The 137,865-nt window shown below is 58.9% G+C and overlaps 6 protein-coding genes across 7 annotated transcripts; 1 reads left to right on the plus strand and 5 right to left on the minus strand.

Moving 5' to 3' along the window:
* Window positions 1–10,326: 10,326 nt before the first annotated feature.
* Window positions 10,327–17,810, plus strand: SLAMF8 (SLAM family member 8; the record flags this gene model as incomplete). Its single annotated transcript, XM_080824622.1, has 5 exons — window positions 10,327–10,403; window positions 12,747–13,055; window positions 16,396–16,701; window positions 16,782–16,886; window positions 17,746–17,810. Exons 1-5 carry the CDS (start codon window positions 10,364–10,366, stop codon window positions 17,808–17,810), a joined length of 825 nt encoding a protein of 274 aa, XP_080680748.1. The 5' UTR covers window positions 10,327–10,363.
* Window positions 17,811–33,365: 15,555 nt separating this feature from the next.
* VSIG8 (V-set and immunoglobulin domain containing 8) lies at window positions 33,366–40,234 on the minus strand (the record flags this gene model as incomplete). The annotated part of the gene is given in 9 exon segments (XM_080823915.1): window positions 33,366–33,642; window positions 34,490–34,691; window positions 35,008–35,133; window positions 35,674–35,895; window positions 35,984–36,185; window positions 36,625–36,800; window positions 38,474–38,526; window positions 38,528–38,603; window positions 40,186–40,234. Coding segments are annotated over 9 exon segments (1,383 nt in total).
* Window positions 40,235–49,391: 9,157 nt separating this feature from the next.
* Window positions 49,392–67,549, minus strand: CFAP45 (cilia and flagella associated protein 45; the record flags this gene model as incomplete). Of its 2 annotated transcripts, none has more annotated exons than XM_080825041.1 (11): window positions 67,418–67,549; window positions 64,937–65,073; window positions 63,036–63,180; window positions 62,568–62,738; window positions 61,288–61,466; window positions 59,369–59,498; window positions 56,303–56,449; window positions 53,774–53,887; window positions 52,957–53,150; window positions 49,808–50,032; window positions 49,392–49,470 (listed from the first exon to the last, which is right to left on the minus strand). In XM_080825041.1, exons 2-11 carry the CDS (start codon window positions 64,951–64,953, stop codon window positions 49,392–49,394), a joined length of 1,401 nt encoding a protein of 466 aa, XP_080681167.1. In that variant the 5' UTR covers window positions 64,954–65,073; window positions 67,418–67,549. The 2 variants fall into 2 exon arrangements, with proteins under 2 accessions (XP_080681167.1, XP_080681168.1); XM_080825042.1 differs by having other exon boundaries at window positions 64,937–65,067; window positions 67,418–67,537.
* Window positions 67,550–86,354: 18,805 nt separating this feature from the next.
* On the minus strand, window positions 86,355–93,363 carry TAGLN2 (transgelin 2). The gene is made up of 5 exons (XM_080825149.1): window positions 93,273–93,363; window positions 88,293–88,500; window positions 87,843–88,017; window positions 87,415–87,517; window positions 86,355–87,148 (listed from the first exon to the last, which is right to left on the minus strand). The coding sequence occupies exons 2-5, from the start codon at window positions 88,470–88,472 to the stop codon at window positions 87,007–87,009; spliced, it is 600 nt and encodes a 199-aa protein (XP_080681275.1). The 5' UTR covers window positions 88,473–88,500; window positions 93,273–93,363; the 3' UTR covers window positions 86,355–87,006.
* Window positions 93,364–94,810: 1,447 nt separating this feature from the next.
* On the minus strand, window positions 94,811–109,342 carry IGSF9 (immunoglobulin superfamily member 9). Its single transcript, XM_080825144.1, has 20 exons — window positions 109,181–109,342; window positions 108,769–108,957; window positions 104,643–104,795; window positions 103,840–103,994; window positions 103,486–103,603; window positions 101,926–102,067; window positions 101,696–101,841; window positions 101,459–101,601; window positions 100,151–100,291; window positions 99,530–99,646; window positions 99,173–99,323; window positions 98,837–98,960; window positions 98,414–98,589; window positions 97,855–98,105; window positions 97,604–97,688; window positions 97,336–97,512; window positions 97,077–97,119; window positions 95,878–96,738; window positions 95,498–95,625; window positions 94,811–95,323 (listed from the first exon to the last, which is right to left on the minus strand). Exons 1-20 carry the CDS (start codon window positions 109,236–109,238, stop codon window positions 95,142–95,144), a joined length of 3,540 nt encoding a protein of 1,179 aa, XP_080681270.1. The 5' UTR covers window positions 109,239–109,342; the 3' UTR covers window positions 94,811–95,141.
* A 6,573-nt stretch (window positions 109,343–115,915) lies between these two features.
* On the minus strand, window positions 115,916–118,573 carry SLAMF9 (SLAM family member 9). The gene is made up of 4 exons (XM_080823974.1): window positions 118,489–118,573; window positions 117,701–118,042; window positions 116,684–116,956; window positions 115,916–116,297 (listed from the first exon to the last, which is right to left on the minus strand). Exons 1-4 carry the CDS (start codon window positions 118,532–118,534, stop codon window positions 116,098–116,100), a joined length of 861 nt encoding a protein of 286 aa, XP_080680100.1. The 5' UTR covers window positions 118,535–118,573; the 3' UTR covers window positions 115,916–116,097.
* Between the last annotated feature and the right edge of the window lie 19,292 nt (window positions 118,574–137,865).

Here is a 137,865-nt window from a genome sequence, read left to right on the forward strand (position 1 = left end):
GCCGGGACGGAGCCCCCGACTGGCTTCCCTCCAGACGGGTCCTCAGGACACCGATGTCCGGAGGTTGGAGCGCACGCGGGTCCTAGGCAAGCCTCAACCTTCTTTCAGTCACTTGGAGGGAGAACGAGGAAGACGGGATTTACTCTTCAGTGAATATAGTCCCGAGGGAGGGTGGAGATGAGTGAGCTCGTCCGAACCTGACACGTTTGCTAATGTGAAAGGGAAGTCCGGGGCCTGGGTTGAGGTAGCTGACTAGCGTCGACATTACCATTGTACCACCACAACAGTTATCCCTGCCATCTCTGTCCCCACCACAAACACCACTGTGTCCACCATACTGACAGTCTCCAACATCGTCTCCCCCACACCACCCCTGCTGCCACCCTAACCACAGAGGGTTTTTGCCTTTTTCTGAGCTCTGTGAGGAAACGAAGAAAAGAGAAGGGAACAATGCAGTTTGTCCTTCCCCAGAGTGTAAGTCTCAGCAGGACAGTCCCAGCTCTGAGAGGAGCCAAGAAGATCGTGAGCTCCAGCCGCAGATGGCCAGAATCGGACGGCAGGGACGGGGAAAGGCCAGTCCTCGCTCCCACAGAGAGGCGGCAACGTGGCGTCGTGGGAAGAGTATGAGTTTCTGAGTCAGTCGGACCTGAGTTCAAAACTCGACTATGGACTCTCCGTGCGACTGGGGAGGTTATTTAAGGTCTCGGAGCCTAATCTATAAAGTGCAGATAATGCCTGCTTTGCAAGACTGTTATAAATTACTAGGAAGAGGAGGTGGTTCTAGACATTTTAAGGATGGTCTGGTGTGTAATAGGAGTTCAAAAGCAGGAAGCTTTTTGTTTTTGTGTTTGTTTTACTGGGATTTCTGTTCCTCGTCTGTAAAATGGGTTTGAATCAGCCCGGGGCTCCTGCTCCCTGCCATGAAGAGCAGTGGGGGAACTGGCCAAACGGACTGGACTCGGGGACACTTTCCCCAGGACCCACGCATTGGCGGGCAGGTAGGAAAGCACACGTGGGTCCAGTCCCTTCCAGAGGAGAGTTCCAGTGAGAACTTAAACACCAGAAAGAGAGAAAGAAGCCAGCTGTGAATATGTGGTTTTCATGGACAAAATAAGGAAATGTGGCTGTTTTAATCCTAGCAGGACAACAGGATGAAGGCTTCACTGGGGTGGGGCGGCCGGCCGGCTCCCAGCTCCTGCTTGTAAGAAGGGCAGGCTTTCTCTGGGGGGAGGGCAAGGGGGTCCAAAACCCAAAGGCAGGAGAGGCCATCGTGTTCCAAGACACAGGGGAAGGGGCCGTTGGATCGGCTACTCTTGGGAGAGTGCCTCACGTTTGCAAAGACTTGGTATTTGCTGGGAAGCCTGACTGGCTCTGTCCGTTAAGTGTCTACCTTCAGCTCAGGTCATGATCCCCGAGTCTCCTTGCTCAGCGGGGAGCCTGCTTCTCCTCTGTCTCCGCCTGCTGCTCCCCCGGCTTGTGCGCTCTCTTTGACAAGTAAATAGAAGAAATCTTTAAAAAAAAAAAAAAAAAAAAGATTTGGTATTTGCCTCCAGTTCCCCTTCTTACGGATATGACCCTTGGGAGTATTAGCCACTCTGAGCCTCCATTTTCTCACCCCAATTTGAGAAGGAATTAGTCACCCTTACTTGGCAGGACTGGTGTCAGATTAATGCAGTAAATACAATCCCCCCACCCGAAGGACTGCCTGGTGTGTGGTCACTGCCTGAGGTCTCCCGATCATCGCTGTGAGGCGGCCACGTTACCACCACCTCCCGTCTCCTGGCTGGGGAAGCAGAGGTCCCAGGGCCAAGAGACTGGCCCGCAGTCACACAGCTGGGCTGTGGTCGAGTTGCACAGACGCAGGCCTCCTGGTTCCCGGGCCCACCTGTGTTTGGATGACAGGTGAGGGTACTGAGAAGCAAAGGGGGAACAGTGCTCCCTCGGGTGGAGGTGGGGGGGCAGCAGGTGCACGGGTGAGCCAGACACCCTAACCCAAGTGTTTCTTTCCCCCACGGCCAGGCCTGCTGAGTTAGCCTCGGGGACCTGGGTGAGTTGGACCTCCGCTCTTCCGTCCCGCTCTGTGTTATACCTGCCTCCCCAGCCCGACCTGACTCTCCCACAGGACGCTTCTGTCATCTACACGGATGTGAAACACTCTCGGCTTGGTAAGGTTCCAGCCAGAGGACCGAATACAAGAAGCAGGACCCACAAAGTTCCCCTTGGTAGCTTCCAAAAGGTCCTCTACGACGGATGGCAGCCCCCCGACTCTACCCACCCGAGGCCTCCAGTGCCCCCCAGGAGGCCGGCAGGAACCCAAGCCCCTTCTGTAGGTCCCCCACCCCTGAGCCCAACACCGAGGGAGCCCGGCGTCCTGACCAAGGTCCCGAGGAGACTTGAGGAACCCCTATATGATCTGAATCCAAATGAGCAGAAGGACAGGAACACGTGGACAGGGTCATCCCCGCTCACACCTGAGTTGCAAGCAGTGGGCCTGACACGGAAGCCACAGAAGTTTTCTTGCACGTGATGGAAGGGTTGGCGTGCCTTCTCTCCACACATTTGTGAGGGCTTTCTGCGGTGGCCCTCGGTCCCCGTGCGTGTCCTTGGCCTCGCCCTGAAGGAGAGAGCTGGCCTGGGCGGTCCGGTAGAGCATTTCCAGTTCCGAGCTGCTGCTGAGGCCCCTGGGTGACCGCAGGGCTGAGGACCTCTCAGGGGCTCAGGGAGACCAAGAGGCAGGGGGAAAGGCCTGGCCCAGATAATATCATGGAATTCTTAACCCCAGAGTCCCTCCACCACCTCCACCGGCACTGAGAGCCCCAGAGTCCCCCCACCTCCTCCACCAGCACCGAGAGCCCTGCCTTCCAGGCAACCCATTCTGCTCAGACCCTTCCAGGCCGCCAGATTACCAAAGTTGCTGGAATTGATGTATGCCCAAAATGCCTGCTTGTAGAGTACATTAGAAGACTTGGTTACCCCTCATATGTTTACCAAGACAAGCGCTTGTAGAAGTGTATCAATTTATTTCATATTATTAATCAACCACTTGCAGGGTGTGATGGCTGATTTGGCTCTCCTGGTTGAGTCCGTACTCCCTGATGCTGACAGTTTAGTCCCAGTAACTAGGAGGATTAGTTCTCCAGGCTCCTCCTCCCAGCCCCGGCTCCCTGCAGGCCGTGTTCCCGAATCACAGAGTGAGGTCCCAGTCATGCTGCTGGATCACCGACCCCACCCACCTGTCCTGGGAAGAGGCCCACATCCCCCACCCCCACAGCTGCCCACAGCCAGCATTCACCCTTGAGCTTAATAGAAATGCAGCCACTCAGACTCAGCCCCAGACCTGCTGAACCCTGATCCGCATTTTTTTTAATTTTTATTTTTTTTTATTTCTTTTCAGTGTTCGAAGATTCATTGTTTATGCACCACACCCAGTGCTCCATGCAATATGTGTCCCCACAATACTCACCACCAGGCTCACCCAACCTCCTACCCCCCTCCCCTCCAAAACCCTCAGATTGTTTTTCAGAGTTCACAGTCTTTCATGGTTCGTCTCCCCCTCCGATTTCCCCCAACTCCCTTCTCCTCTCCATCTCCCCATGTCCTCTATGTTATTCCTTATGCTCCACAAGTAAGTGAAACCATATGATAATTGACTTTCTCTGCTTGACTTACTTCACTCAGCATAATCTCTTCTAGTCCCATCCATGTAGCTACAAAAGTTGGGTATTCATCCTTTCTGATGGAGGCAAATACTCCATAGTATATATGGACCACTTCTTCCTTACCCATTTGTCTGCTGAAAGGCATCTTGGTTCTTTCCACAGTTTGGCGACTGTGGCCATTGCTGCTATGAACATTGGGGTACAGATGGCCCTTCTTTTCACTACATCTGTATCTTTGGGGTAAATACCCAGTAGTGCAATTGGAGGGTCATAGGGAAGCTCTATGTTTAATTTCTTGAGGAATCTCCACACTGTTTTCCAAAGTGGCTGTACCAACTTGCATTCCCACCAACAGTGTAAGAGGGTTCCCCTTTCTCCGCATCCTCTCCAACACATGTTGTTTCCTGTCTTGTTAATTTTGGCCATTCTAACTGGTGTAAGGTGGTATCTCAATGTGGGTTTGATTTGAATCTCCCTGATGGCTAATGATGACGAACATTTTTTCATGTGTCTGTTAGCCATTTGTATGTCTTCTTTGGAGAAGTGTCTGTCCATGATCCACATGTAAATAAGATCTGTAAGGGACACCTGGGTGGCTCAGGCATTAACCACCTGCCTTCAGCTCAGGGTCTTGGGATGGAGTCCCGCATCGCGGCGGGCTCCCAGCTCAGTGGGGAGCCGCATCTCCCTCTGCCTGCAGCTCGCCCTGCTTGTGTTTGCTCTATAAACACCTTAAAGTTTAGAAAGCCTGGTCTGCCTCCAAAAGACAGTGCATGGGATTACCTTCGTCCACTCGCCTTGGGAACGTCACGGGACAGGACAGAGGACCCAGAGAACTTGCTAAGACAACCCGCGCTGACATTTCCCAGCTTCCCAGGCCTTCTCTTCCTTCCCACCCCCCACCTGACCTGCCTCCTCCCCAGCCTCTTCGGCTTCCTCCCCATCTGTCTCATCACCGGTCCAGTCTGGGTCCAGAAAGCATCAGGGCCCCTCCCCTTCCCTTCCTCTGCCAGGCTGGGAAGCATAGGCCAGGTCGTGTAGAAGCCCAGGGTCCTCACTGGTCCATCAGGAAGCGCCTGCTGAAGCCAAGCCTGGCCACGCCCTCTATAAACAGGCCGGCCCCTTGTAAAGAGTCAAGTCAAAGGCAGGACAGCTCCTGAAGGAGACAGCGATGATGGGGAGCGGGAAGGAGCTGGCCCTGCCAGTCATCCCCCTGGACCGGCTCCTCCCTGAGCATTCGCACCACCTGCCCCCTGCCCCACACCCGTGACACTGGGACCTGTCCGTGGATGGTGTTTACCAATGCAGGGCAGAATAAGTGGATTTTATAGCAATCTCACAGAGTGATTTTGTTTGTTTAATACAAGCGTAAAAAATAGGGCTCATCCTTTGGATGTCTCTTATTTCTTCTTTTAGTAAATTGCTTTTATCATATTCTACAAAAGAATAGTTCCACAATGGATTCAAAATAAAGTAAAACAGTTCCTTTGGCGCAGGTGAGAAGTCCTATCCTCCACACACACCGACTCACACTCTTGCACACACGCTCTCACACACACGTGCGCACACACACACATGCACACCCGTGTCTGGCCTCTCCTGCTCTTTGTGTCTTCCCCGGAATCCCTCCCCCACCTCCACTTCTATTTGCACAGTGAAAGTATCCTTTCCCCTTAGTTTAGAAAAGAATGGGCTATGATTTTTTAAAATGAACAATAACTGAAAAATGGAAGAAAAAGAAAATCCGCAAAAGCACATAGAGAAAGCAGAGGTTTCAGAGGAGTCCCCAGACTCTCCCCGGCCGGCCTGACAGCAGCACAGCGGGTCCTCGGGGCCCTTGCCGGTGCTCAGAGCAGGAACCCGCTGCTGGTCCTGGAGGACGCTAGGACGCTGGTGGCGAGGAGAACGGACTCTCCCGGGGCCCCCGGGACAGACCCTGCAGACACCACCGCCCGAAAGGCTCCGCACTCTTAGTTCCTCTCCAAGTCAGAGCAAATGCAGACACTCCTCCAGCAGCGCCCAGTTGTCTGCCTGCTCTAGGGACGCAGTGACCAGGGCTGTGGGGGTCCACATCACCTCCTGGATAAGCAGGACAGAAAGGGCTCTGTGCGGGGGTTGAGAGCCGGGCAGCGCGAGCTGCTGCATCTGTGGGGAGGGGGGGTGGGGGCACACTGGGGGCTCACGGCTGCCCTCTGCTGGCCCCCTTGGGTCTGACCATCCGTAGGACAGCGGCATCCTGAGGTGCCCTTGGACACCTGTCCTTGGCTTTGTGTGTGGCCCAACACCTCAGAGACAAACCACAAAAATGGAGCACGAGACTTCCCTGAACCAGGCAGTTGGCAGAAGCTGATATTTCTTTCAGTTCCAGGTTTATTTGAGATTTGGCTAGAAAATGAGGTCTTTGACATTTTTACCTAAACCAGCATCCACTAGTGCGGACCTCGGTGACAGGAACCACAGACGAGATGCACAGGACAGGGAAGACCCAGGCTTTCTCATCCAATATCGGCATGTCATGTGCCCTGAACGCAGGTTCCCATCGCCGTCCGCACTGCTGGCACAGACCGGCGCCGCCGCGCTCCCGGGCTTCCCACGCTGAGCGTGCCCCTCCCGTGCTGCACCTGCTCGCAGCCGAAGGGTGCAGATGCCTCAGAGGTTTGCTGAGTGAGTGAGGGAGACTCCAGCTCCTCCCTCCCTACCTCTGTGGGGCACGGTGGTCGTGGTCTGTCTCTTGCATGCAGCCTGCCTTCAGCTCCCTGGGAAAGCATGTCTTTGCCTCAAATGCAGACCCTACAAAGCCTCGGACCATCCCACCCAGCTTCTACAGGGCTGTTTCTTGTCTCCTGCTTCCCCTCTCCTGCTGGGTGCACCTTGGTCTCACGCATCAAAGATCCAGCGCTCCAATCTCTCTCCGAATCCCCAGCGAGGCCAGGACAAGGGCGGGCACGGCAGGTGCTGTGGGCACTCGGGCTCAGGGCCATGGGTGCAGGCATGAGAATGTCATCTCAGGGGAGGTCAGGCACCCTGTTTTCACGCATGTGGGAGCTACCTCTGCTGCCAGAGCTGGCCGATGGGGAAGTGGTGTGCACGGGCTGCCTCGCCCAGGGCAGCCTTTGGGGCCAGCTGGTGCCTGGTGGCATGGTGTTTGCCGACAGACCGTGCAGGCAAGTGGTCCTCTCTGCGTGAACCGAGAAGATAAATGTAGGCATAAAGACGTGGCTTAGGTGGGGCTCCCCCTGGCCTCTCAACCCCCATCCCTTACCACCCTTCATAGGTGCCCCCTTTCCTCCCAGAAAGCCTGCTGGATGCCCTCCCTCCCTGTCTGAAGCTCTGCCCACTTTCCCGCTCTCCCCCTTCTCTCCCGTCTCACTTTTTGTGTCTCCTGCATCTCTCCTGTCTTCTGGTGTGGCCCTATCCTGTCCCCAGGCCACTCCAAGAATCAAGGACAAGCGTGAGTGAGTAGGATACCCCGATTCCACTGGCCCCGAATGGAGCTCAGGCATCGTGCATGACCACCGGGCACACCGGCTCCGGCCCCTCCCCGCGGCGGAGGTGGGCTAGGGGAGAGGGGCCAAGGGAGCCAGAGCCCCGAACCATGGCGACTCCCTGGCTTCCAGAAGGGCCCAGCTGCCAGCTGCTCTCTTAATTAAGGAATGTGGGAGTGGTGCCTTTGAACTCCCAGCCCAGTGACTCCAGCGCACCGTCCCGGTGGCGGGGTAATTATCCTGCTCCGAACCAGTGATCGGCAGCGGGGGGGAGCCTGACCCCGCAGACATGCCCATCCGGAGCTGCCCCTGTTCGTCACAGTTTGGAGGTCTTCTTCCCTTTGCGGAGGGAGGATGTCTGCTGACCCTCACCAAAGTCCTCCTCCCCCTTCCTCAACATCCCTGAAATTCCCCTCCAGGAGAAGGGCGTGAGGTGGGGATGGGAGGCTGGGACGATGGCAACTCTGCCCCTGCTTGGACGGACCCCTACATAGGTCCAGTCCACTGTGAGGGAGTGTGGCCACCCACTGTCTTCTCTGCGGGAATTCCGCATCTATATTCCCCACATTCCCCCCAAGGGCCCAGCTCCTGCCTCCACACCCTCCCGGTCCCAGGCCTGACAGCCCAGCATCACACCGTCTGCCTCTCTGCGGGCTTGGAGGGCTCCCCCACTTGGGAAGCCTGTCCTTGGCTCCAGGCGGGGTGCAGACGTGCCCTCACGAGTTTCTGGTCTGGGACAGTCTGGGAGGGGGCTGCTCACCTCCGAACCCCCTTGCTCTGCACAGACCTGCCCTCCTCTCTTCCCTCTCTGGCCAGTTAGTCGCAATGGTTAAGGGTTTTTTTAAAGCTGACTATGCACCAGACCCCATCCTACATAAAGCCTTACCGGCGCTCTTGCCTCACTGACTGTAATTAGCAGGTTACCTACCCCGTGTCCTCACCCAAACTGCAGACTCCCTGAGGGCAGGGCCATGCCTTTCATCTCTGTGTCCCCAGCCCCTGGCACAGAAGTAGATGCTCAATAAACACCTGACGCAAGAAGGACGGAATTCACAGCAGGGTCATAGATGGGTCCTCCTCCCCCTCCCCTGGCCTCTCACCACGAAGCCAGATGGCTCCCAATTCTGTCCCTGACTCCGCTCTGTCCCTTCCTCTCTACTCTGAATATTTCCTTCCTTCCTCTTCCAGTCAGACCATCCCAGCAGCCGCTACCAGGCTTTCCTGCCTCTTCTCTCTCTGCCAACCTGCCCTGCACGCTGTCCTTCCACCAACCAGCTATGCTCAGCTCACAACGGGCCACAACCCCTCCCTTTGAGCAGACCTTCTCAGAGCCTTCCCTCGGCCCACCACCTGCAGAGACACCTGGCGCCGTGCGCTGGCCAGACTAGATTCCCGGGTCCTGTCCCAGCCCCGCCGAACCAGAGTCTCCAAGGCTGAGTCCCACAAGGCGGAGAGCTGCTGCCCCCAGAACAAAAGCCTAGTCCCTAAGCCAGTATTCCAGGCCGCTGTGAGCGGACCCTCAACCTCCCTTCCCATTCCTACCCACTGCAGCCCTAACGGGCTCCTCCCCTCTCTCCTTCATCATCCCAGGAGCCCCTCTGGGACTCCCCCCATCTGGCTGTACCCACTCGGTTCTACTTCATGCTCAGAACCTGCCCCAGCCTCTGGCTCTCCCCTTTCCTCTGCCTGTCCAAATCATGCCTACCATAAAGGTGCAGCTCAAAACCCACTTTGGGGGGCGCCTGGGTGGCTCAGTGGGTTAAACCTCTGCCTTCGGCTCAGGTCATGATCTCAGAGTCCTGGGATCGAGCCCCGCATCGGGCTCTCTGCTCAGCGGGGAGCCTGCTTCCCCCTTCTCTCTGCCTGCCTCTCTGCCTACTTGTGATCTCTCTCTCTGTCAAATAAAATAAATAAAATCTTTAAAAAAAAACACTTTGGGGGATGTGCGCCCCGCCCGCATCCACAGGGACCTCTCCCCCACACCCTCTACAGCGAGAAGACCCCCCTGACCATCGCCAGAGCCGTGCTTGTCTGCCGGGGACCTTCCTTCCGGGCATATCCTGTTTCTACACTTGGGCTGTGAGGCCCTGGAGAGCAGGAAGCCTGTCCCAGAGTCGTCCTGCTCTCCCGTCACCACGCCTGCCTCGCTCCTGGCCGGGTCCCAGGCCGAGGTCAGGAGTTCCGCGGGACGAGACACCACGAGCCTGGCGTGCCTCTTGGGGGTTCCCCTCGTCTTCCTGCAGAGTCTCCCCTGACTCAAGCGAACCCTTGTAACTGGAAGTGAGAAGAGACTCGGGGTGAGGAGGGGCAGTGCTGGCAAAGTGGCCCAGGCTCCCCGGGGCGAGTCTCCCACCCCAGCTCTCACTCGTGACCTCTGCAAGGTGCTAACCTCGCTCTGGGTTCAAATCAGTAAGACCCTCGAGAAGTCTAGAATTCACGCTCTCGTTTGCCAATGTTTAGGAAACACCCACGGTGTGCCGAGCACCAAGGGGAACACTGGCACAAGTAGGTGACGACCTTGCTGGCATGGGGCTCGGGCTGGCTTGAGTGGGAGCTGGCCGGCCGCAGCGTGCCCCGTCCCTGGTCCTGAGGACCGGATGGAGCAGCGCACCTGCCGGGAGAGCGAGCCCAGAGCGTGGGTTGTCGTGGGTGCTCCCCGGGGGGGCCGTCCTGCCTTCGCATGGCCAGAGAGCGGGCCGGGGAGCCCAGCCCAGACCAGCAGACTGGGGTTGAACTTAGGAGTGCCTTGTACACCAAGCTGAGGGTTTTGTCTTTTGTTTTCTGAGGGCAGTGGGAGGTGCGGAAGAATTTTAGAGAAGTAACACAGGGAATTGCAATCTAGAGGGTTCTCCGTGGCTACGGCAGGAAAGCAGCGGGGCGTGGGGCCGGCGGGACGCAGGGAAGGCTGGCGGGTCCAAACGGAGGATGTGGGCTTGTGTTGAGGCACCTGTTGCCGGCTACGGCCTCGGCCGACCACGGGCACACGGAAGAGGCTGACTTGCGAGAATCCACTCCTGACAAAGCCCAGCCAGGCCGGGGCCAACTTCCACTTTCCTCTGGAGACTTTCATTTTCGGGGCATCCAGTTCTGAGTCAAAGATTCCTCCTTCGGAACATGGGACTTTCCAGAAGGACCACAGCCTCCTTCCGCACACCCACTTGACCCCAGATGTTCTGGATTTGGGCTGTTGAAGGAGTCTGCCGGCCTCTCAGGAGAAGGATGGCCCTGTGGTCCCTGTGGAGCCTGCTTCTCTGGGAAGGTAAGGGGGGCAGGCGTGTGGCCTGCCCTCAGAGAGCTGGGGGCCCCTCCCCAGGGCCCTTCGCCTGCCGTCTGGGCAGGGACCCCCTCCCCAGCGAGAGCCCAGGGGCTGGGGAGGGACAGGGAAGACTGAAGCACGTTCTCGGTGACCTTGGAAGCTGGACCCAGACAAGCTCTCCAGCTCCTTGGGTGGGAGGCGGTGGCGGCCGTAGCCGTGTCCACGTCCATGGGACATGAGCTGTTCTGTGGCCCCGGGCCGTTCAAAACTAAGGCTGGTGGTCCCAGTGGTTTGGAAAGGCTCAGTTGTGGGAAGGGTGAAGGAATTCTACTACAGTCTGCGAAGAAGGAGGGCAGGGCGGAGCAGGCTCGTACCAGGATGGGTGCCTTTCCCTTAGCCTGGGGGAAGCCAAGGCTGCTCCCTGCAGGTCTGTGTAAGGGAGGGGGATATTGGGGACGGCGAGAAGGGAGAGGGAGCCAAACAGAGCACATGGACTCGGCAGGGGGGAGGTTGGGCTGTGGGAAGGGCAACCCCCGGCGATCCCCCTTCCTGTCCGCTGCCCGACATCCCGCCGCCGTTAGCAGCACACGCGACAGGGACCAGCGCTGCAAGGCCAGGGGGCAGGAGTCAAAGGCACCCAGATTCCCACCAGGGACTCCAAGGGACTTGGAGATGACTTCAGCCAGTGTCCCCCGCCTGGGCCTGTCCAAGCTCATGCGGGAAATCCTCACAAAGGAAAAAGAACCTCTGTGGTGCACAAATCTTCCAAATCCCGGGATGGGGAAGGCAAAAAGGCCCCTTAACAGTAAACCAGATGCGTCCCACCGTTTGGCTGCACCCTCTTGTTTTGGGGCTGAGACCACGGAAGGGACCAGGGCGATGGGCTGATGTCACAGAGCGGGTCTGCGGCAGACTTCGGGCAGGACAGACTGAGGAGCCTTGACCGGCATCCAGCTCTGTGCTCTGTGTAGGCCAGGTCTCCACCCGCAGTAACCGCTGCAGCTGGACCCGGAGGGCAGTGAGACGGGCGGGGGGGCTGGCGGGGTGACCCCCAGCACGCGGCTCTTCAAGCCCGCTCCCAGCGCCTGGGCGTGTTCCACACGAGCTGTGTGCTGCTTTCCGCCCCTGCATCCCCTGTGCCGCGCGCCCGGGGACTCCCCGGGGACTCCTGTCTTTCACCCAGTACAATGCACTGTGTCTCCTCCACGCTCCTGCTGGTGTGGGCATGGGGGTAGGAAGAAGACAGGAGGAACCCGTGGTCCCGCGTGGCAGCCCCTGCCTCAGCCACAGGCAGTCATGGCAGAGGGACCCAGCGCCCCCGGCTGCAGGGCCACGCAGAGAAACAGTGTGGACCCCCTGCCCCTGAGAGGTGGGGAGGCCAAGGGAGGCAGGGGGTGTTCAAGGATGAGCAGCATTAGCCTGCGAAGGCGTCAGGCCTCCCTACCGCAAAGGCACCGCCCAGAGCCCTCAAACTCAGCATCTCCCCTCCTTCCGGCCTGCTTCTCCTCCTGCTCCGGACCACGGAGAACAGCGCTCTGTGGGTCCCTGGTGCCCTCCACGGCCTTCGCAGTTGCTCCCCAGACCACACCTAGGACCAGACCGCCCCGGCTGCACAAGTCCTCCCGCGCCTCCCCATCTCAGCCGCCCCCATCACTGCACAGGCGGCGGGACAGCGGAAGGCCGGCCTGCTCCAGGGCGGGCTCCCGTGCACCCCCACGGCCCTGCTGGTGCGGGTCTCTAACCGGCATCCCGCCCTCTTACTCCCTCGCTTTAAAACCTGTGCGAGGCCTCCCAGGGCTCTAAGCACGAAGCCCAGGTGCTGCGGGAGCTGACCCCCACCCACTCCACCGGCCAGTGTCTTCCTCCCCTGCAGAGAGCTGCTTTCAGTTCCCAGAACCAGGAGCTCCGGATGCCCTCCAGGCCCTCGCACGCCGGCTTCCCTCCCCGGTCAGGGACACTTCCCCATCCCTGCTCCACACAGCCCTCCTCCACCCGACCTGGCTGATCCCCTCTCCTCCTTCTGGTCTCAGCTTAACCACTTCTGCTCCGAGCCCCCAAGGCCATCGCCGCACGTGTGTTCTCCCAGGGCATCCTTTCTTCCCCATCGTGGGACCTAACTTATATGCTTAGAGTCAGGCCTCCTCTGTGAGCTCCCGGAGCACAGACGCAGGCTTCTGTCCCTTGTGCTTTAATTCCCAGCCCCCAGCACGGTGCACCTTGCTCGGGTGGAGGGGGTGTGCTTCGCAGCCGCTTAGCTGGGAGCGTGAGCGTGGCCCGGGAGGGGTGAGGAGCCTTGGCCAGGCAGCGACGGGGCTCCCGCGCATCCAGCATTTCTTCCCACCGCAGCCTCCGGCGCCCAAGTGCACGGCCAGGTTGGGGGCTCCGTGCTGCTGGTGGCAGAGCGCCCTGCCGGCTTCCAAGTCCGAGAGGCCATCTGGAGATCTCTCTGGCCTTCCGAGGAGCTCCTGGCCACATTTTTCCGGGGCACCCCAGAGACTCTGTACCGCTCCCGCTTCCTGGGCCGAGCCCAGCTGCACAGCAACCTCAGCCTGGAGCTCCAGCCGCTGGAGTCCGGAGACAGCGGCAACTTCTCGGTGCTGCTGGTGGACACGGGCGGTCGGGCCCGGACCCAAGTCCTGCAGCTCAAGGTGTACGGTGAGTGCGCCCCACACTGGCTCTCCAGCTGCCCGCAAAGAAAGTTCTGGAAAGGGGTCCTGCGTCCCGGGAGCTGGGGAGACCTCTAGCCTCAGGCCTTGCGGCTGATTTGGGACGCATCTGAGAAAGCTCCTCAGGGATTCCCAGGCGCCCTCTTGTGTGAGGCAGCCCGGCTTTGCCACCCCACTGTCCTTGCCTGAACCCCAGCGGGGTCCTTTCTAGGCTCCGTGGCCTTGGACGGACACTATGCGAAGCTTCTCGAGCATTCACCTTTCTCACTGATCAAACGGGCGTCGTGAGGGGTAGTACACGTAGCTGCCCACAAAGGCAGGCTACGCTGCATCTGGGAACACACCCAAGACGGAGGCCTGGCCTACACTCCAGAATGCTAAGGTTACAAGATGTGCCATTGTTAGACAAAACACTGACAAGAAAAGACTTACTGCCAATCAAACTATGACACAATTTTTTTTTACTAAAAATTAAAACATAATCGAAGCATGGAATGTTTATTTCATATTGCTTTGAAAAGTTCTTTCGACGTAGAGACTTTTAACTATATGACATTCATGGGTTCTCTCAATTATTCATTGTTACAAAACGAACCACCCCAAAACTCACTGCCTGAAAACAGCTATTTTAATTTCTCACCACCTGCAGGGTGGCGGGGCTCAGTGGGGTGGTCTTCTGCTCCCCGTGGTTTGCCAGACTCGTCCATGCAGCCAGTCAGCACTTCAGCTGGCGTGACTGGCTTCACCGGGCACTGGGCAAGCTGATTTTTCCAGCAACTTCGCCTCCACAATCTCCACCTCCTCCACCATCACTTTCACCTTCACCTTCTCCACCGTCACCTCCACCACCATCACCTCCACCATCACCATCACTTCCACCTTCTCCATCACCTCCACCACCACCACCATCACCTCCTCCACCATCACCTTCACCTCCACCTTCTCCACCATCACTTCCACCATCACCTCCACCATCAGCTCTACCACCATCACCATCACTTCCAACTTCTCCATCACCTCCTTCTCCATTATCACCTCCAACACTACCATCACCTCCACCTTCTCCATTACCTCCACCACCACCATCACCTCCACTTTCTCCATCACCTCCACCTTCTCCATCACCTCCACCACCATCACCTCTACCTTCTCCACGATCACCACCAACTCCACCATCACCTCCACCACCACCTTCACCATAACCTTCACTTTCTCCACCATCACCTCCACCATCATCTCTACCACCATCACGTCTATGTCCACCACCTCCACCATCACCACCTCTATCTCTACCTCTACTGCCTCCCCTTCCACCATATTTGTTGCTGATCAAGAAAAAATATGGCCTTTTTTTTTTTTATTTTTTTAAGATTTTATTTATTTATTTGACAAGGAGAGAGAGATCACAAGTAGACAGAGAGGCAGGCGGGGGGTGGGGGAGGCAGGCTCCCCGCTGAACAGAGAGCCCGATGCGGGGCTTGATCCCAGGACCCCGAGATCATGACCTGAGCCGAAGGCAGAGGCTTAACCCACTAAGCCACCCACGTGCCCCAAAATATGGCCTTTTAGCTCTCATTTATCTGCCTAATGGCTTGGAAAAAGAATGTGAGGTACCCCAAATCACTATTTCAGTAAAACCTCAGAAATTTGGTAGGGCAATGGGGAGAAAAGGGTCCAGTGTTAAGAATGAAAAGTAGGGGTGACAGCTGGGAAGAGGAAGACAGTGAGGGAGAAAAAGTCAGGAAACCGGGAAGGAGAGAGGACCCCAACCACCCCCACCACTAACCCAGGGACAGCTAGCGGGTTGTCTGTGAGCCACTCAGGATGCCAGCGCGCCATTATTCGTGTGTCCTGGACGCACGCAGCCCTGAACCCAGTTGCACGGCTTGGCAGGCGGAGCACTGGCTGGATCTCAGCAGCCCCACCCTCACTGGTTATCCCCTTAGCCCAGGGCCCTTGTGCAGTGGATAACCTCCACAACCATACAGACAGCCCTGGAGCCTCTTCCTGCTCTGAGTCTCAGCTGCTGCACTTGTGAAATGAGGACATTGAATGGGATAACACACGCAGCACCCACACCACTAAGCTCTCAAATGCCTTGTTCTCAGCATCTGAATTACAGATTTTAAGGAAATTGCTGTTTTATTGCTTCCAAATACATAGCATGATTAGAACTAATTGCACGACGTTGCCAGCAGCCGTCCTTGGGAGCTCTGCTTTGACAATAGATAAGAATGATTTGAATTAGCAGATCAGTTACTAGAAATGTCAATGGGTGTTTCTACTGTGCCTGATAGTATTTGGAAGCAGCTTGTCCTCTTAAGTAGTGTAAATATCCCCCCCACATACACACACGGTAATCTTTGTTTATACTATTAGGGTGCCCAGCAAATCTTTCCCTTTCCATATCACAAATTCCACCAGCTTGAGCTGGCATTAATGAGGTTTTACTCTGCTTGACTCTGGAAAGCTGTCAGAGACAGAGCCCTCCCGTTGCCACCAGAATGCTCTCCCGCTGGTCCCCATTGCCACAGAGACTCGGGATTTACTCATCAACCTATACAGAAAAGGGGAGCCTCTGCCGGGGAGGCCGAGACTCCAGTATGTTCACCGGTCCGGGTGGCTGAGCACCTAGAGAGCTGGGTTATGAACATAACGAAACAGAACCCCCACCCCCTGGTCTCCCCTGCAGTTTGCACCCTTGTAATTATTTCCTTAATTATTCGGTCACTTGTCAGCACCTGTCTTCTTCACCAAACTGTAAGCTCTAATAGTCCAGGAATGTGTTTGTCTTCTTGCCTAATTTAACAGATGCCTATCACCTGTCTGCCAGATATGTCATGAGGAAAGTGCCAGGACAAAGGACAGACAGAGTTTTGGAGTCTTCCGAGCCTGCGGTGTCAGGGAAGGCTTCATGATCAGAAAAGCAAGCTATGTGCCCAAGCTGGGTCTTGAAGGGTTGGTAGGAGTTTCCTAGGAGGAAGAGAAGACAAAGACATAACAGTGCACAGCTGAGCCAGATGAAAGCGCCCAGGATATGGGAAAGTATGGCGTGCTTGGGACAACAGGAAATTAATCAGGGTAGGCGAGTAAGACCAGCAGGAGGTTACAGCTGCAGAGGTTGACGTCAACTGTCTCATGAAGGATTTTGAACACCAGACTAAGGAATTCAGCCTCTGTCCTGTGGGCAATGGGAAGCCAGACTATGTTCTGGAGCAAGAGTGGGCTGGTCAGAGGTGACCTCTAACCCTGCATGGATCCCAGGGCTGGCACGGTATGCCCTTCCCAGCATCACTGTAACCCATGCCCGCGCTACTGTTCTTGCCTAGACGTGGTGCCCAGACCCGTGGTACAAGTATTCATCGCTGTACCAGGAGAGGCTCAGCCACCCAAGACCTGCCAGGTGTTCCTGTCCTGTTGGGCCCCCAACATCAGTGACATAACCTATAGCTGGCGACGGGAAGGGACCATTGACTTTGGTATGGAGCCAAGCGACCTCTTCACGGACGGACAGGTGCTGAGGGTTTCACTGGGACCAGGAGACAAGAGCACGACCTATTCCTGCATTGTCTCTAACCCTGTCAGCTGGGACTTGGCCACCGTCACCCCTTGGGAGAGCTGCCATCGTGAGGCAGGTATGCCAAAGGCCTGGGGTCAGTGGTGGAGGGATTGTGAAGAATCAAGCCCCTCTCTGACCTGCCCCCTCCATATCCAGCCCCAGGAAATTCCTCCTACAAAGATGTGCTGCTGGTGGTGGTGCCCATCTCCCTGCTCCTGACCCTGGCTGGTCTCCTCTCTGCCTGGCACTCCTGCTACTCAGGTAGGAGTCCTGCAGGTGCCAGAGGTGTGTGGAGGAGGGGGATCTGCGGAGGAGGAGAACGTGGTTGGACCTCCTCCATTTTAGGCTTCAGACGGTCTGCCCTCCCTACCTCTGCCAACACATCTCCTGACTCATACTCTGGTGTCCAGTCAGACTGATCTACATGAAGCCTCATTTGCAGTTCTTCAAAGGAACTCTTGTCTTATATATTTCTTCAGGCTTTTGCACATGCCATTATCTCTGTCTGGAACACCCTTTCCACGGCTTCCCACCCAATCCCCCTTCTTCATGTGACTATCTCCTCCACAATCTCCAAGGGACACCGGCTCCAGGGAGCCTTCCTGACCTCCTCCCCTGGTCTGGGCAGAGTGGGTGTTCTTCCTTTAATCTCCATTGCCTACCCTAGTCACAGCGCTCACTGCACTTACTCTCCCACTGAATTCTCCGCCCCTTAATGGCTGCCTTACCACCCCACCAGGCAACTAGCAATGGTTCCTGGAACAACGCTGGTACAGATAAAGGTTTGCTGAGTGGAAGTCTAGATGAATCCCAACCCACTCTTGCCTACCATTCCTAGGAAATGCTCTCTGAAGGAAGAAACTTTCTGGCTAGGGGTTAATGAGGCCTCCTTCTCCAGGAGAAGAGAGCAGGGGAAACTCAGAGGTGCGGCTGGATTCGGAACCAGCCCTCCAGCTTAGCCCTTCCCTCAACCTCAGGGTGCCCTGCCCCTGACAGAAACACCCCACAGACCTGGGCTTTGTGGCGATGTCCACCCTAGGCTGTCTGGGACGGCTTCAGGCCAAGCCAAGGATGCTAAGAGTCCAAATATCATTGGGTAACTTTCTGATCTCTTTGCCAGGGAAAAAGCAGAAGGACGTCTGTAATGACAGAGTGACTCCAGAGACAGAGAACCCCCTTGTGTAGGGTCTGGATGAAGGAGGATAGAAACTGTTGCCTGGACCATCAGGAAGCCCAAGCACATGATGCTCTGGAACATGCTGGTGTCTGGAAACCACCATGGGCCTTGGGCTTCCACTGAGACTTCGGTCCCACCTCCGGAAGCAGCCTAGACAGCTATTGCACTGGGAGCTGCCCGACAGAAAACACTAGCACAACCTTCCACGTGCCCCCCAACCCCACCCCCGCTTCCGCCCTGCTCCTGGCTCTGCTTCGGGCAAGATAACAGACCACCCCCTCAAAGACACTTGACGTTCTCCAGGATCCACAGGGACGTTGATGGTCCTGGGCATTCACCCCCACCATGGTCCGTGAAGTACTGTTGCAGACAGAAGTTGTCTCCTCAGATTCCCATTTGTTGAAGTCCTAATCCCCAATCTCTCAGAATAGGACTGTATTTGGAAATCGGACTTCAAAGAGAAGATTAAAATTACATGAGGTCATTGGGATGGGCCCTAATCCCTTCTGACTGGTGTCCCTGTAAAACAGGAAGAGACACTAGGGATGCACACACAGAGAAAAGGCCACGGAAGGACAGAGAGAGAAGGACGGCATCTACAAGCCAAGCAGAGAGGCCTCAGAAGAAACTTAACCTGCTAACACCTTGGTCTTGTACTTTTAGCAACCAAGACTATGAGAAAATAAATTGTTGTTGTTGAAGCCACTCCTTCTGTGACATCTTGTTACGGCAGCCCTAGCAGACCAAAGCAAGTATTAACTAACTGGCACCAAGGGATTGCCTCCAGTCTGGGTCCCAGACGCTAGAAGACACTAGACATCTGAACTCACAGAGAAACTCTGAACCACCCCCTTCCAGCTCTGGCCCCAGCCCAGCCCCTGTAGGTTGAGACCCTGAGGTTTCTTGATGTCTGAGACATTATCATAGGAAAAGATCTAGAAATAGATGAAGGTGAGAGGCCCGGGACAGGGATTCTCTTTCCAGCATGAAGGACTGTCAGGTCATCTGACGTCGTGGCCCCTCAAAGGTAATTCACAGGTAGAGACAATCAAGAGATGGTTGACGTAGCCTGGCTGGGGTGGGTGCCGTTTTGCAGGTAAGACCTTGCGAATGACGTTTTCACCATCTCTGCCGACCACCATGCCTCCTGCAGGATCTGAGGTCCTCTCTGCCCTGTCCGGCACAGTGACCGCTGAAAGAGGCATCAAATTTCCCCCAGCCGACAGAAAGCTCTTGCACAGCTTCAAGAAAAGCAGCTCGGCCTGAGGGCCTCTGCCTGAGGCCGCGAGGGTGAGGAACCAGAACAGCTGAGCAGAAAACGAGTGCGGAGGGAGCAGGGCGGAGGCCTGCTGGAATCTGCCGCGCTCGTTTTCCGACGCGGGTGCGGAAGATGCCCGCGTGCTCAAGGGGAAGAGACAAAGACTCCTCCACTCAGTGTGAAGACGGCCAAGGTCACTGTCTCCGAACAGCCTGTGGGACGGAAGCTGCGATCGTGGCCGTCTTTGGAAAACAGCATCAGCCAATACGTGGTTCGATCTGGGAAAACTCTGGGACTTCGCCATTGGAAACTTCTACTTGGGGGTCCGTGGCTGGCGAGCTCACCGTTACTCCCACCCAGGTGCAACCTGATTCTTTTCCGGGACCTCCCTCCAGGCTTGGTACTAGAGAGGAAGGAGGCCTTGAAGAAATAGAGGCAGGCTATGAGGTATGTTCCCGGGACAGTTTCCATCGCTCCACCCATGAGGTCAGTCCTGTGCAAGGATCTCCCCCTCCTTCCCCCAGGAGCTGGGCAGTCACTTCACCGTCCTCAAATGGTCAGACAATCGGCTTCTAGATTCACAACCCCACTCATCCACTCAACTCATTCTGGAATTTCCCTACCTTCTGGCTCTGCTCGGAGGTCCACAACTGGTCTCCAGGCTTCGTCTTTTCCTCCCGCCTTACCTGTGCCCACTTTCTCCCCTCACCTTCCCCCAAGTCCTCTTGTACAATGCACAGGACCCCCCAACCTGGCAACTGGTGTTGCCTCCTCCTGTCACCTGGAGGCTTTCCCTGTGGCCACTGACTTCTTATGCAAAGCTGTCCTCAGTCCCTAAAAATGATGTGAAAGAGAAAGCCGGGGATCCGGCAATGAGCCGTGGTGACTATGTGGGGAAACACACACATACGATGCTCCTTCCTTTCTTCCCTTCTCCTGGGCCCCACCTCAGATCAGAGCAGTTCTGGATGGGATGGGGCCTACAGTTCTCCCTTCACGAGTTCCCTTTTAGTGACCTTATTAAGTGGTGTGATGGGATGGTACATCAGCTTTGTAAACTGATCCGCGCTGCTCGAATACATTGATATTCCTTCCCATCCCTCGTGATTCACTTGTCAAGTAGTCGACTAGTGAACCCCCTCCACCAGAAAACTCAGAATACGTCTGAGAGAGCAGTGTTTGTGTGGCAAGCATTGGGATTGATGATGTGAAGTTCGCACAGAACAAGTATCGATGGACGCTTCGGCATGCGCTGGGTCCAGCTTGAGGCTCTGGGGAATCAGAAGTGACTGAAGCAATGTCCTTCCTTCATGGACTTTTTACGCTGGAAACGCAATAGGCAAGGAAGCACGTGTCCGATTTGATGGGTTCTCGTAAGGAGAGAAAGCAGAGTAAAAGTCTAGAGAATAATGTGTCGGGGAGAGGGAGCCCGTCTCAGATAGGTGAGTGGAGAGAACCGTGGGGTGGATGGGGAGATTAACCTGGAGACCAGAAGGTGCGAAGGCCCCGGAGGGGGAGCACGGTTAGTGACTTCAAAAATAGAGTGGACCTGTACCCCTGCGGCTAATAATACATTATATGTTAATAAAAAATTTAAAAAAATATAGAGTGGAGGCCAGGCTGGCTGGGTGAAAACAGAGGGTGTGGTGGGGGAGAGTGGAATGGGGAGGATCCAAGTGGGGGCCTGGGGTCTTCACAGCACACGTCCCTGGGCTTAGCGTAGCCAGGAGCACCCCTGTCTGTTTGGGAGTCAGATTCCTCCCGTGAGAACCTTTCCACCATTGTTTCCAGTTGGCTCATGGTCAGACCAGAACCCTGTCCCCCTGTTTTTTGCTTTTCTCTGTTTTCGTTAAATTTTCCTTGAACACGAGCCTTTGTACCTGTCCTTCTGTGCAAAGCATGAAAGCAAGAGCTGCTACGGTGCCGGGGTCACAAGACGTGACGTCAGCGAGAATGGAGAGGGGGCATAGCAGAAGGCGAGGGTGAGACAGACGTGTTTGTTTTCATCAGTAGAGACAGGAATACCCAGGGCCTTGTTTAAAAATTTTTTTTTCGTAGGGACACCTGGGTGACTCAGTTGGTGACGCGGCTGCCTTCAGCTCAGGTCATGATCTCAGAGTCCTGGGATGGAGCCTCGCATCGGGCTCCCTGCCCCGTGGGGTGTCTACTTCTCCCTCGGCCCCTCCCTCCTGCTTCTGCTCACACAATCTCTCTCAAATAAATAAATAATCTTTTTTAAAAAATGTTTTGGCAAACGACATCTCTGGGAAACCTTCCTCCCATTTTTGTTCAGAAGCAGCACCTGTTCGGTTAACCAGCACTTGGTCGGTAACCGGTCTTCAGGGCAAGCACCGTCTCCGTCCAGGTCTGACTCCGCGGCTCCCTGCAGCTTTGCTGCTGCAGCATGAGGGAGGCCTCCGGAGCCGCGCCGCGCCCCCACCCCCCGACCCGGGAAGGCTTCAGCGGGTGCCTCCCCTCGGGCCGTGCCGTGGTCCGCGTGAGTCCCGTCTGCCAGGGACGGGGGAGCGGGCCGAGCACATGGCAAGCGGCAGGGATACGCCCACCGCACCGCAAGCCACCGGGAAGCTCAAGGGTCGAGAAGAGAATGACCCACGTGGAGAAAAGTCTAGAGACCTCACCCTGTGAAAAAACGATGAAAGAAACGGTCGTACGGAGCCTAGGACAAGGGACTCGGAAGGTCCCCCGTGGTCTGAAGGGCTCTCGCCCCGCCAGGATGTACAACGGAGGCCCCTGGATGGGGGCCCCGAGAGGGAGACGATGACTCACACAAGTAATAGGATCTTAAGGCTGGAAGGGAATCTTGTGGTTTCTCAGTTGAAGTTCTTCATTTCTCAGGCGGGAGACCGAGGCCCAGAGAGACTGTTCCTCCCCAGAATTACATAACTGGTCGGTGGCAGAGGCAGAATTAGCCGGAGGTTTATCTTGTCCGCCCAGCCCTGCCCCCTGTGCCCTATACCGCCAGGGGGGACTTCCGACCAACGGAGGAAACCCCACACGGGACAAGCGGCTTCAGTGAACGTGCTGAAGCTGAAACCGTCTCAGAGCCGTCACACAGACGAGAGACTTTTCCTATTAGGTGGGGAGTTGCGTTAGCTCAGGAATGACAACCATGCGGTACGTGCACGCAGACTTCTGCCCTCCGGGACCGTGTCGGGTGTGCAGGAGTAATGATGACACATTCTTCCCACGGAGTCCACGGGCAGCACGACGCTCAAGTGACTCGGGCCAATTAAATGAGGTTGGGAGTCGAGACGAAACCTATTAGCCATTCCTGCCCTGGACAACCCTAAGATCCTCCCCACATCACAAACGAATTATAAAGGGCGGATGGAAAGAAGGAGCGGGGCATGGGACAAAGGAGGCCAATGAAAGGAGTCGACTCGTGTGCGGGAAACGCGCCAGCTTCCCGCAAACGAGACTTCTTCCGGCCTCCTTCCCTCTGCCCTGCCCTCAGCGTGCGGCTGGGGGGATGCATCGGAGCCGAAAAGAAGGCGAGGTCGGCAGAAAGGAGGAATGCCCCGGCCAAGGATGCGCCGAACAACACGACTTTGGCCAAATAAGTCAATACCGTCCCTTTGGCTGCTGGAACGATCCTGTCCTCCGGAATATCTGAGAATAAAGTGAAAACCCTGGTGTCGGAGTTCTTCGGATGCAAAGAACAGAAACCAGCTCCGGTTTTAACTAGAGCAGGAGAAGGAAATGTTCAGAAAGTTGTAGGTAGCTCAGGGTCCTTGTCAGTTCAGGCTGCTATAAAAGAATACCGTCGTCTGGGCCAATTATGAACCACAGACGTTTATTGCTCGTGGTTCTGGAGGCCGGGAAGTCCAAGGTCAAGATGCTGGCCTGTCGGCGTCTGGTGAGAGCCTGTTTCCTGGTTCGCGGACGGACACCCAGCTTCCCGCTATGTCCTCACGGGGCAGAAGGGGTGAGGTTGCTCTCTGGGGTCTCTTTTCTAAGGGCACTCCCCCCACTCATGGAGCTCCACCTCGGGACCTCGTCTCCTCCCAAAGTCCCCACCTCCAAATACCATCACTTCAGGAACGAGTTTTCAGCCTATGAACTTGAGGGGGACACAAACATTCAGTGCATAACATTCGAGAACCAAAGAAAACACCGAGGAACCAGGCTGTAGAAGGGACACAGCCAGGTGGTCTTGGGACAACCTCTCCAGGGCCACCGTGGAATAAATCTGTTCTGTTTCTGTTCCCCGGTGGCTCCCTGGAAGTTAAAATTCCCAACTAGCAGATCTAGGTTGGTCAGCTTAGCTGGGGTCAAGAATCCTCCCTCTAGGGGATGGAATAGGGGTCAGAAGGGGTATCTGTTTAGCAAAATCAAGGATAAAAGTTTGAACTGGAATGGGTAGAGAAGGAAATGTGCATAGGTGTCCATTCAGTCAGTGTTGTCCACTCACCCGTGGCTCCCCCGGCACCCCGGCACCCACTGGGTTTCCTAGAAGTCTGAATAGTGGAATCCCCTCCACCGCCCCAAAGAGCTCACAGCCTATGGGGGAAGCAATGTGCCAACAACTGTAATACGGCCCCCAGCCTGTGCTCAAAGTCATCTCCTCGCCTATGAGAACTTTGTCCCCGGGGAGGACCAGGCAGGTTCCCGAAGGAAGCTGAGAAAGGGACAGGGACTCTGGCTGGGAGCAAAGCTTCAGGGGGCAGGGATTGAAGAAGGTAAGGCCGGGGGATTCCTGGGGCAGGTGTCCTAGAGCGGCATCAAGGTGTGGCCTCCCTGTGTTCCCAGGCTGGCAGGCGTCTGTCCCTAGGATCCCCTCCTGGTAGAACGCAAAAGGGTCGAGGAGGCGTAGAGCGCTCACCTAGGACTCACACAAGAGGGAGCTGCACACCGAAGGAAGGCAGGAGTCAGAGCCGCAGCCAACTCGGGGCAGCTGTTCCTGGAGAGTCCCTTCTTCTGGGGCTTGTGTGTGACAAGGACAGGTAGAGCAGGATGTCTGCCAGTCCCATTCCTGTCCAGTGTTCCCAGAGGCTGTGAGCAGAGAGTAACCCCCTTCCACCCAGGCAAGGGGGTCACTGCCCTGGGTGTGCAGTGCAAGGACGCTCCCCCACGGGCATAGAGCCGAGCCCCCTGCACCTGGAGCTCTCTCTTGCCTTTCTAGAACATGCTCCAGGAATCCAGAATCCTGGAATTCCCTGTTCAGATCGGAATCTGGGACTTGTACTAGCCCCTTTCCTGCATTCACCCTCCAAAAGATGGACCAAAGTGCCTGTGTGGGCACCCCCACGTCTGAGGGTCGCTAAGGGGGCTCTTGGGGGAGCCTTGGGCCTCAGTGCGCAGCTCAGACATGGAGCTGGTTCTCTCTCGCCGAGCCGGGAGCCCTACCCGGGGCGGGACCAGGACCTGAGCTGCAGGCAGAGGTGCAACTGACTGAGCCATGCAGGTGCCCTCATAAATAAAATCTGTAAAAAATACAAATACACACAACGTTTAATTAAAACTGTGTTAAGCTCTACAGAGAAGAAGAGAAAACTACAAGCAAGAATGACGAGGGAGAAAGTTGGTGCTGGCACAGGGCGATACACAGGCGTCTCCGAGGACGGGCCCACGCAGAGCCCTGCGGGGACAGGAGTCACCGAGCATCACCGAGCAGAGCAGGGAGGCCTGCCGCGCTGAGGACCGGGGCCCCCTGAAAGGGCCCTCTGGAAAGCTCCTGGCTTAGCGGGGTGTCTGCAGCCTCCTCCCCGCGGCCAGAGGGCAGTGAGAAGGGGCACGCAGGGAGGGGGCAAGGGCAGAGGTGAGCCCATGCAGGGTCCGGTAGGACACGGTCAGATTTAAAATTTAATTCTAATGTGAAGGGAGGCCACTGAAGAGTATTAAGAGGGAAAGGACAGGACCAGACCTGCATGTTTAAAAGCTCCCTCGGGCGGCCTCGTGAAGAGTGGCAGCGCGGGAAGCTGCTGGAGACGGACGCGGGACGCCGGACGCCGGACGCCGGACGCGGGACAGCCTGGCCGCGGAGAGGGGTCAGGGAAGACGCTCTCCCCCACCCAGGGCCGAGGCATCCCGAGTCCCACCTGGACCACCCAGGCGGAGCCCCCGGGGCTTCTCCGGGGAGTCTTCTCGAGCGAGGGGCCCCTGGCACGCTCAGACACCTCCGGGAAGCGACAGTCAGACACGGCAGCCGTCCTGCGTGGGTTAAGCCGCCCTAGCCGGGTCAAGGCCACGGGAAGCCAACGACACCGAGAGGAGTTGCCTCAAGGTCAGGTTGGCTGGTGAGAGAAGGGTCTGGAGGGCCTCGGCAAATGGTAGGGAGGGTGCAGCCCCCCAGAATGGAAGCCAGCCCCTGCCCACCTGGGGCTCTCAGCCACGAGCCGGAGTGGGGCGACACAGGGAATATCTGTGTTACACGGCCACTCCGGGCCGGGAATGTCCCATAGTCTCCTGAGGGGTCAATGAGTGCCTGGGGGAGGGGAAGGAGGGGAGGGGAGGGCAGAGAGTCAGGGGTGCAGGAGTCAGGGCTCTGGGGTACGGGTGTTCTTAGGCGGGCAGAGGAGGGGACTGGCGGTCTGCTGTGGCCCATCCCTTGGAGCCGCGGCCACCTGGCCACCACTGGCCCTAGTGGACATCCTAACCCCTCACACTCAGCCTCCCGTGAGGCTGTCCAACCACGCAGTTTGAAGGACATGAAAACAGCCCATCACCAAGTTGCCTCTTTGCCTGATGGACCAGCAGAGCCTCAGCCGGGCCATGAGATCGGCGCCTCCCTCCTGGTCCGCCACCCCCTGCCCCAGAAGAGGAAGAGAAGAGGAAGGCTCCTGTGCTGACCGGGGCGGGAGGCAGGGGAAGGTGGAGAGGAAGCTGCAGTCCTCAAGGGATGAGGCCCCACTGGACGATTTTCAGCAGAAGAAATGAGGTTCTTCAGCCTGCAGGATGGAGGAGGAAACACCGTCCTCACCCGCACCCCTGCCCCTCTCTGGCCAGCATCCACAATGACACACGCCCCGTGCCTAGCCTCTCCCCAGCAAGGCCTTACGGTGGAAATGGCTCATCCACCAGCAGGCAGACCCGCACCTTCCATCCCAGGTAGCCGGCTGTCCCCGAGCCCGAGTCCGTCACGCACTCCTCCCCTTTCTCCAGGCTCTTCCTGCCCCTCCCAGGGAGAATACGGCCCTTTATCCACCCTGCTCTCCTACCCAAGCCCTGAAGCCGACCCCAGGTACCCCCATTCCCAGGACCTTTCCCTCCATTGACCTCAGAGCACCTATTCCAGCCTTGCAGGGAACGAAATCGACTGTCACGAGCATTATTCTGGCATTTTCCCAGGGGGTGGGCTGCGGTGCAGGCGGACAGTGAGGGGCTGTTCTCCAGGCCTCCCCTCCGCTGGGGAAGCCGGGAGTCTCAGGTCGGGAGGTTTTATGTCTGGATGGCACCCTTCCCGTGGTGCCATCATCCCTCGGCTGGGCTCAGACAGCCTTCTGGGCCTGAGGGAGCTCAGAGCCGCTCAGGAGGAGACGAGCTGCTTCCCATCACCTCCCACCCCCTCGCGGCCCCCCTGCCGCAGCTTGCCTATCTCCCCCCAGCCTCCAGAAATCTCTGAAACAAAATGCATGGCGTGCCTCCTACGTGCCTGGAATTTTCTTGCATCTTAGGTGCACGAGTGAGTAAAACACAGATGCCCACCCCCACGGAGGTGACGGGCGGGGGTGTCAGTTAGTAAAACCATGAGAGCATGTTGGGGGGGATGCGTTCTCAGGGCTAAAGAAAAATAGAGAGGGGGTAGGGCCATCCGGAGTGTGGGCAGAAGGCCCTCCAACCTCAACGAAGTCTCCGTGAGAGCGTTGAACAGACTTGAAAGAGGTGAGGCGTTAGCCGTTGGGAAATCTGGAGCAAAGCCATTCTGGGCGAAGAGACCGCGTGGGCTGAGCCCCTGCGCTGCTCACGAAGCAAGGGCCAGTATGGCTCGGGCGTGGGGTGGGGGAGAGCCGAGGGGAGAAGGGCCATACAGTAGGTCCCTGAGGCACCATGCAGGGTCGGGAGGACCAGTGTGAGGACCTCGGCCTTGGCCCTGAGTCAAATGGGAAGCTGTTTCAGCATTTTGAGCGGAAGAATGGTCTAAGTAGGATGCTGGCTTCCCCGCTGAGAACGAAGTGTAGGTGGGCGAGGGAGGAAGCAGGGGCCCAGCCCGGACACTGTTGCTGGAACCCAGGCTGGGAGCCCGAGGGAGGAGAGGGGGAGGGGGGTCAACTCTGGATGGACTCTGAAGGTGGGGCCAGCTGGACTTCTGACCGTGGATTTGCAGGGGGAGTGGAGCCGGGGGACAGAGCTGCCCTCAGGTGCAGTGGGGAAGACAGTCAGGAGCGGATGGGGGGGCAAGGCAGGGTGGGGGCGTGCTGAATTTGAGATGCCTGCTGAAGGTCCAAGCAGGCAGTGAGGCGGGCGTGGGAGGGAGGTCCAGCCTCGGTGCGCAAGTCTGGGTGCTATGGGTACATGGGCTTCAGAGGGGCAGGTAGAGAACTGGGAGAAAATGGTGCCCACCCCCGCGGTTCACTTTCTCTGAGCCTGCGCTGTGCTCCCGGTGGCGAGGCTCCTGGGTATTGAAAGGAGGGAATCCAGGAGCAAAGTTACAACAGCAGTTTCCACTCCCGACCGAGCAAGTTTGGGATGGCAGTGATCGTGAACATCCATTTCCTCAAGTCCTTCATAAGCTGGGAATGAGAAGCCCCCGCCCGTCCAGGGAAGAACTTCCACAGAGCCTGCCGGCCAAAGGCACGGAGCACAGCGACCTGCCCGGGAGAGCTGGGCCCGGCGCCCTGGCCTGGGAAGCCCGGAGCACCTGTGGGCTCTTCCCAGGTCCTGCCTGGCGTGCTGGTTAGCTGGTGGGTAATTTTCACTTCGAGGGAGACTTGTGTGACTTTTTCCATCACACGCCTCTGAGCAATCACAGTTGTTTGGTTGTTTGGTGGTATCCCAAGTTGGGGGAGAAGGATCTAATAGGATTTTCTCTCTCACACTCATTTGAGGGAAGGTCAGCCCAGGGAGAGAGCTCTTGAAGGGAGTAGATGCTGAGAAAGGAGGTGACCCAGCTCTGCCCTCAGGGGGAGCCTGGTCTCACGGAGGTGGGAGGGTAGCAGGACAGTCCAGCACAGCTCAAAGATAACGAAGTCAACACCATTTCCCCTCCTCTGGGAGCCCAGTAGAGCCTGGGATAATAGAACCAAATATGGTCATTCTGTCTCCTAAGACGATGCTGTCTGAGAAAAATGGGGGGTGGGGGGGGAGAAAGGGGTGAGGGGAGAGGGGGAAGGAGAGAGAAGGAGGTGGGGAGAGAGATTGGGGAAGGTAGGGAGATAAGGGGGGAAGGAAACAGAAGGGGAGAGGGGAGAGGCAAGAGGAGAGGGTTGGGCCGCGGGAGGGGAGGAGGGGGGGGGGAGGGGAGGCGGAAAGAGGAGGGAGCGGGAGGCGCGGCTCGGGAAGCGCTGAGGCCGGGTGGGGCCGGAGGTGGAGGCGGCGGATTGGGAGTTTGTGCAGGCGGGTCCCGACAGGGAGGGGCCAGTGGCCTCCCAGCCGGAGAGGGGGCGGAGCGCGAGACCAGGGATGCCCCGGGGGTCTGACCGGTGGAGACAGGCAGGAAATGGGACCTGTCCGGAGCTGAAGGAGCTCAGTTCCAAGACTGAACTGATTCTCCCAAAAATGCTAAAGAAAATCTCCACGGCCTCTGGTGGGAGGGTCCCTCCTCAGCTTCGGGAGGGGCGTGGGGACCCCTCCGCAGAGACTGCACCCCTGGGAGGCGCTGTGGAGGTCAGTGCTGGGGGTAGGGGGGCCCACGGCGCGAGCCTGAGTGCTGGCCGCTGAGAGCAAGGGGTAGACGAGCAAGAGCCCGGGAGGGCACGCCCGGCCCAGGGAGGTGGCCCGAGGCTTGACTCCGTCCCCGCTGAGCTTGTGTTTCCGGTGCTTCCTGTTATTATTAGCATCCTTATTACTAATGAGCATTGTCATCGATATTAATACACGCATGTGGACTCCTGGTTCTCCTCCTACCTATATGCTGCTTGCTGGATCCTCAGCTCCTCCCCTAGATGGTCAGTCACCTTCAAGTTCAACCCCAAGGCTTCATTCCCCCCCCCATCTCCCTCCCTGCAGGCCTGCCGCGGCCCCAGCCCCCACTCTGTGTGGTTAGATGTCTGCCTGCCAGCCTGCCTTCTTGAAATTCCATGAAATTTCATATTTCATAAGTATGAAATTCCATACTGAGGGCTGGGGGCCCGGGGGCCAGCCATTTGCTGAGCCCCAGCAATGCACCAGGCTCTGTGATAAGCATTCACGCACAGCAGCCCTGTTACAGTTTCATTTTACAGAGGAAGAAGAGGAGGTTTGGGGGCTTATGACACAACTGTGAACTCGGTCTCTCTGCAGAACGGACGTCTTTTCCTTCGCAGGCGTGAGCAAAACTAACGCACACATACTTATCACAAGTTTTCTTCCCTCCCCTTTCTTCTTTTGTCCCCAAGACACCCACCATGGCTCCATCATCACTGGGAGACTCAGCCCCTAGAGGCACCTCATCCCCCTCCTCTCTGTTTCCTGACTTGGCCACGGGCTCCAGTCCTCCTCTCCCGGAACGCAGGCAGGAAGGCCATGCGGGCGGCACCGGGCTGCCTTGTCCAGCCTCACTGGCCTGGCCGGCCGGCACAGTGGCTGAGCTCCCCCAGCTTGACCGAGAGCCGCGTGGTCCCACTTCCCTCCAGGCTCCGTCCCTTCTGCGCGTCCCTCCTGATCTGACTGCAAGAAACTGACGGGAACGGGTGTTGTGCCCCCCCCCCCCCCCCGGGAATAAATGAGAGATGGAGGCAGAGTGGCTGGGGCGGAGTCCAGACAGCAAGCAGGACTTTCCAGAGATATTCCGGGGAAGCACGGGGCACCCGTCCCCTGCCTCCAGACTGTGATTGTGTAATTCTCAAAACCCCTGGGTTTTGGCAGGAAAACCGCCAGTCCCTCCCAGAGTCACCACCAGAGTCTGTGGGCCCAGAGCACTCGCCACGACGATGGGCCGCACAATGCTGAGACTTACTCTGATGGGAACCCAGAGAAGAAAACTCACGGGGATTCCACGTCTCTCGGGTCTTGAGACTTGGCGGCTTATAAGAGGATGACTAAGAGCATCACTCCCTAAAACCTGGAGAGACTCGGGAGGACCTGAGTCAGGAGGGACCCGGTGTCTCCTGAATAGATTTCGCGGGGTATCCTGGGAGACGAATTCACGGGAATTCTGTGGATGACAGGCTAGGAACTCTGTGGTCAACCTGAAGGTGACCAGGGACACATAAATGATCTCATTTTTCAGTGAGCAGAGGAACTAGACCCCCACTCTGGCAAGGCTGGGGAGAGACACAGAAAGCAGCACTGGGAAGCCGAAGGGAGACGAGAGACTTCGTGCCGCTAGCGTCTCCACGGAAAACCAGAGGAGAGTCGGGACTGTTTTTGGGGTTCCCTCTCCTGAGGCAGCATCTGGGTGCAGAGCCGTCTGCTTGCCTGGTGACGGAGCCCACCTAAAATTTACCAGCCCGTTGTTAAATGCAGCCATTATTAAAATTAATTTCTGTAAGTTTACCATTAAATGACATTAAAACAAAAGAGGTAAGTGCTCAGAACTCATCACTTCCTAATTATCTTACTAAGGTTCTTTTTTTTTGAGAGAGAGAGAGAGAAAGAGAGCACACGTGCAGCAGGCGGTGGGGGGGGTGAGCGGGACAGAAGGAGCAGAAGAGAGAATCCACCCAGAGCCTGACGCGGGGCTCCTTCTCACAGCCCTGAGATCATGACCTGAGCCGAAATCAAGAGTCAGACGCTTACCTGACCAAGCCACCCAGGCACCCCTACTAAGGCTCAGTACTGTCTCGGTGCTGGAGGTCATTTGCTTCCGTGGAACCTGGTTCGTGCAACTAGCCTACAGGGGCGTCCTTCTGCGTGCCGCTCCCGGGACACCACGTCCACGCTGGCAGGGCACACATCTCGGAGAAGGCACATGCTACCAGTCGGGGCTTCCCTGCCCCTCTCCCCCCTCCACTCCCAAAGCCACCATTACACACTCACCCCCACAAGGATTCTCCCCCAGCACTGACAAGGGCTCATGCGGATGGAGAAGAGACCAAGGTGTCCCTGGAGCAGACGCCTCTCCCACTCACCGCAGTGCTGAGGGCAGTGGGACTGAGCGAGCGCCCACCTGGGCTTTACGAACTTCCCCGGGGCACACTGGGTCACCCTATGGGAAGTCGTTTCCAGAGCCTCTCTAAAGTCTCTCTTACTACTTTATAATGAGCTTTTCTTGCCAGACCTCACTGTCCTCACCCCTCAAATGAAGGCTGTCTGAGCATGGCTCCCTGGTTCCCGGAATGGGGAAGATGATGTCATTCAGCAGCAAGCTGGCTGTCAGGCCGTCCCTCACCAACTTCCAGGAGGCTGAGCTGGAGGCTCCTCAGACTGGGAGAGCCTTCCCCAAGTCATCCTGTGCAGGCTCCTGCCTTAGGGAAAAAGTGTGCCAGTGCCCCGCCAAAGGTGTAACTCTATCTACAAGCAAGTCGTCTTACAGATGCTCCAGATGTGTCCAAAGGCAATGAGGGGGTGCACGATTCCTGCGGTCCTCCACTCCCCTAACCATTCGACCCCCTTCCCCCTGTACCCCGCCCATCCCCAAAAACCCACCCCACTCCATGGCTTTTGTCCCTGGCTCCCTCGGTCCCACCACTGTCTCTCCCTTCTCTTCCCAAGCTCAAGCAAGCCAGAGCCAGCCATGCCTGCACCCCTTGGCAAATACCCAAGCCAGCTGGCAGGGCTTCATATTTGCGTATAACCAGGCAGGGGTTCAGAGCTTTATCGGTTTAGAAACTTGGAACCCGGGTACTTTGAGGCCCATCCATACCCCACACTTCATGCCGCCCCAGGGTAGGAGCAGGGCGCATTAGGAGGCGTACTGGGAAAAAGAGGCAAAGAGAAGGAAACGCCTGGGCTCTCAACAGGCAGGCGGCTGGGCAGCAGCTGGTAGAACCGTGTTCTACCCTCCGTGTTCAGACCCTCCGCCCCTGGACCAGACACACTCCCAGCTGTTGCCTGTTGCAGACACCCTGTACGGAGTCCCCTAGAGGAAATGGACTTGGAAATATGACGCTTAGGGCTCCCTGAGAGAACGTGGACCAAGAGATAAAAGCTCTAGGGAACAAACACTGGGTTTGATAGAAGAAATATCTCTCTGACTGTCAGAGGCTGAAAAGACTGATTTGGGAGATAGTAAGATGCCCCTGGAGGTTCGCAAGAGGTCGGAGCATCCTTTGTCAGGAATGCTGTAGCAGGAATTCAAATATCAGAGAGACAGCCTGAGGTCCTAGAGCCAAACTGCCTCCTTCAACACCTGCATTACCTTTGTGGCCTTGGTCAAGATACCTATCCCTCAAGCCCTGGTTTCTTCATCTGTGCGAGGGGACAGCGCACGACATCATACGACTAAAGGAAGGATTAAAGAAGACAAAAATATTGGAAAGCACCTGGCCCTTAGTGGGTTCCCAACAAATGTCCGTCCCTTTTCCATTAAAGGGGGGCGGGGGTCGAGGTTACTTTAGAGGCCCTCCGAGGTCTTCTACCCCAGAGTGGGGCTCGGAAACCCTTCCTGGCGGTTGAGAAGGAAGGCAAACACCCGGGAGAGAGGAGGGAGGAGGAGGAGGTAGATGTGGGAGGAGGACGGAGAGTGCGGAGGATGGCTGCGAACCTTCGGGGTTCGGGCAGGCCCCCGGCTCCCCTCCTCTACCTTCCGGAATGGGAGGGGAAAGCGGGACGTAGGGTGCAGTTGTCCCATCCACCCCCGACCCCCGCAACCCCTTCCCGCCCGCCCCCCGCCCACCAGCGGTGGGAGGGAGGAAGGGCGGGAGGGCAGCCCGGGCGGGAGGGCAGCCCCGGCCCGGGAGCAGCCGCCCGCGTCCCCGGGCCCGCGCCGCCCCTCGGCGGAAGCACAGCCGGCACAGTCTGAGGTCTTACAGGTGCTTTATTGTGCTAACACTGCCGCCGGGGAGCTCAGCTCTCCCGCGCCACCAGCCAGTCCGGACCCGCACCCCCTCCCCGGCTCCGGGGCCCTCCGGCTGGGCTGGAGACGCCGGGCCTCCGCCTCGACAGCTCTCGGCGCTGCCCCCTCCCTCCCGCTCCCCGCCCCCGCGCCCCTCTCGCCCGGGCCCAGAGGAGGCGCCGCGGGCCCCCGTGGCCGGGAGGCGCGGGGCGGGCGCGGCGGGCCCGGGGCCGAGCGCATTCCCAGCGGCGGGCGGGCGGCCCCGCGGCGCGCTCACACCAGGAGGCCGTCGGTGCGCTGCCGCGGCCCCTCGGCGCAGTCGGCGGGCTCGGCGCTCTTGACCTTGACGTAGACCGGGGAGGGGCCCGCTTCGCAGGGGCCGGCGGCGGCGGCGCAGGGCGCCAGGGCCACATCCTCGGGGCCGCCGCAGGGCGGGGGCGCGTACTTGCGGCGCAGGGAGCGGCTGACGGTCTGCGTCGGGTACCCCAGCAGGTGGGTGACGCTGCGGCCGCGCCCGCTGGCCTTGCACCCGGGCGCCTCGGCGTCCTCTCTGTGGAAACAACAGGCGGGCGGGTGAGCGGGCTCCTCCGGGCGCGGCGTGGACACGGCCTGGCGGGAGCCGGGGGCGCCGGCAGCCTCTCAGCCCCGCGCCTCCCTCCGCCTGCGCCTCGCCTCTCCCTCGGCCTCCACCTGCACTCCTCTGCCTCCTCCGGGCCGGCGACCCCGGGGCCACCGTCTCCACGCCGCAGACAGAGCCTGTCCAGCAGCCCCGTCAGGCGCCCTGCGGCCCCGTCTGACGTGCGCAGGGCCGCCCGCCTTCGCGGGGAGGGAGGCGCGGGGACCCAGGAGGGGCGGCCTTACCTGTCCTTCTCTCCGTAGCTAACACCAGCCTGGCCCTCTCGCTTTCTCTTCTCCGCACCTCTGCCCCTCAACCTCGTGCTCCACCCCGTCCTCCATCCCCAGGGCACTGCAGCCATTAGCACGACTGGTCTTGTTCTAGTTTTATTACTAGTTGGTTTCTAATATAAGTTATTAGCACTATTCCTACTATTGACTCTTCTTAAATAAGCATGTCCAGAATTGTCACCGGCGCGAAACAGGGGAAACACGCAAAAATACAGACCCTGCCCTCCAGGAGCGTACAGTCTAGACGCGACGGACAGAGAGGTGCACCGACAGGAGGGAAACGGAGGGCAGGGGGGTAGAGGTGAAGACCGGCGCGGGAGGGGGAGGAGCCACGACGAGTGGCAGGTCGACATGCTGCGGTCCCAGCACTCCTGGCGATGGCAGGCAGGGTGGGGGTGGGGGTCCCGCCGACCGGTGGCAGGCGGGGGTGAGGAGGGGCAGGGCGCCGGTCCCCTGCCGCTTGGCAGCATGCAGCATGCATCAGGTTTTACCTGATCTCACTAGCCAAGTCGCCGCAGGCCCCGCCGCCGCCGACCCCGCCGCCGTTGCCGTAGCCGAAGGCACCGCGGGCGCCGCCGGCCCCGGGGCCCCCGCAGCAGCAGCAGACGAGCCCCCAGATGCCCACCAGCAGACAGCCCAGCATGAGCAGAGAGCCCAGCACTGCGCCTATGATCATGCCTATGCGCCGGGAGTCTGTGGAGAGAAGTAAGGGCGGTCAGGAGCCCGCTCACCAGGAGGGTCCAGGGCAGGTGCTCTGTGGGAAGGAGAGCCAGGATCCCAGGCCATCTCAGGGCCCTGGGACACCCAGTGAGGAAGGGTGGGGAGAGGCAAGGGACCCCGCTAAGTGTATGTTTCTCCCAGGGCTTCCGGGGCCGCCCCCAGCAGAGCCTCAGGCACTGATGGCAATGGGCAGGCATAGCCCGTGGGGGCGGGGAGGGGCTCCAAACACAGCCCAGGTTCCTTCAGCCCCGCCCTCTGGTCCCCGGGGCCCCAGGGCCACTGCACCTACCTGAGACCTTCACCTCCACCACACACACACTGTAGCCCACGTGGTTGGCCACTGTACACTGGTAGAGCCCATCGTCCTCGCGGGAGATGTCCTTCAGCAGCAGGTCACCATTGTTCAGACCTGAAACTGCAGAGCGCCAGGGGGCTGGAGCCAGGCCCAGGGGCGTCTGAGAGCATCACCCGGCCTAGGCCACGGCGGGCCGAAAGGCGGAGGCCCACCCCAGTCCCCAGGTGAGTCACTTAACCCCAGCTGAACCAGAGAGGCAAGGCAGGCCCCTCTCCCAGCGCCAGCACAGAAACACCATTCGTTCGCTCTGTGACCTTAGGGAAATGTGTCCCCTCCCCGGCCTTGGCGTCCTTCTTTGTCCAGGGAGGACAAGGTTAGACTCGAGAGTTTGTAAAGGCCCCCCCCAGCCCTGGTACTCTTTGGCTGTGAGTCGTGTGCAGCTTCTCCCAGTCTCCCCCCATTTCCTCCTCACATGGCCCTGGAAGGTAGACGTTATTATTCCTTTTCTGCGGGTGGGAAGCCAAGGCGGAGCGACGTGCAGCCGCTTGCCTGAGTCTTGCCGCCAACCAGTGGTGCAGCCAGGAGCCGAGCCTCGCTCTTAGGTATCTGTCCTAGACCCTGCCCTCTGCACCCCGGGGCCCGCTGCTCGCCCAGTCCCACCTTGGTTCAGGGAGCCGTGGAAGGACTCCTGGTAGGAGAGCTCGGAGTGGAAGCTGTGCTGGGAGTGGTAGGAGCCGGCGCGGTAGGGGTGGGTGTGCCCGCTGATCTTGGCCCACTTGTAGGAGAGCGGCGGGGTGCCGCCGTTGGCAAAGCACTTCAGCACCACGTCGTTGCCATGGGTCATGTGGCCCTCGGACCAGCACATGGGCACCGCGGGCCGCGCTGCAGAGAATGGGGCAGGTGTGAGCCAGGGCCCCGCCCAGAGGCGCCGCAGTCTGCGGAAGGGGCTTCCGGAGGCCCCCGGCGGTACCTTGGACAGTGACGATGACCTTCCGGCTGGCCATGGTGGTCTTCTTCACCCTGCACTCGTACGTGGCCGTGTCCGACACCTGCAGGTTCATGAGGTTGATGGAGGCATCGTACTGGCTGGGGTCCGAGGCGGCGAAGCGGACCCTCTGCTGCAGGTGCGGGAGGTTGCCGTGATTGATCCTCTTGTCCTGGTAACTCAGGAACTATGAAGAAGAGGAGAACACGGATATGTGACACAGGCAGAGCAGGAGCCCCGCGTGGCTCGGCGTCCTCGGGAGCCTCGCTGAACGTCTCGGACTCTCCGTTGAGGGTAGTGAAGGTAGTCATGACACCCGACCCATTAAACCCGTGGTGAGTGCCTGAGAGCGGGTGAGATCAGGCGCTTTGGAAAGCACAAAGTCGGGCTGGGACTGCCCTGAGGCCTCCCACACCCTCTGCAACAGGTGGGGGAAGGCGGGCTAGGTGTGATTTGTGATGGCAGAGCCCTCCCCCCCTGTAGCCCCCTTTCCGGGAGAGGCCGTGGGGGAAGTTCAAGGTCTTCATTTACTTCTCTGCCCTGCCTTTTCCCCTGAGGGTGTCAGCAGCCCTACAGGTTGACACCATGAAGTGCAGGGTAAGGGGGACCCTAAGCCAGACACTCACGACATTCTCCCGATGGGAGGGGTCTGAATTGAGCTGCATCCACTCGATGTCCAGTCCGTTGGGACCATAGTCCTCAGGGTCCAGGATGTAGGGGCAGCCCAGTCTCACGTTATCACCTTCCGCCAGGTACAGAACCTCCTGGCCATCCCCGTTGATCCGCACAGCAGTCAGCAGTGCTGCGGGAGGGGCAGATGGGGGTGGGGAAGACAGGGAAGTGGGGGCGCGAGCTCCAGCCCCTCTCTCCACCGTTCTCAGTGGAGTTCCCTAGGAAGGAGCGGCTGCCCCTAGCATGTGTGTGTGTGTGTGTGTGTGAGAGAGAGAGATAGACAGAGGAGGCAGGGATTGGTCTGTGCATGTCTGTGCATACTTACATACATGTCTACAGTCTACAATAGTGTGGGATTGCATCTGAACACTGTTCGTATGTGTATGGCTGTTACATGTGCTTGCATGTGTGCACACATGGTTGTGTGTGCGTGTGTGTGTACACATTGTGTGCTTATGAGTACTTGTGGCTTCTCAGGTGTACTGTAGGGATCCTCCTGCATATAACCAGGGTATCTTATATGCATAGGACCGTGGGTGCATGTGTGCATGTGTGTGTGCGTGTGTGTGTCTGTGTGTGTGTGTGTTTGAGTGCATGAAACAACCAGTCATTAAATGCTCTGATGGAGAAGCTGGGCTTGTGAAGAGACGTCTCCTCCGGCCAGGGAGGCACACCGGCTCTAGGACGATGGGCACCACAGCCTCCAGGGTCCCTTTCCGTCCCAAGGAGCAGAAGGCTGGTCATGCTTGCGTGTGCATCTCTGTGTGTAACCGTGCGTGTCTGTGGCCACAAGCCTGGGAGTGGCCGCGTGTGCCCTGCTCTGTAAGTGCTCTGAGAGATCGTCTGTGCCCATGCACGACAGGAGGCGGCCAGGCTGTGTTTGTCTGATGGTGAGGGACGCTGTGTGCCTGGAATGTGGCCCGTGCCTCCGCAGCACAGTCAGAGCCTCGCGTGGTGACATGGCATCATGCACTTGTGTCCTTCCCTGTAGACGGTGCTGCTCGGGGTAGCCGCCCTCTCCTGCTCGCTCCACTTGGGGCCCCTCCCACTCCGAACAGCCTGAGCTTCGCTGAGTCAGCCCTGGTGAGGGGCCGGGATCCGGAAGCTCAGGCTCCTTGCCCTCCCTAACCTGAAGCCCCAGGCAAGCGCTAGCCCCAACCGGTTGGACCCAGAGAGGAAGACAAAGGGGGAGGGGGTGCCAGGGCCCCAACCTTGGCAAGCAGGGCAGGAGGGCTCCACCTCCCAGGCCCCTGGCCCAGCCAGGCTCTCTCTCCTCCTACGCTCAGGACAGCCAGCAAATCCTCTGGAGCCCCAGCCCTGGTCTCAGGTCTCAGCCTCTCGTTCTGCTCTGCCCTTCCCTTGATCTTTCTGGGGCCTGCGTTCTTGGTAGAGAGTGTGTCACACACACATGCAGTGATGCGTGGTCACAGCCACACAGCAACACACTTTGGCAAACCTTCCAGATGCAGCTGTGCGCCTGTGCCGTCCCACTGCCCTGCCCACCCAGACACCGTCCGACCCGGAAAGACCCGCACCCGCACCTGCACCCGCACACCAACACCAGTTTGCATTCACCCGGAAGACACACCCGCCACACACTCCCAGAGTCCCCGTGTGCATTCCTTCAAGACTAGACAATCTTCAGACGCTTAACCCAGTTCTAGAAAGCCAGCAGGGGCCCTCTCAACAGCCCCCGAGCCCTCAGGGATCACTGAGCTTGCCCGTGGGGACCCTGGAGGGGCAGCAGCCCTAACCCCATAGCTTCCAGAGGGACCCGCAGCAGGCAGGCTGGCCGCTGGGCACTAACGGGATCCGGGGATGCCTCCTCCAGCCCCAGGCCAAGAGAACACCAGCTCTCCTGAGATAAGGATCCTAGTGCTGCCTGCCAGATCCCGGGGCAGCAGGAGGCACGCCAGGGGATGGGCCGGTTCAGCTGAGAGCAGAGGCTCCGCCCTGGGAAGGGCTTCTGGGAGCAACCCACAGCCCTGAGGCCTGTCCCCATCCCCAGGGAACCAGCTCTCCCCATCCCTGGGGGCTAGTGGGCAGGAGGGTCGGGGCATTGGGAAGGAGGGACAGGCTGAATGAGAGCGCCTCCACCCTCCACGGTCCCAGGCCAGCCTCACCTAGCCTCTCAACCTCCACCCAGGGCTCCAGCCTTTCCACACCCCTGCACGCTCCCCTGAGGAAGTCGTTCCTGCTGTCTCACCCTGGTCCCTCATGCTGTGGCACTAAGGACATCTTCCAGGAAATGGGAGAGAAGAGAGAGACTGGAGAGAGGGAAGAAAGCCAGGGTGGGAGAGAGAGCTGGTCAGCACAGAGAGGGAGGGAAGACAGGGGCAGTGGCGATGCATGGTCCCCCACAAGGGCACAGGGTGGGGGGCTGCCCGTCCTGCTCTCTCAGCCTGTAAACCCTCTATGAATTCTCAAGCTGCTTCCCCAGCGGCTCACCCTCCCTCTGGAGGTGGGGGAGGGGACGAGGGCAGCCCTTAGGAGAGGGTATTGGAGAGCAGGGACACGGAGCCGGGGGTCTGCCCTCCTGCACCCACACCACACACATGGACACGTCCTGAGTGGGCTCTGCCGACCTGCTCGCAGCAGCCCGGGGGCTGTGCAAGCACCTTGTTGACAATACGGTCTCTCTCTCTCTCTCTCTCTCTCTCTCTCAATCTCTCTCTCTCACACATGTACACACATGCACAAGCACGAGCATGAACAAAGGCTGAAAATGTGCTCCCCTTCCCGAGTTCCTCCCACAAAGCCCCTCTTGCCAAATCCAGACCCCCCGAGGGTCTCGGAGCCATTTGCAGCGAGGCCCACACAGAACAGCCCATGCTGGGACTTGCCCCAGCCCGGGCAGGCGGCCACAGCATCTGCTCCCCAGCCCTGCTCTCGGGTGTGCCCCGCCGGGGTGAGGGGGCTCTGGGCAGCTCCCTCCCCGCCCTCCTCTGGCCTCAACCCAGGGGTGTGGCGCTCCCCAGGGCCTCTCAGAGCTCAGGGGCCTGGAGCAGGGTCCGTCCTGCCCCCGCAGACTAGGCCGAGGCTCCGCCTTCTCCTGGCAAGCACCTCCAGGCCCTTGACGCTAGCCTGGGGCCGGGGGGGGGGGTCCCCACTCTGGGACCAGCACACGCCGAGGAGAGGGGGGTCTTTCCAGGCTCCTCCTTGGCGCCTCCAGCTTCGCTGCTCACCTGACCCCCTGCCCCACCCCCAGAGGCCCGAGTCCCCCAGGCAGGCCTGGGCTCCCATGCACACGTGCATGCGTGTTTGAGCCCCGCACGGCTCACAGGCACAGCCGAGATCCATCGGGGACTCCTGCCCCACAGACACGTGCCCCAAACCCTCGGGCACAGGGCTCTCCTGGGGACGGCCTCTTGGCCATATGCGCTGCGGGCGGGCAGCAGGCGTCTCTGACCACCCCCAGGCTCCTCTGCGGGGCCCTTGATGCCCATCTACCTGCCCCCTTGGCCCCGGCGTCGTGTGGGCGTCCCTGCCCGATGCCCAGATGCCCAGCCGCATACCTGGGCTCAGGCACACGAGCAGAAGGTGGAGTGCTCCTCGAACTCCCATGTCTCTAGGCTCGGTGTCTCCTCCGCCTGGGCTGGGTTTCCCGGGGACCGGTGGTGGTGGTGGGCGTGTGGGGACGGGTGGAGGGAGGGGGGGCTGAGGGCCCAGACACTGCCCGGGGTGGCAGGAAGGTGCAATGAGTGCCCAGCTGCGGCCGGAGTTATTTCTATAGGAGGGAGGGGGCCTGGTCCCCGCCTTGGGGAGGAGCCCCAGGAACCCTAATTATCGGGGTGACAGAGTGGCCTACCCAGGCATTACCCAGCCCTCACCCAAGCTCTTCCCGATCCCGAGAGTGGCGCAGGGCGGCCAGCGGGTCTTGTAATTAGGCTCCTGTTAAACTTCCACTTCCTCCTGGCCCCATCCTCGGGGTAACAACAGTCGCCCCATTTCACAGCGTCCACAGGGCTCCTCTCACCACTCATTTGTTGCCTCCTTCCCTGGGGGAAATGGGGAAGTGGAAGGAGAGTCAGGTTTGAGGAGGAAGGGTGACCAGGCCTTGAAGGGTTAATACTGAGCCCAGGGGCCCTGACCCAGCCTCCCCTGCAGGCTCCAGCATTCCAAGTCCCTCCTTCCAGCATCCAGACCCTGCGGAGGCCCCCCAACTTGGAGGTCCATGGGAAGTGGCCTGCTGGGAAGGGGACATGGGCTGGAGGGAAGGCTCAGGCAGATGAAAGGAACTGGGGAATGTCTAGCCCACCTTCCCCCCAGGAGGTTCTGGCCTTTCAAAGGGAGTCAAGCCTCCAGAGCTGAGAGAAAAGGGTGTCTGGGAATAGGGGTTTCCCCGCCTCTGGAGCTGTGCCCCCCACCCATACCTGGGGCAGGTCAGCCCTGAGCACAGGGGATCCCTGGGAGCAGGGTTGTTAGGGGATCAAGCCCCCATCCCTGCAGAACCAACACCATCCCAGCGGGCTTGGGAGGAGAGGAACCAGGGTGTGTGGAGGGGGTGAGGGGAGAGCACAGGCCACTGGGGCAGCCAGGGGACTGCCAAGAGCAGCCGCAGGAGGGTCAGGGAGGGGGGTGGCGAGCCCGCGTGCACCTGCTCACCCGACATGAGCCACATCTCTGCTGTGTGTACTTATTTTAGGGATCATTTGGTGTCCTTGCTTCTCTGCCCAGAAAGGCAGACCAGGACCCTTGTGACCCAGACAGCCCCCTGGGGTGACAAGGCCAGCGCAGCTCTGGGCAGGTCGGGGCTGGGTGGGGAGGTCCTGGCAGGGAGAGGCACAACGCAGAGCACCAGCCCCACTAATGGTCTCTGGGGCGGGGTGTCCCAGGGCTGCCCACACACGATGGTGGGGGTCCGGAGGGGCCGGCTGCAGCAGCTCGGCTCCCTCCAAGGAACCCAGGGTCTTCCCCTTCCCTGGCAGGGGGCACAGAGAGGACAGGGGGTGCGGGGAGAGTCTCGGGAAAGCTCCGGGCTCAACGGCAGCCCAACAAGGAAGCACAAGGAATCCACGCGTCTCCGCGCTCCATACCACTCCACTGCGCTCGCAGCAATGACAGGGTGCTCTGGGACCCGCCGACATACCAGCGAATATCCTTATTTCCTTGTTTATTTCAAGGTTTATGGGATTGTCCTGCACGCTCAGAACAGGGATCATCATTCCCCACCCCACAGACAGGGGTACACAGCCCAGGGGCTGCTGTGGGCCTGACAGAGTGGGGGACAGCCAGGCATCCTGACTCTCAGAGTGGCCCCAGGGAAGGGCTCTGTGGCCCTGTGGGATCGTAGACCCACGCGCAGGGGAAAAGCGCGGAAGGTCAGGGATGGTCAGGGGGAGAACCGTGGGCCAGGAAGAAGGAGATTGGACACACTGGAGTATAGCGTTGGTAGACTGGGTCCTGATGGTTCCTGCCAGAATCGGGGTGAAACTTGGGTCAGTTAGTTGGGATCGCCAATGAGCTCAAGGTCAGCCTTGAGGCCAGGAGGGGAACAAAGCCTAGATTAACTAGATTAACAGCAGGAGCTGAGGCTGGGGCTTGCGGCCCTGTCCGTCCGTGTTAGGACCAGGCATGAGCAGGGGCTCACTTGCATTCATAGCCTGGCTCGGGTAGCCGAAGGCTGGGCTGGGACTGACTCGGGCTGGGACTCCCGCTACAAGGATTCGTTCGATCTGAGTAGGGGACTCGAGTTCGGACAGACGATGGTTCCGTTTAGGGCGTGGGTTGCTGTTCTACGGGCCGGGTAATGTGTGGGGATCCCAAGTGAGGTTTTATTTATGAGACAGAAAGACTTCAGTGTCCACCTGCTAAATCCCAGACTGGCTAGAATATTCACCCTTTTGCTCTGGAGGAACACCAGTGTCCTATCATCATAGCTCAGCGTGAGAACGGAGGTCCCAGGGCTGGGGGGAGACTTCCACGTGTGCACGAGCCCACCTAAAGCAACCTAATCCCCTAGCAGACGCAACCCCAGGAGTCCCGCTGCACAGCCGAAGCCTACCGCCTGTGCAGCACCCCGGGTGACGGATGACGGGTGACGGGTGACGGGCTGTGGGCTGCCGGAGCTCTCAGCAGGGAGTGGGGCGCAGACACCTTATTGAACCAGAAGACAGGGTCCGCCAGGGGCAGTGTTACTGGCTCAGATGAGGGTCCCGGTTTTGGAGTCTTGGGGATGCATGTTGGGAGAGACTGAGGGCCTAGATGCTTCTAGAAGAACAGCCACTTTAGAGGGCTCCACACGGGAGCCCCTCAAAGCCTCAAAAGGCAAAGCACATTGTTGTTCTCCTTTGACCCACTGAGGGCTAATTGCCACCTCCTTACAGTTTGGGGCCCATAAATGAGGCTGCCGGCCTTCCTGCCTTGTGCCCTGAGCCCTGCAGGGTTTGGGGGGGGGGGGGCGGCGGAGGGTGGGCCCTGAGGAATCAGCTTGGTTTTCACAGCACAGACCCGGCCACCAGCCCGAGTGTCGCTCTGGGCTCCTCCTCAGCAGAGGAAGAGAGGCCACCCGTGGGGCCCGACCCCAACTCCTCCTTCTCCCTTTCCCCCACCCAGTCTCCACCCCGAACCTCCCATGTCCCTACCCACTTTCTCTGCAGGTCTCGGAAAGCTCCGGCCACACCCAGGGGACTGTGGCGGTCTGTCTGTGCCCCACGGGGAGAGAAGGTGACTGGGAGAGCAGGGGCTGGTGAAGGGGCAGAGGCGTCCGGGTGGCTCACCAGAGGCTCTGAGAGACAGAGGAGGCAGAGGCCCAGGCTGCCATTCGGGATGCAGCACCCACATTTCCTAAGAAATCCGTCGTTCACCGGGGGTGATAGCCCTTCCTCCGTACAGGCCGCCCAGTGTGGGTTGTATTTCCTCGTTTTCTAAGACGGAGGCAGAATCCCAAGACAGAGACACAGAAAGGAATGAACAGAGACACCAAGAAGAAGGGAAGAGGCAGGCCCAGGAGCCAGAGGAGCCCGGAGGCTGCCTCTGAGCCGAGGGGCAGCCCAGCCCCACGATGTCTTGGGGAAGGAAGGACAGCAGAGGCCGCAGCCGGCCTCCTCTTCCTCTGAAGCCCCGCACGGCTGTCACACGCAGCCTGGTGGGCCTGGCCTCCAGCCTCGCCGCCGGGACCGCAGGCTCAAGCTCGAGCTCCCACCGGCCCTCCCAGGGCCCTGGGTCTGCAGCCTGCCCCCTGCGAAGCTCCACACACACACACGCACACAGCAGGCTCCTCACCCCCTCTCTCAGGACCCTGTGTAGACCCAGGCTTATCCCTACCCCACCCAGGGCCCCGGGCAAAAGACCCCGGAGGGGGCCCTGGAGCAGCCGTCTGAATGGCCGCGGGAGGGACACCAGCACGCGGAGTCAGAGCGCACAGGCCTGCTCCCGAGTTCAGGGTCGCAGAGAAGAGAAGAGCCCCGCGGCTGGCCGCCCTTTCCAGCGGTTCTCAGCGAGGGCTGCCGGTGGGCGGGCAACCAGGTGAGGCCATGGTGGGGGGGACGAGAAGAGTGGGTTCCGGGGGGCACCGGGGGCGTGGCGGGAGACTGCCGAGTTCGGACGAGCAAGGGGTGGTCAGTGAAGGACAGAAGGCCGACATGCGTGTGTGGGCTCAGTTTCGGGAACCGGGTTGGGGCCGAGGGGCTGAACATCCCCAGCTGAGCCGGTTTAGGAGGAGTGTGGGGGTTCCTGGGGACCAACCCAGAGATCGGAGCGGCTCTGAAGGACTGAGCTGTGCTCCCCTCACAGAGAGCGGCCGTATCCTGCGAGACCCTCATGCATCCCACAAACGGCTGGGCCCCGGGGAGGAGGCCAGCGGCACAACCCGCCCTGTCCTCCTGGAGCCCCCTGTCTTCGGGGGAGATCAGCAAGGGAAGAGGTGCCCCCTTGCTCACGGGGTCGCGAGCCATGGCCCTAGGCAGGCAGCCCCCTGACCTGGTGGGAGGGGCGTGCAAACAGCTCCGGAGGACCACTCGTGCTGCTCCCGGGAGCACGGAGAGTGGCCGGCGGAGTGTGTCGGCCCTTGGGAAATAAACCAGGAAGGTGTCCGACCGCTGGAGAAGAGGGTGAGGCCGGGAGAGTCGGCTGATGCTGACTTTCACACTGAGGGGGAAGATCCCGGAGACCCGGACCGCTGGGGAGCTGCTCCCCCCTCCAGCAGGGCGATCACTGGGATTGCAGCCGGGCCTTCGTGACGGACCAGCCGACTCAGACTGGTTGTCTGTGGGGAGACCTTGGGCTGGGTGACTCCACACATCCGGTGGGACTTTGAATGTATAGAAATAAAATTTGCTTCTGATGGTGCCATGTGGATCCCCCAACACATACTGCAGAGCAGCACAGTGGTCCTCCTCGGCGCCCAGGGCGGCCCCTGGCAGTGGGCCCTGGCAGTGGCCGATGTGTGGAAACTGGCAGGGGCAGATCCAGGCGCGGTGTGGGTCGGCTTCATGCTTCCCCACGGAGCCGCCCGGCCAGCCCTCCCTGGGCTCTCCTTGTGTTTGTTTGTTTCCTGTTGCCCAGACACTGGGAGAGGTGAGGGGAGGCGGTGCCGAGGGGTGGGGCTCAGGGGCAGCACAGCCCCGCCAGCCTGGCCGGGACAGTGGGAAGTGTTCACTGTCAGGAGGGCTAAAGGCCCAGCTTCTTCCCTCCCCCGCTTCCTCCTTCCAACAACTGCCCCCCCCCCAAAAACGCTTAGAAGAGTTCTGTGTTTCCAGAATTTCAAACACGTGCCCACACGGAGCCGGGCTACACAGGACCCGGGGTACGAGGCACCTGAAAGGGTGTGGTGTGTAAAAAGGGCCTGGACCTGTTCCGTGCGGTCCCCGCCGGCAGGTGGATACACAGGCGGACGTTCTGAGCATCGGGGCTGGCCTGAGATAGCTTGGGTTGCCTTATGAGGTCACGAGCATCCTGTCTCCCAGGGTATGCAAGTTCACACTGCCCAGTTGTTTGATTAGAGGTGACAAAGGAGATTCAAGCACCAGAGGGTGTTGTGGGTCCCTTCCAGACTTGAAATTCTCTGATTTGGGGCTCACCCCACTAGCCTGGGGACGGTCTCTCCCCAGGAGCCATACAGAAACCCTCGTTAGCTCTGGCCGCTTCCCCACGACCTCCACTCTCACCCACCCCCTTGACTCCTCTTTCCAGGAGCCTCCTGAGAAAGCCACCTGAACTCTCAACCCTAGTCCCATCCCAGCATCAAAGCTATCAATGGGCACTGAGATGGCGACCACACCTCTCCCAAGAGGACACACAGAATACAAGGGAGAGAGGCAGACCTTAAGCCAGGGAGGCTAAGAGAGAGGGAAGGTGTAACGATGTAAAGCCTGGCAGATCGAGGGGACGCTGGATTTCTGTGATGTTGCAAATGAGCTTCTTCCGGGGGAACTTGGGTGCTTTGTGGGGTTACCTCCCAGAGTGTGGGGGAGGGGCAGGTCACCTTGGCAGCAGCCTAGAATGCAGGGGGAGACATCCTCCCACCCAGCTGCCTCCCAGGCTCCCCTCTGCAGAAGGAGCTGTCAGCCTGGATGAAAAGGGAGACCAGTGAGGACCTCCATGGCCTCCGCCCCCAGACTTCTTGTCTGAGACTCCCGCGTCTCTCCTCTACTGTCACCTAGACGGCTGCCACCCTTTCTCACCCCAAAAGCCCCGTGTGGCTTTGAACCCTCTGAGCCCCTTTCATCCGAGCCTAATCAAAGTGCTTTTACTGAGACCAATTAATGCCCGGCTGTGACCCCAGTTCCAGATGGGGATGCTGAGGACATCCTAGCGCCCCACTGAGTCAGGGGCAGCCTGGCTTGGCCACCGGGGAAGGCTGCCTGAGTCACACTCAACCGGAGCTGCTTCTCCGGCAGGTGCAAAGGTTGGAGACTGGCCCCAAGCCACAGCATGACGCAGGCAACAGGCACACAGGGGCAGGTAGGGGCACCGGGCCCGCCAGCAGCCAGGGTCACGTGTGCGGGAGGCAGCCGCCTGGAGACCTGACCCAGGGCTCCAAGGTGGAGCCCCACCACTGGATTTGCCAGACGATGCCAAGCAGCCTGGTCTGACACTACCAGGACCAGAAGACCCAAGGAGCCAGGGACAGGCAGCTGGGGAGTCCCTTGGGTACCCATACAACTAAGTCAGTAGCTTGGTTTTTCACCACAAATTTCTAACATCTTTACATCAACCAACACAGCGCACCAAATAGCACTCCCTGATTCCCCCAGCACGGCTCTCCCCTTTGCAGCTTCCCAGACACCCCTGAGCTGGGTTCCAACACTTCTGTCCCAGAGCAGGAGAAAAAAAAAAAAAAAGCCCTCCCTAGGAGAAAACACTGTCTACCCAAAAGCCCAATCTCTAGCAGCAGGACTTAGGCTGGTTGCTCCTGAGCTCGGGGCCCAATAAGTCCTCCAGGAATCCCATGTGTCTCTCCGCTTTGCCCCGGAGTGTCCCACCCCCTCTCTGTCAGCGGGGCTCTGCCACCGCGCTCCTGCAGCCTGACCCCACTGGCCCCCGCTAACACGGACCTCTTCCCTGTCATTATCCCCGCTGCCGTCCCAGCAAGGGGGCGGGAGGGTGTTTATAAAAGATGCAGCCCCGAAGCCACCTGCTCGCCTCAGATGCCAGCAGCCTGCCTGGCACTCGGGAATGTCCCATTTCTAGGAACAGGGCTCCTGCGGGTGACTCGGTCCTGTCCCGGAGCCCTCGGGAGCCAGCACGGGGCTGTTGAGGAATCCCAAGGGGAGCTACCAAACCTCCCTTCCGCATCACAGGCGGACTCCAAGAATTCCCAGAGGGGGCGACTCCGAGGGCAGAACTGGGAGATTCTCCCCCAAACCGTCCTCCCCTGCTCCGAGGCAGCTGTGTCCTGCCCCCGCCCCTGCCCCTCAGCCTCTGAACCCAGGCTTTTACCCAGACCTACGGCTGCGCGCCCCTCCCCTAGCCAGGCCATGTCAGGATGGTCTCAGTTTTAGGCTGTGGGTTCCGCCAGGCCCCGCACACCTGCGGCTTCACGGGGACCCGTTCTGCCGAAATGCAAGCCTGGCTTTAAGCCTGTGAACGTCACCAGTTTCTCTGCGCACAGCCTCACAAGTTAGCGGTGGGCCTAGAGCACCTTTGTTCTTGACCCTCCCTCCAATGACGCCCGTTCCTCCCAGCCCTGAGACGGGTGACTCAGGGAGGAATCTGGGCAAACTCCAGGCACCCAAGGCCTTTTCTGGCTGTCCTGGTAGGAGGGTCCCCTGGAACAGGGAAGGGGTCGTGGCTCGGTCCCTGCAGGTATGAACAGCGAGAGGCTTCGCCCACGGAGGCTGAGCCAGCCAGCCAGCCACAGAAGATGCCAGGACCCTCAGTGGTGCTGCCGTGAGATCAGGGGCTCCCTCCCATCCTGGGGGAGTACCACATCTTTCCAGAGCCTCTGGGAGGAAGGAAGCCGCTTCCCCAGGTAGGACGGGCGTCCTTGGGGGCACTGAGCAGGAGGGTAAGCACCGCCCTCCCCAGCAGCGAGCCTGGTCGGGGCGGGGCAGGTGGAGAGGGCCCTGGAGAGGCTTCTCTGAGGAAGAGGAAGCCCAGGGAGCGGCTTGCCTGCCCACTCTCCCTGGGCCCCATGAAAAGAGGACTCTTGCCCGAGGCCCCTATAACCTGGCGTTGTAAACACTCGGGACGCGCCCAGCTGCTGCTCTCTGCCTCCTCTGTGCGGGGCCCGTCGAGGGAGGCAAGACTGGGCTCTGGACTGGAGGAACGGAGCGCTGAGGGGGCAGGGTGGCCCTGAGGGCTGCGAGCTGGGAGGCAAGCCCTTGCCCATGCCCCAGGCACACAAAACGGAAAAATGGCTCTATATCCGGACCACAGTTCTTCAGCCCCCAAGGGGCCTGGGAATCGGGCTGCTTCCAAGGGAGCCGAGACTGTTCTAAAGGCACGAGACATGTGGTGGACCCAGGTCTGCCGCACGGAGGGCCCAGCGCGCGCCCCACGAAGGAGACACCCAAGCAGCATTTGAAGGAGGGACCGAATGACTGAGAGGGTTTGGGGGAAGCAGGAGGCGGCTAACACAGCAACAACGGCCGTGGGGAGCCCCACCCGTCAGAGTGAGGCAGAGCGAGGAGAGCCCGGCCAGCCGCCTGAGTGAGGGGGCAGTGGGGTCTGGGTGAGGAGTGGGGCCCTGGGTGTGCCTGAGGGGACAGCAGGTGTCTGTGGGACTCTGGCGGGGAGGGCAGAGCCAGAGGGTAAGCCCCAGGTGCACACGCACCCCCTCCACAGGTGTGGTCTGAGTTACAGGTGCCCCGTGGAGATCTGCGTCGGAAGCCCTGTCCCTCCTGACCCTGCCCCTCCCTGAGAGAGCAGCCCCAGCCCCCCGCCCCGAAATACCTCTGAACCGCGCATGGAACAGAGCCAGAGCAAGGCTGTGCTAAAAGTGGACATAAAGGCAATGTCCCCGGGGTCCCAAAAAAGTCAGGGGACACAGGGCAAAGGGCCTGTGAGGCTAGGAGGGACCACCAGCAGAGAGCACACGTCCGTCCCCTGCCCCAGAGCATCACACCACCCACGGCCCCCGCTCCCACGGCCCACTGGGCTCACAGCACAGGACCCCCAGCCCCCGGCAGCCACTGCCCCCCAAGAAAGCTGTTGCTTAACCAAGCAGAATAAATTTAATCTGTAACTATAAAATGTCTAGGTTAGTGGCAGTTATGGACGCCCAGAGACTGGGCAGAGCCTGTCCCCTGCGGGCGTTCCCGGGGACACAGAGGCTCCCCTAGTTCACAGAGGCGGCTGGCAGGATGTTCGCTTTGCGCTCCGCTTCAAGGCAATACTTCTCAGGGAGACCGGTGGCTCTGCGGGGGCGGGGGGGACACAGGGTAGATGTGAAGGGGCCGCAGGAAGCAGGCCCTGGGGGGGGTGGTTTACAGAACCTGGAGGACTGCCCCGACCCCTGCTCCCACAATCCACCCCCCAAACACGTTCCCCCCAAGGCTCCAGCCCCCCGCCTTGGAGTTCCCAGAAAGCCAGGCAGCCCCGGTCCCAGAGTCTTCAGCCGCATCTCCCTTCAGGAGAAAGGGCCCTCCCAGAGCACCTGTCACCGCCCCCCCGGACCCCTGACTCCCACATGCCCTGCCCCGGGGTGGAGGGGGAGACGGGGAGAGGCAGTGGGCGGCAGGAGCTACAGCACACCTCAGCTCCTCGATCTTCTTCTTCTTGATGTCATCGATGCGCTCACGCCGCTTCTGGGCCTCCTCTTGGAGGCGCCGGCCCTCCTCGAAGGTGGCAATGCGGTCCTGCACCTGCTTCTGCTGGTTCTCGCGCACCTGGCGCCTGAGCTCGTCGGCATGCCGCAAGCGCCCCGTGGCTTTTTTCTCCTCCTCCAGCCGCTCCTTCTCGATCTGCTCTCTCTGAGCCCTGGAGGAGGGACACGGGTTGCCGGATGGACTAGGCTGAGCTGGCCCAGCGAGGAGAGGCACTGAGGAAGCCTTCCGGAAGGGCTTCTCGGGGGGACGTGCTTCGGAGCCCGGCCCGCTCCCACCCTCTTCTGTGGCTCAGCCTCCAAGCTGCCTCTGGGCACGCGGCCCCTCTCCTCCGCCAGGCCTGGAGCCGTGGGCGCAGGACTCTTCGTCCATGCTTGGAAGGTCCTCACGTTGCTTTACTGCTCTTCCATCACTCTTTTGAAATTCTTAATACTTATTGAACAAGGGAACCCCCAGGCCCTGCAAATTAGGCAGCTGGTCTGTACCCAGGGGCTCACCCACCAGAAACTATGTTTCCAGCTCTTCTCTTTTGCAACAATGCACAGCTCCTCTCGAGCGGGATCTAAGATACGGTTCCTTCTCAGTCTCCCTTCCTCCCTTCCCACGAACAATAGCAACGACATCAACAAAACCGCAAAGGGGACGCTCAGAAGTGACAAGCGCTGGTGTGGGTAACACCAGCTCCCCCGCTTGCTGGAAGGAGGAAGGAGCCGGCCCAGGACCTCTCAGTGCTCCTGCTCCTCCGGCCCTCCGGATTCTTCAGAAAACCTCCCCACAAGGGGATGTTCACGCGCCCCGATACCCTGGAGAAAGCGGCCTAGGTGGGCCAGACAGGTTCCAAAAAAACCCCGAATGAAATGTATTCACATCTCAGGGGAAACGCTGAGCTCAGCTGCCCAGGACCACCTCCCAGCGCGGCACCTGCCACAGAGACCCCCAGTCCGCCAGGAGACACCTGCCGACTTCCTCACTCCTCTCTGTTTAGACTCCAAACCCCAGCCGCTCAGACACCTCCGTGATAACAGGAAGACCCACCACTCGGCCTCGCCCTTGTATTTTCCTATACAGAGAACGGTGTTCTATTATCTCACGTGCGGCAAAACAGGCTGGAGATGGACGCCCACGTGTCACACTAGGGAGCCCCTGGGCTGGCGGCAGTTAGAAACCTGAATGGGGAAAAGCCTGGTCACTTCATGGGATTAGGGCCATGACCTTGGAGCCTGCCGCCTTACAGGGACCCGGGAGCTTCCAAAACCTGCAGCTGTCTGGGACTCACCCCAGACCAGTTACGCCGGAATCTGTGGGGTCGGAGCCCGGGCCTCAGGGCTCTATGGGAGCTCCCGGACATCTCTAGGAGCCGCCGGGTAGGGTAGGTCGGCCATCGCTGCTTAGTCAGTGGGCGGCCTGGCAAAGGCATCCCTCTCCCCAGAAGCCCCTAGAGAGGCCGTCTACAAGGTCAGGCTTTTGACATAGGAAAACCTGGATTGCTGGCCACGGCAGAGATGCTCGGAGCGCTTGAAGACAGTCGCTCTGGCGGTCACGTGGCCCCAGGGACACCAGGTCTAGACGCTCACCTAGAAGATCAGGTGAAGCGGAACGTCTCCAAGGGGCTGGTCTCACTTTACTAACTGGCTAGTGCATATGCTTTGGGCAAACAAAGTGAAGAAGGGACAAATGGGTCAGTGACAAAAGTAGGACCCTTAATTCCTTTTCATTGATATTTGTTACTCCCTGCTAAAGGCAACACGATGTCCAAGAGCATAGAGGCCGGTGATGGCAGACATCTGAAAGGCAGTCTGGAGCCCCGGGGCAGAATCTTTGGGGCCATTAAGGAAGCGGCCTCCTCCAGCAGACTTCCAGAGACCACGGCACAACCCTTGAGGGCCCGGTACCGACCGGGAAAGCTACAGAGCCATAAGGCGCCGCAGCTAGTGGGGACAGGCTGGGGGCCCACAGTCCAATAAAAGACCAGGAACTTGGCTCTGGCAAGGATGGAGATTCCTACAGGTCGGCTCTGCCTCTGGCTGGGGGCCCTGGACGGGGGCGGGGTGGGGCGCTGAGGAGGCCCAGGGCCGGTCTGGCATGCAAATACCTGGGACAGTGCCAAGGACCGAGAGCAGGTAGACCAGAAAGCCAAGCTGCACCATCGTATCTCCTCTCATCTGAACAGAATTTTTGTAATTTTGTATCTATACCTCCCCCCTTCCAATTTTGTTTGTTTCCTTTGAAATCTTCCCATCTTACAGATTTTGAACCAGAGCAAGAAAGGAGTCATTCCCAGATAGGCCAGAACAGAGCCAGGGGAGCACCCAGGGGCTGGGTCTGGCGGTGGCAGGTCTGACTGATAGACGCCAGAGCAGCTGCGGCTACTGGCAGCTCTGGGGGTGGACGCGGGGCGGGGAAAGTGACAGATGTGAACACTTCACTTCCACTTATGGGTGGGGATTATCACTGAGCCAAAAGAGAACAAAAATAAAAGGATGAAGAGCTGGCAAGCCGGACCAGATGGATAAATATAGGTGAGGTCTCTCCAAATATGAGTCTTCTACCTCCTCCCACATGATCGGGCAACGACAGCCTTTTGCTCACCTCCAATATCTCCCAGACAATTCAGCACAGAGTCTTGAATTCATGTGCTTAATACATATTTATCAAACGAATGGCAAAGACCCCAGCCCCCAAACCAGGCTCTTCTCCAGTGACCCACAACCCCGGTGTTGGAACTTCTCTCTGTCTCTCCTCAACCTCCCGGCTGCAGCTCCATCCCCAACTTGCAGGGGGACTTGGAAGCAGGGGAGGGCAGAGGGACCAGATAAATACTTTTACTCGCACCGGTAATACCCAATTCCTTAGACATGTCCAGGTGCTGTTTTCCAAATCTGTGATCAGAAAATTCTTGGCTTTCGATTTTCGTCTTTGCACATTTCAGCTGTTCATCTCATTGGAATGTCTCCACCACCCCAGGCAAGATGAACACACATCCATCCGGGGACATGCCAAGAAGGTCCTCTCCGCCCAGTAGAGGCCATCCCTGCCACAATACGAGGAAAGGAAGCCAAGGTGCCCAGCCCCACCTACCGAAGAATCCTCTCGAACTCATCCCGGTCCCGTTGCACCTGAACGGCCAGACTGTGCTCCTTGAAAGCCACCTGCTCCAGCCGGCTGCTGCGCAGTTGGGCCTCCGTCTCCATCTTCTTCTGTGCACTTTCCTTTTCCTTTCTGCGCCACTCCCTGTCTGCAACCTCCTGGTTGCGCTTGGCCCGCAGGGCGTCCTGGGAAAGGAGAAGGCGAGGAGACCTGAGAGGGTGCAAACTGACCTCGGTACCAACGGGGCACCTTAGGAAGACGCCAACTGCAGGATCTGACACAGCCTCCTTTGAGGAGCGCTGTGGATTTCCCTGGCAACAAGGCAGAGTACAAGGTAGAGCACAGAGCCAGGGAGAGTGCAAGGTAGAGCACATGGACTCTTATAGAACTTTCTGGTTGATAGATACCCTGAGGTGTCTTGGCTTGTCCTCTCCCACCACTGATCCCAGTTCTTTCCCTATACCTCCAACACCTCCAGGCGATCCTGCAGTCACCTCTCATTTTAAAAACTGCTAATGATGGAGACACCACAGTTCCTCTGGTGACACTTTCCAGTGAGAGTTAAGGTCGAAAGTTCTTTACATAGCGGCCAAAAGCTTTCTCTTGAACCTTCAGCACATAACACCCTGTCCTGTCCTCGCTGCGGCAGGCACTGGGGGCAGCCCACCCCTTTGCCCTCAGATGACTCAAGTCTAGGTAACCTGCACCCCCTCTTCCACATCTCTGTCCTTCAGGTCGGTTTTGCAGGCTGTCAAGGGAATAGTTAAGGGGTTGCAGAGGCCCGAGGAAGCTGAGACTAAGAAGGTACCTGCTCTGCCTGGTAATCCTGGGCCTTCTCCTGCATGGCCCTCAGACGGGTGATCTCCTTCTCTTTCTCCCTCCGTATTCTCTCCTGCTCAGCCTCAAACTCTGCTTCTCGAGCCTGCCAGGAAGAAAAGGTCTTGGAGATCGGCTCCCCTTGCCCCAGCCTTGCAGAGAAACATAGTTCCTGCCACAGTCTGTCCAGTATATCCCATATCGCTCCCTGACTCTTTTTAAGGTAAGGCAAAATAACTAGCAATGCATGAACAAAGTCAATTAGCATTGCAAAAAGCTTCACTGTTTACAAAATGCTTGCCCTTTTTGATCCCAGAGGGCCCCTACAACATTTTGTGGGACAGGTTTTATAGATGAGGAAATTGACATTCATACAGATCAAGGGTCCTGCCCAAGATCCCGTAGCCAGTCAACTACCAAAGAGGATTTGAACACAGGTATCCCAAGCCCAGCCTTCATGTCCCTTCCACTGCATCGCAGACAATGTCTAAGTTGCGAGGCCACTGGGTCACGTTTCTACAAGTAACAACTGTGGCAGCCCGCCCGTCTTGTAAAGTGCAGCAGGTGGAAGTTATTTCATTAGTCCCTGGGCAAATGGCCAACCAGGCTTTGGGCAGTCCCACTGCGGTTAGCAGATATGAAAGGAGTGAACCATCAAAATTAGCTCCCTTTGCCACTTCTCTGAAAGAACAGACATACCCCTAAAATCTTCCCAAACCCAGCCTCCCAACCACCATTCTTGGGTAGTCATAAGACTAATGGCTTGAGCTGAGTGGAAATGTGATCCTCCCCTAAAGAATGTTCCATAGCCATCGTTCTACCTGCCCAGACTCCAGGGCAGCCCAGAGAGTTGCCTGATTGTGAGCTGTGTATCAAAGCTGGTCTCTATTTCACCTCCCCCTAGACGGCAGGGCATGGAACTCTGGAGGTTTCCACAAAAAAAAAAAAAAAAAGCAAAAAAAAAAAAAAAAAAAAAAGCTAGGGTTGCCCCTGGCTTTAAAGGGGCAGCCCCAGCTACAAGAACAGAGACCACTGTGAGTGAGGTCAGAGATGGACTTATGATATATACTTGGTACTTATGGCGGGCTGTGGGCATGCCCAAGTGCCCAACCCTTTGGCAGTGGCTGGCCTGTCCAGTGGCTCCTCCCATCGATGTCCTCTCCACATTTGAAGACAGGCCCCATTCTCAGAAATCTATGGTGACTCCTCCTCATTCCATGTTTCCCGCCCTGCTCAAGGTCCAAGGTATCCCCCAACAACTGCTCTCAGCAACCTGCCTCCTCACCACCTCATCTCTGACCATGACCATCATCAAATCTGCTGCAGCCAGCCAACCTGTTCACCAGCTCCTACACTTGACTGGCTCATCACACCACCTGCACCCATTCAGGAAACGGTGGCTGAGCTCTGCACAAAGTCCACACCATTATTCAGCCCAGGCTCATTCTGGACACACAGGGAAGCATATAGGATATTTTGAATCACTCAGTGACAGGATTTACAAGGGGTTGTAATGGCTCGGCGAGACCCACAGGGAAGGCACTTAGCACAGAGCCCGTGCGCAGTCTTCGCCTTCAATGAATGGCAGTGGGGTGATCATTCTTAGGCACCAACCACCCTTGTCCCCGTCTTGTGTTCTTGCTCTGCTGCCTGCACATCCCAGCATCCCATAGGAAAGCCAAAGCCCAAACACACGCTTTGCTGAGCTTCATTTTCTGAGGTTTGCGTCCGGAGCATCTGGCCGTATCAAACACGCCTTTTCCGAGCACACCCATCCCCCTGCCTGTCACCCCTACCGGAGCAAAGTATGACGTGCTCTCTGTCACCATGGAGCCTCGAAACAAGCAGGGGAGGCAGGACCAACACATGAAGAACTGAATAACATTCCTGCCACGTTCAATCCTTCTCTTTCTATGTAACCCCATATTCACTCCGTCTAAACCGGGCTTAGGAGCTTTGCTCGCCCTCCACTCCTCGCTGCCCCCAGTCACTCCGTTACTCAGCCTCGCCCCCGAGTCAGTCCACATGGCCTGAGCAGCATCTCCGGGTCCCTGTGAGTGGTGTCGCTCTCTGCCCCGCACTGCATTTGTGCCTAGAGTTTCCACAGCAGCGGTGGGAGAAGCTCTCCTCTCAAAGTCTAGCCCCCAGTACAGGATGCCCAATAGCAGAATTTTCACAAGAAATTTATAGGGCGGGTGACCTCTGATTACTGGGGATGTAATTATGCTTTCCATGAGGAATCCACAAAACTTTACTTTCCCCAATAGTTTTCATCTTCTCCCCGGCCTGTAACTGACCCTCATTCAACTTCTAATCAAAGGTGTTAACGAGGATATAATGCCCTAATTTGGGTGTCCCTTCCAGCCTAGTGAGCCACTGGCCAAAAGGAAGAGGAGGAGGAGCCAGGCCCTTGAACGAAGGACATGAATTCTAGAACGGACACATGGCTTTCTGTCGTGAGTCCCCTAGATCTCAGCCGGCCACTCCCCATGGCCAGAAGTCCCAGGCATCAGAAACCTACCATCTTCTTCTTGGTGAACTCCATCACCATCTGGTCCGCCAGCTTCTCCTGAGCCAGTAGCTCTGCCTTCTGTTTCTGGTTTTCATCATTAATGCGCTTAATTTCAGCTTGCATCTTTAGTTTTTGCTGGTGCCTCCGTTCCATGTCCTGGCATCAGAAGGAAGAGAGCCTCCAAGTAGAAGGGGACAAGACCCAGAGACACTGGCCCATAAGGACAGAAACACAAGGGCAGGGGCACATCTGCAAGCCAGCTGCTGCCACCAGCCTCTGGTAAAGCAGCTCTCTCAAGCGTCATCAACGACCCCTCGCAGCCAAAGGGCCTCTTCGCAGTCTGTACCCACCTGGCTTGGTGGCAACACAATTCCGATGATTTCTATACGCTCTCAGGGAAGTGGAGGCTCTTAAAATTCTCCCCAGTGTCTCCCACATGTCATGCAAAGTCCTACCCATTGTTCCTGGTCTTTTCTCCTGCCTTCAATGTCCCTCTCTTTGTCAAACCCTAGCTTCTGGTCTCTGTTCAATAGTGATGAGTGAAATAATGAAGTATTGCCCTAGTTGAGTATTTTCTATTCACTGGGCACTTTACATAGCCTATCTCTAAAACCCAGATACAGCCTGAAGCCCTGAAAGGTAGAACCTGTTATTTTTCTCATGCAGATGAAGATGAGGCGGCCCCAAATTTACTTGTCGAGGGCCATCCAGCTAAGAAAATCCAGAGCCAGAATTTTGAAACCTGGTCTTTCTAAATTTAAGTTCCAATCTTCTCGGGAACTGCCCCAGCTTCCAGTTCTCTCTTCATTTCCAAGTCCCCTCTGCACTTAAGACGGTGCCACACCTCCTGGGATTTGGTTAGGCGCTGCCTTGTCGGTCCCCATCCCTTCCTGTGTGTTTATCCTGTCCCAGCCAGAGGATGGGGACCGTGTCACACTCCCTGTCTTCCCTGGCAACATGCATAGACCGATGAGAGGAAAACAACAAATAATAAACTAAAACAAGGAAAGGGGGAACCAAAATGAGTGGCATGTGAGACAAAGGGGAAAAAACAGTAGACACAGAGGAAGACAATGAATGATGGAGGTCAGGGTACCAGCGTGACCTTGAGTGACAAGATCCCTTCTAAGGAAGGATCCTGAGCCTCTCAAAGCCCCTGATGATCGGAAGAGCACATTCTCAGGCCCTGATGTAGAATCTTTGGCAGCTGGTCCACCGATATCCTCCCACCAATCTCCAACTCTCCTTCAAATTCTTCCACCCAGCGACTCCCCACGCACACTGTTCCCAGCTCCCGCCACTCCTCAAAGGCTATGCCCCACCCTCTACTTCCAGCTCCTCCTCAGGCCAGCTTCTGCCCTGACTCATCGGGAGACAACACTGCCGGCTCTCCCCAAGCTTGACTCACAGCCACGTTCAGGCCTCCTGGAGAGCCTTCTGCACCAGATCTGCACGGTGCTGGCCGCCTCCCCCGGCCGGTGGCGCGTGACTCACGGCAGCCAGCGTCCCCTCACTCTCCGCCTGCCCACTGCTCACTCCCCCCACCCCCCAACCCGGGCCCGCGACTCCCTTTCCCTCTTCTCCCTTTCTTCCTTTCCTTTCTCCCAGCTTCCCACCAGAGCCGGTCCTGCCGTTGGTGCCCACGCGGTATTGAATCCCACTGACCAGCACAACTGGGAAACCTGCCAAATGCTGATCTAGGACAAATACACCGTCATGCATCGACTTACTTCTTTGCCTATTTATTTGCTTTCCATGTCGTTGTTTCTGTTGGTCCCACACCATCATCGAATCACTGGGAGATGACAACCCCAGTGTCCACTAACGTGGGGGAAGAGGAGAGAAACTGAAGAATACGCGTCCCGCTAGTTAAAGGACACCATGAGGAAACAATCTGACAGATCCGAATGGAGGAAACCCTTCACGCCAATTGGCCTGGGCGCCCAACAATGAAGGAAGGAAGGAACGAGAGAACGCTTCTGGGTCAAAGCGGACGGAAGAGGCTCAGGTGAACGCAAGGCAGGGAGCCTGAACCGGTCCTGGCTGGGAAAAAGAAAACTGAAAATACAGTTTCAGAACAATTGGGGAGATCTGAATGTGAATTAAGTATTAAATGATACTGGACTCCATTGGATTCCTTTTTTGGAGGAGGGGACGAGACCACAGTAGTGATGACTGGTAAGAGAACATCTCTGATCTTCAGAGATGAGGGCTGAAGCATTTAGTAGCAAAGTCTCAAGATGTCTGCAACTCACTGTCAAAGACTTTAACAGTAACAGAATACATAAATGCCCCGAAAAGAGACAAACAACGGAGGCAGATTCGCCTTCATTTCATCATGAAATCTAGGGGAAGCGTGGACGGGTCTGATAGAATTCTTTCAACGTGTCTGTGTGTATAAAAATTTTCAAAGGTAAAAAACTGAGGGAGACAGAAAGAATGAACACCCCAAGGCTCGCCTGGCTCCCCACTGTGCGAGGGGTCCCTGTGTATTGCAACAGACCGGAGCAGACAAACAGAAGAGGGTTTCTTCAAGTCTACTTGGTCTGAGCAGGGATGTCATCATTTCTTTTGCAAGGGATATGGCTGCTAATCTTATCTAGACTAGTTGGGGGGAGGGGGTGGGTCCTTCACACAATGAACCACACTCAGATGCTGTGTACTTGACATGAGGGAACAGCAGGGAGCCTGAGCCCAAGACCGAGAGGGCTAAGACATCTACAAAATGTATCACATCTCTAACCAGCTGCGGAAAGACCAGAAAACGTCCCTGTTTACAGATGCAATGCATAGAGCTGTGTATTTCCTTTCTGTGTCCATGCCCGTAGATGCATTGGTCTCAGACCCCAAGTCCCCGGGAGGCAGGGACAGTAGCCGTCCAAGTCCCTGCTCGACCCCCAGTATGGCGCCACAGCCAAATGAACATTCAACACGGCCATAAAAGCTGACAGTGATGGTTTTGCAAAGTGAGCAGGGGCCTGACAGCAAATCGGTCCACCCCCTGCCCCCCGCAGATCCCGGAGAGCTTTGTCGCTGTTGCTGGTGGAATCTGGCATTATCTGTCCGGCCCGTTACCCTTAGATCCTCCTCCTGGAGCTGTTCCATGTATCCCAGCATCTGCTCCTTCTCCTGCTCCCGCTGCTCCGCGAGCAGCGACCGCTCCTCCTGGTTCTTCTCCATCTGCTCCACGATGTGCCGTCTTCCTCTAGGGGCGAACGGTACCATGGGGGCTCAGAAACCCACGCCCACATTTCTCTGCTCCAACCTCCACCCAAATAACCAAGACGGGAGGTGTCGCAGGGACAATTGGACAAGCGCCTCCTACACGTGAGCCCAGAGCAAAGTCCTCAAGTGTCGAGTGTCGTGAGGGGCTGCCCTCGCCTCTCGCAAGCTGCCCGTCTTGCAACTCCCCTCCTTTGTTCGTTTGCCCAAGGGGGCACCCCACATCAGCAACATACCTTCTGCCTTTCAGTGTGTCCAGAGCTTCTGAAATCCTACCACCTCCCAAACCCTCCCGGAGCAACCGTGGGGAGCTAGCTTCCTCTGCCGGCTTCACAGATTTAGAAAGCCCAGGACCTCTCCTTCCGCCGGGGCTTCTGCTAGCACCCAGCGGGTCCTGTCTCCCGCCCGCCTCCCACACCCCCTTCGTTCGCTATCACATGCCACGGTTCTCCCACCGCGGGCGGACAGGGCTGGGTCTGAACAAGCCTCCCCACTCGGCGAGGCCCTTGCTCAACAGTAAAAAGCAGAGAGCCCCGAGTCTACAATCAGTGCTGTTGCCAGTGACTCCCTAGGTGTTGCTGGATGACACTAAACTTAGAAGCATCCGGACCCCATGATGTATGAGTAAAGGCTGGGAGAAAGACAGAAGACACAGGTTAGGGTAAGAACCAAGAGGAAGGACAATGGGACGCCCGTGCGGGTGGAGCACTTGAACGGCTTCATGACTCCAGATGAAATACGCAGGAGGAATGAGTAAAAGAGTTACATGGCAGCAGGCTGGGGCTCAGTGTAAGGACCAGCTCAGATCATTACAGCGGCCTAATGAGGCAGAGATTTTTCTTTAATTGGAGCTGTTTATGCAGAAGATGAAGAGCCACTTAGCCATTAAATCCACATTTATAGGGAGCCTGCCACAGTCGAGCAGGTACCTACTGGAGGTACAGAGATGAATGGTTCAAGAGCCCGGAATCAGAGCGGGAGAGAGCAGAGCTGGTCAGGGTGGTTCAAGGTAACGCTCGCATTGTATGCTTGACGTTCTAGACCCGGGGCCCTGTGATTCTGTAATTCACCTGTTCTGGTAAATCTACTTGTCGTTTTGGTAAATAACTTACCTGCTCGGGTAAATTTACTTGTCCTTTTCTGCAAAAGGAAGGGGACTGAATGTATCCCTCTAATGTGTGTTAAGCGCCTGCCACAGGCCAAACAGTGCGCTAGTTCCAGGAGCTACGGAAACGAACCAAGCCAGGAATGCTGTCCTCCGTGAGCGCGCAGGCCTCCGGTGAGGGCCAGAGAGTCCCAGGGCAAGAACCATGTGCTGGGGTATAAACACGGTGTGGCGGGGCACAGGGAAGGGAGCCCCCAAGCCTGCCTGCCGGGGGGAGAGCGCTTTCCAGGGGAGGCGACAACAAAGCCACATACTAAAAGAAGAGAAAGTGTTTCCCAGAGGAAAAGGAAAGACGAGTGTACTAAAAGCGGAAGGAAAGACCACAGCATAAACCCCCAGGTGTGCTGGGGGACAGCAGAGTGCAAAGGGGATGGCAGGGAAAGGCGGGGAGTGAGGCTGCATTGGGGCCAGGTTGTGAAGCACCTGTTGTGATCTTAGGAATCAGCTTTAAGAAAGTCTGCGGTTCTATGAATCTCTTCATAAGGTTTTGAGATCATAATAGACGGTGGCAACGACCATTTCTCTTCTCTTCCCTCTTGACAAGACTACCTGGACCTAAAGAAGCATGAAAATGACAAGGAGGGAAATGCCAAAACCACCCCTTTACCGGATTCTCTCCTCCCTCCTCTTCCGGTCCAGCTCCTCCTGCCTTTGAATGGATTTCTGCCTTTCCACCTCCATCATCTGGTCCAGTCGCCTTTCCTCTGCATCCAGCTCTCTTTGAATCAGCTGCTTCTCCAGGATCTGGGCATCCCGGATGGCGTGGCACTTAGCATTAAGGATGATCTGGGGGCGAGGGGTGGAATGACACGGTGGCACCGGGTCTAGGCACGAAGATAGGGAGGGACGCGTCGCGGGGTGAGGGAGCTGGAGGGGGAAACGGGAGCAGGGTGCTACGGAGTGCACTAGACACATGCGCAGCCACGCGCAAGCCCGCGAGAGCAAGAGCGTTCTTCTGCTCCCGTGCCCTGTGCTGGCACTTACTGGGCTCCTGCAAAGTGCTAGTCCGTGCAAGGAGAACCCAGGGGAGTACCTTTCGGGGTGTTGGGTCTTCGTATTTGGGGGGCCACGGACCACTTTTTGAGAGTATGAGGAAAGCAATGGGCTCTGTCCTCCTTAAGATTCACTTGTATACATACACACAAAATTTCCATAAAACTGCAGAGATTCAAGGTCCCCCTTAGGGACCCATGAACCCCAACACCTGCTCTACTTCTCAAGGAAACTAGAATCCTCATGCAGAGGCCAAGCCACTAGATTTTTAAGCTGGAAGAGCCCGACATGACACGTCAGGGGACAGCCATCCACGAGAACGACCAAGTGAGAGCTCCGGAGAATGAGAGGAGGCTCGAGGACCGATCGGCCTGGGAGAGAAGGTGTAGATGACGGGGTTGGGAGTCAGCGGGGTTCATTTGCTTGGGAAGTGAGCCACGTGCAAATGAGAACCAAAGTATCCACCCCAGGCTCTGGTCTTCACGCCCTCAGCTAAGGGAAGGACTTTGCTTCGCTTAGTTTCTCCTCTTCCTGAGGAGAAGCCCGTTTCCCGGGGCCCCCACATGCGGCCACGACGGAGCCCGCCGGAGAGAAACAGAAGGCAGGTCCCTACCTGGCAAAGCTCAGTTCTCCCTGCCAATCGCCCGATAAGTGGTCTGACCCAGGAAGAAAGCGGGGCCCAGGGCGGGTGAGTGACCGGCTGAAGGTGACACAGCTAGCACGCGGCAGGGCCAGTCCCCCCTCTCACTGCAGCAACAGCCGCCCTCCGCCAGCACCCCCACCCGTCACCCCTTCCTTGCCCCAAGTGCATCTGGAGCCCGGCTGTCAGAGCCCAAGAGGAGAGAGAGGGAGTGGCCGCCAGTCCTCGGAGGAGGGCAGGAAGGACGCGGCCACCTTGCTCATGTCCTTGAGCTCCTCCTCCTGCTCCATGCGCAGCGCGCTGGCTCTCTGCAGCAGGCTCCGGGCCCTCTCCTGGGCCACCTCCTCCAGGTCACTGAGCTTCTCGGTGCTTCTCCGCACCATCTCCTTCTGCTTCATGACCATCTTGCGCTTGGTCACCGCGTCCTACAGGAGACGGTCTGGATCAGTGGGGGATTGCCAGGGGCGCTGGCCCAGCTACCACGGGCCACCCAGTGGGAGCCCCCCCATGTGGCTTCACCCGTCCTGCTAGCAGAACCCAGAAGTCTCCCAGCCTGGCTTCCTCCTCACCCCACCCCCGCCCCCAGCTGTTCCCACACCTGATGTCCACTCTTCCACGTCTCTGGTCTCCACGAGGCACACACTCACGCCTCCTTCCAGGGCCCCCAGACCACAGCTCCCCCCTCCCATCCGCAGAGATCAGGGCTGGGGGAGGGCAGCTACCACGAGGGCCTCCTTCTCCTTCTTGAAGGCCTGTTCCCTGGCCTCGAGCTCTTCTCTGGTCAGGACGTGGGACGCCGACTTGATGCGCTCAAACTCCTCAGGGCTCATGATGAGGGACTCCCCAGAGGGATCCTTGGCGGGAACGCTGCCCCGGGGGGTGGCAGTCAGTGGGGAGGCCCGGGGAAGCTCTCAGCACAGTGCTGCTGGTGCTCGGCCCCCGTCACCCCTCCCCCATCACGGCCCGTGTCCCAGGTGAGAAAGGGTCCCAGGTGAGGGACGGGCCAAACAGAGACATTTTAAGGGCTTTCATTAAAAGGCCTGGTACGTGTGTCACTTTCTCTGTGCACCCATCAGAGAACCTCCCCGCCATGTGCACATGGGCCAGTCCCCCCAGCCAGGCCGAGAGCCGACCTCCTCGGAGGCCACCACGCTCTGCCCTCATGGACTGGGCTGTGTCCCCCACCCCCAGGCATGGCCCGTGTGCTCCCCCAGGACGCAGCCTCTACTGGCCGCAGTGGCCGCACAGCCCCCCGGCGCCACGCCAAGCCCAGGGGGAGACCTCAAAACTGCGCTGGTGAACTGGACTTTAAAAATAGCTTATTCCTCAAGGATGACATAAAAAGGGCAGGGGGACGCCAGCCCAGTTTGAAACGGAGGCTAGGAGAAACCCAAGCATGCTTGTCCGGCCGGCCCAGAGAGAAGCTTTGAACCCTAAATATTAATTAAAATCTCTGATCAACAACAGTCAGAGGCATGTCTGGGGACCTCTCCTCCGAGCCGCCCAGGACACTCAACAAACCAATAGCTAATTATAATGATTACAAACAAACGACAGACACTGGAGGTGGAGGCCACGGCAGCAGCAGGGGCCGGGAACGAAGCTGCTTCTGGGTGAGGCCATTTAACAGGGACACAGCAATGAGACGCAGCCGGTCTGAGGCAGGAAGTGAAACCTCATCTCATAAAACGTGTGTGTGTGTGTGTGTGTGTGTGTGTGTGTGTGTGTCGGGGGGCAGTCCAGGAGGAAGACTGAATGAGTGAGTGGATCCGGGGCTTGGCATGGGACCTGGAATGACCAGGACGGATCTCACGCTTGCAGGACTAGACCACTCCAAGAAGGAATCCTTCCTTCACCCCACAGGGGGCCGCAGGACGGCGAGGACCATGAATGGCCATTTGCCACCACGGCTGACCAGACCGCACTCCGTGTCCCTGGGCTTGTGACACAGACAGCACTTCCTGGGAGCTCAGATTCCCCATGGGTGAACCCAGAGTTGGGAGGACGGTTTCCGAGAGAGCAGCTCACCTCCCCCGACCAACCCGCGCCCAGCGACAGCTCAGTTCCCACTGCTGATAACCCACAGGGGTGCCAAGCAAGGGGGCAGCTCCAGTCCGGAAGCCAGGCTGAGCCAATCCCAAAGGAACCCAAGAGACCCGGGGAACTTCCTCTTCTGGCCTCAGAGCCTGGGAAGAAGCCAGGGGGCCGATTAGCACCTGGTCAGTTTCCCTTTACTTCCAGATTCTTGGTGCCTCCAGAAGGGGTTGACTCATCTGGACCGTTTCCCTTTACCAAGAGCACTAAGGAGGGCTCAGCGAGGACCCACCAAGCACGGCCCCTCTCGCAGTCCCATGGGTCCCTCCATAGCCAGGAGACAGGGAAGAGGAAGAAGCCGGGGATCGAAGGCAAAGGCAAGAACCGATACAAGAGGCGGAGAAACGAGAGCGGCCGGATGCCGAGGAAGGACAGCCAGGAAGCGAGCGGGGGAGGTAAATAGGACAGAAGTGGGGCTGGGCTCTCTGGAGGAGACCAGATGGCCGCTCTCCCTGCGCAGGTGCTCAGCAGAAATGCAGGCCGGGATGGGGGCGGGGGGGGGGCAGGGCACTGTGTCCTGGAGACTCACATGAGTTCCCGGACCATGTCCCGGGTGATGAGCTGGATGGTCTCCGGCTTGTTCTCCAAGCCCAGGGCAGTGAGAGTCTTCCTAATGGCATGCTTATCTCGGAGGAGCACGATGGGGCTGTTGCTCTGGGCCTGAGGCTGTGGGGTCAGGAAGCACAGCTTAGAAGCCGGTCAGCCCACATCCTACGGGTCCATCCCAACTTCCTCAAGGGCAGCCTTCCCCACTTTCTTCCAGCCCATCCAGTGGCAGAGAAGGCTGGCTGGGGCCCAGACCTCAGGACCACCGAGAGTCTCCGGGGCACTGAGGAAGCAGCACACGGCTTTGCCCTTGACTATGGCTGTGTACGTTCCTACTGACCAGCCCATCTGAGGGCAAGGCCTTCCCGTGTCTCGTGCAGATAGTCCTGGATGGATGGGGAGGGGAGTGGCTAGGTTGTGTCCACTCCTAACCTAAAACCATCAGGGATGAAAATCTGGGGTCTCTAGTTGCTCCCCCCTCCATGATTTAGGAAAGAAGAAATAATGATCTCTCTGGGACCACATTGTGGCTTGAGATAATACAATTTGTTACAGACTCATCCGATCTATGATATTCGAAATTGTTAATCTTTCCTTATGATTAATTTACTTTGGTTACCCCCAAAAAAATCATACGGAGGACGTTAGAAATGGCCAAACAGAATGCGGGGAGCATGTCAGGGAGTCAGAATTAGCGGGAATACATATTAAATGCATGTTTTGCTTAGTTTTGTTTTTTTCAAAACATTCCGACCGTGAAGGAGTCAGATAATAAGAAAATGAAACCACTTATTTCAGGAAAATTCTGGACACAGGAGAGAATTTTGTCTGTCATGAATGCAGTGACCGTGATCCTGCGTGGAGGCCGGCGGCCCACCTGGTGGGGGGGGCCTTCGGGCCTGAGCGCCCTTTGCAAAGACCGTCCCCAGAGCGCTGCTGCCACCTGCTGTCCGTGTGCTTCCAAGAGGGCACGACTCGGGGGCGCCACAGACCGCTTCTGCCCCCTGCTGCCGGCTGAGAGACCTCGGACTCCCCCAGCAAGAGGCCGAATGGCCGAATCGGGCATGTCTCTGACGGCCCCTCCCGCGAGCCCGCTGGACGACGGACACCTGGAGAACTCGGTCATTTCCAAAACCTTCGTCCCCTCACGGGCCCAAATCAGAACCTGTCTGTAAGGGAGGGTACGTTCCTTCGATTCCTTCCCCGTCGATAGAAAACAGACGCAGACGGGGGTCTTCTAAATGGAGAACAGCGGGCGCCTAGGGGATCCGTCAGTTAAGCACCTGCTTTTGGCTCTGGTGCTGGAATCGAGCCCTGCGTCGGGCTCCCTACTCAGTGGGGAGCCTGCTTCTCCCTCCGTGTGCCGCTCATCTCTCTCTCTCTCTCTCTCTCCCCCAAATAAATAAATAAACAAACAAACAAATAAGAAAAAAATAAAGGGAGAAAGGTGTCCGTCTTGAACTCTCTGGAAAGTTCTGTTTGTTTGTTTGTTTGTTTAAAGATTTTTTTATTTACTTGAGAGAGAGAAAGAGAGCACCCAGGGGTTGGGGGGTGGGGGGCAGAGGGAGAAGGACTCCCCAAGCCGACTCCCGCGATCACGGGTCACACCACCGAGCTGACATGCGGGCGGGGGGGCTCCGTCTCACACCCTGAAATCAGACCAGAGCCGACACCAGGAGTCACATGCTCAGCCAGCTGAGCCACCCAGATGCCCCCGGAGAGTCCTTTTAGGCTGTGAGGACAGCCAGGAGCAGACATTCACTCGCCTCCCGCCACCTGCCTGTGCAGAGGTGTCCGTACTGGTGCTCACACAGCTGCTGGCATCTTTTCCGTCCTTTGCTCTGTCCGTCTGTCCCTCTGTCCCACTGCCCCTCTCCATGTCCCGTTCTCCCTCCTTGCCTCTCTTCCTTCTCACCTGCTACACCTCCTACGCACCGAGAACAGTCCAAGTCATGCTCTAGCCAGCTCTCCTTCTCCGCACGGAAGAAGCTGTCGGCCTTTCAGTGGGGACCACACTGGCCCATGAAGACCTGCTCAGGGTTTCCCAGAGCTGATGAGCCCTCCTACTCGAGCAACTGGGAGAGGAGGATCTGTGGTTTTCTCTAACGCTGTTCTCGGGTGGCGGGGCCATGTGCAGCTCCGGGTCTGCAAGCTCCGTCGGTGGCCCTCGCACACCGTCCTCCTGGGGCACTCACTGGGCAGCGATCTGCTCTCTGCGGCAGAGCCCCCCAACCCCGACATCACAACAGCCAGGGCAGATGTGAAGACTGCAGGGTTGGAGGGAGCCGGGTGCCCCTGTTCACAAGGGCCCCAGTAGGTGCCAGGGTCCCACTGCTCCGGTCTCCCTCTCAGAGTCAACCGGGGGAGGGGCCGGCTTGCCCAGGGCTGGCTTCATCCTGAGCAATGCCAGTCCGGACCACTGCCTCCAGGAGCCAGCTGCCGGGAGGGGCTGGGGGGCGGTTACCTTGACCCCTCCAAAGAGGCTCTCATCCACCTCGGAGCTCACGGCTTTGGTCCGATAGCGTGTCCTGTTCCTCGACCTGTCGGAACCGGTGGAAGTGGAGCTCAGGACGCCGGCGGTGCTCAGCGGCTGCAGGGAGAGGCGGAAAGGTTGGCTCATCCGCACCGAGACGCCAGCAGGACTCTGGGCAAGGTAAACACTTTGCCAGCCCGTGCTGGGGAGAAGCGGGTGGGCATGTGGGGACACCACTGAGGGGAAGCACCGGGTCAACCCTGGTATGTAGGAGCCTGGGCACAGGGCCTTGGCTTCACCAACCAGATCTCCAGAGCTGGAGATGGAGGGGAGCTGGTGGCACCCGGAGAGCCCAGAGAAGCTCTGGCAGAGGCAGCGCAACAGCCAAAGCCGGCATCTGGGGCCGTGCTGATAAGGACGCAGGGCAGCACCCCACAAAGCTGCCAGCGCTGGGCATGCCACAGCACATCCCGGGGCCTTGCCAGACCAGGTCTGGGTTGTGATTTTGGCCCCAGTTCCAGCTGCAGGGCTTCCCTTTGTCCCCCTTTTCCAAGCACAGTTTCCCAGCCACCAAGCTCTCCAAAACCCCCTCCCTGTGTGCCTTCGAACTTGAACCAGAGTTCTGGCTCTGTTGTCTGCACCTAACAGCACTAGGACAACCTCCACTCCCACAGCCCAGCTCAGCCCTGAGAGGAGTCTGTCTCCAGCAGGTGACTTCGGCAAGGACTGCGGGCATCTCCCGCCTTACTCTCAAGCTGATCCCAACCTCCCTTTGCAGGAGACATCCTGTCCCCCCAGTCTCTAAGCTAAGATATCCTGCAGCATGAGCTACCCACTCCGGGTCTCCCAAGCCTGGGAATCAGCAGCCGTCAAGGGGACAGTGTAGACAGGGAGACGGACCCTGTCGTTCCAGGTCACTAAGTCCTGGACAGTGTGTTTCCAAAGCTCTCTCCCGTCTGCCCTAACCAACCGGACTCACCGGCACCTGCTCCACCGCTAAACCACTTTATTCTCCAGCTGAGCGCCGCTGCGCGTGCCTGGCCCCTCTCTGCCTCCCCAGCCAGCAAGAGGCTTACTGGCTCTTGGCCAGTAAGGTGGGAGCCTCCCTTTAGAGCCCCAGGCAGCCCCGATACAGCAGAGCAGGAAAGCTTGGGTTTATTAAAAGGTAAATATAACAGCCCCGAGGACACCTAATAACAGGAAGCATTATTGCATGGTTAGTGGCGAGCCACTGCTCCCCTTTCCACCAAAAATAGAATCAGAGGAAACTAATGGACCCGGCAGTAGGTGGGATTGAGGGGACGCATTGGGAGAGGAAAGGCGGAAGATATCAGCAGGAACGGGGTGAGTTCTGTCTCTAAGTATGGAAAAAGCTGGGGTGCCTGGCACGTCAGAGGAGCTCGACACGCATTTGATGAAGCACGAATGAATGGAACCAAGCAAGGTGACCCCTCGAGGGCCACGGGCCAGCTTGAGCTGGAAGCTTCCCCAGAACATGCCTGACTCCAGGCCCCTCCCCGACCCCACATCTTCCAAATCACTGTGGAAAATAACACAGTGACGGGGCTTTGGAAGGCAGATGGAAAGTATTATTACTGTTTTTGCATGTGTTCTCCTGTTTCTTTCCAAGGGCACCTGCAGGTTTGCCCTTTGCTCGGGTGTCCACCGGGCGACAGGCTCCTCCGGGGCTGACACCCAGTTACCTCTTTCTGGCACCTTTGGCACCCAGCTCAAGAGGAAGCCACTAAAGGGACGGTCCACCCGCCAGAGCCTAGAAGTCAGAACAGAGGAAGGAAAGAGATGACCACAGAGAAGTGGCCAGTGGGCAGGGCGGAGGGAGGCACTGCGCTCTCTAGGGTTGGGTGGCTGAGAAACCTCACTGAGGAAATGCTGACTTTGAAGCCACAAGCCACGCACCATGGTTAGAACGGTCACGTTGGCCAAGAGCAACAAGAAGCATTAGGGAGGTCACTGTGGAGCAGCACTCAAAAAAAATGAAGAGCCAAGCAGAAATGGAAAGTTAGATCCCTCTAGGCCAGAGACGGTAGCCAAAAGTTTCTTTCAGGAAATGAGGGGCTGGTGTGACTTCTTAGATCACCAAATAAGTGTCCCCAAGAGGGTGAGTAGTGCCCAGAGACAAGCCCATCTAGTTCCTAATTCCACTGGCAAAGATGAGGACGGGGGACAGATAAAGACGCCAGCCCTGCTTTGATGTTCTCATCTTGCTGACCCAGCTAATTCCCTCCCTTCAAAGACCCTCCCACCCCAGGACCGCAGGAATTTGGCCACTGCTAGGAATGTGGGGAGAGACTCCAATGCCGAAAGATGAGCGGGTCAGTCGGATGATTTTCACTGTCGTTGATACGGGACAATCTCCAGAACATATTAAGATCTGAAGGAAGCAGATGAGAAGACCCATGAAAGTACTTCCTGCGAAAATGTCTGTTTGAAGGGTATGCACCCCAAGGGCGTATTAAAAGAATGTTCACCAAACCACATTGAACAGAAATTTGGGGTGAGCATTACTATCTTCAGTTGGTTCCCATAGTGAATAATTTTATGCCATTGAGTGAGTAACTATTTTTATAGGTAACACACTGTACTTGGCCATGGGGCTAGTCCCTGACTCTGAACAGAAGGGTGTAGCCCTTAACAGCAGCATTCGAGGTCCCCGATCCCGTACGTTCAGCTCGAATCCGGTGAGAAGGGGTTGGTACAGGTGGTGCGGACAGCTGGTGAGTTTCCCTGACGTAGCGATAACACCTGCCGACTGAACAAAGACCTCTGGCGTCCTTCCCCGGACGTCCTCTTCACCCTGCCACCCAGTTCTCCTTTTGCATATAGGCTCATCGGGGACCAGCAAAGGCAAGCTTCCAGCTCTCAGCCCGACTCTATTTTCCTTTCCGTGGGCTGTGGTTACCCAGAAGGTGAGGGTGCCCCAGCCCATGGCTCCCGCCTTTTACTGAGTGATCCACTTAGGGCACCTCTTTCTTCAAATGGGAGACAAGGTGGCATCCTAGTCAGTACTGAGGGCCCAACCCTCCTTCTGGAGGATGGTGTTACTCGTCGTTTCTGTAAGAGTCCTGGGAGTCTGCCTCCCTGGGCCCCTGTCTTCCCCACGGCCACCAGCACCTCTCCTCATTCCTCCAAACACACTCAATAGCTGCTCAGCAGCGGCCACACACACGCACACACACAGCCTGCCAGGAGGCGGAGATCACTAACTCGACCCACTGCTTCTCAAAGGTGCCTGCAGGCCCAGTCCTGTCCAAGGGATCTCAGAAGTGCTCAGACTGCGGGCTGACCCCTGCCCTGAGTGGCCCTTGGCGGGGAAGCCCCATCTGCTAATTCCCACAAGTCCAGCCTAAGTGCAACTCACTGATTCATTTGCACTGGAAAATATGAATTGTTTTAAACTGGAGAGAAAGGAAGTAACCATTACCGGGTGCCCTTAGATGCCAGCCGGGATGCCTGAGGTGACGCTAGGCCATCCCAGATAAACAGATTACACCCTGCACTTAGGAAGCACTGGGGAGAGCCCGGGATAACTATGTGATAAAGCAGATCCGTGAAAGGGGCCCCCACTGCCACACCGCAAGGAGTCCTCAGACGCTGGGAGCTGCATTGGTTGGAGACTAGTTTGTGTATAATTAACATAGTTCTTGGAAATCCCTACTTGGGGGCCCTGAATTGGAACCACTGGCCCTAGAGAAGCAGCATGACCTATGAGCATGAAATGTGTCCGCAGAATACCCAGACCACCATCTCCGCCCCCTGGTGCACCCCAGAAGTTCTTACGTTAGTTCCAACACGCCGAGGCTCCAATGCCTACCTTCTGTCTCACTCCCTCATCCCTCGGGGACCAACACGTTCCTTACTGGAAACCGGACACCTCTTCATAGTTCCTCCGGGCCTGGTGCGCTTGTCCACCCTCACCACTGCGTGGTCCTTCCCACCCCAGGGAAGCCCAGGCGTGCTAGAGCAGACCCCATCCCTCCCCAGGGCCTTTCACACCTGGTACCCACCCACCCACCCATTCATTCCCAAGTCCTTGGTGGGCCCTAGTGCAGGAACCAAGGCGCCACCAACAGAAGAGAAACCTGAGGCTCAGGGACATTAGGTGACTTACGCATTGTCACTCTACTAGCAGTGGCCGAGCAGGTCCTATAACCCGCATGTAGCCTCCTCTCGGGCTATACCGCCCACTGCCCCCAGCCGGTGGAGGCTCTAGGCTGAGAGGGAAGAGAGCATCCCTTTCTCCGCAACTTTCGGGCTAGCGCCCCTCCACGTTTTCGAGCCCTGTCGACCCCACCCCTATTTCCCACCCCACCCCCACCCTCCTCGGGACTTCCCTGCTTCTTCTAGGCATGTCCTCTTTGCCCCCGGGCCTTCCGGACCCCAGACCCTGACTCATCTTCTGCCCTCCCCAGCTCCCCGCGCTTCCCGCTCAGAACCCCAACCCAGTGCAGGACACATGAGGACCCCCTCCTTGGTCCTCCCGGGACCTCACCATCTCAGCCGCACGCCCGGGCTCAGCGCCTCGGCCGCCTCTGCCGCCCGCACTGCCGCCGGGGCACTGGATGTTGATGCGTTACCACAGCAACAAGAGAGCGCGCGCGAGCGCCGCGGCCCCGCCCCCGGGCCCACCCCCGGCCCCGCCCCTCGGCTCCAGCGGACTCTCGCGGCGTCCCGCGATTTCGGGGACCCGAACCCCTGTCTCGACGGGGAACCGCGCCCCCGAAAGCCTGAGTCCCGCCGGGGCGCCCGGCCCTTCACTCTGGCTCTGGCTGGACCGTAGGGTCAGAACCCGAACCCTCAAGGGCCTGGCACGGGCCGAGGACGTCCAACTGCGGGCACTCCTGCAAGAGCCGGCCCGGACGCCCCCTGGTTACCATGGATACTGCTGGCCCAGGGCCGCTGGGGAGGTGCCAGGCAACCCTGGATCAGAGGAGACAGGTTGCACAACAGGAGGGAGCCTAGCGAGACCGCAGGACGAACTTCCCGCCGTGAGGATATGTGCGTGCGCGTGTGTGTGTGTGCGCGCGTGTGCGTGCGGGTGTGTACGCGCGTGTGCGTGCGGGTGTGTATGTGCGCGCGCGAGCGTGTGTGCGTGAGTATGTGTGTGCGCGTGGGTGTGTGTGCGCGCGTGTGCGTGCGGGTGTGTGTGTGCGCGCGCGAGCGTGTGTGCGTGAGTATGTGTGTGCGCGTGGGTGTGTGTGCGCGTAGGTGTGTGCGCGCGTGGGTGTGTGCGCGCGCGCGTGGAGCTTCGGGAGCAGTTCCGCGGCCCTCCAGCTCGGCCACCGGGGAGGCCCTAAAGACTACGGGGAGGGAAATCTACGGAACTGGCCTTAGGAAATCTGCCTCTTAACGTTGCCCGGTTTGTGTGGACTGTTCTGGAAGAGGTCTTAGGAGCTCTAGGATTCTCCCAGTTTGGCTCACCCGCACGCCCAGCATGCAGGGATGGAACTGAGCTGAGGCCTCGGTCTGCCGGCCCCAAGCCCCACGGAGCCTCTGCACGCAGCAGGCACGTTTCCCCTCCAGCCCTGACGAGCCCAACGCCCGCCAGAAGGCCGCGATGACCCCGTGATCCTGGGAACCGCCTCCCACTGGCGAACCTCTCCCCACGCCCTCACAGCCCGCCTTTCTGAGGCTCCCTCCAGCTTGACTTTTGGCTTCCAAGCCCCCCCCGCTGCATCCGGGTCACACTCCGGGCTGGACGGTCCGCAGAGCCAGGGGCCCGAGGGCTGTCCACAGCCCCCGGGGAATGGAGGAAGGCGGCCGGGGTCACCTCCAGTTCTTCTTAAAAGGACTTAACTCCTGCAGACCTCACATTCCTTCTCCGGATTTCCCAGCCGTATCTCCTTTGGGATCCTCAAAAGAACACGGGGCGGGACCGGGGGAGGCCACAGTGTGGGAGGCGAGAGCAGCGACCCCACCGGGCAGGCCTGAAGGGGGAGCACAACCCGCTGGGCTTGGGGGTGAGGGGAGGGCTTTGGGGTTCCTGCCAGCCTCTTCCCAGCAGCGCCGAGAGAAGGGACAGGGAGAATGACGCAGAGGACCACGTGAGCGGCCTGGCCTGGATGGGACGCTTCCCCTAAGTGTCCCACTGAATCTTCGCAGCCACATCTCTGTGTAATCATCCCCAGCCCCAGAGAGGAGACAGGCCCAGAGGGACCACCGCCCAAACTCAAAACTTGGTGTTCTTTTCTCCACCCAGGCGACCTCTCTGAAGGCCAGGTGTCAAGCTGAGGCAGGAAGGAGAGCAGGACACCGTGCGTGCGGTGTCAGGAGCCCCACGCCCAGCTTTGCTTGCATTGACCTGGAAGCCCAAAATGCTTCCGGGCCTTCAGGGCTGTGTGTTTGCTTGGAGTTTGCAAAAGGAAGGGGGGTTAGGGGTCCGTGTATTTTGGCTGGGTGAAAGCCGTTTGTGTTGGTTCCCCATTACCTCTATAGTTGCGTTACTGCATCCCGGCCGGCTGTACCTGAGGCCGACTGCCACACTCCCCCCACCCCTCTACCCTGCCACCTCACCTGAGGTCCGGACAGGAAACTGCTGGCCACATTCTCCGTGGGAAGAGGGGCTGTGGTGCCCCGACACCAGAAAGATTTGCAAAGTGGAGGAAAAACAAGGTTTGAAATTTTTTCAGAAGCCGGAAGCCAGTCCGTGAATCAATGTTAACCCTCCTACTGTGTAAAATTGTAAGTGGAGATTCTGTTCTTATCACTGCCGGGCCAAAACGGTTCTCGCTGGCCAGGAAGAGCCCTAGTAATAGAACACAGATGATTATAAACACATTACACATCTCACCAGAGAAGAAGCTGCCTCCAGAGGGCCTAAACGTGTTGACGGCTTCTGTTTGTGCCAACGGTGATAGACACGGTTTCCCTTTCTGCTTTCTTCTCATAGATAATTTCAAACCCACACACCCACTTGAACTCTTCTGAGTATAGTGAGACAGTCTTTCCGTTTAAAAACTGTTCAAGCCTTGTGTATTAGTTTTCTACTGCTGCTCTAACAAATTACCCCCAAATTTAGTTGCTTAAAAGAGCACAAACGTATTATCTCATGGTCCTGGAGTTCCCACTGGCCTAAAACTGAGGTGTCAGCAGGATTGTGTTCCTTACGGAGGCTCTAAGGTGAATCTTTTACCCAGTTTCTGAAGGCCACGATATTCCTGGGCTCACGGGCCCCTGCTCCCATATTTAAAGCCTGTCACATCACGCAGCTGAGCAACTCTTAACAAGTCATCCTTCCTTCTACTGGGGAAATTGCTCTCATTTTAGGGACTCCTGATTAGGTCGAGCCCACCACAATAATCCAAGAGAATCTCCCCATGTCAGGATCCTTAACTTATTCTTACCTGCAAAGTCCTTTTACCATGTAAGGTAAATATTTAGAGGCTTGGGGATTAAGAGGTAGGTACCTGGAGGGGAGGTGGTGTCTTATTCTGCCTACCCCACATTGCTCGGTAACATGGACCTTTTAAGGATCTGTAACATATTTTCAAAGGTTGGGGAGAGAAATACAAAAAACGAAATGCAAAGCTATTTATTCGAAAAGTTGATACAACTTGAACATGCCTTTCTAAACTGATCTTGGAAAGTCTCTCTGAAGATTTAAATAATGTAAGTGAGATTGAACAGACATGGACCTATGTCAAGAGTACATCCTCTTCGGGGCACCAGGCTGACTCAGTTGGGAGAGCGTGCCACTCCTGATCTCCGGGTCGTGAGTTTGAGCCCCATGTTGGGCACGGAGTTTACTTTAAAAAAAATTTTTTTTTTAATTTTTAAAAAGAGCACATTCCCTTCTTTCATCAACTTTAAATGTATGTGTTAAAGAACAGAAAAGTTACTTTAAACTTGATGAGTTTGTTCTGCGCAAGAAAGGAAAATGATCAACAAAATGAAAAGGCAATCTACTGAATGAGAGAAAATATTTACCAATCGTGTATCTGATAAGGGGTTAATATCCAAAATATATAAAGAACTCCTACAACTCCACAGCAAAAAAAAAAAAAAAGAAAGAAAGAAAGAAAAGAAAAAAAAATCCAATGAAAAAATGGGCAGATGTTCTGAGTAGACATTTTTCCAAAGAAGATATAAAAATGGGGGCACCTAGGTGGCTCAGTCCATTAAGCGTCTGCCTTCGGCCCAGGTCATGACCTCAGGGTCCTGGGATCGGGCTCCCTGCTCAGCGGGGAGTCTGCTTCTCCCTCTCCCCCTCCCCCCGCTCGTGCTCTGTCTCTGTCTCTCAAATAAATAAGTAAATAAAATCTTTTTAAAAAAGGCATGCAAATGGCCAACAGGTACATGAAAAGGAGCTCAACATTACTGATCATCAGGGCAATGCAAATCCAAACCACAATGAGATATTAGCTCACACCTATCAGAATGGCTAGTTTCAAAAAGACAAGAAGTGACAAGTGTTGGCAAGGGTGTGGGGAAAAGGAACCACTTGTGCATTGCTGGTGGCAATGTAAATTAGTGCAGCCACTGTGGAAAACAGTGTTCCGCACACAACTAGAAAGAGAACTGCCATATGATCCAGCAATCAACTTCCGGGTATTTATCCAAAGAAAACAAAAACACTTAGATCAAAAAGATATACACGCTTCTGTGTTCCTTGCAGCATTATTTACAATAGCCAAGACATGAAAACAACCTAAGTGTCCACTGATGAATGAATGAATACAGAAAATGTGATATATATCTTATATATCATGGGATACTAGTCAGCCATGAAGATGAAATCCTGCCATTTGTGATAACATGGATACATCTCGAGGGCATTTTGCTAAGTGAAATGAGTCAGACAGGAAAAGACAAACGGTATGATCCCGCTGTTGGGGGAGGTCATCAAAGACCTGACCACTGGTTGACCGGTGAGCTGGACCCAGGCAATCAGAGGCTCCTGAGCCCCACCCTGACCTTGGAATATGGGTTCCACTTGGCTTTGCCACTCCCAGAGGCTGCTCCAAGAACACAGCCTTGAGAGAACAATGTGGCACTGAGACCATTTGGCCAGTATATGGGACTGGACCGAGCTAAGGCCTCTGTAAACTTTTAAGGTTTGGGGGGGGCAGGTGGAAGATCCACTCGTCTGGCTCCCACCCAAGGCACAAACTCCCAGTTATCAAATAAGTAAGTCATGGGGATGAATGTGCAACAGGACGACTGTGGTTAATAATACCATATTGTATATTTGGAAGATGTTAAGGGAGTAGACCTTAACATCTCCCATCACAAGAAAAAAAATGTGTCACATGTGTGGTGACAGACACTAACTTGACTTCTCGTGGTGATCATTTCTCAGTTTATACAAACACTGTATCATTCTGTTGCACACCTGAAGCTAATATAATGTTATGTGTCAATTATATCTCAATAAAAGAACTCAATAGGTTTATGAAAGCAAAGTGATAAAAATGAACCATGAAATCAGTACAAATTATTATGAAATTGAAAAGTAAGTTGTAGCAAAAATGTTCAGACTCTATTAACAGCATAATTCAATAAGAGAAATAGACAAATTTTGAATAAATAAGCCCTTGGATTGTTGAATAATCCAATTAACAAGGAGAAGAAAATCCTATGAACACATCAGGAATGTATCAGATTTCCTGTTGATCTGACATAAAATACTGGCATTGACAGAGCTTACATAAAACTCGGTACGCTAGAATCAGAACCGATGACAAGTTGGTTCATGAGTGCCATCAATTCAAAGAACATGTAATTACTGAACAATGTCCTGAAATTCTACAGCCCAGGTAAGGAATTTTGCGCAGATTTCCCCAAATTTGACAATTACAAAAATTGATATGATTTTACCAATGGCAAACTGAAATAAAAGAAACATCCTAATCTATTTTTTTCAAAGATTTTATTTATTTGACAGAGAGAGATCACAAGTAGGCAGAGAGGCAGGCAGAGAGGGAGGGGGAAGCAGGCTCCCCACTGAGCAGAGAGCCCGATGCTGGATGCTGTGGGGCTGGATCCCAGGACCCTGAGACCATGACCTGAGCCCAAGGCAGAGGCTTTAACCCACTGAGCCACCCAGGCTCCCCCTTAATCTATTAATAATAATAAAAGTGTCAATCAATCCATATCAGAAGGAATGAATTACCACTCTATTCTCTATATAAAATAATATCAATAAAATCACTATCATTTGGACACAAAGAATAAACAGCCCAAAAAAGGGAAGGGTGAAAGCTATTTCAGGGTTGTCTCAGGCCGTGAATTCACTTCAATCCGCTACTCTTCCAGATGTTATGATGTTTACAGTACTTGCCAGATTTTGAAACATTTCCAATCTGTCACGATTTATTATACTAAATAAACGTTCAGTCTCGCCATTAACAGTGCATTCATGATGCCGCCTCGTCTCCCTTCGACGGGGCTTCCCAGGCTGCCCGGGTCCACCGCGGTAAGCAGGGAGGCGACCTTCCCCTTAGCACAACTTGGCTCCCGAGTGCGGCCGTGTCCGGCGGGGCCGGGGTGGGCTGCCCTCGCTCTCCCCTCCCGGCCGCCGCCGGCTCGGTCCACTCCTCCGCGCCGCCCTCCCTCTCGTCCCTCCTCCGCGCTGTGCGACTCGGACGTGCGCTTCCTGCGGCCCGTCCCCAGGCTCCCGGTTCCCTCGCGCCCTCCGCTCCGCCCCCTCGCAGCGTCCCCGCGGCCCCGCCAGCGCAGGGGGAGAGCAGTCCGGGACGGGAGAGGCCGGAGAGCCCGAGGAAGAGGGCGGTCCCGACTCCGGGCTCCCCGACCGTCCCTACCACGTCGCCACTCCCAGAGGAGCCACCCCGCCGTCCCCGGGGTGCGCAGGGCACCCCCGCAGCTCCTTCTCGCCCCACGGGGCCTCGGAGCCCTGCCGGGCCTCGCCGCACCCCGCAGGCGTCCCGACGTGCTCCCCGCACTGGCTAAGGCCAGAGGGGTGGGAATCTCGACCCTGATGAATAAGCACGTTTAAATGGGAGGAGCCGGGGAGATAAGACCGGAGGAGCCGCGGGTTAAAACAAGTCTGGCCGCTCGCTGCAGCGCGTCTCCTAAGGGCAAGAAGAGAAGCTGATTCCCTTCTCGCTCTCTATCTCTTTCGATCTCTCTCTCTCTCTCTCTCTCTGTGCTTGAAAAGCATTTAGGAACCTGCGTTTTGCAGGCCAGGGACCCGCGAGGCCGAGGGTCCCGTAAGCGGCTTGGCGGTGGCTGGGCCACACGGAGACAGCGGCCGGCAGCCGGAGGCTTCCGAGAGATTGTGTCGAGCGCCACGACTTCTTTCCTCGCTCATGTGGTCTCCGAAGGCCTTTGCTGCGCGGGTCTTGGGCCCCAACCCAGGGGCCCAGCCTCCTTCCTCTGGACCTGCCTCCGTCGCCTACCAGCTTCTGCTCGAGGCCGGGGTGACCAGCTGCCCGTAAAGGGAACTGCGGATGCGCCCTCCGTTCTCGGGAAACACGCGGCTCCTCGGCTGCCTCCTGGCCAGGAAGTCCATCCAGCCGGGAAGAAGCTCTCCCACTGGGCCTTGGAGCCCTCCCGGGCCTTGGCCGCTCATGTGGTCTCTGAATCTGTGCTCCCGGGGCAGCAGCGCGAAGAAGGAAAGCGGTGACTAATTTTTGAACCAGACTAGCAGGGTTGGAGCCCTGACCTGGCCGCTCACAGGGAGAGCCCTTGGGCCACCTGCCCAGCCACCGGGCCTTGTGTCCTGATCTGACGCAGGGTAATCGCCCCAAAAGGCGCTGTGCCGACCAGGCTCGAAAACCCATTTGCACCGTGCCTGGTGGTTACTGTTCCTTTTCCTCCCCCCCAGAGCAGGGGGCGTGCGGGCCACGGCGGGGGACATCTCTGTCCTCCGTGTAGCACAAACGCGGTCAGGAATCAGGCTGCCAGTCCTCTCAGTTGCAAAGATGCCTGCAAGCCTCTCTCACCACGCCCTTCTTCCTGGAGCACTTGAACTCTCAGAACGGCCTTCAGTTCTTCCCAAAGCAAAGTAGAGCCGAGCACATGAACAAACACTCAAATGCATGAATTGTTCTCCTCAAAGTATTCACTGCCTTCCCTCTTTCTTCACAACTCTCCTTCCCATCCTTAAAAACTGGGGGGCCTCCCTGCTACAGCCAGGAGACGAGGCATGGGGCAGGGAGTGGGGAGAGAGTTGGAGGACGGTGGACAAAGTTGGGAAGCACCAGCGAAAGGGCAGGGGCCAGTGGGCTGGGGGAGAGAGAGGAGGGTGTGGCAGGCGCCCTGGAGACCCGTGGGTCCAGAGGGAGGAAGCAGGGAAGGGGTGGGGGGATCTGGCCAAGGAAGCACTGTCACCCTACCCCCCTCAGGCCTGGGGGGCGGGGGGGGGACGGTGGGGGGTGGGGTGCTGGACCTCCAGAGCGCTGACAGAGCCCTGCAGGCCACACGGCCCACCCCCTACCTGGCCCCAGCCCCCCAGGGCAGAGAGCCCCCAGGGTGAGGAGAAAGACCTTAGAGGAAACCACAGCCTCCCACCCCTCTTCCAAACCACATCTCCACCCTCTGGCCTGCCCCAGGTCCCTGGTGCCCCACATGCCTCCCCACGCCTGGCACCAGCTTCCCCTCCTACGTGACCAGCACAGACCCGGGACGGCCTGGCGGATGTTGAGATAAGGCCAAGGAGGGAGAGCCGCCAAAGCCCGGAAGTTACACAGCCTGTTTCCCCTGGCAACCCAGCCACAGTCGCCAAACAGTGCAGGGTGGGGGGCAGGGACGACTCCCAGGCAAGGCCTCCGGCCAGGGCCCTCCCAGACCTCAGTTTTCCGCTTGGAGAAACTTCTCTCCGCATCTCCAAGGACAGGGCTGCCTAAGAATTATGGGGGAAACCCCTTTAAAACCAAATTCCAGACAGCACCCCCAACCCCCCGGGGAACTGGGGGGTGGGGGGTTCTAAGAGGACAAACTGGAATCTGCGTTTCTAAACATCTCAAACCAGCGCCCGCGGTGACTTCAGGGGACATACGGGAGGGGACCTAGGATAGCCCAACCCTGCTGTGTCTGCTGGCGCCTGCCACCGGCCCCAGGCCCGTGGATGCTTCACTTTGGGTATCTTCAGTGGCCAGGGAGTGACCAGGAGTCCAGAGATCTGGATTCTAGAACGTGCAGAGCCAGGGCAAAACCACCAACTCCCCGTGAGCCGGCTGGTGGGCCAGGAGCTACCGAGCTGAGCGCCGGAAGCCAGAGGCAGATACACCAGGGGTTCGAGGACGCTGGGGCCTAGAGCATGCCACTTAACAGTGTTCAGGTGTGTTTTTCTCTTTTCTGCAAAGGATATAGGACTATGAAAGCCTTTCCAAGATACGGGAGTGCCCCCTCTGTAAGTCCTCGTGGTCGCGATAGCTTTTGTTACCAGGGTAAGCTGAGCAGTCAGAAAGCTCCAGAAAGTCAGAGAGCCTTGAGGACAGGACCCCAAGTTGCAAGATCCAGGGGCTGGGCCTCGGGGTCTCTCCATTAGCCTCTTTCTGAAGCTGCCGGATCGGCAACGGCCTCGGAGGGGTAGCGGCCTCCGAGCTGAACTTCCTGCCCCGCTTCTGAGGCCTGACCTCCTGCTTCCTCACTGCGGGCCCCGGCCTCCGCCCACAGACACAGCACAGTTCACGCTGGCTGCCAGGCGAACCCTCCCCGAGGTCAGCCAGCTCGCAGGCCCCGATGGGGCAAGCGATAAGCTTGAACTGCTTTGCTCATCAGTTCAAATCCCAGTTCAGCCACCAGCTGGGTTCTGAAGGAACTTTTGCTCTTAGCCTCAGTTTCCGTACCTGGAAAATGGGAGAGAAGAGAGAAGAGTCCGTTGTGTTGTGGAGCCCCTGCTCCTGGATTTCGCATCCCGGAGACCAAGGCAGCACTGACCTGGTTGCTGAAACGCTCTTCACTCTCCACAGAGCGCAAGCCAATCTGGAAATCCTTTCTCCCCTTCTCACGCCTGCTGAGCCCCCTAGGCCCGGGCTCTTCTCACTCCAGCCTGGACCGACGCAGTAGACGCTTAAGGCTGGCCTGCCTCCAGAGTCTTCCCAACCCCAGGCCTTTCTCTGCCCTACAACCGAGGGAAGCTTTCTAAGTAAGACACAACTCTTGTCTCTGCAGCTGCCTGCTTATAATTTCTCAGGGGCACCCCCAAGTCCTTAATGAAATATCCAAAATCTTTCATTTGACTTTGACGCTCCTTGGAAGAGCTAGGCCTTTCTTCCCTTCTCAGCTGCATTCTCAGCCCATGAACCGGCCCTCTACTGTCCGGCTCTGCACATTCTCACCTCCAGGCCATGCCCATGCTGCACCCTGCCTGGAACATTCTCCCCACCAGCATGCGCCCCGCCTTCGCGCTTCTCGTCGCCCTTAAATCCCCAGCTCAGACTCCAGCATCTTCCAGAGATTCTCACGGATCCCCTGCCCACCCCACCCCTGTGAGGCTGGGTTGAGTCCCCTGCTGCAGGGTCCCTTCCACCCCCCATATCTCATTATAACCTGCTCTTTGCCTTCCCTATCTCCTCCCAGGAGGGCAAAAACTCCACTCGCCTTGCTGATGCTGTAACCCCAGCACTCGGCAAATACCTTACCCTAAATGGGTGCTCGAGAACTACTTGTTGAGGGGCGCCTGGGTGGCTCCATCGGTTAAGTGTCGGACCCACTGGGGTCGTGATCTCAGAGTCCTGGGATCGAGCCCCACGTCAGGCTCCCCACTCAGCAGGGAGCCTGCTTCCTCCGTCTCTCTCTGCCTGTTTCTCTGCCTGCTTGTGATCTGCCTGTCAAATACATAAGTAAAATTAAAAAAAAAAAAAAAACTCAGGGTCTGCTGGGCGCAGGGTGAAGTGTCTGAGTTGCTTCATCCTCTCCTTGCAGTCCACCCGTGATGCCGATCTCTCCCTACCCAGTCCCCGGTGCTCACCCCAACTCAGGCCTCTTTGCCCACCCCCCATTCCAGGATGGAAGGGAACAGCCCCCCTGCACCAGCGCTGAAAGTTGACCTCTGACCACAGAGCAAGGACTACTCCTCTTCCTGGAGGAGTCCCCCAGCCCCCAACCTGCAGCCCCGCTCCCCCTGAGCTGATCCCTGAGATATGCAGTCTCAGCTCCCTGTGATGTCACCCCCCCTTCCACTGCAGAAGGGACCCAGGGCTGCGGGAGGTTGGCGAGTGACCCTCCCAACCATCGCCGTTTGCTCTTCTCTAAAGGCACAGAGCGCTGGCTTCCCCAATGATCGCGGCTCGGCTCACATCTGTGTTTTATCTCCCCTGCAGGACTGTGTGCTCTTTGAGCAAAGAGATCATGTATTAATAATCTTCATCTCCCCCATAAGGCCTGACATAGAGAACCCCAATATGTGTTGAATGAATGCCTGAATTTTAAAAATGGGTGTAGGTATATGCATTCCCAAGCAGACTGCCCATTTTCACCCTAACATGGGATCTGTCCTATTACTGAAAACATGCCTCTTGATCCGTAAGAGAGGCCAGAGGCTAATAACCTTCAGAGCCAAGGGCATCGTTTTTCCTTGGCTAACCTAAATTTCTCTAGATACAACTTCAGTGCATTTTCTTCTAATCCACCTCTATGGCCACTGGGACTAAAACTCATTGCTTTGCACAGAGATAGTTACTAACTTACTCTCTGGGCTTCTCTTCAACAAATTTAATCCCAGACCCTTTATAGTTCCCTCCCCAGGGCCCTACTGCCCAGCCTTTCCCCTGTTCTGCCGCTCCTCGGGCTTTTTGCCAAGCTCTCCAAGGCCTCCCCCAGCTGAAAGGCAGGAATGGGACATACTGTTCTCCACGGACCCACGCGCAAACTCACAGATGCTTACCTTCTGCCTACGCACGCAGGACGCACACCTCTCTGCCCCCATTATCTCCGCCCCTTGGCGGACACGCTTGTAGGCAGCCTGCACGCACAGTAACAGACTCCTCTGCTCCCACCTGCGCCCCTGAGCTGCAGCCCTGCAAATTCTCACCCACCTGGACACACACGCACGGGAAGGGACCACAGAGACCTGTGCTTTTTCCCCAAGGGTGAGCCAAGCTAGGCTGAGCCCTGGGAGCCCTCTTCCTCTTCCTCCTCCCCGCTCTGCCTCCCCCTGCCTCCCCCTGCCTCCCCCTGCCTTCCTACTCCAGTTCTTTCCATCGGGCCACGGAGCCGAACCTGCTTTCTCTCTCCACCTCCTCAGGGATACTGCGCTTCAAAACCGAAGGCAAGGAGTCAATGAACCTGAACGGAAGTTGGCTCCTACCTCTTCCTGCCCTCCTCGCACGTCTTCCCGCAAATCCTCAGTGAGCCTTCCATTTGTGCAGCCCGCACAGGGCTCCCCACTTCCGGCCTTCTGGAGCCCTGGAGTCTCGGGTTTTCCACCTGCTGGAAATGAACAATGGGGGGGCATTGGAAGGAAGTGGACAGAGGCGCTGTTTCCATCTCAGACCCAAGGGCAGGCTGGCTTGCTGAGACCCTGGCCTGACCGGGTGCCCTGTCACTTGGCCAGGGGTTTGTGGAACGGGAGAGTGGGGTGATATGCATTCATTTGTTCAACAAATATTTATCCAGCACCGACAACAGCCCAGGCACCTCTCCACGTCCACAAAACCAACACAAACCTGCCCTTAAAGAGTGTACATTCTGTGGGTGGAGACAGAAAGTAAAATACACCCAGAGGTGGTGATAGGAGAAAGCAGGGGGGGAGGCTGAGGGAGGAATGTGCAAAGTAGGCCGGCCAGGGAAGGCTGCACTTGGAAGGTAACCTTTGAACAAACACTTGAAGGACAAGCCCTGGTGAGACCTGGAGGGGACAGGGGTCCTAGCAGCAGTGGGGACAGTCCCACAGGTGGGGCGTCAGGACACAGCAGGGTAGGGAGCCCTAGAGAAGGAAGTGCCACACAGAGGAGATGCTGCCCCCCTCCCCCAGGGCTGGGACCCCGAAGGGGGAAGAGGTCAGGAGAGGTGGAACAGGCCAGATTCGGCACAAAACTGTGGCCTCCCATGCGACAAAACACGAACCAGATTTTGTGGTGTCGGGGCAGGCCGTTTCCAGAAGGCATTTGCTGGAGTTGTGGCCAGGTGGATTGCAGGGAGCGGTGGTGGAGATGGCTCACAGGGCCTGTGGGGGTGGCGGTCACAGCCAGAAGGGGGACACGCCCCTTAACCAAGCACTTCCCCCATCCCCTCCATGTCTGGCTGGAAGTCAGTTGCTCTGGGGTGGGGGACCTGGCTGTTGCCCGAAGCATCTCGAGCCCAGCCGGGCAGCACCTCTGCCCCCGCAAGGTGTCCACGCAGACGCTGCTGCACCTGCACGTCTGTCTCTGGAGCCTTTGCTGGGCCAAGGACCGCACCTGCTGCCCAGGCTGGCAAAACCCCTACAGCAAGAGGAGGAGGGAGCCAGGACCTCCAGTTTTCAGAGGAGGGGCACCCACTGCCCCACGTCCCTCTCATCCCCCTGTTCCTCCACGGCCCCCGTCTTACTGAGCCTCCAAGGGCATGAGATCACAGCCAGGTTGACCTGGCGTCAAACCCACATCCCCGCCTTTAGTCTTTACGTGGCCACGGATGCCCTGGGACCCAGTGGGCTCCTGTGGGGCCAAAACGGGTGGTGGTGGGGGGGGGAGGAACGCAATGATATGCACCTCGCGGGCCACTGTGGGAATCCACTGGGGGAAGCCGGGGGTCTCGTCTCAGCCCTGGAGCAAGCGGAGCGTCTCAGAAAGTCGGGAGACGCCAGGCCGAGGACGGGAAGCTGGAAACGGTTAAATCAGGGCAGGGTGCACATAGGTCAGTGTTTCAGTGTAACCATTAGTGAATTCAAGGTTTTCTCTGCAATGATGTCACTCTCCCTCCCCGTACCCCTGGGAGAAAGCCTTCCAGAGCCAGAGATAAAGGGGCAGAATGACAGCTAATCCCTGGGAATTTGCATACGGGCGGCAGGCTATCTTATCTGCGCCTCAGCCCAGGCGAGTGCAGCAAATTTCATCCCTCACCAGGGGTCACATGAGGACCCCTCCGGATGGGGCCTGAGCCTGAGCCTAGCACGCAGTAGGTGCTCCCTGGCAGAGGGAGCCAGTGAGGCAGAGGGAGAAGAGAGTCGTAAAGCCCTCTGGTTAGCAACCTCATCATCATCTGTCTCCCCCAGGCACGGTGCTGGGGCTCTGCCCTCCTAAGGAAACACGCGCTGAAGTAGAAAGAGGGTAGGGGGGAACTTGGTGTGGGGGGCTGGCCCGGGCTCTGTCCAGTTCTTCCTAGAAAGTCCCAGGGTCTGATGGGGAGGCCACGGGGTCAAGGAGGAGTTGGAAATGGGGGTGGGGGGTGGAACATTCACGCCTCCATCAGGGCAAGCTCCAGACATCCTGACCCCAAAATAATCTTCTTGGTACCAGGCCAGTGCCCGGAAGGAAAGTTCTCGGTTCTCCCAAGCACATAGCTCCCAAGTGCATGGGAGGCGTCTACAGGGCCTCTTCCTCCAGCTCACCCACAGCCGGGCCATTCCTGCCCAGCACTGCCGCCCTTGCCCCGGGCCCCCAAGCTGGTCTGGCCAACTCCCACAGAGGCCGCCTTACCCCAGGCCTGCCTGAGGGGCCTCCCGCCCCCAGACTTGCCAGGACTCGGGGCAGGGCCCGCAGCCAGCCCCACCCTCCTGTGGTGGCGAAGAAGCCATTTGGGCTGGGCGAGGGGCCCAACCCCAGCACCAGGGGGGATGCCCGATTCCTAGGCTGGTGTGTGGACACCGCCCACATCTCCTGCATTTCAAGGGCTGCGGTCCTCAACCCAACCTCCCCTCCCTTAAACCTGGGGACGAAGGTGCCTGGAAGGAAATCAGGAGATAGGGGTGGGGACTGTAGCCTTTCATCACGAAGCCCTCTCCCCCGTCAAAGTCACGGTACAGCCCCGACATTCCTCCCTTCCCCGTGGAGGGCTCAGGGCCCCAGACACAGCCAGAGACCACCCAAAAAAGACAAGAGATATTTATTGAAATCAGCAAACTCAGGTTTTTCGAGCCCCAGCCCATGGTCGCAGTCCTGTCCCTGTCCCCTCACCCCCACCCCGTAGCCACAGCAGGGGGAATGGAGAAGGGGAAGCTGAGAGAGAAGCCCCCGCGGGGGGGGGGGGTGCGGACTGCCTCTAGGTGTGGTGAGGGCAGCCCAGCCCGGGCCGTGGCCACCGCCACAGGCCTCTCCCTATAAATTAAGTCCCTGCAGCCCCAGCCAAGGGGCGAGGCGTACTTGTGGAAGGAAGGCCAGAAGGCAGGGTCTAGGACCCCCAGCCAAGGAACAGATGGAGGGCAGAGCTTGGGGGGCGGGGGGGGAGAAGCGAAAGGGAAAGAGAAGAGGTAGGGGCTGCAGGGTGGCAAGGCCCCCACTTTTGGTCCCAGGAGGAAGGAGGCCAGTTGGTCCAGTTTTGGTGGGGTTTGAAGAAGGGAATGTATTAGTAAGCACGGGGTGGGGGGGCCTGCCACCGGGCGCCCCAGAGGAGGCAGGCCGGGCCCCCACCCTGGCCAAGGGAGTCTGAGAGCCCCAGGGGCTCTCAGGGAATGTCACTGCTAAAAAATATATATATATATTAACCATCCGTGGGAAGGTGGGCACGGGGCCGGGGCGGGGTCAGAGGATCTGGCGCGGCATCCCGTAGCCAGTCATGCCGGCCTGGGACGCCCCGCGGTTGGTGCCCATCTGCAGCCCGATGACGTTCTTGCCCTCCTGCAGCTGGTTGTCCGAGAAGTTCCGAGGGTTCTCCTTGGACTTCCTGGGTGGAAAGGAAGCGCCGGTGAGGACGAGCCCGCAGGCTGCCCCAGCGCACGTCTGCCCTTGGACAGGCGGAGGCTTCGCGGGGGGCTCGGGAGCCAGCATCCGCTGCGTCTGAGAGGCCCGAGCTCTCTCAAGCCACCGCCTCGTGTCTCAAAGGGGACAGTCCCTTGCCATCCCTGGAGAGTTGCGAGGGACGGGAAAGGGCTTTGTGCCAGACCCTCCGCCAGGGACGGGGACAGGTCTGGGCCACCTTGCCATACTCACTTGGGAAACCAGTTGGGATCCCCAGAGAACAGCCCATCGTCCCGGGCTACGGCCAGCCCGCCCAGGTTCATCAGCGTCCGCTGCACACAGGCCATATTCTTTCCTGGGAAGGGGGAGGGGCTGTGTTGGCCTCAGTGGCGCTGGGGTCCTGGGGGCCAGCCTTCAACCCTGACCACTTAGGCCAGCACCTAATTCCCTAATGCACCTAATGGCTTCCTAATTCCCCTTGTTCCCACACCCTCCTCTACCCCAGGCTCCCACATGGCCCATTCCACCATGAAATACACACACACACACACACACACACACACACACACACACCCCCTTTGTCTCCAGGGTGCCAGAAACCCACCCCGTCTCCGGGGCCTAGCTGGCCCGGCCCGGTGTCTGGTCTTCTTTTGGGAGACAGGCCCCTGGCCCCGACCCACCTTCCCAGAGGTCCACGGTCTGGAAGATGTCAGTGGTGTTGATGCCGTAGCGCTCGGCCGCCTGCAGGAACTGGGAAATCTGCTCCATTTGCTTGAAGGCCATGGTGGAGGCCTGGATCTTCTTCACCGGGGCCTGTCCCTCGGGGTACAGCCCGTTGATGAGCTCACACAGCACCTGGGTGAGGACAGAAGGTGTGCGGCGGTGAGAGCCCGCTGGCCCGGAGACAGACGGCGTGCCGGCGTGCCCCCGGGGTTCCTGTCCCGCCTGAACACAGCCTCCCGTGGTCCTCTCCCTGGAGCACTTCTTCCCTGAGTCCCCCAGGGCATCCCCTTTCCCTCCGTGGGTCCTCTGCAAGGTAGAGACCCAGGCTCAGGAGGACGTGGAACAAGCCCAGGGCCCCCCGGCCCCCAGCGCTCCGGCACTTCCAGTCCGAAGGGCTCAGCTCTCACCGTGCCATCCTTAAGCCAGTTCTGGAAGTTCTCGCGCCCAGGCTGGGGCCGGCCCACGTCCTTGCGGCACTGGGTGGTGATCCACTGGACCAGGATCTGCTCCAGGTCCGCATCGTACTGCTTCTCGATCTTCTGCTGCACCTCCCGGCTCAGGCCGTAGGAAGGTCCCCTGTTGGCCATTCCCTAGGGCAGTGGTGGCTGTGGGGTGCTGGGGAGAGGACACAGCGGGGCCCGCAGTCAGTACTCTGAGCCTGCAGGGACACACCCTGTATCCCCCGGGGTGGGCCCCAGAGGCGAGACTCACTGTCAAACAGGGGACTCACCCCAACTCTGGTATAGGGGCCAAAACAACACTGCTCAGAGCTCTGGGATAAGGGCCCGTGCAGGCCATCTCTGGGTCCCCCCACCCCTATGGCAGGCAGACTTCGCTGAGTCCTGCCATTAGACTTCATTCGAATGGCCCCACTACTAGAATGAAATAGAAAACCCACTGGAGTAGAATATGAGGTAAATGAGGCCCCTCATTCGGGGTGGTCTGCTTTAGCAAAGGCAAACCGGTTATTAGAACCGCAGCCGTGGGAAGGAGGAGGATTTGGGGAGAGGAAGACACGGGCTAGGGAACTTCTCCCAGGAGCCGGAGAACCGGACACACCCACCCTCACCACCAGCCTCTGGGCTAAACGGAGCACCCCCCGTCTGTGCCCACGACTATGGAAGCAATGGAAGTTCTTGGTCCTGGAAAGCCAACAGAGAGAAAAAGAGAGCACCCAGGAAAGCGGAAGGCTTGTACGGGATGATACTGTACCAATCAGACCCTACGTGACAGAAATGTAGAGCAGAGTGTGGGCAGAAGCAGTCCGGAAGCCTTCCTGGAAGAGTAGGTCTGAGTAGTCCCTTAAAAGATTTCAGCAGAGGGTGTCGGGTGGTTCAGTGGTTTAAGCCTCTGCCTTCATCTCAGGTCCTAACCCGCATCCCCTGCTTCCCCCGACTCTCTGCCTGCTTCTCTGCCTACTTGTGATCTCTGTCAAATAAATAAATAAAATCTTAAAAAAAAAAAAAAAAGATTTCAGCAGGCAAAAGGAACTTCCCATGAGAAACCAGGCAATCAAAACCAATCCCACCTCCCCTTGACAAGCTATGGTGGGCAGAATAACGGTGCCGCCCTAAGGTGTCTACATCCTAACGCCCAGAACCTGCGAATGTTACACATGGCAAAATGGGCCTTTGCAGGTGGGACTGAATGAAGGGTCCTGACACAGGAACAGTGTGCTGGCCAGGGGCCGCCAGAGGCTGGAAAAGGCAAGGAAAGGGGTTCTCCCTTGAACTCCCCAAGAAGGAAGGCAGCCCTGCTGACACTTTGATTTGAACCTCTGCTGAGGTCTCTGTAACTGCCCCACGTGAAACGGGTGTGGCTTTAAGTCACTGAATTTGTACTCATCTGTTACAGCAGGAATAGGGAACTAACCCAGGGGGTGGGTGGTATTTTTAGGGAAACTTTGGAGGGAAGGGAGACTTGGGGAAACACACAGGAGGTTTTAACTTCGGTTGAGAACCTGTATTGGGAAGAACTGGGTGGTTTCCAGACCGCAGGCCCAGGGGCAGTCTGTCCCCACCTCCTACCTTACTCACTGCCTAGGTCCCAGCCCCAGGACCCTGGGGAGCAAGTCCCTGGAATGCTACCCATGTGGGGGGGGGGGCGGCAGGACCACAGTGGGGACAGGACCTCACTCCCTGTCTCCATCCCTCTGTGAATGAGCTTCCCTTTCTTCCCCTTCCACCATGAGATCCAGCTGTGGCCCACACGGCGAGGGAGGGGGGGACCCCCAGGCACAGGCACCTGTGCCCAAGGACAGGAAAGGAAGCCACTCCTACTCCCCACATCTGGCTCCAGGCCAGGTCAGACTGAAGGGATGAAGTCACTGTCTCCCTCCCACACCCCAGGTTCAACTGTCCTGCCACCCCCTCCAGGGGCCTCGGGGTTCAGCCGTGGAGCCGTGGAGCCAGGCCCAGGGGCAGAGCCACCCCAAACCCCTCCTGCTCTCAGCCCCTGGGTCTCAGGCCGGTCCCCTCCCCCACACTCCAGCCTGGTGGCTCCCTTCTACTCCAGCTTATCCAGCAGCACATTTCCGCCCCGATCCTCCCCATAAATCAGTTATTTTTATACCTCATTAAGAGCAACCCACCCTCACTTCCCCCAGCCTGAAGGCTGGCCCAGATAAATGCTGGTCTGGGCCTTGACCCACACCACCAGGCACACATACTCTCGGCTGGGGGAGGGCAAGCGGAGAGCAGCGGAGAAGGAAGGGGGACAAGACTGTCTCCTCCCAGAGGCCCCAGCAGCTCAGCCTGGGGTCCATGACACACAGGGGCATGGCTAGGAGACCTGGGGGGAAAGGGGGGATGGGGCTGCAGCCACCGGAAAGCCCCCTTTTCAATGTCCAGATCTCTCTTCTGGAGCAGCTTCACCAGGGTCCCCTGGGCCTAAGGGTTGTCTCCTTGCAGCCAAGTGGCCAGAGGCCAAGAGATCTCAGTGGCCCAGGAGAAAAAGGGCAGAAGAATCATTAACCCAGGCACCGGGTTAAGAGGAGAGAGCAGTCCTGATGCCCCACCCTTCCAGTGTCCCCCCACAGGGGCAAAACAGACTTGGCCTCCCAGCCGCCCACCCCTCCTCCCCGCCCCAGAGCTCCGAGAGGATGCTGAGGGCCCCTTCCCCACTCTGGAGCCTGGACACAGCTGGGCCAGTCACAGCCTCCAGCCACAGTGTCTTGGGTCCCCCCAGGGGCCACTGTCCTCGAGTCTGGTAGGTGCAGGAGCCCTGGGGCAGAACTCCAGGAAGGGGCGGCCCAGCCAGCCTGCCCCCAGCTGTTGCTCGTCCTGGCCGTGCTGGGCAGGCTCACGCTGATGCGCCCCAGCTGGTGTGCCCAGCCTAGTGACACCCAGGGGACCTTCTGCAGTCCTGCCTCAACAGAACGGAAGACAGCCAGGTGCCTGCTGGGGTGGGGAGCAGTGTAGCCCCAGGGCTGGGGAGCCAAAGAGCAGACAAGAGCTGAGTCACTTGGGGGTCGGCCCCCTGGTGAGTAACATAAGCCAGAGGGGCCTACAGCTGCCTACAGCAGGGGCAACAGCCCTCACCCCCACCCACAAGACTGCAGGGCTCCCAGAAGGGCGAGGGGCAGGCCTCTCACCTCACCCCACCCCACGCAGATGCCAAAGGTCCGTGGCTGGGGCGTCTCACGGGGGAAGACAAAGGGACTCTCCTTTCATTGTGCACACGGGTCGCAGGGGAACTTCCCAAGTCAGAATGGGGCTTAGGGCTATTCCGAAAGGGCCAGATGGGGGGCCCCGCCCCCAGAGTGAAGCGCAGAGGAAGCTGGCAGAGGCAAGGGTGGTGGACACCTGGGACCGAGGAGCCCCCCGGGGACAGCCCCTCCCCATCAAGTCAGCGAGCTGAGCAGAAGAGAAAGCCGAAGCCAGCCGCACAAACAGGAAGCCGCAAGGCTAGCGGGTGGAGGGGTGAGGTGGGGCCGTTGCCATAGCTTCTGTGTACCAAACACAGGAACCCCGAAGGGTGGGGGCGCCGGGCAGAAACACGCACGCAACACCCATGCAGTGGGGAGGAGGCTCCGCGCACGGGGGCCAGACGCGGCCCCTCCCCTCCCCACGGCAGTTCCCAGGTGCAGGCTGGTGCGACGGATCCCTTGTGGGGCGGGGGGGGGGGGGGGGGTAGGTCAGCGGCAGAGGCGGGGGTGGGGGGCTGGAGGCGTGGGAAGTTACACGTCGGTGGACAGAGAAGCGGACTCAAGGAATAGTTCAGAAGAAATGCTCTGGGCACCGAGGGCAAGTCCGGAGTTGGAGAGCCCAGCCCGCTCCCTGGAAATCCTGGAGAGAGCAGGGCTGGGGCAGAGGAAGGATTCCAGGCCAATCCAGGAGCAGCAGAGGGCTGGGGCGCTGGAGGGGGGCTGCAGCCGGACAAAGACCACCGGTTGCCCCCCGCAGGGCAGGGCCCCGCCGCCCCACCCTACCTTGGCCCCCCTGCAGCTGCAGGTCTCCCGGGGGGGACGAGGAAGGAGACATGGGGAGGGGCGCTGGGGAGGGGAGCTGTCCCTGCGTCTGGTGCTCTGGAGTCAGCACTCGGGAGAGCCCAGCCAAGCCGTACCCGGGACCTCCCCCCCACCCACCCTCACTCCCACCACACTCCCTTCCGCTCCCAGATGCCAGGCTGCCCCAGAACTCCCCGGGCCCGGGCTCCAGCAGGCTCCGGGGGGCCCGCAGGGGCGGGAAGGCGGCCGTCCACTTCCGGTCCTGCAGGTCCGGCCCCGCCGCCCCGCCTCGCCACGCCCTGGGCCGTTAAGGCCGATGAGTCACCCACCGCCCACCGCTGGGGTGACGCAGTGGTCTGGGCAGCCCGCCCGCGCGCCCGCCCGCAGCCCCCGCCGGCTTTCCCAGCAGCGGGGGGCGCGGGGTGGGGGCCCCGGCGGGCGCGGGGGTAGGAGCGCCCGCAACCAACCCCCTCCCCACACCGCCCGCCGGCGCGGGCTGCAGCCCCCGGAGCCCGAGGTCGGGGGGCGGTCCGCGCCAGCCCGAGACCCCGACTCGCCAGCAGGACGGCCGGCGGGAAGAGGAACGGAAAGGGCGGCCTCGGGGCCGCGGAGCGCGGGCAGCTCCCACACGTGCTCCTGCAACCCGGCACTGAGGGTCGCGGGGAAGCTCCGGCGCGCCCGCCCTCGGGGCACGCGGGCCAAGCCGCGGCGCCCGCCGCTCCTCTCCCCCGAGGGCCGGGTCCCCCCGCTCCGGACGGACGCCCTGTCCGTGCACCCGCAACCGGGGCTGACCTCATCGCCCAGCAATGCGGGGTCGGGGCTTGGGGACAGGACCCGACAGCACGGGGCGGGCAGAGCGGTCGTCGGACCGTCGCCGCAGTCCCGGGAGCAAGTCGCCGGCCTCCCGCTTCCCGGGGCGCGCCCCCCGCCCCCTGCTCACCGTTGGCCGGCTGCCGCGGTACACTGCTGGCAGGGGCTGCGGGCCGAGTGGCGCGCGGGGCCGGGGCCGGGGGTTTTCAGCGGGGTCCCGCCTCGGACGGGGCGGACCCGGGGCGGGGCGAGCGCCCCTGGCTTTAAAGGCGCCGCAGCGCGGGCGCGGAGGGCAGAGCTTCTGCTGGAGGGGCGGTGGGCGGGGGGCTGGGCCAGAGGATCTGAGGAGTCCGAGCCTACGCGGCCCATGGCAGCGGTCGCCGTTCGTGAGAACCTCGACCCGGAGCTCTTAAACTTGTGCCTTGGTGGGAAGCTTTTTGCCTGGAAGGTCAGCTCAAGACTACGGGCATGTTTAGGTGGGAAGAAGCCTCTTGACTTCGAAAGGGTGGTTAGGTAAATGGAGGCACGGGAAGACCCCCACCCCCATCCCCCAGGTGACTAGGGTGTGACAGTACTGAGGCTGCAGGCCAGGACAGCACTCCCGCTCTCCGCCTGCTTCAGGCCTGGGCAGGAACCCACAGTGAGGTCATTCTTTGCCTTGGGACCCAGGGTTCAGATCTGATTTCTCTCCCCTCCGTTTCCTCCTCTCTGACCTGGCATCTCTTAATCCTGGAGGGATCCCAGGGATCAGAAGAGGCGGCCTCAGGGGAGGAGCCTGGCAGTTCTTCTGTGTCTGAGGGTGGAGGGGAGCATAGTTTAAGGGCTGAAGGAGCACCCCTCTCGAGGCTTCTACTCCCCTCGGGTAGAGTCCCTGCCTACATCCAATAGTGGGGACCTTCCTGTTTGGTAGAAGCTGCTGTTTCGCCTGGTTTCCAAGGACATCAACCACCCGTGTCCTCCCTCCACTGCTCCATCCCCACCCGCCCCTCAATGTTATAACCTGCTGTCAAGTGAGCCCTTGGGAAACCAGGTGTTTTTCACTCTTCTGTGCCTTCTGCCTGGGATGCTTTCCCTCCCTTGACCAACTTCTGACCTGCCCTACTCCATACCCGCTGTGTGACCTTTGGACGAATTCCTACAGCCTCCACGCTTCCGTTCCACAGTCTAGAAAATGGAGCCAAGAATGGTACCTCCCTCTGAGTGGTGGAAAATGATGTGTGTAAGAGGCTTAGAGCCGTGCCTGGCACACAGTGGGGGCTCAGCCCCTCGCTACTGCTATCACTCCCACTCCAGGAGGATCTCCCAGCCAGAGGTAGCACTGTCCCAGCACATACTCTAAGCACTCATTGTGGACAATTGTGCAGCCACAATACGCAACACACGGCTTTATCACAGAACTTATCACATCACACTGTAACTGTTTCTCTGCCGGCGTCTCAGACTGGAAAGAACTCGCCAAGGGCAAAGGCCTGAACTAACGAGCTTTGTTTTCTTAGCATCTAACTCAATGGCTGTCTTTAGTAGCGGCCTCAGTAGGCACTCAATAAATGCTTTCTGCAAAGATATGTTGAATGTATCTCCGTTCATTCAGGAAGAGTTCCCTCCTTTTTCAGGGTTCAGGGATTTTTCTACCTCTCTCTCAGATTCAAAGGCAGAAGATACACAAACATTTTTCAGAATTTCTTTATTCACATGTAAAAAACCTCACCCACACCACAAATACCATCACCATCACCGCGCGGGCGCACGGGCACACGGGGGCGCGCGCGCGCGCGCGCGCACACACACACACACACACACACACACACACACGGGCAGACCTAAGATCCCTGTTCCAATCCCCAGGCTCTAGGGGCCCAGCACAGACATCTCCTGCCAAGCCCTCCCAACCCACCATCAGGGCTATGTCTGAGCACCAAAGGGGCAGGCCAGTGCTCCGGGCTGGAGCTGGGTCTCCGTGGGCCCTCCTCTGCCTAGTCTGTGCATCTTCACCCAGATTTCACAGCAGGGTAGCCTGTTCGGGATGGGGAACTGGCTGTCTGTACACCGGTAACCGGGCCCTCGTGGCATCTCTGCGGCGCCGGAAAGCCAGGAACTCCTCCCGGAGGGCAGCGCACCGAGCCTCAGGGCCTGGAGCACGGGCCATGCTAGGGAAGCTGCCCTCCACCGGAGTCTTCACATCTGCAAGGGGAGAGCAGAACAAGGGGAGGGAGAGGTCTGAGGGTCAGTGGCCCCATGAAGCCCCCAGGTCCTGCCAGCGCAGATGAGCCATGGGAACAGGAACAGCAAGCCTGGGGCGGCGGGGACCAGACGGGGACCAGCGAGGCCACACTGCCCCTCTGAGGGCTCGCACACCTAGCTCTGGCTCAGCCTCAGGTCGCGGCCGAGGGCCAGCCAAGCCCAGGTGCAGAGTCTCCAGCAGTTCCATGTCCCCAGGGAATTCCGAGTCCCACTCGTAGTTCTCATCCACAGACGTGTTCCTCCTGTTAAAAGGGACAAATGTCCAGCACTGGGTGGAGTTTTGAGGGTGACCACAAAAGCCCCAACCCAGAGTCCCCAAGCTGAGGCAGGGCCATGCATTCCCTGCAGATCCTTGGGACCTCAGCAAAAACTTTTAACAAGGGACAAGTTTTCCTGGTCCCGGGGTGGGAGTGGAGCCTAGAAGGCACAGAGCATTAGGGGAAGTCTGGGCAGGAACGGGAGCCAGGACCGGGATGGACAGGGACTGTCCTCACCTCTTGCTGACTGTCACCACATGCTCCCTCCGGGGCCACCTCTCAGGGCCACTGGCCCAGCTGCTGGTGTCTCCGGGAGCAGGGCTGAGGTAGCTGCCTCCTGCAGAGGGGGCTGTAGAGGGGGGCCGAAGGAACGAGGCACTGCCCCGCCCGCTGCTCTGGCTGGTGAGGCTGCCCCGAGGGGCGGCAGGGAGGAGGCTTGGCAGCAGCCGGTCCCTCAGTGTCCAGTCAGCCAGCGCTGTGTACAGGGGCTCTGGGGCGGCCCCAGCCCCCATCGCAGCCCCGGGAAGCACTGCCCCGGGGGACACAGTGTCGGGGTCCAGGGGATGAAGGAGAGAGGAGGTGGGGCAGGGCCGGGTATCCATGTAATCTGGGGGGGGAGCAGGCGCGGGCTCCTCGAAAGGGGGCCAGTCCCCGTCCACGTTCATCTCCCGGAAGAAGGGCAGGCTCAAGTACTGGAGCAAGGGTCCTGGAGCAGGCTGAGGACTAGGTGGTGCTGCGGGAGGGGGCCCCACGGGGCTGATGTCTGCAATGCAGAGCGGCTGGGGCTGCCCGCTGGGGCTGCTGCTGCTGCAGTCATAGGACCTGGCCTGGCACTGGGCCGGGGTCCGAGGTTCAGCTCGCTCAGAGCCTGACCTTTCTTCGGGGGTCCCCACATTGGGTCCCATCACAAAGCGGCCATCTGGTCCCCGAGAAATGGGCTCCAGGGGTAAGGGCCCCCGACTAGGTGGAGGATCCGGAGGGGGACTGGGGGGGCCAGCAGGCTCCCCCCAGAGTAGACTCTGGCGCAGGCTGGGCACTGGGGAACCCTGGAGCTTCAGCTTCGCCACGCTATCAGGGCTGCCTGAGCCCGGGGCAGAGCTGGGGAAGGACAGGAGATCAGGCTCTGTCGCAGGCGTCCTGTCCCCGGCCAACCCCCTCCTCCCCCCAGGAACCAGCCTCGGGCCTTGAGAGGTTTGGTGTACCACAGAGCAGAGCTCGGGAGAATAAGGGAGACAAGAACCCCCGTGGTGGAGCGGTGACAGGAAGGCACAGGCAGCAGTGGACAGGCCCCAAGCCGGGGCCTCCACACTCCCACCCTCACCCCCTTTCCACTTCCGTCCCGCCCCTCCCAGCCCACCCCACAGCACCACCCCAGAAGCCGAGATAGTGGGCGCAGAGGGCAGGCAGGAGGAGGCCGCAGAGGTGGAGGGACTTACTGTGCAGCTGACTTCCCGGGCGGAGAGAAGATAAGAGGCGCATCTGTTCGGGCAGGAGAACCAGAGGGGACACCGGCAAAACTCAGGGCCTCCAGGGCCCCAGGCGCTGAGCCTCAACCATCGCCCGCCCGCGACCCCTCCCGCCCCGGGACTGTGCAGGCGGACAGGACGCACCTGGCCCCTCGAGCGGCGGGGCGGGGCGGCGTCGGGGAGGGGCTTCCATTCCCCGTGGGCGGGGCTTAGGGAGGGCGGGGCCTACCTTGGCGGAGGCGCTTGCGGCGGCGACGGGCTGCCCTGCGCCGGTTGGTCAGGCAGGCGGCCAGGATGCTCACGAGGACAGCCACGCCCAGGAAGCAGACCCCGCCCACCACGCCGGCCAGGACCGGCTGGGGCAGGAGGCCGGGCAGCTGTGTGCGCGAGGGGTAGACTTCCAGGCCTGCGCGGGGGCGTGAGCGGAAGGTCGGCGCCCGCGACAGTGGGCTCGGAGCCCCCAGGCCCAGCGCCCTGCCCTCCCGCCGGCTTCTCACCGGAAGTGGAGACGTTGGCCGTGTTGCTGGGATCGCTGACGTAGCTACCGGCCAGGGCCACGAGCCGGAACTCGTACAGTACGTCCTGGGGGTGGGGGGTCGAGGAAGGAGTCAGGGCCCAGCTCCCCCCACCGCAGCCCCATTCGGAAAGACTGCCGTTGGGAGGTTAGGGTGGGAGGCTGAGGTCTGGGCTGGAGCTGGGGCCTGGACAGCCGAGGGGAGGACCGTCCCTGTGCCTGCCTCCCGCACACCTTGATGAGCCCTGGCACCAGCAGCTGCGTTTCCGTGCCGGCCACGACGCGGTCCAGCACCTCCCAGCCCTGGGAGCCTTGCCGTCCCTCCAGGACATAGCCGTCCAGCGTCTCAGGGACCAGTTCCGGGGGCTCCCAATGCAGGAGCACCCCCCGGGGTGTCCTCACTGCCACCAGGCCTCGGGGAGGTGAGAGGAGCTGAGGCATCTCAGTAGGCGGAAGCCTGGGGGCAGCCGGTGTGGTGGGAAGCCCTGAATAGGACAGAGAGTAATGATGGAGATAGGGTTAGGCTCCCAGTGCCCTTCCCCTGTCCCCTGCCCCTCCCACCACACGCCCGCCCCTCCAACCCACCTCTCAACACCACCCCTGCCCCCACCTCCGTGCCCATTCTCCCAGAGCCCCTAACGACAAGCCTGAATCATGTTCCACAAACCCCTGCAGACCCCAAGCAGCTGCCCAGCACCTCTGCCCCCTCCCACCCAGGTGGTCACACATCCGGGTTCTCCCTACCAGTCCTTTCCCGCCCCGTCGGCTGCTCTGCGGGGCAGAGGCTTCTCACCTTCCGGGGCAGACAAGACGATCTCGCTGAAGGGCCCACTCCCCAGCTTGTTCTGCGCTAGGACGCTGAACTGGTACTGGGTGTGGGGCTGCAGCCCCGGCACGAGGAGGTAAGCAGCCCCCACAGGCACTGCCAGGGACACCCAGTCATGGTGGGTTCGGTCAGGACGCTTGGCCCTGGAAGACATGAGGACATGAGGAAACCTCATGAACTAGGAGGCCCAGGAAGCTCCAGAGTATAGAGATCCGACCTGTCCCCCCTCCGCCGTCCAGGGTCTCAAGACGCGGGGCCTGAACACCCAAGATCCCCTGGAAATAGGGCAGATTTCGGGCACGGCTGGACTGGAGGGGTGGGGGAAAGGGCAGAGGGTCCGATGGAATGGGGGTGGGGGAGAGACAGGAACGGCAGGGGCAGGTCACTTACAGCGGGGTATACCAGACACTGAACCTCTGCAGATAGCCGCCATCAAAGCCAGGCTCCCAGGAGACATTGGCACCCTTGGGCAAAGGCACCACGGACACATTGGTGACAACGTGGGGGCTGGTGCCTGGGGGAATTGAGGGAGGGACAATGGTCAGGGCTCTGGGGAAGGTGAAGAACCAAGGGGAGTCCCAGGGCCTCACCTCTGTCTATCATCCCAGGCATCCCCACCCCTCCCCCCACCCATGTGGACCTCCAAAAATAATCCCCCTCTCCCAGCCCCCATCTCCTATCCCACACAGTTTCCTCCAGCTCCTGGCCGGCCCTCCAGCCACTAACCCAGCACGTAGACATGTGTGGAGGTGGCTACTCGGGCCACAGCGTTGCTGGCGGTGCACTCCCAGCGCCCATGGGCCTCCTTGGTCAGTGGCCGCAGGATGAGGCTGCTGCTGTTGTCCACCTGGGCCTGGGCCTGCAGCCCCCGGCCCACCTACAGAACCACTGGTCAACCACTGGTCAGCCCTGAGGACACACGCAGCCACCCCTCACTGAGGGCAGCTCCAGTGTCCTCCCCACCCGGGCCCGTCCGGCCCCCTACTTCCCACTGGATGAACAGGGGCAGGGAGAGGCAAGGGTGTAGTGGGCGGGAGCCCAGGCAGAGGGGGAGCCCAGGCAGAGCGGGCTTAGGAGCCTTACCTTGGCCCAAGAGATAGCAGGAGGGGGGTCTCCTTGAGCAGAGCAGGGGATGAGTAGCTCCCGCCCTACTTCTTGGAAATATTCTTCCTTGGGCCGTTCTAGAAAAGCTGGGGGAGCCTGCAAGCCAGATCTGGCATCGGGAGGGGCCTCTCACCCTGCTAGCTAAGGGCCGCTCCCCTCTCTGGGTCTCCAGTCATATTCCGTTCTCAGGCCCCATCTCCCTCCCTGTAGTCTCTGCTCCCTGGAGGGGCTGCAGGGAATTGGGGGACTGCACAAGGACTGGGGGGCTGGGAAGCCTCTCCAGGGATGTATACACCTCCACAGAACGCCCTTTCACCCTCCCTTCGCTGCCCACTCCTTCTCCAGAGAGGCCGAGGTTAGTGAGTTGGCCCCGCGCGGTATCTTACTTTGGGGGTGTGCGGGCCTTCAGTCCCACCTCCCCAGCACCATCTCCGCAGAAACCTCTGGGGTGGTGCCTGACAGCTACGGCTGTGCCCACCATAGGAAAGACTGGAAGCCCCTCCCCACGCGTGACTGCCCCACCCCCTGGTCCGCCAGCATCAAGACCAGGGTGCATCCTCAGCCACTTGGCCCGGTGCGGCTGCCCGTGCACAGGCTCACCTTGAGCAGCACGCGGGTCACCGGGGAGGGCCCAGCGGTACCAAGACTGTTGTAGGGCGTGCAGGAGTACTCTCCCAGAGCGTCCTCGTTCCCCAGGGCAATGATCAGTGAGCCCTCCGGGCCCTGGGACCAGCCAGGGAGCTGGAGGGGAGAGGAGAGAGGAGATGGCCACCAGTCCCAGCAGCAGTGCAGGGGTGGGAGAGGGAGGAGAAAGCCGCCTCCCTGCAGAGGACTCCTCCTCCAGGCCTGACCTCTCTCTGAACTCCAGTCCTTCACTTCTCTTCCCCAGGGGCGCCCCCTGGAGCTGAGCCCTGGGAGAGGGCTCCCTGCCTGCCGGGGTGTCCCCCACCTGTCTTCCCATCACTCCACGATGAAAGTCAGCATTTTTCATCCCAAATCCCTTCTTTTCCCTGGCTTTCCTATTTCTGTGTTAAGGGCCCCACTGTCCCTACTAACCCCAGACTCCTCACTCCCCCCATCCAAATGCTCACCAGCTCTGTCTTCTGGGAAGGCCTTTGTCTAGGCGTCAAGCCCGTCCACTGCCATGACCTCCTCACCTCTCCCCTGGACCGTCTCAACAGCCTCTGAACCCCTGTCCCTGTGTCCACTCTGTCCTCCACTCACTGACGGACTCAGCTCCGGCTCAGAGCTCCGAAGCTGTCACACCTCTGCTCAGACAACTTCACGGGCTCCAACTGCCTGCAGGCTTTTTTTGGTAACATTCAACAAAAACGTACTGAGTCCTAACTGCAGAAGCCCTGGGGACCCTGGGATCCAAAGACACAGGGGCAGCCCCCCCATGGGTTGTATTCCCTTTGCAAAGATTGCCAGGGAACGATGGAACGGTCACTCGGTAGCCACAGAGCTTCCTTTTGGCCCCAACCTATCCCTTGAGCTTTCTCGGTAGCATCACGTCCCCACAGGCACTGTGACTCCCACCAGCCCCCCGCCCCAACCCTGGGGTTCACCATACCCTACACACGCTGTACGGTTCCCTGCCCCAGGGCCCTGGCTTCTGCTTGGAATACCTGTGCCTCCCCAAGGCCCATCACCAAAGTCCCAGAAGCGGCTGCTGAGCTGCTCTCAACCAGCCCGGGTCTTCCAGCATGTGCGCTGCCCTAGCCCCCCCAGGCTGTGCTCTTAAGGACAGTTGTGGCATTCCTGTTCCCCAAACACCCCACACAGCCCCGGGGAAGAAGTGTTCCCCAGCTACCGACCCGAATTCAGTGGAGCTCCCTCCAGCCCAGCTACCCTGACTAGGAGAACACCAAGCTGAGCCCTTCCTTCCCCTGGGGCCGAGGCCCCTACCTTATCCAGCTGCAGGGCCTGCCCATCCTTGGTCCAGCTGACAAAGAGCAGTGGGGGGTTAGCCCGGACCGGGCACTGGATCACCCCCCGCATGCCCACGGGCAGGGGTGTCTCAGGAGGCATCGCTGTCACCTGGGCTGGGTCTGGTGGAGGGGAGCAGTGGCAGGTTGGAGGGCAGGAGCTCAGCCTGGCCCAGGGGAGGGGTACAGACTGGGGAGGCAGCGGGGTCAGGCTTACAGAGCACCGTGAGGTAGGCAGAGGCCGAGGGCGGGCGCAGGAGGCCGTTGCTGGCCACACAGGTGTAGCGGCCTGCGTCATCAGGCTGGGCGGCCTGCAGTCGCAGACTCCCGTCCACCAGGATCCGCACGCGGGGCTGCAGCCGTCTGCAAGATGGCATGTGTGGGCCGGGTTCCAGGCTTGTTCCTCGAAGGCTGCCTACCAGCCCCTCACCCACCCCCGAGCCCCACCTGATGTGGAACACGTTGGTGCTGTCCTGGAACCAGCTATAGGTGAGGTTAGTGGGGTACGCCTCAGCCCGGCAGGCCAGGGAAACATCCTGGGAGGCATTGACCGTGCTGTTCCTGGGGGGTGCCACAATGACTGGGGGACCTGTTGGGGGAGCACACAGGGAGGGAGGGGCATCAGCCACAGTCTGCCCAGAACCCTGAGGTCCCTTCAGCAGTTCTTCCGGATCTGCCTTCTGGAATACAGAAGGAGCTGCTACAGGGCCTCGGGGAGCCGAAATGGGCTCTGACCCTGTACGTGAAAAAAGTTCCTTCTCTCTCCCAGACCAGCTCCCCTTCCCTCCAGGAACACCACCATTCACCCAGATTCCCCGGCCTAGAAGCTATGTGTGCACGTGTGCGTGTGTGGGGGGTTGGGAAATAGGTTTTATTCTTTGCCTCTCTTTACCCTTTGCATCCCTCATCTGTCCCATCTGAAGTCGTGTGTGTCTTACCCTACTGCGGATACCCAGTACCTTACCCCAAGATACTGCAGCAACCTCTGATCCCAGCTCCCCATCTCTGCCCCTCCCGCAGCCATTCATGTAGAAATGCCTCCCTTTGGCCACGGGACACTTCTGCCCCAGAACTCAGAACAGCTCCTGGCTCCTACCACGTTAAGCTCAAACTTCTTGATCTAGCCTCATGGGCCCTCATGATCCAACGGCTCCCAGCATAGCCAACCGTTACAGACTCAGGTCACTATGGGCAGCCAGCTCTGCGCCTTGTCCCCACTGCCCTCCCTTTGCTCTGAACCCCATCTGGAACGCTCTTCCCACAGAGTCGGGCCAGGCCACGCAGTCTCTCTGGTCACTACTCCACCGCCCTCGCCCCTCCCTGAGCTCTGCCTCGCCAGTGGTCAGTGCTAAGAGGTAACGATCCAAGCTAGGGTAGAGAACACCACCGGCACACTGGCTGCTCCCATAAGCACGTCACCGCACAACTCTTCACAAGTCCTCACAAGTGCCTTCTGTGGAAGGAGTTACTGTCTCCCCTCCACAGATGAGGAAATGAAGGCTGAGAGGCAGAAAAGTGAGGAGAGCTGCCCCACAGGGCAGGCAAGCCTCATCTGCGCCTTCCCGCCACCGGTGGGCTTGGCCCCTAGCAGTTCCGCGCAGCCCGCCCTCAGGACCAAGGAGAGCGACAGGACGCTGGTTCTTCTGACTTCCTGCGGAGGGAGGCATCGCAGGCAGAGTCCAGGCCCTGTTGCCCACTTTCCTCAAAGGGGCTTGGACAGGATTTACTAACTGCTGATCGCTGTGCTCGGTTAAATTCTTATAATAGTGCTAAGATGCAGATATGAGCCTCCTTATATGTAGACGAGGAAACTGGGGGTCAGGGGAGTCACACACCACACTGCTGGGCACTAAATGTCTATTGTTCATTCACTGATCCTTTAAAAATTAAGACGCTGGTTTTGGAGGACCAGCCTGCACTGGGAGCTCCCTCTCTCTCCACGCACCCCTCCCCACTTCTGCTGTGTGCACCCCAGCCGCAGGTCACGGCCCTCCCCCCTGAGAGCACCTAGCACCAGCAGCTGGGTGGCGTGGGAGGCGCTGCCCTCGGTGCTGGAGGCTTGGCAGGTGTAGACTCCGGAGCTGCCTCGCTCCACCCGTCGGATCCACAGCGTCCCATTCTGCACCTAGGGTAGGAGGGGATGAGGAGGGTCCCCTGTGCCTCCCGCTGCCCTCCCACCGGCCTCTGGCCCTGCACTCCCGAGGCTGGCCGGCAGGGGGAGGCAGCACACCGGGCTCAGGAAGCCAACACAAAGCCCCTCCTCCGGGAGCATGGCCTTTGCCCAGTCCTCCAGCCCCCCTCCCAGGCCTCCACCTGCCTCTCCCGCTCTATCTGCCCTCCTTGCCCAGCCCCAGTACTCACTTGCACCCGACCCTGGCCCTGGCCAAGGTCCTGTCCTCGGAGCTGCCAGGTCACATGAGGCTGCGGGCTGCCCCGGGCCACACAACGAAGGGTCACAGGCTCGAGTTCCCGAACCTCCAGCACCTGGGGAGGCGTCTCCAGGAACCGAGGGGGCGCTGCCGAGAGAGGCATCGGGGGTGCCAGATATCAGTCCACAGAGCAGGGTCCGAGGGCCAGGAAGGCAGGTCAGGGCTGCAGCCCTCAGCCCACCAGGCCAGGGCCACCCTGCCTGCCGCCCTCCGGGCCCGGTGAGGAATGTGTCAGCCCATCCCCGCACTGGCCTGTAGAGCTGGCCACAGGGCTGCGCACAGGCTGGGGGCTGCGGGAGAGCCAGTGGCCTCTGACACTGCTCCAGGAGACCCGTTTGGCCCCAGTCAGTGGCATCATCCAGTCTCCACAGCGAAATTAGGGACTTCCCTCCCTTCTAGGGGCTGAGAGAGTTCATGAGGTGCTGCGTCAAAAGGTGTTTGGGGGGAAAAACCACGCTGTGTATGTCATGAGCACAGCCCCCGTCGCTTCCCCCTCTCCCCATCAGAGCAGCAGGAACAGGTGAGACTCCAGGAAGTTCCAACAGGGCCTCGCAGGCAGCTGGGACCCCGGCTGATCCGGAAGCGCCGGCGTGGGGGTGGGAGGCGATGCAGACAGTGAGCCAGCAAACAAGGGGTGTCAACAAGCGGGGGGCACGGGAACCCCTGCCCCCCCAGCCACAGGCCCCCATCATGCTGCCCTCTTCCCTTCGCCACCACCTGCTCCCGGTTTCATACAATTGACCGTGAGGTGCACCCAGGAGCCGTTAGCAGAGTCGTCCTCAGGGCTGTGCTGGTCCAGGAAGAGCACGCGGCACTCGTACCAGCCCTGGTCTTCCGCTCGGAGCCCCTCAATCTGGAGAGATGCCCCTTTCTGCAGCCGGACTCGCCCTGGGAGAGGAGCCCCAAAGCCCTGGTCACACTGGTGGCTCTCAGAGCTCAAGAACGGGCCCAGTCTCCTGCAGTTACCCTGATCAAGTGGGGCCCAGCCCAGAGAGACACAGGTGGGGCTGGGTCACTGAGGGCAGGTCCCTCCACTCAGCCCTGGATCACCCCTGCATTTCAGCAGCTGCGACCCTGTCTAGACCAAGAGAACCCAGAGCGGCAGCAGGTGGACACACTCTCCTGAACCGCAGGGGCTTCAAAGGCCGTTGGGGGACGGGGGTGGGGGGTTAAGAGGCACACTTAGTCTCCCTGTGACTCTTACAGGACCTAACCCACCCACGGCTCTTTATAGGGGCAAGGTCTGGCTCCCCAAGTACTCCTCCTGCCAGAGGACAGTCCCTGGAAACCTCAGCAGTGTTTGGGGCCCGACCAGGGACCCAGGTCTCGCCTCCCAAAGCCCCTAATCCCCCAGGGCTATTATCAACGGCTTAAGCGCCTTAGGGTGGCCAGAGTCCAGCCCAGCCAGGCAGCAAGGTCAGCAGCCTCCTCACCCCATCCCCCCATGCCCCGGGGCCCCCCGCCGGCTGGCCACGTGGAGCTCCACAAAGCCACGGAGCCACAGCACAGGCAGACACCCTGGTGCACCCTCAGTTGGCATCTGGCACACCAGCAGGCTCAGACGGATGCCGCCCCCGCAGATCCCTCAGCACCCTCCCCACACAGCCTCAGATGTCCCTGGCGGGGCGGCCTAGTGACAGAGGCCTGCACTCAGGAGCCAGAGAGACTCCCTCGGACAAGTCAGCCGACTTCAGTGTCACCTGTAAGAGAGGGAAGGCAAACCTGGCCCGGTGGGGTGTGGGGAACACTGGGCTCACATATTGTTGAACAAACGGATGAGCACAAGATTTGAAATCAGAAGCTGGACTTGAACTTGACCCGGCCCCTTGCCTGGTAACACATCCTCTCCTTCGGCCCGAGCAATGGCCAGCCCCACCACGCACCAAGCTGCCCTACCAGAAACCTGGGACCGCCCCAACTCCTGTCCGTTACCTCCCACACCTGCGTTTTCAGTACATCTTCGAAATTCTGCCTCCTCGGTATGTTTCTTCTCCAGCAACCTCGCCTTGGTGTGGTCCCGTAGCACCTCTCCCCTGCGTTCCTCCACCGCCCACCAGCTCGTCTCCCTGCCTCGAGCCCACCTTCCGTTACAGGCATCAGCCCACCACACCTTGGCCTTTGATATGGATGGATGAGACTTTCTAAATCTTTGGGGTTACACAAAACCACTGCCACTCTTAAGAAAAGTCCTTTCACACCTGCCTGCGCCCACGGACCAGACATCGCCCCTAATCGGCCCTTCCTAATACCAGAAATTCTGACGCTGTGCGTCCGCTTCCCTTCTACCTCCAGGGTGATCTTTCCAAAATGTAATTGCCGCCTGCAGTGCCCCCAGTGTTGTCAGGGAAGAGGAGAATGATGGCCTTCAGGCTGGGGTGGTGATCTTAGTAAGGCCAGGGCTTTTTTCTTCCAAGGATGAGGTCCAGAGGTGTGGACTCTCTGGGTGGGGACCTGCTTCACAGGCTAGGAGTTGAAATCCCCACCCAGGAGATAAGCCTACACTTTGCAGGTAAATATTTAACAGAATCACACCCTCCACCCTGCTCTGGGATTCCTCTGGCCCCCTAACTGGCCTGCCCACGGAGCCCTGCAGACTCCAGCGTGTGGCCTCTCCTAAGTGCCGTAGGATAGCAACTTTTCACGATGGTGACCCTCGAGTTCTACAAGGGAGGAAGAAGAGAAAAGGGAGACCGAGCCCTGAACCTGGACCACCAGCACCGTATTTAATCCTCTCAAGGTTTCACTTAGAGGAAAGGACCGGAAGGGCCGGAGCCTGGTGGGCTCTAGACCTCCTGCACGCAGGGGTGTGTAAAGGGAGCAGCAGACACAGACTCTGCTCTCAAGCTCTTGGAAGGCACAGAACCCACACTCACGTACATGTACAAGTTCACACACACACAGTTCAAGAAATGGTGCTTGGTGTGTCCAGACAGTCCAAGGACCGCCAAGCGAGAGGAATACCGAGCGCTTCCCGAGAGCGAGGGGAGATGACGGGAGAGAGCGGGGGTTCTGAACAGAAGGCGAGAACTGCTTTGAACCGCACAGCTGAGAGAAAAAGGGCAGAGAGAAAACCCGTGCCTCCCTGCGGCACGGGCTACCTTCAAATCCCCAAGAAAGACACCATGAAAGTCAAAGACCAGAGCCGTTTCGTGGATTAGAAGGGCAGGTCTGAGACAACCCCCGGCCCCGGCGAGGGGGCGTAGCGTGAGTAATCCGAGGCTGCCATCCTTCTGGACACTGGGGCCACGAGGGCGCCCTGCACAGGCTCCGTGCTGGGCGCTGGATGGACAGTCACTGCCTTCCTCCTGGATGCAGCCCCAGCCTGGTCCGTACTGCTCTCCCCTACTCTGTGCTAGTCTGTGAAGCCCGGCAACTCCGCCACATGGGTTCTGGAGTCCTCCAAGAGGGGCTGCTTTGGTCTCGGGCACAGTCCCTCCCACACTCTAGGCCACCGGCCTCACACACAGTCCCGGACCATCTCTCCTCACTTGCCCAGAGAGCTTATGACAGGACACCATTGTCCTTAGCAACCTCCACCTCCTGTTGCCTAGCAACCACAGTCCCGAGTCGCAGCACAAAGGCAGAGAGGCCCCTTCCACACTGGGAGGCGGTAAGAGAGTTAATGGGCACGGGGGCCTCCCGCCAGGGCCCTGACTCCCCAGACCAGCGCAGGCCAGACCAGGAGCTCCAGACGAGGGGCCGGGGTGGACACAAAGGGCAGGGTCGGAAGAGCCCCCGTGGTGACTGCTCCCGGTCTTTGCAGCTCCAAGGAGCAACAAAGAACGGAAACCCACTGGTCACAAAGTTGCCAGCCACACGGTGGCTCGTCGGCCCAAGGGATCCCAAGCCGGGGCACAGGGCGGGAAGGACAGTGGCGCAGCCCCCGGGAAAAGCCCTCTCGCTCCACAGCCCCACCCGCACCTGCCCCGTCCTCACCCAGGAACACTCTCTAACAGCCCAGCCTCAGCCCCGGGGCCCAAACCCCTCCTGCCTGCCAGACCCCACAGAGGCAGGGACGGAGGGCTGGTGGGTACGGCCGGTTCCCCCCACGGTCCTCCCTGGGGCCTGCTTTCCTCAGCCCTCACAGGGCCTGTGGAGACACATACGCTCCCACCAGGCTGTTTGCCAACAACTGTCCCCAGTTTGAAAATAAACTCTTCCTTCGGCAGCACCTGCCTGAGCTCAGCCTGCCCCTCAGGACGACCTCAGCCAATCCCAGGGCTGCTCTTGGGATTCAAACTCAGGAGGGAAAAGGTGGGGGTCTCTTCCCCCACCAACGTCTGCCCAGGTGGCCTTGCCCGGACCCCCCCCCCTGGCAGAGGAAGGCAGGAAGACTGTCGAGCCGGGAGCCCCAGCCCCCACCTTGGGCCCGCCCACACACTGCCCTCTGAGGCCTTCAGTAAACCGCTCAGATTAAGGGTCCATCTGGGATTAGGAGCAAGCCAAGCCCTCTGAGGGAGCCAGCGAGGGGGCAGGGGTGCAGAAGGCGGAGAGGGCGGCCCCTGGGAGGCCAATGTACTAGTGGAAATCTGGACAGGAGCCACCAGAAGCAGGAACTCGGCCTGGCCCCATTCATTCCCTAATCTTTAGAGAATTTGGCCCTGGCCAGCCCCCCGCCAGACGTACGCACACGTCCTTCTGTACTCAGACCAGACCGGGCCCCCCCTGGAGAAGCAGGCGGGTCACACACCCCATCCGCCCATCCGCCCACCCCCAGAGGCCTCGAGCCTCCTAAGCGGCATTTGAGACAGTGGGGGAGGGGAGGGAGAGCAGTAGAGAAGTCCTGCCCCCCACCCCACCCCCCGCCGTCCTTGGTGTGTCGGTAGCACCTCCCAACTTCCCACCTGAGGACCAGTCTTACCCACGTAATCAGGGTCGATGCGGGGAGAGTAGAGGCCGAACTGGATGAAGATGGGAAGCAGGAATCCGAAACGCAGCCACTCGATGACATGCAGGGGTGGGCGGCCGGCGGGGGGCAGCAGGTCACAGCCCAGCACTGCAGTCTCGCCGGCCCGGCCCACCACGGACACCACTTCAGGCTTCCCTCGACCTGTGCGGTGGGGCAGGCCGACAGCAGGGACCCTGGTCAGGGCTGGGAGAGGGCGCTCCTCGGTAGCTCTGAGGGCTCCCCCGGGCTTGGCGAAGTGACTGAGAGACTCCACAACGTCTCCAGGACCCGCCCTACCACCTCCCCTCCTCCGCTTCCCTCCCCGGGGACTGCCCCCCACCCCAAGGCCAGCAGGGAGCGCCTGAGCCCCGGGAGTCCGGCTCACCGTCAGCCCCCTGGCTGATGATCAGGCTGAGGATGGTCACACCGAGGCACCAAACCATAGCCCACGGCCTGCGTACCCGGCCCCTCCTATCCACGGGGGCCTAGGCGGAGGGGCCTGGGGGTGTCCACAGCCCAGCAAGCCCCACAGAGCCTTCTGAGTGGGTGGCAGCTTTCAGCGCTCACTCTTCTGGACGATCGGGGTTTGGTTCACATAACACCTGCTGAAGCCGCTCCCGCAGCACCACCAGACCTAAACACAAAATGCACAGCAACACACAGAGTTGACCAATCCTTGGAACCAGAAGAAACCCCACAGTTAGAGAAAGGCCAGGACGAGAGCAAAGGAAGAGAGGAGAGCAGATAAGTAGGGGAGGGGCCCAGAGACCAGAGATCCTGTCGCCCTGGGGAATCAGGGCCCTCCAGGGCCGGGGTGGGAGCCCTGGAAGAGCCAGGGAGCACTGGGTGGGGAGACCCGACAGGTGAGGACACGGGGAGGGTGGGGCAGAGCAGTGGGAAGATCTTAAGAAAGAGAGGAATTCCAGGGGAACCCGGGGGTCGGAAGTGCTCAGAAGGCTGAGCTGGGAGGGAACTGGGGCTCCTGGGGCTCCTACCCACTTGGAAAAAGAGGTCAGGAAAATGGGAGAGGAAGAGGCCCCACGCTCAGCCTCCTCTGTTCTCCTTCCTTAGCCCTGAAGCTAGTAACAAGATCGCAAGGCCTCCACCCCACAGTGACAAGCAGGGACCCCTGGGATCCCAGACAGGCTTGCTCAGGGGCACGGAGCCAGTGAAGGGCAAAACCTGTATCAGAACCGCACAAAGCGGCTCCCAGGGAACCCCCGCGCAGATTCCTTGCCCATTTCCCCAGCCTCTGTGAGCCCTGGAAACTGGAGACCTTGTATCTCTTTCTCCACTCAGCCTCCCAACAGGGCTTGGGCAGCAAGTGAGTCAGGCACTGGGAGGGGAGGGGCGGCCTCCCCCACCCGGTGGAAGGCTCCCGCCCCCAGCATCCTCCAGGTCTGGGCAGGTCCCCTGGCAGGCCGCTGGCACCTTTCCCTCTGGCTGGCACCTTTCCCTCCGCGATGCTGCCAGGCGGCCCTCTGCCCTGACCCAGGTGCCTCACCCCAGGGCTCCCATGCACTGTCCTTAGGGCCCAGGGTTTGCCAGGCTTTCCCTTCCCCAACCCTAGAGGCCAGACCCAGGAGAAGCCAGAGAGCCTGCAAGTCCCTAGGGTGTACAGAGTGAGCCCTGGGGTAGAGGGGCCCCAGCCTCAGAGCATCTAGGGTAGTCACAAGGGGCTGGAGTCAGGGGGCGGCTGCCGTGGGCCCCGGAAAGCCAACCAGGCTCTGCTCTGTGGCCTCCACCCCAGTCTTGGCCTCCCACTTCTGGACTGGTTGTAAAATGTCTTCCACGCCCCGCAGCCTGACCCGGGCTTCTACTTAGCGGCCAGCGAGAACTCACCAGCATACACTCCGCTTGCTTCCCCCTGCCCCCAGCCAGCCCTCCCATTCTTCCCTGACAGATCATTTTCCAAGTGGATAGGAACCCCAGTTCCCTCCCGGGTTTCCCCCGAATTCTTCTGCTTTTCCTACATCTTCCTACTCCTCTGCCCACCCACCCCCCAACCACGTCCTCACCTGTCGGGTCTCCCCACCAAGTGCTCCGATTCCAGCTATCCCGACTTCTCACCGTACCCCCCGCCCCCGGTACCCATTTTCCACCCCTGATCTCCAACCGCACCAGGTCCTCCGCGCTTCAAGGGACTCCCCTCCTGACTCCTCCAGGATCCCCACCCACCCACTTCTCCCATCCTCTCCCCTGGAATCTCCCTCCCCAAATTCTCCGGCCTCAGCCCGCAATACTCTTCTGATGCCCCACCCCCAGTTCCCCGCTCCTTCGCGGGCTCCGGACCCCAGAACTCTCCCTTTCGGAACCCCCGGACCCACCCCCTGCACGGACGCGCGCGCGCACACCCACACACCCACACGCGCGCGCGCGCGCGTTACCTCCAGACGCCTCCGGGTCTCGGGGAACCCCCCACCCGCCCACCAAAAAGCCCGCTTCACTCCCCAGAACTCTAGTTCTGCTCCCCAAAGAATCCCACGGCGCCCCAGCGCCCCCGCGTGCTCCGCGCCCCCCGGACTCCCGAGCCCCCCGGGCGGCCGTCCCTGCCCCCGGCGCGCCCCCGCCCTCACCTGCCCGGCGCCGCGCGGCCCGGCTCCCGCAGCCACACAATAGGGGGCGGGCCCGCCTCCCGCCCGGCGCCCCAGCGCCCGCGTCGCCCTGGAGACCGCCGCGCCCCGCCCGCCGCCGAGGGGGCCGACCGGCGGGGCGGGGCGGCCGCGACCCCCGAGCGGCCTGGGAGTTGTAGTTTCGGCGGCGCGGGACGCGTGGCCGCGGGCTCGGGCCGCCCCCTGGCGGAGCTCCGCGCGCCGGGCGCCACCCGGGGCAGCGGCCGCCAGGACCCGGGCCCCGGCCGACCGGAGCCGGCCCGCCCCCTTCCCGGGCCAGGCGCCCGCGAGCCCCGCCGTCCGCGCTCGGCCGCCGGGAACAGGACCCCCTGGGGACCCGCGGGGTGGGGGGTGGGGGGTGGGGGTGGGGGCCCGGGCTCGCCTCCCCGCCCCACCCCCACCGCCACCCACCCGCTTCTGCTCCGGCCCGACTGGAAATACCTGTCTGCGCTGGCGAGCTCCCAGGGCCTGCCCCGGCGCCTCCCACAGGGTGCCGAGGGGACCGTGCGCCCGGGCCGAGGCTGCCAGGTCGCCCCCGCGGCACCTCGCCGCGCCCGCGACCCCGCGAAACAGTCCCGGGGAGGGGGGGCGGGCAGGACGGGAGGCATCGGGACAGGCGCCTGGAAAGATCGCCTCCCGAACTCTGCAGGGGGCTCAGACCCTGGACTGCGGGCTTTGCAGCCCTTGGGTCCCCTGGGCCAAGAACCTGGGGAGGAGGAGGCACGGCTCTGCTTCGACTCGTGAGAAAACTGGGACTTGCCCCAGACTTGCCATCCCGGTCAGCGCAGAGCTGAGCGCACTCCCAGCCTGGACTTCATGAAACCCACCTCGTTAGAGACTTCAGGACAAAAGATGTCTGGCGCTGCTGCCCCTCAGAGCTTTCTCCTGGGTGACCTGGGGGCCCCCTTAGGGATCTAGGGTCCTCGCGCCTTCGCCAGCAGGCTTGAGCAGCCATACCTGTGCAGGTCCTTCCGTTCACTGCCTCCCCCCCAGTCTGAACTCCGTGACTCCCGTGGAGCCTTCCAGGCATCCGATTCATGGATTCATGGCCTCCAGGTCTGCCAGGAGATTCCCCGCAGGACCCACTGAACCACTCCCACCAGGACCCCAGCCACATTCTCCTTCCAGGTGGTCTCTGGCCCCACTGGCCCACATTCTGGGCCAGGAAGCTCGCCATCCGCCCAGTAATCCGTTCCATCCTTAGGGACAGACTGCTGGAAAGTTCTTCCAGGTGTAAACATCTGCGGGCTCCTTGCGACAGCCTGAGAGGAAAATGTGGCAGGAGAGGTGGTGGGTTGTTTCCCACCACCCTTTCGGCGGAGTCTCTCCAGGTGGCAGCTTTCCACATTACTCTACAAGGTAACACACTTCCATGACGGCGATGAGGCCGCTCAGAGCACAGGTTAGTGGACACCGTGTGAAAGCCAGAAGAGGGCTTCAAACAGATGTCTCCGCCCAGCCTTCCCTACCCCGTGGTCCCTCACCGGCCAGCAGAGAAGACCTCCCCCGCCTCTGATCCAAAAGTTCGTATCTGCCGTTTCCAGTGTTTTCTTTCTATTTTTCTTAATTTTGTTTATTTATTTGACAGAGAGCGCACACAAAGGGGGAGCAAGCAGAGGCAGGAGGAGAAGCAGGCTCCCCGCTGAGCAGAGAGCCCAGTGCGGGACTTGATCCCAGGACCCTGGGATCATGACCTAAGCCAAAGACAGACACTCAACTGACTGAACCACCCAGGCGCCCCTGTTTCCAGGGTTTTCTTGAGGAAGAGCTCATTTCATTTGGTTGTAAAATAACTTTTTGTGATCTTGGGATTTAAAATAACTTTCCATTTTTAAAAAGTTGATGGTCTGGCCATTTTTCCCCCTGAATCCTTATTTTGTGAATTGTATTATTATTGTCATTTTGCTCTGATCCTGAAGTATCTTGTGGGCTTTTGGGCAAGAACAGGAGCCTAGCCCCAAAACTTGTTCCCTCACTGTGCCAGAAGTGAAAGTTGATTAAAAATAGTCCCGAGTCTCAAAATGAAGATTTTCTTCTGGGTCCCCCTCCATCTGTGATTGTTACTCTCTGGGAAAGGGTGTTCAACCCACTAGGATTTTATGTAACCCAGGTATCAGCCGGCCCACATATTTTCAACTTGCTGAGAAGAAGATCAGACGTTGTGGTCAGTTCCACGGACGCCACTGACCCCTAGGAGCACCAGCCCTATCACCTGGTGTGGGGTCTCACAGACTGTCCCCTCGCCATGGGCATCCCTGTCTTCTGTCCCGTGAGGCTGTAGGTCCAGGAGGGTGTTCCTGCTTGAATGTCCCCCAACGCTGAGTCTATCAGAGTCTAATCAGCTTCTTACCTCTCCCTTTGTCCCCCGCCAGGTGTGGTCTCACAGTCCCTAGAAGTCCCTGTGCTCTGCCGCAAACCAGTGTCTTCCCACTCGTCTTCTGTCAGGCGAGAACTGTCCCTTCCTTGGACTCCCGGCTAATCTGGGGTCAGAAACTGTGCTCTCCTCTTCCCCAGGGGCAGGGACCCGCTCCTCCCACTGTGCCCTCACCTTCACCCAGGGCCCTTGTCACACCTCGTAATCCCGGTCTTCACGGACTGCAGGAAGACTTCCTCGAGGGCAGGCCATGTCTTTCCTGCCTCCCCCGTGCTAGCCCAGGGCCTGACTCTTAGTGGATCCCTAAACGCTGCCCTCCCCCCTCGGGCCCATGCCACTCCCGCCCCCGTTTGCTTCCATCTGTGTCAAAGGACAGGCAAACTCTGCCAAGGGCGAAGTGCTACCAGCTGATCATGTCCCTGGCTTCCTGCAGACAGAGAGGACGGATCTCCCTGAGCCTCAATTCCTCCATGTGAGGGGCTCTGCCTTCCTCTTTCTGGTTCCCCCTGATGCTTTGGGGCCTCAGCCCTTCTCTGTTCGGAGATGGTGGGAGAGAGACTTGGCCAGCTTTGGGGAGAGCCCTGGACCAGCTGGACAGGGACCGTGCATCTCTTTACTCGCTCGCCGTGGGCCTGACTCTGAGATCCAGGAAAACCCAGCGGCCCCGTGTGCCTTCCCAGTCAGTCTCCAGAAACGGAATGCGGGAGCTGGAGGAACAGGGGCTGCAGCCTTGGCCCTGAACCGCAGGCCTCTTGGAAGGTGGGACCTCCTGGGGGGCGGGACAGAGGGGCAGAGAATCAGCCTCGGGGCAGCACTGCCTTCCAGGGGGACAAGGGCTCAGGCCCTCAGGGAGTAGAGTTGATCTGTTGCCCACCTGAGGAGCTCTTTGGGGCCTGGTTTCCCAACGTCACCAACTCCATTCCAGGCCCCAAGGGGCTCCACCTCCTGCCTAGAGACTTAGGACACTCCCCTCCACCTTGCTTCATGGCCCTGCTTCCTTTCCAGCAGGAACCTGGGAAAGAACCAACCTCCTGGGTGTCCTAGTGCCTGGCCCACCTGTCCTGTCTTCCCAAAAGCAGTGTCCTCGGTCCCCACGATTCCCCTATGCATCCCACTGCCCCTTGGAAGTCATTTTGGAGACCAGCATCCTTCTCATTGAGAGACGGGAAGGCGAGCAGGAGGAATGTCAGACACGGTTTCCGCCACACGGCCCACCCCTAGTCCCTCACTCTACTTCAGAGACACCCCCCCCCCGGGGTACCAGCCAGCCTTCCTGTGCCTCCACAGCCCCAGGAAAGGGACGGAGCCTGAATGGATGTCTGCTGGACAAAGTGTCCCAGGAGAAAGGCAGAGCGGAGCCGAGAGCCCCTGCGATCCCCCAGGGGGCTCTCACCGCATCCGAGGACCACGACAAGGGCTCAGCGGGTGAGGGATTCAGGCTTCTGGGATCAGCATAAGGGCTTGGCCGGGGATGGGAGCGCGCGGAGCGGGTGGGCGTGCCCCCAGGACAAGGGTCCAGAGAGAAGGTCTGAGACATGGAAATCTGGAGAAAAGGACCGGACAGCGATACCAACCACAGACAGCGCCAGCCGTCCGGACTCCGCTGCCAGTCGGGCCGGGTTGTCCTCCATCTGGGGCCGGCCTCAAAGGCCGGGCCACAGAGGCCCGGAGCGGCTAGCGAGCGTCAAGTGGACAGGAAGGCGACTGACTGAGGGTCACCCGGCTCGGCTCAGCCCCGGGACGCAGGACATCTCAATGGGCCACACAGCTTCTGCCCTGAGCCCAGGGACTGGGCGCGCGGCAGGCTCTGAGAGCAGAATCTCAGCGGAAAGTTCAGCCCGCCTGGGGCTGCTCAGTGCTCCGACCTCTCTCCGGCACCTCTCTCCGGCACCTCTCCCCGGCTTAGGACCCCCAGACTCAGGTAGGGTCACAGGAAAGTGTACCCTCGGCGGGAATGGGGTAGGGGCTGAAGAATAAACACTGTTCTGAAGGGGGCTTTGGACTCACTCTCCTTAGCAGAGGCAGGCGTGGGAAAGCACAGCGGCTGCGGGGGGAGGACGCCCAGATCGCAAGGAAAGCCCGGAAGCAGGTCTGGGGAGTCGCTCGGCCGAGGACCCAACGCCACCCTTCCAGAGCGGTGGTCACCTAATTCGACTTTATTGCCGGATAATCATCCTCTCCCCCACCCCCCGGGGAGTATGGCCCTTACAGCGCCCAGCCCTCGGCCCTCTGGGAGGAGAGGCCCCCGGGGGCTGGGGGGAGGACTCCCCGGGGCTGGGGGAGAAACAGCACTCAGGACGGGGGTCCCAGGGTCACTCAGGCCAGGCTGGGGTGGGGCTTCTCCTTCTTCCGTCTGAGTCTGTTTCTCTTGAGCTTCCTCATCCTTGGTGTTCGGCCTCGTTTGGGGGCTCCGGTGAGCCACAGCCCCACAGCCAGGACCACGAGGAGCACGAGGAGCAGCAGCCCCTTGGCCAAGAGGCAGAGGTAAGTGGACTTCTCCGAAGGATAGCCGGGAGCTGGGGCAGAAGGAGGCAAAGAGAGAGGGGCTCGCCAGGGCGGGGGAGGGAGGAGGTCCAGATTCAGAGGCAGACATCCAGCCCAGATCCCACAGGGGGTCTCAAGTTCACAGCCAATTGCTGTTCCTTGGCAAGGGTCTCTGGACACATGTGTTCTGATCACAGAAGTCAGGAGCTGAGATGCAGGGAATGATCTCAAGCTGAGCGAGAGACTCGAGAACCTTTGGGAGTTGGGAGCGCCGGCCCCGTCCCCAGCCCAGGGGACCAGGTCCCATGGGGGGGAGTGCGGTTCTGGGTACCAGGTACTCTCCTGGGAAGAACGGAGGGAGGGCGGTGGTAGCTGCGAGCCCTGCAGTAGCTCGGGGCTGTCCCCAGGGGCCTGGTACCTGAACAGAAGGACCCGGCAGGGATGGGGCGGGAAGCGATGCTGCTGACGGGGTTGCTGGCCCTGCAGGTGTAAGAGAGGGCACTGTCCCCAGGCCGCCAGGATATGCTGAGGGCAGAGCTCTCGTGTACTGTGTCTACACCATCCTCCCGGGAGAGCCAGCTGTAGGTCACGTCCAGGCCTGCCTTCTCCACAGAGCAGGTCAGAGATATATTACAGCCATCTTCCTGAGAGATCTCAAAGTTCACGGTGACGCGAGGCTCCAACAGCCGGCCTGGATGAAGGAGGGACACAAAGACCCTCTTAAGTAATCAGGGGTCGGGGCTGTTCTCTTAAGGTCCTCAATCCTGGGGGGCAGAGGTGCCTGTCCAGAAACTAACACAGCTGCTGTAAAATCTGGTTCCAGGGTCCCCCGGGCAACACTAAGGTAGATAGGGCTGCCTTTGGCATTTTCTACGTGCCCCCCAACATGTCCTCACCTTCTCTCCGTCCCCTGCACACCCCACCTTCCTCCAAACCCATTCTACCTCGTTGATCCCAGAAAATATCGTCACACCTCCTGGGCGCATTTATAGTTTAATCAGTGTCTCTGCAAGATTCGAGGTGGAGTATCAGTCAGTGTCACTGGCCCTGAGAAACTCGGTTCGGGTGGAGAGGAGACATTGATTAGCAGCCTTCACAGGGCGCAGGGGGATCGAGCGCTCAGGCCTGGAGGCGGCATCCATTCCCAGGATGCAGGATCTCGGTGGGAGAGAAGGGCCCCTGGACGTCTGCACGAGAAGCTCTGGACCCTCTCACTGCGCGGGGAAGGTCCAGGGGAACAGCCCGCATGCCCAGGGCCTCGCCGCTCCGGTCACTCCGCAGCTCAGACACTGGGCTTGGGCACACGGGACACAGCCCACCCTCCCATCCCCGCCCCTCCCACCGTAACTCTGAGTGCCGAGACCACTGCTCCTTCGCGTGCAAAGCTCAGGGGAGCCCCGGACAAGCAGCGCTGGAGCTCCCAGCCGACACTCACGGTACACACGTAGATGGTAACGCTGCACGACGGAGATCTGCGACGTCCTCAGGTTGACCTGAGCCTGGTACGGCCCTGAGTCCTCCCAGCTGAGATTGCTGATGTGCAGGGAGTAGCCAGGGTCCGGGAAGCTCGCTCGGCCCTTGTATCGAGGGTCGGTCACCACGACGGTGGCCGGCTGCCCCTCTTTCCCTGGGACCACGGTGGCAAGCCTTACATGAGAGGACCAGACGATATTCTCAACCTCTTCATCGGCTGGAACTTCCAGGGGGAGGCTGATGGACTCCTGAAGGACCGCAACGGCGTCCTCTGTATCCCTGTCATCTCCAGAATACCCTTCCGCTGCAGAGAAAGGAAGAAAAGACGGGAGCAGCCCAGCTGATGCGGGCCAGGGCCGGGGCAGTGATGGGCACGCACCTGTCTCCCACCTGTGGCTTCCGTGGCCCCCGGCTCCGTCCCAACCCTTTCTGGCTCTAGCTCCCGCTGCACCTGACCTGAGCACCTCCCAGGCCTTGGCTTCTGTCTGGGCCCTCCTCCTCCAAATTTCACCTTGGCCGTTTGCCGCGGTGGGCTGTCCCCCTTGTACGTTGCAGGGGTGGGCTGTCCCCCTTCTACATTGCAGGCTTCCCCACCTCTTGGTCCTAAACCGCAGCCACACCCTCTTCCTCTTTACTCCCGGAGAGCTGAAGCATCCAGCCCTGAGCCTTGCCAGCCCAAACCCCAGCGGGACAGGAGAGCAGAGGGAGGGAGGCGCTCCCACTCCAGGGCTGCAGTCTCTTCTCTCTCACCCGTCTGAAGCAGCAAGAGTAGGAGAAGCCACGGAAGGGCCCCCATGACGGCAGCCCCGCTCCCCAGCAGGTTGGCCTCCTGGCCCCGAAGCTGATGAAGAAAACCAGCTGCTGGGTCAGGAGTTGCTGGAGACAGAGGGACTGACTGACAGTGTCTCAGAGGGGAAATGCTTCTCACCACCCCCCAGCAGCCTCCAACTTCCTTCATCCCCACTAAGCCCCTCCCTGTCCATCTTGGGAAGTTCTCTCTCAGAGTCTGATTGCCCGGCTGGTTCACCCACTGACCCGTGCTTCCTGTCTGCCACACACCACTCAGATCCCACTTCTAAGAGAAACCTTCCTAGACGCCCTGCCCCTGTATTCCCAGACAGCCCCCCTCTCCCACCTGTCCGGAGCTCTTGGCCCTGAGCGTACCCTGGGTCAGCCCTCGCTTGGCGGTTCCTATGTTGCTGTCATCCATTGACCTTATAAGCGTTTTTGTCTCCCCAGACGGACCCCATCTTTTGGGACACCTCTATGTCCCATGCTAGACACATGCAGCACGCAGTTGATATTTCTGGAACGGACGAACAAACGAAGCATTCCGTATTTCAGGCTTGCCAGGTTCCCACTTGAGAGACTATCAAGAGGAAGAGAAATTTTAACTCTCTTAAAAAAAAAAAAAAAAAAGCACACCTTGGGCCCGAGAGCCCATCTAGATTAATATTATGGAAAGACTAACTTGGCCTGTGAGGCCGTGATGCGGACCAAAGCTAGAGGAGGTCCGGCAGGCGGAGCTGCTCAGCACGCCGAGGTGGCCTCGGGAGGGGTGTCCGTCGCTGGTGTTCAGGCTCACAGGGGACAGTCTTGGGTCGGTGGGTGACTACAGACTCTCTCGCTGGGTACTCGGACAGGAGAACTTCTACCTTTTTTTGAGTGCCCAGTCTTACAGGTCTGTGCCGTGATCAGGAAGCAGGAGTGATGGCCTAAGACTGAGGCCACGGCGCAGGCAGCTGGAAGTCCCCCCGGCATTCGCGGCGCCAGATTTAGCCCTTGTCAGATACTTTCCGAGCAGCCGCGTGGCCTGGGCCCTATGTTCTGAGCAATTAGCCGTGACCAAGAGCTTCAGATCACGACTTCTCAGGGGCTGAGATCTGACCAAGGACAACTAAGAGCGAGTTGGATGAGTTTCACCCACGGACTCGTCTGGGTTGCTCAGGACAAGGGGTTTAACAAATCTGAATTCAGGAGGTCAGAGAAAGCTCTCCAGGAGAAATGACCTCAAGGTACTAGGATCTGCTAAGTGGAGAAGGGAAGCGGGTGGCAGTTCCGGAAGTTCAGTTTGGGAGCATCAAACCTGAGAGACTGTGGTTTTTTGAAAATGCAGATGAAAACGTTCTTACGCAGTCTTCCTATTTAAAAAAATTTAAAGCAAAATTTTTAAAAAGGAAACAAGGTCACGTGTGTAATACCGAGTTTAAAAGGTGAGTCTATCAGTTGGGGTCTCCACGAGGCAGGTGCCGGTGGGCTTTGGGTGTGAAGGAGGTTTGCTGTGGGTGGAGGGGAGCGCCCGCCCTATAAAAGATAAAAGGGAAGGAAGCAGAGTGGGGCACGGGGAGCCCACGCCCCTGTCATGCAAAGCAGATCAGCCCAGTCTCTGCCAAGGCAACTTGCTAAGTTGGTGGGGGCTCTGGGGCCAAGATCCCCTCCCCCACCCCACTGTGCCCTCTGGCTGAACCTGCCCCGGAGGAGCGGGGATCCAGGGGCAACCCTGCAGCCCAAGACAAGCTCTGTCCGGAAAGGAGACCCAGGGACCCCCCCCACGGCGGCTCCACGGGGATCCACTAACAGGAGCTGTGTTCAGATGGATTAGACCCGTCTCCACCAACAAGAACAAACAGTGCGTGTGCTTATTGAATAGAGGGAGGTAATTCACACATATGCACACACAAACACACACATGCGCGCACACACACCCCCAGTCCAATGTGGAGAAAGGACTTCTCCGAAGACGGTGTTCAAGTGTTCTGAAAATCTCATTTTCATTCTGGCTCATTGATTATGATCCAAACTCAACTCCATTTCTCTTTCACTGCCCCTTCACTTTTTTTTTAAGATTCTATTTTTTTTTAATTATTTATTTATTTGAGAGAGAGAGAGCAAGAGCACAAGCGGGAGAGGTGCAGAGGGAGAAAGAGAAGCGGGCTCCCCACCGAGTGCATAGCCTGGACCCTTGATCTCAGGATCCTGAGCTGTGGGAAGGTCAGAGGCTTCACCAACACCCAGGTGCCCCAGATATTTTATTAATTTAATTCATATGAATTATTCAATCATTAATTATTAAATAATAAATATTTAACTTATTATTTAATTAACTTAATCTCTACACCCAACTTGGGCCTCAAACTCACAACCCTGAGATCAAGAGTCCCACATACTCCACCAGCTGAACCAGCCAGCTGCCCCCCAGCCTGTCACTTTTATTCAGTGGGGTGGTCTTCTCCTGCCCCAAATGAGAACTCTGGTCTTGGTTTCCATCTCAGTTCAAAGCAATCTCCCCGTCCCCTGGCTTGGCTCTGTCTCGGGTTGGAAGCTGACACTGGGGGATGGGAAAGACTCTCTCCTCACTCCCAACTTACCCGGGCACTTCTGCTGCCCTGAACTCCCTCCCCCAACCTGTCTCCCACCTCTCCAGGAGGGCGGGCACGAAGGGGAAGTGATGGAATCTTCTCACACGGCCCAGTGGCTTTGCTGTCTGGGGGTCTGGCAGACGGATACGATGGTCTCTTCCTCAGAGGAAGAGTTTTGTCGGTTCTAAGAGTTTCCACTGGTCCCATCTCTCCTACCCTTGACCCTGGGTGGCTGCATCTCTATTCTGGGTGGTCCTTTGAAGGCCCCTCCACAGCCCCCGGACATCTGGCCAGCTGTCCCCATTGAGTGGCACCAGACACCAAGCAGGCTGTGTCTCCCTGCCGACGCTCGGTGGCCCGCCATATCCCTCCCCTGACACCAAGATCCACTGTCTGCCTGCAAGGACCCCGATCTCAGTGCACGGTGGTTTCCCAGGCCTGGTGTAGGCCCCTGTCCCCTGAGTCACCATCCCTGCGGGGCCCGCATGACAAACCTCCCCAGTCCTCTCCTTCACACCCTCTCACTTGGCTCTTGTCCCTCTACCCCTCCATTGGAAGTGCTGAGGACTCACAAGGAAGTAACAGCTGTTTCTAAAGAAATCTCTTTAGAGGGGACCCAGAGCAGTGACACAGGCTCCCCTTCGTTCCTGCTGATCTGCTGACCCCTGTCCCACAGCCACTGTGGTGGGACCCTGAAGGGAGGCTTCCAGTTAACATCCTGCGGGGGGTTCCCTTCCTGCAGCCTGGGGCCCAGCAGACAGCTGCATGAGGGTTCCCCTCCAAGCCCTATGTGCGCACCTCTGCTTGTCCGCTTCGGGGCTTTCAGGGAAGGAGCCGAAGACCACTCAGCCCAGGCGCGGTGCCGCGCAGACCCCAGAGCACGCCCAGCCATCGACACACCCTTCGTTAGTTTTCCTCCTGTTCCCGGTTCCAGGCGTGTGTTCCTCGTCCTTTCCGGTCGGCTTCCGAGCTCACCTCCCATAAAGACGTTCTCCACCCAAGTCCACGTCCAAGGCCCTGCTCTGGGAGGAACCTAGATTATGACACAATAGTACATGATAAGGTAGTTGAGCCAGTAAAATTTAGATGCCCTGGATTTTTAGGGGCAAATACGTCACTGAGAAGAAGTAAGCCCCCCCCCACCCCGGTTCTCCTGCCATAACGACCCTGGCAAAGAGGAACCGGGAGAAGCAAGTCCTGCTCTGATGGAGGGCTGGGGCGGCGACAGAAGGTCAAACCCTTCATCAGACTCTCTCCTTGGCTTCTCTTTGGGTCTGGAAAGACGGGGACCCACACAGCAAACCATGGCCCTGGAGGAGCCATCAACAGGTAAGTCCCCAGCAAGTCACCTCCCTCTCAAAGCAAAGCCAGTGGAGACGTGCGCGTCTTCTATTTTATTCCATCTGCCCGGTCTGCCTTCTCTTGTTAAGTGTCAGGGTTAAAAGGCTGGTTTCTCAGCCGCACCAGGAAGGTGTACCCAGAGGGGCCACTGGGGACAGAGGTGACAGCAGCCCTCCCTGTGGAGGAGGGACCGGCCCTCATGGGGTCCCCAAGGTGGGCGAGAACAGCGCACACCCACGGAAGCACACGGATTCTGCCTAGTAGGGTCGAGACTGGGTTGGAGGAGCTGAGCGGAAGCGGGCAGGGGGGTAGCAGGGGGTGCCGAGAGAGGGGCAGGAGTCAGCTCCCCGGGCCTCACGGGCAGCTTGGTTTATAAGGCCCCCCTCTGGCCAGCATTCACCTGTCAGAGGCAGGAGAAACACAGCAGGGAGGGGAAAGCAGAGTGTGGGGTAGAGGGAAAGTTGTATCGCTGTTGGTTTTTTTTTTAAGATGGGAGAGATTTGAACATATTTAAATGTTGAGAAGAGAAACAAGCAGGGAGTGGGGATGGGGAAGCAGGACACAAAGGAGCCAGGGGACGAAGAGGCCCCACTGGCCCCTGGAGGAAGGGAGGGAGCTCAGGTTCAGAGCCCAGCGGGAAGACGCAACCTTAGGTGGCAAGACGGTCTTTTAGTAGAGTTAAGCCGGCCGGAGATGAAGGGCGGTGTGTCTGCGGCAAGTCACGGGGAGCCCGTCTAGCGGGTTCCATTTCCCCAGCAAAGTGAAGGCCACATTATCCGCTGAAACCGAGGTTGGAGCGTGCATCCGAGGCAGGTGTTTTAGGAGAAAGGACAGGCTTTGAAACAGATGAGGTGACTCTGCGTCCCGGTGTCTGGGGGCTGTCCCAGTTTAAGCCTGTTGTCCCCGCCTGATTATCTCTAATGCCCCTTTTCACTCTCAGAAAGTGTCCTGATGTAGGATACGTTATGTGTTTACTCTAGAACAGGAGCAAAGTCTTACTCCGTGAGCTGGCTAAGCTTTGAGTCCAGGGCCACCCTGAGCTTACCTGACCGAAGAATTGCCCCTCAGATCTGGGGGGGCCGCAGGAGGGGCCGGGGTAAGAGAACCACCCGCAGATCCGCGGCTTGGGTTCCTCCGTCTGCGAGGGAGGGTCCGTGCCTGCGAGCTGTGCCTATCGCTGACCGCTGGTGAAGTGGAGACATCAAGGGCTTTGGTGCCAGGAGGACCCGGAGCCCCCGTGCCGTTGGCCAGTGTCTGTGACTATGGAGGAGAACACACAGGAAGTCTATGATACAGGACGTGAACGGGCTATTCAAGAACGTTCGCTGGCAGGACCAGTCAGCCCCAGTCTGGGAGGCAGTGGGCATTGCTGGGGGAGGCCCAGCCCAGCTGGGGGTTGCCGTGCACCCCCAGACCCCTCGCCCCCCGCTGGGTCAGCATGTCGGCAGAGACAAGGGCCAGGCGGAAACCCTTGTGTGCTCCGCCAGGGAACTCCTTCCTTGTCTCTCTCGTGCATCCCGGATCCCACGGTGGGTTCCCACACGCCCCCATCCTTCACTTCTCTCTCAGGGGCTCTCGTTCTCAGAACGCGGTGTGGAGCACGTGCAGGCAAAGCCACAGGCAGTGCCGGGGAGGGCTGGTCACAGTGCCGGCTCCCACTCCAGCCCCAAGGAATCAGGGGGAGGCTGTGGGGGGAGGGGCTGCAACCCCACCTGCTGCTCAAGGTCCCCTGGGGGTTCCAGTGTGTGCTAAAGTTCGAGAACACCACACTCTGCCTGTTCTTGTGTTTCACTGAAACCGAGAGGAAGTTCCCCAGCCTCCCCCGTCGTCGTTAGCCTTTGTCTTCTCTCACAAAAGCTTTCTCTCCCCATGAGTAGGGCAGTGAGACTGCCACCTTCTTGGGCTGGGTTTCCTAGAACATGAGAGGGGCTCTGGGGCTTTCAGTCTGTCCTCCTGGGGGGCCCCTCCAGGAAATTTGGGAGCGCCGTCTCCCGGGCGGTGGGAAACAGGTGTGAGGCCTGGGAACTTGCACCTGACCCGTCTGCTTTATCCGTTGACATGGGGGGTGATGAAGCAGAACTTGTTGGACACGAGGGCGCTGTTGCCAAAAGAAAAAGAGTTTAGAATCTACTGGTTTTGTCCAGCCCCTTATTTTACAAATCAAAACCACAAAAGGCAAAAACAAAAACCGGAGAGCCTGGCGTCAGAGGTCTGAGGTCGCACAAGGCAGACCTGAGCCCAGTCCCGGGTCACCTGGTGTCTTGCTGGCCGGACCGGACTGGAGTAATCCTGCAGGTAACAGACCTGTGTCTGGTGATGTCCCAGCGCACAGAAAATCCTCAGTAAATGTTATCACTGTTGGTGGAATTATTAGTTTGTATTTGTATTCATTTGCTTATTGTATTCAAGACTTGAGGCTCAAAGAGGAGGGTGCAGAGAAAAGCTGGGGCCTGGGTGGGGGTGGGGTAACTGGGCAACGGGCGTGGAGGAGGGGCGTGGAGGAGGGCACGCGATGGGATGAGCACGGGGCTAAGTTATACGAAACTGACAAATTATTCAACGCTACCTCTGAAACTAATGATGTACTGTGAGTTGGCTAATTGAATTTAAATAAATTTTTAAAAGGAAAAAAAAGAAAGAAAGAAAGCCATGGCGGGCAGCCCATGCAGGTCTGTACCTGACGCTGATTTTCTCACGGAACTTAGCCTGGATCACACCGCGGCTCTCACACCACAGACTCAGAAGCCCAGTTCTTCCATGTCCCAGAATCGACCAGAACCTGGGATGCCTCCTGATGTCATCGGAGCTGTCATGAACTGATGTATACAGTGACCCCCTCGTCCTACAAGTATTTACGAAGCTCCAGCTGAGTGCCAGACGCTGCCCAGGACGGGGACAGCAGCCGTGAGCAGGAAAACATGAAGGCCCCATCACTGAGTGGGGTTGGGGGGAGATCGGAAATAGACGAGAAGCAAACAGATACATGACATCAGGTAATAAAGTGAGAAGAACTGAGCCGGACAAAGTTATGACCCGGGACGGGGGCCAGAAATCCACGCGGTTGAGGGCGCTGGGATCCCGGACGCCAGCAGTAGCCCTCCTGCCCCTACGTGTCCCACACGAATGGTCCGTATGAGGGATTATCAGCAGGAGGCTGCCGGGAGCATGGGATTCAGGGCACCGAGGCGGTCGGGGTTCAACAATTTGGTGACAACCTGCTGTGTCCGTCTCCGTGGTGCTCCTTCTGCCAGACCACCAGGCCGCCACGGGTCGACTGTCAGAGCCCCAGACAGAAGCCAGAAGCCACCGTCAGGAGTCACCTCTGTGACTGTCCTTGCAGTGAGTCCACAAGCACCTCATCTTGTTTTTCTAATAAGGCAGATACTTATGTTGGATCATTTGTTTCTTTGGGGATAATTTGTAAATCTCATCCCGGATCCACTAATTGGTCAATGTACTGATTTGGGACTCAGAAGGTGACCTCGATTTCCCCTTCTCCAGGGCTACCTGGTCCTCCCCCCGCCCCCCTCACCGCCCCTCAACATACACTAAGTACTTTTCTCGAGAAATGCTGCGGGTCCTCATCTCAGATAAAAAACGGCTCCCTCTTCCCCGTCCAGTTCCCCAAAGAGCAGATCCCCTAGAGAGGTTTCATGACACCCAGTGGGTCCAGTCTGCCCTCTGGGTCAAATCTTTCCTCCTAGACAAGAGAGGGGCTCTCTGGGGCCCTGAGCCAGGGCACTGAAGGCGGCCTGAGGGCTAGACCATCTCCTGGAAATGAGAGGTTACCCTTCTCCAAGGGGGCAGCAGCCTGATAACAGAATACCAATAATGAGCCATTTCCCCTCCATCTGTGGAAATGCGTAAGGAGAGGGAAGGCCTCGGGGACCCCCCCCCCATCTACTAGAAGAGGAACTGGAAAGTCATAAGGAGAAGTGGGGAATTAGCGGCTCCCAGCAGGCCGCTCTGTGGGAGGGGGGAGAAGCGATGGGGAGAGTGGTGCCAGGACCGACGCTCCTGGAGCCGGGGACGGCCAGGCAGGCCGACTGCGTGCTGGGAGGGCGCGCAGCAGGGACAAGGGGCCGAGTCCGAACTCCACGGCTCTGCAGAAGCTCGCCTGATTCCGTGTTACCCGAAGTCCGTACCATCCGGGCTTGCCTTCAGAACGGGGGGTTCGAAAATATCCACACAGCCGCTTCCTCAAAGGAAGTATTGAGAGAAACCCAGTTTGTGAGACATAAGTGGACTTCTCTGCTGGGAGCTGGAGGGTGAAGCCCCTCTCGTCGTAAACCCCACGGCGGCGCCCGGGGCCCTCAGGGTCCCCTGGGGGCGCCCACTGGGGACTTACGAACAGGACAGCAGGGAAAGGGGCTTCCAGGCCTCCTCCCTCCGACCCACATGTTGGGCTTATGAAAAGATTTCTTGGGGGGGGGGGCGGGGGAGAACTTACCTGTAAAAAACTATCCCCCCTTGGGGCACCTGGGTGGTTCAGTGGGTTAAAGCCTCTGCCTTCGGTTCAGGTCATGATCCCAGGGTCCTGGGATCGAGTCCCGCATCGGGCTCTCTGCTCAGCAGGGAGCCTTCTTCCCCCTCTCTCTCTGCCTGCTTCTCTGCCTACTTGTGATCTCTGCCTGTCAAATAAATAGATAAAATCTTAAAAAAAAAAAAAAAAAACAACCCATCCCCTACTATATTAGAAATTCTTTAAAGTAGTGGTTTTGTTTGTTTGTTTGTTTGTTTTTAACCAACTTTGTAGCTCTCAAAGCGCAAGAGAATACCTTACCCTGCTCTGAGCATGGTCGGCTCCAGCCGAGGTCGTCACACTTGGGGTGCAGGGAGTTTGCCCCGGCCTCGGAGACTCACCAGCCCGGTTACGGCGGAAAGCCAAACCACATCCCGCAGGGACCCTGCCCACTGGCCCTTCCCGAGCAACTGGCCTCAGGGCCCAGAGCCTGTGTGGAGGGGCGTGAAGCAGGAACAGTTGGGGGGTCGTGGACGAGACGCAGCTAAAGACACTGTTTGCCGTTGCCCTGAGATGGGCGTAGACCTGTCCTGTGACGGCATAGACCTCGCTGCCGTCCCAGAGTCCTGCCGTCAGGGAACAGCCACACCGGCAGCCCGGCCTCCGCCAGGACCGAGCACGAACACACGCCCTTTGGATCCTGACTTTGTTCCCGGCTCCAGCTCCTCTTCCCACCCTGCTGGCTTCGGCTCATTTCCCCCGACGGACGGGCGGCTTGTCCTGCGTGCCTTTCGCAGACCACACGCAAGAGGCTAGCCCCAGCTGCAGTTAGAGAACACGGTCCACCAAGTGCAAGTTCCAGGGGTTCCCAGAACCACCGGGGCTTCCGTGATTCGCTAGAAGGACTCCTAGAACGCGCTAGAAGCTTTCACATTCACTGCTGTGGTTTATTACAGGGAAAGGCGACAGATTGAACTCAGCCCAGTAGGGGAGTCCGTCGGCCCAGGAAAAGAGCTGAGCGCATCCTCTCCCTGAGGTACATGCCTGGTGTCCACGTGACAACACGCACGGAAGAGCTCACGCCAGCCTTGGCTCCCACGGCTGTTGGAGCTCGGTCAGAGTCCGGCCCCTCCAAATGCTGGGCTCGTGTCCAGACACGACACCACGTGGCCCAGAGCCCTCATCCTACATCAGTCTTAGACTGTCTGGCGGCCAAGGTCCCCATGCAAACAGAGACACTCCCCTCCGACATGACATTCCAGAAGATCAACCCAACCGGCAAAGACCAGACCTCTCTTCGGGTAAAGTTAATCCTTCACTCCACAAAGTGCCACATTCATTTTTCAGACAAGGTGGGGGTGAAGGAAAGACGAGATGAGCCAAACACTCGCACTGCCTCCATCCGACCGCGACCAGACTCCCGATGATTAACAGCCCTGGGGGGCAATGAACGGACAGGAGCCCCAGCAGGGACGCCACGCCCACGGCCTCTGAGCCCCTCCGCAAGCTGGCCGTGCTCGGCCCTGGATGGGGGAGGGGGACATCTCTGGGTGCCCTCAGACAGCAAGGAAGGCATGGCCATGCTGACACACACAGAGCCAGACGAGGCCTCGTCCCATCCCGTCTGTACCAGCCGAGGGGTTCCCAGGCGGAGTCAGGGTTGTGGGCACACAGCGGTACGAGCGGAGCCCTGGCAGCTTTGCAGAGCGATGGGAAGGGACGTCGAGTCAAGGTCACAGCTGGAGCCCAGGGTCCAGACCCTCAGACTCATTCTTACCAGTGTCCAGTAGCGACTTCTCTCTCGCACATAGGCCTTGGGGCGTGTTAGGTCCTGAAAGTTTGTGTCCCCAAACTGGTCTGTTGAAGCCTCGCCCCGCCATGAGACGGTACTTGGAGATGCGGCCTCTGGGAGGTAATCGGGGTTAGAGGAGATCATGAGGGTGGGGACCCCACAGTGGGGTTAGCGCCCCGATAAGAAGAGGTACCAGAGAGTTCCCTCCCTCCACCCCATTCCCCCTCCCGCCCCCAGGCTGAAAGATGAGTGCCCTGAACAAGACGGACGGTGCTAACATCTGGATAGCAGACTTCCGGCATCTGGAACCATGAGAGCACGGATTTTCCTTGTTGGACACACCCCTGCCCCAGTCTGTGGTGTTTTGGGATGGCAGCTGAGCCGAGGAAGACAAGGAAGACAGCGTCTGTGACACAGAAAGGTGGGGAGGGAGAGCCCCACGGAGGCACGTACTGTTCAAGACATGAGCAGGGAGAGGTGGGAGCTGGAACCCTGTGTGCGGCGGGTGGGGGGTTCTGGGGACCCAGAGACCCCAGGAAGCCCTGCTGCCCAGCTATATTCCCCCCCACCCCCCATCGCTACCCCAGGTCTGCAGGTGCCCTCTCCTTGGGCCTCTCTGCAGAGTGGCCTTTGCCACTCACCCCCATCATCACCTCCAGCTGGGGGCTCTGTTCCTGGACCTGCTACCCTCCATGGTAGCCTGGCACCAGTAAAGCCCAGAGGCTCCTCCCAGGTTTCTAGGAGGCAGAGCTCTGAGAGGGGACCCTGGTTCTGCGAGGTACGACCATCTTTGCAGAAGGAGAAGAGGAGACTTGAGGCCGACCTCTGGGGGTGCAGCTCCGTCTGGCATCTCAGGGTCGGCGGGCTCCCCTCACGGAGCTCGGGACAAGGGACCGCGCTCAGCACTGGAGGTGGAAACAGCTCTGGGGAGACGCAGGCCCAGGCTCAGTGGGGACTCCTGAATCCTGAGTCCCCAGGGGCGGGGGTGTAAGCCAGGACACGTCCCAGGCCACAGCCCCGTGCCCCATGGGAGACACTGTCCTTGCCCCCAGGACCCACCTCTCAGCTGTGACCCACACCGCCTGAACCAGAGCCAGAGGGTCTTGTCAGTCATCTGGTCCCCAGAGGGCAGGGTCTGGCCCAGGGTCTCTGGGACTGAGTGGCCCGGCTGGTTCAGGGTGCTTCCATGGCCTCGGCATCCCCCTCTTTCCCTGGGCTCCAGATGTGCCCCGTGGGGGTGGGCATTTGGACAGCACGGTGGACATCTCAGGGCTCTGTGGTTGGCCCAGCATTCGGGGCAGCCAGGGGGAGAGCTGCTGGCCTCTAGGGACCAGATCCCTGAGCAGCACCCCAGCCCCCACTCCCCCCGACCCCCGGAAGCTGGTGACTCACCGTGGACTTGAACAGTGGTCATCTCTGACTTTTGTGCGCCCAGGGGTGCGATGAAGGCCACCTTCCCAGTCCCAGGCCGCCTTTCCTGCCTCCAGACCTGGGATATACCGCTGCACGGGCACGGAAGCCTGAACTCTGTAAGGTGGAGCCTGCCCTCCACCCAGTCGAGAGTCAAGGGCTATGCAGACATCAGCCAGACATGTGTTCCCTCAGACAGACATTTCCACACAGCTGGGGCGGTCAGCGTGGACGTGAACACCAGCAAACACCCAGGAACAGCAGGAACATGAAACTCAGGATGCGTGAAGCGTCCCGTCACGGCACAGAGTGGGTCTACGTGAGAACGGGGGGCACAGGAGGGTAAGCAAGCCCCTGACTTCCTCCTCCCGCGTAGATCAGGACAGTGTCCCCTCCAGGTCATCGCTCCCGATAAGCATCCCGGGAAACTTCCCACACAGCATCCAGCCACGCTGGCTTCAGGGACTCTGTGGAGCAGCCCCAGGGCATAGCCCTCCCCACTCTCTGTCCTCCCTGCCGCAGGAGGCACGCGGAAAGGAGGCCAAGGGCAGCCACCTCCGTCCTCTAAGCAGCAGCAGGCGGGACAAGCCCCGGGGTGGGGGTGGGGCCGTTTGCAAAGGAGAGCTCGACTCCAGTGTCGGATCTGCAGGAAGAGCGTGTCTGCACGCAGGACATCGGTCCGATGAGGTGCGTCCGGCAGGGGGAAAGGACTCCTAATCCCTCGGGAGCCTGGCTCCAACTTGGAGTCACCTGGGTGACGGACGCTAGGATGGCACTCAGACGCGCCCGGAGCTCCGGAGGGAGGCGGCGGACGATGCCCACGTCATGTCCGGGAGGATCTAGGTGCTCTGTTTTCCGCTCAAGTTTCTCTTGTGCTCACCCCAGTCTTTACGACGTTCTTGTCTGACGGGGCCGGCCACGTGGTGGAGGGGAAACAGGTCCCCCAAAGCCCAGCACAGGGGGCATCGGCAGTGAACCACGGAGAGCCTCTGAGAGAAGGCGAGCCTCAGGGACGGGGAGAATGTCAGGTGTCTGGGGTCCGGCTGCCCCTCCCCCCAAGCCGGAGAAATGGGTTCCAGGCCCAACTTGGCTAAGTCGGGAACTCTGGTCCTGTCTAAGACGGCAACGCTTCCCCGCAAATACACAGACCAAGCAGCGACCGGCTCTCTCCTCCTGCAGGAAGGGGGTTTCTCTCACTCCGTCTTCTCCCCAAACCGCTCCCAGAAAACACTCCATGGGACTGTGTGAAAAGACAGGCTGTTTGGGTTTTGTGGTGTAGGGGATTCATTTGTGTTTGTTCACGGCGAGGCACCCCTGAGCCCCGGATGTTAACACATGGGGCCCGTGAGGCCGCAGCTTTCCGTCCCTTGACCTCGTGGTTGGCCACGTTCAGTTCCCCTTGTCCCCTTGCGGCTCGCTGGACACGGCTGCCAGAAGGAACCCTTGCAGAAGTGGGGTGGTCAGGGGGGTTGCAGAGCAGGGGAAGTGGAGGCCGTGGGCTGGTGTCCTCCGAGTGGTTTCACAGAAACCCCTCCAATCCCATGTCTCTGGCGGCCACCCCGCCCCACACATGAAATCTCGCTGCTTTCTTTCCGGTCACTACTTTCCGCAAGTTCTTCTTTTAATATGCAAACAGTGCTAGGAAGATAAGAGGAAGCCACATCATATCTGCTTAGAAACCATTCTAGTACGTTTATAAATGTGCCCGGAAAATGTAAATCTCCCCGAGCCGGCAGGCTTAGATGAGGCCGTGTGCTCATTTCAGTAAATGTGCTTAAACACTTAAAGCAATGGGCTTTAAATCAATCGAAGCTTCAAAGGGCAGGAGTTAAGAGTCAAAGGACGGTCGCCAAAAAGATGCCTTCTTGACTGGGAGAGCCCCTCGTGGGTCTCTTTGCCGTGAATGACACAGACAAAATAACATCTTCTTCTACTCCAGTTCAACTCAACAAAGATCTCTTTGATGCTGCCACAAGGAAGGCACTGTGCTGCCTGGAAATGGGGACAAAATGGCATACGGCGGCCCCATTCCCAGGCGGCCTGGCCACGCAAGACCAAACACACAGACACACAAAGCCGAGGCGGGGGGAGCAGGAGAGCTGGAAGAGGGAGGCAGCCCACCCCGTCGGGGGGCTCTGCTGGCATCTGGAAGGGATTTGCCGGCAGCCCGAAGTGGGATGCGTTGTCTGTGAAGGCGGTGACAGGAAGGAGACAGGGAGAGGGGACGTCACGGGATGCTTTAGGAAACATCCATGGTCGGGTCTGGACGGAGCATGGGGCAGGAGCAGGGACTCGGGAGAAAATAAGGGACTGAAGATCGGGACCCGCGGAGCAAGGCCAAGGCCAAGGGGGTTGGGGCCGATCAGCAGCAGGGCCGCTGCTCCGCCGTGTTGCTGCTGCCGCCGCTGCTGCGAACCCCTCCCCAAACCGCCCGCGGGAAGGGTGATGCCAGGCGTGCTCTCGGGAAGGGCCACGTAATCCTTTCTTCCTGGGACACTCTCCTCCCTTCCCCCTCCCCCCACCCCTCCCACCCAAGATACCCACACAGAAGAACAACCCTGAAGGTGCCGCTTACGTCCTGCGGTCCTGCTCCGGCCGCGGGCACCCAGGCCAGGCTCCTCTCTCAGGCACGCACCCTGCCCTCAGCACCTGCCTCGGGGCAACCACAGGTCTGCGAGGCGCCGGCGCTTGCGTGCAGCCGGGCTCATAGGACAGGCAGGTATTTGAGGAACCGCAGCCTGAAGTATCCCCGGCGTGAGTGTGTGCTGGGGTTCAGAGGTGCACAGGGAGGCTTCCCTTTCTAGAGAAGGGGTCCCCAAGTTACCGGGAAAGGCAAGAGATCAGATCTCCCCGAGAAGACGTTTCCTGGCCACATTTTTTTTTTTTTTTTGCATGAGTTCATTCATGTCCGCTTCTATTACTTGCTACTAAGGGACCTTAATGAATCCATTTGAAAGATCTTTGTTAGAAAGGAAACGACTTGCTCGAGAGGTTAAGCTTCAGTTGCAAGTCAGGGTCAGCGAGGACACAGCAGAGCAGGATGGTGGCAGGGCAGCGCTAGGGGGCAGGTTGGACGACATTTGAGGTCCCTTCTAGGAGGACAGAGGTGCCTCTTCTGGTCCATTATGCTCGCCAGTCTCCTCCCTCTTCTCCCCCCCAAAATGAGAAGCAAAAAAACAGCAATAAGGACTCCTCACACATCTCCAGCTCCCTCGGAGGAGGGAGGCACGTAAATCCAGACAGAGTCACTCTCAGCTGCAAGCCCCCAGGACCAGGGGAGGGACTGGAGTGGCCATACATCCCCCAGCAACAGCCGTGCTTCGGGTCTGGAGCAAAGGAGGTGGCCCCTGGCTGGAGCAGGGCGCTCTGACAACACGGAGGGTGAGAAGTGGGAGGGGAAAGTGGCCTAGGCTCAGTGTCCCCCTGCTGTGATTATGAAAACGGAGGCCCCCTCCCTCCAGGCAGCCTGCACCACATCCCCTCAAGATGTTTCCAAGCCCTAATCCCCGAACCTATCATCGTTACACTCTATGACAAAAAGAGACTTTGCAGATATGATTAAAATAAGGATTTTGCAATGGGGAGATGATCCTGGATGATCTGGAAAGACCTGATGTCCCCACGGGGTCCTTAGAAAAGGGACTCTGGAGAGATCACCATCTAAGGAGGCCAGGTGAGGACGGATGCAGAGGGAAGCACTGTCAGGGACAGAAGATGCTGTGGGACGGGCTCTTTAAAGACAGAAGAAGGGGTCTGCAAACCGATGCACCTGTGATCCTTAGGAGACAGCAGCCACCTCGAAGCATTGCTACCCGGGGGTCAGTGAGGGTTAAGTGATTAATCCCTGTCACGGTCTTGACTGTGCACTACCTGCGGCAACGGTGCCACAAGCCACGGGGAACTACCGAGCACCGGAAACGTGGCCCGTCCGGACTGAGGGATGCCACAAGCAAAATACATCCAAACGTTAAATACTCGATACCGGGAAAAACAGTGTAACATGGCCCAATCATTCCTCTATGGAGTACACATCAAAATGATATTTTGGATGTATTGGATACATAACAAAATTATTAACATTAATGTCACCTTTCCTGTCCCCTTGCCATCGCTCTCACGGTAAAGTAGCTATTAGAACATGTAGGTTTCTGACTGTGGCTCCCGTTGTCTTTCCACTGGGCAGTGTCCTTGGCGTCTCTGGCACCTGCCGGCCACGGTACGGAGGAAAGCTGGACACATTCGGGGAAGCGGCCCCCGCTCCGGGGCTCGCCTGCTCCTTCTCTCGGCACATCCATGATGCCGATCCTGGGATGTTCTGGGGAGCACCCTTCGTTGGTGACTGCCCAGTACGACTAGACCAAGACTGCAAGTCCAGCTGGCCTCAGACACGGTGTGGGTCCCAGCCCCAGGGCTGCAGCGATGGGGAACTGCCTCTTAGCCTTTGAGACTCGCAGTGAGCCAGGAGCACACGCTCACGTGGGCTTCAGCAGGTGCCAGGACCCCCGCCCTGTGCTGGACTGTCCTTTTAATCGCTGCCATCTGTTTCAAAACATTTACCCCCCAGCCGACCCCAGAGCTGAAATTCCACCGTTCGGGCGATGCTTGTGAAGAGGACCTTTAACCGCGTCTGGAGGTGGAGGATGGGACTGACAACCGGTCAGCCTCCAGAACCATCGGCCTCCACGCGCTTCCCGGCTCCTCTGGCCCCAGAGCGGCCTGCGACCAGAACCTCCCAGCCCCCGAGTCCACTTTGTCCCTGGAGACGCGCACACAGCCCCATGCCTGCCACCCTGCTGCCCCTCAAGACGGGGGCAGCCCACAGAGGACGGGGCTGGGCAAACAGGTCCCGCTCGGCTCTTGTGACCAGTCCCAAGTGAGGCACTGAAGTGGGCGTCGGCCCCTGCCCAGATGCTCGGGGTGGGACTCACCAACACGTGCCTGAAGGTGAGGGCTGCAGGCTCCCGTGTCTGTGGAGCCCGCTCCCCGATAGTAGCCCTGGGTGATGCCCACTTCACTCCCTGCTCCTGCCCCCCTCGGGACACCCCTCACCATCCCCATGAAGGTCTGTGTTCCCACAAAACAGAGAATTAGCACAGATCCAGCCATCCTCCTTCTGGGTATAGACCCCAAAGAACTGAAGGCAGCCTCTCCAAACAGACATTAGGACGCCCATGTTCACAGTGTTTGCAAGACAGCGTTATTCACGGTCGCCAAATGCGGAAGCCACCCAAGTGTCCACGGGCGGGGAACAAAATGGGGTCCACCCACGCCGCGGAAGAGCATCCCGCCCTAGAAAGAGGGCGTTTGGACAGATGCTGCACGCAGGGACGAGCCTTGAGGACCCCGTGCAACAAGCCAGACGCAAAATGATAGCTACTGTGGGACCCACCAGGTGAGGTCGGGAGAGGAGTCCCGCGCCCAGGACAGAAAGCAGATTCCAGGTTCCAGCCAGACGGCAGAGGCGGAGGGGGACTCCCTGATTAACGGTGCAGAGCTGTGGTCTGGGACGACGATGTCCTGGGGGGTCGTGGTGGGGAGGGTCGGGCATCAGTGTCAACGGACCTCACACCACTGCGCTGCACACTTAAAAATGGTTAAAATGGTAAACTTTATGTTATGGCTATTTTACCACGATTTAAAACAAAAAGTGCCTCCAACTTAGGAAAAAAAAAAGATCTGAGTTTCTAGATCTCTAACCAGAGCCAGGTTGTGACCAAACAGATCCCCAAATCTGAAACACTCCTCGCGCGCCCCTCCCTTTCCGGAGTGGAGGAGCCCCCACCAGGGACCCCACAGGCCTCTCTCACCCCGGGGCCTGGTGGGCTTTGTTCCCACGCTTCCCGGCATGTCATTGGGCCTCCAGAGCGCATGAGCCACGGGACTGCCCAGGGGAGCCCGCAGGCCGTCGCGGCAAGTCCTGCCCCTGGGACGCTGGCGAGCACCGCGGGCCTCACACCTGACACCCGAGCCTGGTGGCGATAAAGCCGAGATCGGTATCTCCTTCTTCTAACCACGGATGCTCCCGGGGCTGGCTCGAAGTCAAGCCCAGGACAGAGAGGTATTAGCCCATGACCACCTAAAATCCCAGCACTGCCCATATTAGACCAGAAGGCCAAGTGCAGTTTTCCTGCACACCTAGGTCTGGGCAAGCTTACCTTAGGACGGTGTACACTGCTTAGGAAGCTATCGTCTCGAGGTTGGTTCCAAGTGTGCCCTTCCCTGCTTGGCTCTGCAAATTATGTCTCCCCTCTGCCGGCTTGAGACTGCTGGGCTCCGCCAGCAGGGATGCTGGGCAGAGGCCGGCAGGCGGGAGGCGGGAGCGAGGTTCTTCCCCGGGCTTGGTCCTCCTGGCAGAGAGGCCCAACGGTGGCAGCAGCAGCTCTCCAAGCTCACAGCCCAGAACCCTGACCTCAGCCTTGTGCCCCAGCCCCGGAGGGCAGCCGCTTCCTGCACCTGTTTCCCTTGTTACCTCCCTACCTCACGTTTGTTTGCGGTTTTAGTCTTCCGACAACTATTTAACCAATTGCTTACGTTAACTATTTTCTGCTAACCTGTCTAGTGTGCTGGTTGTTTTTCTGGCTGGACACTGCAGTGGGGGCTAAGGTCTGTGGCATATAGACCCTTAGAGTGACCCCAGGACTCCTGGCCCCTGGCACGCAGGCTCGGTAGGCTGTCCCGTTGAGCATGCGCAGGACCTGTGACCTGCTTCCAACCACAGAGCACGGCAGAGGGGAAGGAATTCTGCAGCCGTAATTAAGGCCCCAGAGCATTTGACTTTGTGTTAGTAAAAAGAGAGGTGGTCTGGGGTGGGCCTGACTTAATCAGGTGGAAGTCCTTAAGCGAAGGACTAGGTCCTGCCTGAGGTCAGAGGGCTCTCCTTGGTGACCTGATGAAGTAAGAGCTGTTCGGAAGAAGTCCACACAACAGAGAACCGAGCAGAGCCTGCTGCTAGCACGGAGACCTGTGACCACAAGGGAACTGGTGCTGCCAGTGACCCTGATGAACTCAGAAGCAGACGTGCCCGCAGTCGAGCCGCCAGATGAAAGCACAACCCCGCTAAAATCCCAACTGCCGTCTGGGGAGACCTGGGCAGAGGACTCTGCTGAGCCACGCCCGGGCTCCTGACCCTCCGACACCCTGAGTTGATAAGCCTGTGTGTTTTTCAAGCAGCTAAACGTGCGGCAGTTTGTTACGCAGCAAGAAAACAAGTCCTACAGCATCTGCAGATGTTGCACGAGGCAGAGGAAATTCAGTGTTAAAATTACCCGAGAAAATCCCTGAAGAAAGCCGACGTGAGAGCTAGGTTTCTCCCTTCTAGACTGGAGCTTATGGTACGCATTGAAGTAGGTGGCTTTCATTTAGAGACCATGTGGCTCAAAAATGTATGTGTTTTTCAACACCACGCTCACACTCAGCATGCTGAGATACTCACACAAGAAAGCTGAGATTAACGACGCGAGCAGAGCCGGGGCTCCTCTCATCCCCTTCCCGGAGGCAAAGGCACCAACGGGACAAGCGCGGCCTCCCTTCTTATGCAACGTGCTCTCCGGCTTAGCATGTTCTCGGATTTACTCCTTAAACAAGTGTATCCTGTAATTCTCCTGTATTTGAGCTCGGGTGTTTGCATTTTTAAATGAATAAGACATTTGTAATAAATGTCGGAGAAGCTACTTTCATAACTGAAGACACCTCGTTTAGCCAAGACGATAGGGAGCCTGCCAATAACCCATCAGTAAGAGAAAAGAGAAAGTCTCCCAGGAGGT

This window comes from Martes martes (genome assembly GCF_963455335.1).
Source record: "Martes martes genome assembly, chromosome: 15".
NCBI classification, from domain to species: Eukaryota; Metazoa; Chordata; class Mammalia; order Carnivora; family Mustelidae; genus Martes; species Martes martes.

Excerpts from the sequence above, each read along its gene's own strand:
- TAGLN2 (XM_080825149.1), bottom strand. The coding sequence starts at position 88,472 with ATGGCCAACAGGGGACCTTCCTACGGCCTGAGCCGGGAGGTGCAGCAG. Across the intron at positions 88,018-88,292 it reads ACTGGCTTAAGGATGGCACG|GTGCTGTGTGAGCTCATCAA; the intron begins GTGAGAGCTGAG and ends GTCCTCACCCAG. Across the intron at positions 87,518-87,842 it reads GACCGTGGACCTCTGGGAAG|GAAAGAATATGGCCTGTGTG; the intron begins GTGGGTCGGGGC and ends CCCCCTTCCCAG.
- IGSF9 (XM_080825144.1), bottom strand. The coding sequence starts at position 109,238 with ATGGTTTGGTGCCTCGGTGTGACCATCCTCAGCCTGATCATCAGCCAG. Across the intron at positions 99,647-100,150 it reads TGACCCGCGTGCTGCTCAAG|GCTCCCCCAGCTTTTCTAGA; the intron begins GTGAGCCTGTGC and ends TCTGGCTTGCAG. Across the intron at positions 97,513-97,603 it reads GGCCAACGTCTCCACTTCCG|GCCTGGAAGTCTACCCCTCG; the intron begins GTGAGAAGCCGG and ends GCCCCCGCGCAG.
- SLAMF9 (XM_080823974.1), bottom strand. The coding sequence starts at position 118,534 with ATGGGGGCCCTTCCGTGGCTTCTCCTACTCTTGCTGCTTCAGACGG. Across the intron at positions 116,957-117,700 it reads TTACCATCTACGTGTGTACC|GCCGGCTGTTGGAGCCTCGC; the intron begins GTGAGTGTCGGC and ends TCCTTCATCCAG. Across the intron at positions 116,298-116,683 it reads TGCCGGGTCCTTCTGTTCAG|CTCCCGGCTATCCTTCGGAG; the intron begins GTACCAGGCCCC and ends CTTCTGCCCCAG.